Raw genomic sequence first — 144,179 nt, 5'->3', positions numbered from 1 at the left:
ATTAGTGTTGTGTGCGTCTTGAAATCATTAGTGTGTGTGATTGGGTTGATTGGAGGTGAAGGGAAGTGGATGTAGAGATTGCCCATCATTGTGGCTTAGCTCCTCCGTAGGCCAAGAAGATCACCTCATAGAGTCAACCACTCGTGTTGCCATGATTAGCTCACTAATTGTGTGAGTGTTTCCATGCCCTGGCCGGGTAGCTCATCCCTCTGGATTGATAGTTTTGTAGGTCATTGGAGCTATGCAACAATGGAAACCCCCAACAACAAGTAACAAGACGAAAAGCAAATGATACGTTCGAGGCATGTCTGCATCATCAATGAGATCATGCACCTTGCATGCAACTTTTTGGGAGGTAAGAGCATTTTATTTTCTTCCATACGCAAGATTTCACTATGGAAAACAACATTCCCTAAAGTCATATTCTTTATTTTGAGGAATCGGCTCAAGGAGCACCGCATGTGGCTATACTAGGCTAAGGGCCACCAATAGCCGATGTCGATGATCCTCGTCCAGATTTTAACACCCTCAAGAGGGAGTTTGAAATAATTAAAATGCAATAGAGTATGTTAAACAAGAGCACCACATGCCTTACAAACTTGATTGTGCACTTTATGCACAATCAAGCTTTGATGCAAGCTGCACCAGGGAGCTCTTCACCACGGGGTGACCTTTTGCAAAAGCATGCACATGAGGAAAGTCCTCTTGAGACTACTCTGGATGCTACTCTTCTTTTTTATAAGTAACTAGGTGACATTATTAAGAATCTCAAGCAGGAGATGACAAGGAGCACAATAAAGACACCGTCTTTATGTTTCTTTCCAAATGGGAAAGTATACCACTTTATCACTTGAGGGCAAGGCCTACATGTGATGGATGAATATTAAGGCTCCAACTCGTCCCACCAAGTGGGCAAATTTTGAAGCCATTTTTTGCTATGAATTCCTACCTTCCAATGAGAAGTCTATAAACTAGAAAGCTTGGGGCAAGTGTCACATGAACAACCACACACTTTCCCATTATATTTCCCTTTAGAGAGATGTCATCCTCAAGTTGGATGGCTTGTATGAATTTCAACAAGCGCAGGGATTCATTCGCGGCTCTGATTTTGATACCACTAAAGAGGTGGAAAGTAAGGACCCTACCACTTTGGATGAGGCCATCAAAAAGGACCGCATTTACACAAATCCTAATGATGACTCTCAGTCGCCTAGTAAGATCAAGGCAAAGTCTCCCACAAATGCTTCCGCTTACATGTCACGTGTCATCTCAAAGAGAAAGTCTCTTTAAGGGCCTAGGGAGCCTTGAAAGAAACCCAAAAAGGGTGGGCTTCTCTCTAGTGAAGATTTTGAGAAAGTCAAACATGAACACTTATGTTTTCTTTGTCTGGGCAAACATCCTAAGAAGGATTTCCCTAAGGGAAAGGCTTCGAGATTGGATAAGGGAAAGGAAAAAGTAGTGCACACTATGCAGTTTTTGCCTCTTCCTCACTCATGTCACTATGCTAGTGTGCAAGTCTTGCACAGGATAGCAAGCCATGAGTGTTATTTGACCACATCCATGTGGAAGCCTACATTCAGACTGAGCGTTTGCAAATGCATGGGTCTATTAATGGGCACAAGGTGTGCATCTTGGTAGACAATGGTACCTTGCATAACTTCTTAAATGACAAGTTAGGTAAGAATTTAAAGCTACCTTAGGCTCCCATTACTCATTGTTATAAGGTAAAGATGATACAAGAAGGGGAATCCAAGGTTTGGCAGACCTTTGTCAAGGATATTCTCAAGGATGCGCGAGGGTACTCCATGAACTTAAATTTTCAAGTTATGAACATGGACAAAGCCGACGTAATCCTAGGTAGGGAATGGTTCTATGGGCTAGGTCCTTCCCTAAAGCATAATTATGAGAACAACTCACTCACGTTCACTGCCAAAGAGGTCCATGTCTTGCTTATGGGGGAAAAAGATGTTCCTAACTCTCTACTTATTTGTATGATTGAGCTTACAAAGCTTTCATGCAAAGAATAAACAAAGTCTTTCTTTGCTACTCCTTGTCTTTTGAGTTTGATTCTAAGTTGATTATGCATGCTTTTGTTGATAACATTAAAGAATCTTCTACACGTGTCTCATCATTAATTAAGTTTTTTTAAAAGAAGTTAAAGTAAGCAATGTTATTCATGACACACATGCTACAGTTACAAGCACTACTTCAAGCAATGCACAAAGAAATCCTAAGAGAACAAGGGAAAAATGAATCAAGAGCAACCATAAAGTTAGGAACACTAAGGAAAAAACAAGCACACAATACACCACAAGTTGTCTATTTGAGAATCATTATCTCAGTAATGGTTCTACTATGACTTCTACGAGCACACATGGTGCTTGTGATGAAAATCTACAAGCCTTTTACACGAAATAATCAGGGAGTATGTGGTGATTTCTAGCCAACTTTCTAGAAGGCTTGCCATAGGAATGGTCTATATAGCATGGCATATGTAATGGAAATGGCCTATGAACTTTCACAATAGCGGAATTAGGAAATTAGGTGAAGCACTTTTGAGAGATTACTTTGTGAGCATAGTGGGTGAACTTAATTGATGGTAGCAACATAAACATGGTACTTAGTTAACTTGGCATGCAAAATACTTTTGCAAGAGAGAGAGTTTAGAGAACATGACAATAGTTGAGGACCGGATTCATATGGAGCCGGTCCCCCCTCCAATAGGCATTTGTATTATAGTTTCTCCCATCAAGAGAGACTTGGTACAATACAATCTTTGTGTTCCTTGTGACCTACATGATGCAATGAAGATGGAAAGCTTCATGCATCACAAGCATAACATAAACTTGTAGAAAGTATTAACTATCCCAAGCCTCAGTCCCGAGGCCTCAGACACCTTCAAAGGTGGAGAGAGCTAGTGGGGAATGAGGCTAGGGAAGAGGAAGAAGAAACACTCCATAGGAGAAATAAATAGTTCCTCACTTATCATTACTCTTCTTGCTAGCATACATAATAGCATAGTAATGGAGATGGAGAAGATGGCAAGCTTAAGCATTGAAGCATGGCTCTTGGTTGGATTTGCATTCCATAGCCAAGAGTGTTGATGTAGGCTTTCACTTCTCACAAGCTTGGAGAAGGAGGTTTTTTCCTCAACTTTCACCAAGTGAGAATGCCCTTGCAAATGAGTGTGTGTGTGGAGTATATCCCCCTAGCACCCCCCTTCCTTGCTTTGGGCAAAATTTCTACATGATGCAAGCTCATTGGACCCCTCTCCCCCTAGCTAGTCACATGCACCATGCAATCAAGCACATAGGTAGTCTTTTGACAAGTGTCCTCCTTACCCCTTAGAGAAAGAGAGCTTGAAAATATATAGATATTTTTTGGATGGAAGTAGAAGCTCATTGGACCCCTCTTTAACCCAACCAATAGCATTCAAGCACACCATCTGGTTAAGCTTAGTGAGAGTCTGACATGTGTCCCATGTGCCCTTTTAGAAAAGGGATGCCCCTTGGGTGAGTAGAAGGTTAGGTCAAAGATTCCCCTAACTTTGGGACTTTTATGCATAGGAAGCTTCTCAAGCAGCTTCCTCATTAAGTGTGTAGGGTCTCTTTTTGACTCAAGCATCTTACTCCCCATGCATAGGAAGCTTCTCAAGCAACTTCCTCATTAAGTATGACAAGAACCTCAAGTACCTTAGCCATCAAGCATGACAAGCACCTTAGGTGGATTTCCCACCTCAAGCTCAGCCCTAGCTTGCCTAAGGTCAAAGGCAAGTTTAGGTCAGGTTGCCACCTCAAGCACAGCCCTAGCTTGCTTAAGGTCAAAGACAAGTTTAGGTCGGGTTCCCACCTCAAGCTCAGTCCTAGCTTGCTTAAGGTCAAAGTACTTTTAACAATAACCATTGGAGGTCTTTAATGCAGCTAACCTGGAATTGGAGCTGATCTCTTGAGACAGCTAATTCTAGTGTCGAAGGATTTCAGCTACTAGTGTGGGAAGATTTCAGACAGCAGACTAGACAGAAATCAGAGACTAAACTGACATGTGGATACTGAAATAAGTATCAGACTTATAGACTGGAATAAGATTCAGATTTAGATTCAGGTTCAGAAGACTGGTCGAGAAGTAAGTATCACTGAAATATATACCATGATTGAGATTACAATGAATATGATTACAAAGAGAAAGTATAACCGACAATACTGCCATTGATGCTCAAGTACAATTGTAGCTCAAAGCGCTAATACAAGTGATAACAATTGCCAACCCGATAATAATGTAATGGGCCCTATTTATACACTTCGGTTTTACTGTAGTAATTGCTCTAGTAATTACTAATTAATTTGCTGCCCATCTTCTAAGAACACGTTCCCACATGGTGATTATCCAGTCATCTACATCCTTCCCTTCTTTCTTGAATTTTGGCAAGATTCCAAAATTTCTGAAAAATTCCCGTCTGATACTGATGTGAGACTGAAAAATCCATCGTCTGGTTCTGGTGTTGGGATGCAGGAGTTCAAGAAGGACCAAGGATTGCGGGAGGCAGCGGAAAAGGCCAAGGTGGAGCTGTCATCAGGCCAAGGTAGAACTGTCATCTCTCCGTGCCTGCTCAGAAGAAAAGTCGCCACTGAATTCTGAGATGGAACTACCCAGTATCCTTCCATTGGACCGTCTTCCTTTTGCCTTTGCTCTTTGACCGGGATGGTGCCTGAGATGTCTCAGCACCAGCATTCTCCTTCTGAATTAGTCGGTAAATGGCCTCCTGCTCAAGCTGATCATGCCGGTCTGTGGTCATCTGTACCTCATAAGGTGTGAGAGAATGATAGGTTTTGGTGTCAGGATCATAGAGTGTACGCCTGCCCTTGGTCAGCTGCCCTTGGTCAGTCTGGTTCTGGCCAGCTTATGACAATGTGAAGCAGTATGGATCCATCCTTCTGGAAGAGGCTGATTTGTTTTGACGCGAGCTTCGAAAAGAATCTCAACCATCTCTCTATATTGCGGTGCTAGACCCGGCTTTGCTGCAATGTCTTTCTCATGCAGTTTGGAAGATTCGACCGTAAGCTGTAGCAACTGATTAGTAATCCTAGTCAATCCTCTGACCTGAATCTTCCACTGGCCCATACACAGCTGAATCCTATGTAGCTCTTCTTTCATTGCCTGAATATCATTGATTTGAAGAGCATCATTGAGCAATGTCTGCCAAGTCTTCCATTCCACAGTTGATCGCTCATACCAATCCTGAAGCTCATCAATTATTTTGAAATATGTGAGTCGATCAACTGGTTCTTGATGTTGAGGATACAGCACTGGAAAGAATCTTGGCAGCTCAGTTTCTCTTGCTGGAACAGCATACAAGAGAACTGGAGAATCAGGCACAAATTCCAGGAAATTGAGAACAGCCTGGTTCTCCTGTTGCATCATCTTCCGAGTGATTCTCACTAGCTGGAATAAGGTTCGGAGAGCAGTTGCCTGTGCTCCTACTGACATTCTCATTTGAGGTCCTCTGCTAGTGACTGTCTCGTCCTCAAGAATGGCTTTCACTATGTGATCCAAAAAAACTCTGGCAGCTTGCAGTTGTACCAGAACTTCCTTGAGTTGGACCCTAACATCCTTCATGCAGCGGTAAGTTGGTTTGTTACCCAGCAGAAGTTCCAGTTCTAGAGCTAAAGACCGACAATCTGCAGTAGACTGTCTTTGCCAACTGAACTGTACTTGGATGCGCAGGTAGTCTACAAACTTCTTTATCATGGAAAGCAGCGGATTTCCAATGGTCTACCATTTCCTTGGCTCCCACATATAGTCTTTGAAATCTTTCTAAATCAGTCCAGAGAGCATCTTCCTCCAGATATTGTCTGGTGATGGAGGCTTGTTGATGTCTCAGCTGCTTATTCAAAGTAATGAGCTGCAGTGAATGATGATGATCAGTCCTGGTCCCTCATCCTGAACCTTCATTTTCCCTTTAGCCTCTCTGCTGTGATGAGACTGATCAGTTGGCTAATTCCCAGTGTTACTGGGCTGCTGCTCTTCAGTCTGTTGATGACCCGACTGGTGCTCTTTATCATGTCCTTCCTGTTGACCCGTAGTCTGGTCTAGCTGGTCTGGCTGTGACTGGCCTCTTTTATCTGGCCCTGTCCCACCAGTACTAGGTCCTGGAGGTGGAGATGGTGGTGGGGCATCATCATCATCCTTTGTATGCCCAGTTTCTTGATCATCCTCCTCCTGATCAGCTTCATCTTCTTCATCTTCTCCATCCTCATCCAGGGAAGTCTGTTGCTCAATATAACCAATTATAGCTTGGTTCATCAGAGCATTATTGAACTCACCCATCTTGTCCTGCAAATCGCTCTGCAAACTTTCCATCAAGGACTTTAAATTTTCTAAGTCAAAAACAGCATTGCCTGCGGGGTTTAAAATTTCAGACAAGCTATTGTAGATATATCTGTCAGTCAGCGAACGCTTCAGAGCTGTATGGTGCAATAGCAGCTTTTTGAATTCTACCCGCTTCATTCTGAGCATCGTTTCAGCTCGCTCGGTAGCTCTCAGTGCTTCATTCCTTTGACTTTTCATGATCATAATTTCAGACTCAGCTTTAGCTAACTTTTTGTTCAACAACTCCTGCGCCCTTTCTGATTGAGCTTCCAGTACCCTGTGTTGTATGTTCTGCACTTCTTGGGCTTTTTGGAGTGTTGAAATCTGATGTTGTGCTTCTACCAAGTCAGCTTTAAGCTTTTTGACTTCGTCTTCTGATCCAGCAGCCTCCGCCAATTGTCCCATACAACTAACAATGGTATTCCAAGAAGACTATATCAGAACTGAACATCTATCTTTGATCGTGGTTGGGATCAGAATCAACAGGTTCATATATTGCCACAGGAGCCACGTAGGGTAGAGTAGCATAATCAGTTGTGTTGAGCAAAAGATGCCCTCTCAATTTTTGAGTTTGCATTTGGTGCAGCTTATCCTTTTTTACCAGTTGCAGAGGGTTCCCAGAAATGGAAAGACTTCTCCAGAGAAAGTTGAGGACGTTGGACCTTTCCCTTTGTCCAATTGACTCTTGCCTTTGTCCATTGACTGGTCTGGTACCTTCTCTTCAGTGAGACTGGCTTTACCTGATCTTTCCCAGAGCCAGTAGCAACTGTATGTTTGACAACTAACTGATCAGGCACAGCTTTCTGAGTAAATTGCTGCTCAGTTTTACTTTTCTCAGCTTTCTTAGTGCGTACTGCCTTAACCTGCCTTTCTATTTGCTTCAAGAACTCACTGCTTTTTGTCAATGTAATTCTTGGCTTCTTTGAACTGCCAGCTTCCTCTGCAGTGGCTTTCCTTTTCAGGTCATTGGAAATCATTTGACTGTCTGTGTCTTCGTTGTCTGAGGACAGTTCAATCTTCTTTGGTTCAGAAATGGGCTGCTCACTCCAAGCCTGCTTTACCTGTTCATTAACATCTGTAGCAGTAGCCCAATACAAGAATTGCCAGACATACCATGCCTTGAAAACAGTTTGAGATTTCAGCTTGGCAGTCTGTTGAAGTACATTATGCGAGAGTATTTAACAAAGGTTGATATGGACTTGTGGATCCAGTATCTTGGCCAACAGCATAGCAAATAATTTCTCTGACACATACGTTGGGTTATTCTTAAGACTGACTGCTTCAGCTACAAACCTATAAGCAGCGAAGGCTTCCAGTCCTGCTATTGGAACTCCTTGAGCACTTGCCTTGTGCTTCTTTCTAGCTGTTTCATCCTCCTTTAGAGCAATACTTATTTGCTGCGCAGTCACCACAGACGGTTTGGGCTCATTAGGCATCCGAAATGCAAATGCAATGGCTTCTGGTGTCACTGACACCTTCCTATTATTTATCATAGCACTGCTAGTGTCAACATCAAAGGAATCGAGAACTTGCTTAATGATATCTGCATCAAAAGAAATCCTTGTAGCTTGCAACACAACTCGCAGATCCCAAAGTTGTAGCAGAGTCATCGCGTGATCAGTAAAGACATAGCGTTGGATTTTACTGTATGGAAGAACAGGAAGGCTTTCCTTTGCCTCAGCAACTAGAGCCTGGGTTTCTTCAAGAGTTTCCTGCATCTTCTCTGAGTGTTTCCTTCTACCCATACATTGTGAGGTTGACGACAATGAAACAGGCAAACGCGAAGATGACTTACTTGTGTCAAAGCCGTTCCCTGGTGTCGCTGGTAATGTTGTCTGACCGTCAGCTGTCTCGTTAGAGGTCGAAGTTTGCGGCTGTAGTGAAGAAACCTCGGAGCTCGGCGACGGCGAATGGTTGACAGGAGGAAAGCGTCGCGCAGGAGATTTATGAGGAAAAATGCTAACTCTCCTTACTGTTATACGTGTTCGCGCCATAAAAGCTCCACCACTCGCCGCTCCTAGACTTGTGTGTGTCGTTGCTGTCATGGCAAACATGCATTGGACAAGACTGCAACCCATCCTTGTAATAATTACCACTGGCATATCACTTGACCGTTGGCCACTTAAAATTTGGAAAGTGTGTCCATACTGGTTCTGAATTGACTCTCACTCTGGCTAGACCATACTGGGACTGGTTCTCAGGTCAGCCTGATCTGGTTCTTCTGGTACTGGTTCTGAAGCTGGAACTGGTTGCACATGGAAAAGACCAAAAATGTCTGATTCCGGTATCTCTTGATCAACAACCTCCAGTTCCTTAGTACCTTGTTCCAACCCAGTTTCTCTAGTCTCTGAATAATAAAGTTTGATCTTTGCTCCATTATATACTCCCGGCAACATCAGTCCAGATAAATCTTTCAATCTGACTGTGCCATTGGAGAAGACCCAATCGACCTCAAAAGGTCTTGCCCAGGCAATCTTCAAATTTGGCTTCTTTGGACCCAATTTAGACTTATATAGAAGCACTAAGTCTCCTTTCTAGAATTCTCGGACTTTAATTCGGCGATCATGGCAGTGCTTCCTTCCTTGTTGAACAATCTCCTATTCCAATATAGCTCTTTGCCTGAGTTCATCTAACTGCATTAGTTCATTCAATCTTTTCTTAAGATTATGGTTGAAGTCTAATCCATACTTCACAGCCATTCTTAGACTGGGAATTACGAACTCCATAGGAACCACAGCTTCAGTACCATACACCATTCTGAATGGTGTCATTCCAGTAGTCACCTTATAAGCTGTCCTATAAGCCCATAGAGCAGTCTGAAGCTTCAAATCCCACTGGTCTGGTTTCTTTTGCACCACTTTTGTAAGAATAGTCTTAATTGTCTTATTGCTACTTTCAGCATGTCCATTGCATCTGGGATAGTAAGGAGTAGATTTCCGATGCTTGACTGAAAGCATATCCAATAGGATTTCCATAGTATCGTTGATAAAATGTGTCCCTTGATCGGTCACAACTTCTACTGGACATCCATATCGGCAAACAATATTCTCAAACAGAAACCTTGCAGTTGACTTGGCTGTGTTGTCAGGAAGAGCCTTAGCTTCCACCCACTTGGTAACATAACAAGTAGCCATCACGATGTACTTGTTTTTCCTGGGAGTCACCTTCTTAAAAGGTCCCATAAAATCCAGTCCCCATTTCATGAATACTCCCAATGGTTGTATCGGCATTAAGGGAGTCATGTCTGCAGCTATTGGTCGGCCCATTCTTTTGCATATGTCACAGGTTTTACAAAAGCTTCTGACATCAACAATCATTGTTTGCCACCACAGACCTACTTGCAAAATCTTCTTGTAGGTCACTTCGTTGGAAAAGTCTCCACCAGACTCGTGATTATGTGCTTCTGAAATAACTTGCATTCTTCCTTCCATAGGGACACATCTTCGAAGTATACCATCCACACCTAATCGATAAAGTACTCCTCCGATGATGGTAAATTTCAAGCTTTTTATGATCAGAGATTTCTTCTGATTCTGTTTCCAATCCTCTGGAAAGGCACCTTGGGAAAGGAATTGATAAATATCATACCATTCAGGATCCACTGATTCTTCTGCTTCTAACTGAAATAAATCAGCATCCACTGGCTCATCTCTCAGAGGTGATTCTGAATATCCTTCTGTACTTCTAGAGAGAAATTCAGCTCCATAGTGGTTTCAGCCAGGCTTATGGAAAATTCTGAATTTAAATTCCATAAGGAACATCATCCATCTTATCAACCTGCCTTGGATGATAACTTTGTTAATCAGAAACAGAAGAGCTTGATGATCCACATAAAAATGGAATAACTTCCCCAATAGGTAATGCCTGAACTTCATAGCGCTAAAAACCATTCCGAGGGCCTCTCTTTCAGTAGTCGTATAGCCTTGTTCAACCTGACTGAATCTCCAACTAGCAAAATAGACCGGATAGTCTGTTCTGCCATCTGGCTGAGCTAATATTGCCCCCATTGCCAATCCTGAAGCATCTACATGTACATGGAAAATAATATCCCAATTCGGCTGCATGAGGATTGGTTTACTGGTAATGGATTTTTTCAAATTCTGGAAACTCCCCTCACACTCAGCAGTCCAATTGAACTTACTAGTCTTCTTTGTAAGCTCATATAGTGGTACTGCTTGAGAAGCAAACTTGTGTACAAATCTTCTATAGAAATTCACATACCCCAAGAAAGAACTCAACTCAGAAGCAGTTCTCAGTGCTTTAGCTTGCTGGACACACTGTATTTTGTCATTGGCCATTTCTATTCCATTGCGGGAAACCACATGTCCCAGTAGATGTCCCTTCCAAACCAGAAATACAGATTTGAATGGATTCAAACAAATCCTTTTCTCCTGACAGCGTTTAAAAACCATCTCTAAGAATAGAAGGTGATGTTCCTCATCTGAATAGACAGTGAAGTCATCCATGAAAATGGTGAGGAACCGATGAAGAAATTCATTAAACATCTCCATCATACACCGCTGAAAAGTAGCTAGTGCATTGCACAGTCCAAAAGGCATCACCTGATACATGAATGCTCCCCACTCAGTGATGAAAGTGGTATTAGCCCTATCTTCAGGAGAAATCTGTAACTGGTTATAGCCGCTATAACCATCCATGAAGCTATACATCTCATATCCTGCGATCTCATCAAGAAACATATCAGTAAAAGGTAAGGGAAATGGATCCTTAATGGTCTGGGCATTTAGTTTCCTATAGTCGACACACACTCTTAATTTCCCATTCTTCTTAGGAACGACGACTATGGGAAATAACCAATCACTGCTTGCTACTTCCGTAATGAACCCAGCCTTGAGAAGATTATCAATCTCCTCCTTGACCTTCTTTGCATAGTTGGGGTTCATCTGGTATCTTTGCAATCTGACTGGCCTAGCATCCGGTTTCAGTGGTATTCGGTGCTGACAAACTTCAGGATCTACTCCCTTCAAATCTGTATGTTCCCAAGCAAATACATCTTTATAATTCTGGAACATTTTCCGTGCTTTTTCCTTCATTGCCGGTTTCAGGTGTTTGTTAACTTTGATCATTCTGGGATTCTCCTCTGATCCCAGGTTCCACTCCTCCACTTCCTGATCATCTGGAAGAAACTAGTTTGGTCCGCCTCCTTTTCGTTTGGTCAATTCTTCAGCGTAATCCCAAGAAGGTCCATTCATTTATGAATCATTATGCTGATCCAGTGGGTACTCTTCAGAACATAATGGTTCTTCCATTATACCAGTATCAATTGGTTCCTCCATTCTTCCAGTTAGCTGAATTGTTCTTTCCCCTGTATCGACTTCAGTAAACTGATTAGAGAATTGTCTCTTCTGCTTGTCAGCTTGCTCTTTGTTCAGCAGGACTGCATTCAAATCAATTTCTGCCAAAGGAAATATGTTCATAGCCGCTAGCATTCGCTCAATTTTCTTAGCTCGGTATTTCTGACACAACTCCTTCGATCTCAGTTCCTTTTTCCAGATCCTGGTGTTGTTGGTATGGATTTTGATTCTGCCACTAGCCCCTTCTATGGTTAAAGTTTGGTTTGTGTAGTCATGAACAGCATGTGTTGTTCTTAACCATGGGCGGCCTAGTAGCATTCCATATGCTCCCTGCACATCCAAGACTAGGAAACTGGTTTTGAATTTCTCCTTCCCAACTCTTATCTGCATGTTTTCAATCATACCCGTCGCTTGTACGACTCGATGATCTGCCATTCTTACTTTGAATGGTGCTGGTTTCATGTTAGTAATACCCATTCTTTGCTGAAGATGGGCTCCCATTATGTTGACTCCTGCTCCTCCATCCAGTATGACGCTTGAGAGAGGTTCCCACTGCTTCCTGACCTTGTAGTCTACCTGAATAAGTGGAACTTCATCATCTTGAACAGCCGTCAGGTCCACTGTTCTGGCCTCTGCCTCAGTCTTCCTACGTTGTCTGATAAAGTTGGCCACCTCAGGTAAGGTCTTTCTTATATCCTCCAGCTCTACAGGTAGCTTCTGGATTCTATCACAAATTTTCGCCTGAATTTCCTCTCGCTCCTGGTCAGACTGATTGTCAGAGCCTGAAGAACTAGTGTCTTCGCACTGCCATTCTTCTTCAACAGTACCTCTACTCTTTCCTTCCACTCCCATTTCATCAGCTAGTCCATGTACTACAGCCAGCATGGTCTCTGTCATGGCCGGTACTGACTGATCTTTATCAGCCGATTGGGCTAGTATCTTCTGAATGACTCTAGCTTCGAAACTTTCTGGCTGCTCTGGCAGCTTCTTATCTAAATCCTCTGTGATTTTAGCTGCTAGCTCCCGCTGCTCTTGCCACTCATCTACCACCTTTTCTTTACCTTTGGCCTTCCAAACTTCCCTTTGTTGGGCCCACTTGCTGCTGTTAGAATTGACTGGTACTTCTGAAATATCTGGGATTTCTTCAATGATCACTCCCTTGCTCCTGGTAACTACCCTGACTGGGACTGGCTCTGGTGCCTTAGCCTCAGTAGCAGTCATTACCGATGCATCTGGACATTAGGCTGCAAAATGATCATACTTCCCACAGGTATAGAAATTCATGCTCTTGGTCTAGAAGTTGCCTCTTCCTCTTCCTCTGCCCATTCCTGGTTGGTATCTGCCACGTCCTTGACCAGTACCACTGGTACCTGGTCTCTCTTCTTGAGCTACTTTGATTGGTTCTGCCTTCACTGGTTCAGTGTAGGAAACCACTGATAGATCCTTTCCTTTCTTGAAATGGTGAATTCTGATGCCACAATTATTCCATAAGTGACCAAAGGCCTTGAAGGCCTTAAGTAATTTGTTATATGATCTCAGCTGGCATGCAGGGTAATGGTAATACTATTTCCTCGCTACTTCCTTCAAGGTTTGTGGAAAATATTCCCCCCAATCATCTTCATCAATGTTTTTTAGTTCAACATACTGCTCGAAAGCTTGTATGTGAACATCTGGATCATCCTTTTTCCCTCCTTTGAAGATGGGAAAAGAAATCTTCAGGGAAGCGGTGTAATCATTTCCATTACTGCTAATCCCACCACTTCGCTTCTTGGCTTCAGAATGCCACTTGGGAGCCTTCTTGCAATTGTTAGTGTCAGCATCCCAATCAATCTCTGTCTCTGTCTCAGTATCAGTATCCTCTCTGTTTTGTCTGCTAGAAGTAGGGTGACTTCCCTTTCTGTCCTTGATATGCTCATCTCTCTGGCGAGACTGAGAACTCTTGGAACTCTGTGCCTTTCGTGCTTCCCGTTCTGCCCGTCTGCGTCTAGAATGACTGGAGTGCTGTGAGTCCTACGCCTCCTCAGTGTGACTATGCTCCTCCTGAGCCTCAGTGTCAGTCATTTTCTCTTGCTTGGGGTCAGACTCTCTTCGTCACTCCTCAAGAATGGGGTCCACACGATTGGTAGATTTTCGGCCACGATTGGACTTTGGTTCCATTGCGAAAAACTTCAACTGGGAGAAGAGTCTTTCAGTCAACAGAGCTTCAGCTCTAGCCACCGTGATCGCCAAAATGGAATTAGAGCTGATCTCTTGAGACAGCTAATTCCAGTGTTGAAGGATTTCAGCTACTAGTGTGGGAAGATTTCAGACAGCAGACTAGACAGAAATCAGAGACTAAACTGACATGTGGATACTGAAATAAGTATCAGACTTATAGACTGGAATAAGATTCAAATTCAGATTCAGATTCAGAAGACTGGTCGAGAAGTAAGTATCACTGAAATATATACCATGATTGAGATTACAGTGAATATGATTACAGAGAGAAAGTATAACCGACAATACTGCCACTAATGCTTAAGTACAATTGTAGCTCAAAGAGCTAATACAAGTGATAACAATTGCCAACCCGATAATAATGTAATGGGCCCTATTTATACACTTCGGTTTTACTGTAGTAATTGCTCTAGTGATTACTAAGTAATTCGCTGCCATCTTCTAAGAACACGTTCCCGCATGGTGATTATCCAACCGTCTACATAACCCTAAGGTCTTTTAAGCTCCATTAGATGCACATTGCTCTTTGATAGACTACCTCCTTTTGGACCCTTATTGATTTGTAACCATCTCTCCTCTTGGTCCCCTATTGAGGTAAGTCTAGAAGCACTTATTGCACATTGCTCTTTGATAGACCATCTCCTTTTGGACCCCTATTGAGATGCAACCACCTCTCCTTTTGGTCCTATGTTGAGAAGGTCTAGAAGCACATGTCTTTATTCTAACTCTTGTTCCGGTTTATTCTCCCACATTAAATGATCACTTTAATATGAGAAAATCAATTGTTAAAGTAAGATATTATATTTTATGACAGCATAGACCTACATCTAGGCACTAAGCTGGTTAGTCATTTTTCTTACCTCCTAAGTCATACTGAAGCACAAGAGATTGAGCATCAGCTTGCTGACTAACTTAGTCGTGGCTTCATACAACCTAGTGCATTGCCATGGGCATCATCAATTCTTCTTGTTAAGAATGAGGATGGGTCAATGTGTATTATATGCATAGATTATTGTGGGCTTCATATAGTCATGATAAAGAATAAGTATCCTTTGCCAAGGGTAGATGAGCTGTTTGACCAATCCAAGGATGCATGATATTTCTCCAAAATAGATTTTTGTTTAGGTTACCATCAAGTACACATACGCTTTGCAGATATACCTACTGTGACATGTTGCACTTGTATGGGGTATTTTGAGTTTTTATTCATGCCTTTTGGCTTAACAATTGCTCTTGCCACTTTCATGACGTTGATGGAAGACATACTCTGTGCGTATTTATATAAGTTTGTCATTGTCTTTTTGAAAATATTTTTATTTATAGTCCTACGAGGGAAGAGCATATCAAGCATCTTAAACAAGTGTTTAAATTGTTAAGGCAACATCAACTCTATGGAAAGAAAGTAAATGTGATTTTCTTTAAACAAAAACCCATTACTTAGGGTATGTTATATCCCACGAGGGTATATACATGGATCCATTAAAAATAGATGTGATCACTATTGGAACTAGTTACAAAAATGCAAACACAAAGCTTGACAACAAAGGAGAAGCTCGAGGCACACAGCACAGGGAGTTGTATTGATAATATGTCCAAAGATACAAAGATAAGTTAGCTCTAGAAGTATGGGCATATATACAATGCATGGGGGGAAAAAATCCTAGTGAGGAAAACATTGACCCAATGGTCTTAAGTGTGTTCACACACATCACTGACTATATATGGCAACAAATCCCCCGTAGGAGTGATGGTCTGATTGCCAGCTAGAACTCATGTATAGGGAAGTTTCATGCCCTATGTAGATCAGTCCACAAAGGGGAACAAGCCCAAATCTTTGCAAAAAGCTTCAAACTCCTACGAGAAAGCACCTTTATGAAAAGACCGATGAGGTTGTTCTATGTTGGCACATAGGCCAAGCTGACTCATCGAGCGGAGAGTCTCTCCTTAACATACTAATAATGCACCTCAATGTGCTTTGTGCAAGCATGGAAAAGTGGGTTCTGCAAAACTGTAAATGCACTCTAACTATTAGAGTAGATAGTAGTGGCAGTCTCCTGTCCAACACCCATATTAACATAAGCCATCTGAGCCACACACACTCAATCATAGTAGTGAAAGCTACCATGTACTTAGCTTCACAACTAGAAGTGGCCACAGTAGGTTGCTTCTTTCTCAATCATGATATGCATGAGCTGTCGAGCATGCATCAAAAACCATTTGTGGACACTCTTGTGTCATAGCAACCGGCCCAGTCTAAGTCCAAAAAAGCGTGTAAATCTGGTGGCAATGATCCCCCCTTGATCTATGGTACCACTCAAGTAGCAAAAGATCTATTTAATTGCCTTCTAATACTGAGATCCTGGTCTATGCATAAGTCTGCTCACCTATGAGACTGCAAATTGTTGGGATTGTGGGCTTTAGTCTATCTCGAAATTGTGTAAGTGAGAATGATCTCTTGTATTCTAGGTGGATTAGGTGGCCTATGGCATTTAGGATATGCCCAAAATTAGCCTAGGTCATGGTACCACCCATTGGGGCACTTTCTAAGCATAGTAATGGTCATTTGGAGTAGTTGGAGTCAACTTAAAGTGCCCTAGATCATGGTACTAACTATGGGGGCTCTTTCTAAGCATAGTTAGGGTCATTTGGAGTAGTTGGAGTTATCCTAAAGTGCCCTACAAAGGTGGATCCAACTATCAAACATCTCTCTTTAGCATGTGCTTCTAGTAAGTGGTAGAAGGCCCCTTTGTGCTATTTAAACACCTCTTGTAATCACTCACTTCAAGTAATCTAGTTATCGGTTTGTGTCTACACTCTACTCCACTTTCCTTTGTGCAATTAGCACTATGATTAGCATGTTAACACTATGAGTGGTTGTCTAATCTACCCTCCATAAACACTATGATTAGCATGTTAACACTATGAGTGGTTGTCTAATCTACCCTCCCTAAACTCTACAATTGGTATCAGAGCTTTAATCATGATTAGCACTTCCTAATCGTTTCTAAGATCATTGACCATTAGACTCTACTTCTCTCTCATAGCTAGTTAGTGCACTACTAACTACCTTGAGCATTTTTTGATTTCATAAACTCTTGAGCCACTATTCGATGGTTTAGTAGGATGTTTAAAGAGCATAGGGATTAATTAGTGTGCAATTAGGAATTTTCATTTAGGCATACTAGCATAATAAACCCCTCTCTTGGTGTGGCGTTAAGTGATACTTTCACCTGATTTTTGCTCATAATAGAAAGCCCCATTTCATTATGATGAATGTGTGAGCTCATAGCCCTCTGCCCTAGCTTCAATTAGAGCTCCTACCCTCTAAAATCCATGGTGGTTAACCCTCCTTAATTGCCTCCTAAATTTGGGTGTGTAAGTACTCTTTCTCTCTACCAAGACAAAGTCAACAACATTAATTTTGGGAGGGTTCCACAAGAAAGTTAGGTGGCCTTATTGGTCTACCACCACACCCAAAGTTGGGTTGTTGGTGCAAGGTGTGTGGGTTCAAATTGTAGGTGACCCTGCTAGACTTCAACAAGGTGGTGAAGTGGATTAAAGACATGTTTTGGGTTGTTGGTGCGAGACCTATGGGTTCAAATTGTGGGTGACCCCGGTGGAATTCAAGAGGGTGGTGAAGTGGATTGAAGACATTTTTTGGGTTTGTCCATGTGTGCAAAACATTTTCCACAATGCATATACAAGCTGTGGGAATCAAACGAAGGCACCAAGGATAAGAGTAAGAAGTCTTACCAACCAAGCTATGCTCATTGCTTGCAACTAAGAGATCCAACGTGCATTATAATATTTACAAGCAATAAATGAGAGTACCCATTCTTTTACCTCTCTTCCCATGGGCCATTCACAAGCCTCCACAACAAAGAGTGCCATTCTCCTTTAAGGGCATCTTCCCAACATCAAGCAAAATCTTTCAATTGACTTCAACCATTGGCTCCAAGGTATTGGATTTTCAATTACGTCAAATCTCTTATCAACAGAAGAAACAAGCCATAGATAATTTATTTGTGAGGAGCTTAGACACTGGCTTAAGGAGAGTCTCCTAAGCTAAGACCGCTCCATAGCACATAATGGGGGAAATAAAAGAGGTGATGCGTACGTCAAATCTCTTATCAACAGAAGAAAGAAGCAAAAGATCTACATGCTTCAGCTATTGGAGTACGGCCAAGATGGAGGAGGAGACATTAGCTCTTTGCATCTGTTTTCGCATTGCATTTTTTTAGCATGTTGTTGCACGTCTTTATGACGCATAAAATAAATCTTAATTCTACATCAAAGGAGGACAAAATCATTTGTTCAAGGGGAGGATACAAAGATGGAAATTTTTTTTACGGGAGGATGCAAAAATGGAGATCGTGAAGGCATGAAGAAGATGAAGTTGCTCTTGGATTAGAGGGTTGGTTTTTTCTCCTCAATTGGAGTGTGGCTCCTGTTGTCCTTTGGATTGGGGACGTGTGTCGTTTGTGCTCCTGGATTGGAGTGTTGTCTTTCTTCATTGTTTTTTAGCGCAAAGCCCCAATGGGAGGCTTCTTGGGATCGTGGGCTTCAATCTAGCCCAAAATTGTGTAAGTGAGAATGATCTCTTGTATTCTAGGTGGATTAGGTGACCTATGGCATGTAGGATATGCCAAAAAGTAGCCTAGGTCATGGTACTACCCATGGGGGATCTTTCTAAGCATAGTAAGGGCCATTTGGAGTAGTTGGAGTCATCCTAAAGTACCCTAGAAAGATGGATCCAAAAATCAAACAACCTCTCTCCTTATCATGTGCTTGTAGCAAGTGGTAGAAGGCTCCCTTGTGCTATTTAATCACCTCTTGCAATCATTCATTTCAAGTAATATAGTGATCAAATTGTGTCTACACTCTACTCCACTTTCCTTTTTGCAAGTAGCATTCTCATTAGCATGTTAACACTATGAATGGATCTCTAATCTACCCTACACAAATCGAATGTCCGGCCTCATAATGCATACATAAATGAGGCAACCAATAGCTATTTGTGATAGAGTGTGACATCAAAGTAATCTCCTACATCATGAAGACTTAGCTTGAAACCTGTCTCCATGGGAGTAGCCATAGGCTTGCAATCCTCAAGACTGAACCTATGTAGAAATGTCTCTATATACTTTATTTGACACAAAGCAATACCTCCATCACACTGTTAGACTATATCCCCAAATAATGATGCAAATGCCGCATGTCTAAAATCTCAAAACAGGCATTTAAATCAGCCTTAAAATCACCAATTTGCATCTCATTAGGTCTTGTGAGTAGCATGTCATCGATATATAGAACAATGACAGAAATACATACCTTCACACTTTACATACAAGGTGCTCTCTTTTGGACTCTTCTAAAAACCATGTGCAACCAAGTAAGCATGTATCTTCTCATACCAAGCTTTAGGAGCTTGTTTCAAACCATATAATGCTTTTGATAACTTGCACACTTTGTTTTCCTGCTTTTTCTAAATAAATCCACAAGGCTATGGTACATACACTTCCTCATGTAAGTTTCCATTCAATAATGCATTCCTAATGTCCAGTTGATGTACATTCCAACCATTGTGGGCTACCAAAGCACATATGATAAGAATGGTTGTCATATTACAAGTGAGAGCAAAGGTCTTATCAAAATCAATGCCCTTTTCATGAGCATAACCTTTTGCAACAAGTCTAGCCTTGTAAGAGATCCACACTATTATTAGGTTTACGTTTCAGCTTAATCCACTTAGTGCTAATGGCCTTTTTGTTAGCAAAAAAATCACATAAAGACCATGTGACATTCTTCATAATAGCATCATACTCACTTTGCATAGCAGCCAACCAATTTTCTAAATTTGTGACTCATCAAATGACAAAGGCTCTTCCTTATCACACATACTAGACACAGCCAAATCACAGCAATCTAATGCATAAGAGGCACATGTTGAAAAGCTAAACAAGTACAAGTAGACATAGGTGCATCATTTTACTATCACAAAAAGTTTTCAACATCCATTTAGGCACACCTCTAGCCTATTCATTTTCAGCCCTATCCTCATAAATTGCATCTTGTAAATCTGCATCAGAAATAGGCTGATGATATGAGACGTAGGCTAAATTTTTGCCTCATTAGAACTTACATTTGAAGGTCCACCTATAAAAAAAAAAAGGCAACAATGTATCAAATACATCATGTGAGCTGACACATGTCTCTTTGTTACACGATAAAAAAGGTTTCATACTATCTTCCACAAAGACAACATCTTGACTAATCAAGATACACTTTGATTGCAAATGATATAACCAAAGTATAGGCTAAACAGTCAAAGACACGCAAGTGACCAATCAAGGGCTTCTTGCAATGCAAAGCCTCATACCGAGTGATAGACTACAACACTTTTGTACGACACATGTTTAATATATAACAACTAACAACCCCAAGTCAAAATACATGTAGCAACTATTGGCTTTCAACCATACATTGTGACATTTTTTGTTCTTCCTCTCAGCAACACCATTTTGATGAGGCGTGCATGGCAATATCCATGGGTGTTTTATCCCATTACTAGTGTATCAAATCTTTAGACATGTACTCAACCCTCAATTAGAACAAAGGGTGCCCACAATACAATTGTATACAGTTTTAGCCATGAGCACAAAATGTTTGAAGAACAAAAACACTTTGGACTTTGCTTTCGATGGATATACCATGCATGCCTAGAGTAGTCATCAATGAAAGTCACAAAGTACAAATGTTTAGGCACACATACATCAAAATGTATAGGTTGGAACTTGCGAGTGGCCTGCACAAATCCATCTTTAGGAAAAGAAGAACGCTTCATTTTTCCCAAAATAAATCCTTCACAAACATGTTTCAATGGTGCCTCAAGAGGGGGCAATGAAGCAACCATATCAAATTTTTGCAAACTCAGCAATGTGGCAAAATTCAGGTGACCAGAATGCGCATGCCATAGTATTGCATTTAATATTGCCTTTACATTAAAAACTGTATTTATCAAATTTTCCACACACTTTTCATATGCATTAATCTTGTACATCCCACAAAACAAGGTGTCAGATTCAATCATCATATTACCAAAAGTCAAATCATGAACCGTACATCCGCCATCCATAATTTTCACAACAAGTCCAAGTCTTGCAAGTGTTGAGACCGACAAAAGATTCTTCTTTATTTTTAGTACATACAAGGAATCTAAAACTATAAAAGAGCTGCCATTTGCAGTAAGCACAATTTTACCAATGCTCTTCATTGGGTAAGAAGCATTATTGGCACATGTGGCAGTATTAGGGGAAGCCTCAAGAGAAGTAAACATATCTCGATCTAAGATAATGTGCTTAGTAGCACCACTAACAAAGTACCATACATCAGGGTCAACAGAAACGTCCATATCTGCATCATGCATACAACGGTCATAGTGACAATAAGCACTACTTCTTGTATAATCTTCAATTCTAGCACTTTACATGATTTGCTAGATTATCCCAAGCTTGTTTTGATGTTCTAGCCAAACAAATGTGGGGAGTAACGTTACGTTTAATAGATAAAGCAATCATGGCATAAACGTCACTATCTTTACTATCCCAACAAAAATGTTTAGTAGTGGATAGAACAACAAAAATATACTATGTATCGAACGTGCATCTATAGTAGCAGTAGAGCTACTCAAACCTACAACAAACTCAATAGATCCTGCATCCATAAAATCTGGACATATATCTATACCATGTACAATGTTCCACACTCCTTTTGAAACCAAAACATGTTTCATCATGTAAGCCCCAAGAGGATGGTTGCTCTCTCCATCAGATTTATCATCCAAAGATAACATGCGAAATATGTTAGGGTGCCAACTATGTTAGGGCTCAAGCCAACTGGCTAGACACCCATCACCCTAACTGTACTAACCTTATCTAATCTTTTGATAATATAGAACAATAAGGAGTAGTGAGGAATTTCGATCCTCACTGAGAGCTCCACCAACACTCTTTATCTGCTCTTCTTCTCCCTCACACTTTGCATGCACCGTGCATTGTTCAAGTGGTATCAGAGCCGAAGGTTGCACTGCTACTTCTTTGCTAGCATTTCTCTCTTCCCGGTGAGCTTCACATCCGCAACGAAAAGCAGCTTGGGGCTTCCATGGCTATGGAGGCATTGTGAGCTCTGCACGTAGAGCTAACATATCAAGGTGGCAAAGAACTGAACTGCACAAGCCATAAGAGGTGAGAGATTGAGCTTTCTATCAGCTCATAGAGAGAGAGAGAGAGAGAGAGAGAGTTTCTTATATACATAGGCTAAAATATCACATGAGACTTCATAAAAAATTCAAGAACCATAGACCACAACATCTATTTGAAGTAGACATATCTATTTAGTCATTCACACTAAAAGATACATTCTTAGTTTATTTGGGGTTCTGCTAGAGGAAAGGGAAAAGTGTGTGTGTGTGTGTGTGTGTGTGTGTGTGTGTGTGTGTGTGAGAGAGAGAGAGAGAGAGAAGTATAGTTGCATCATTGCCAATTGTCCAAGTGGCACGCAGGGAAGCCTTAAAGAAACTCATAAATAGGCCACCGCGCCATACAACCACATCAGTTGCATCATTGCCAATTGTCTGAATGGCGCACGTGAAAGTCTTACGAAGACTCAAAGAAGCGTCACTGCACCATACAACACATCATGAAAGTTATTTATATAGGCTAGAGTAGCACATGAGATATCATCAAAAATTCAAGAACCATACATTTCAAGTAGACATATCCATTAAGTCATTCATACTAAAAGATATATCTTTCTAATGTGCAGGCTAGATCTTAGTTTCTCTGGGGTCCTACTAGAGAAAAGGAAAAAGTGACAGCATGTCCTTCCTTTAGCAAAGCCAGAGAGAGAGCACCCTTACCTGCATCCACAGTAAGAAAGCAATCAATAGATTAGTTTCTAAACAGCATTACACGTAACTGGGATGACTCTAGTTGTCATTCACATCACCCTAACCTATACTAAAAGAGGAGAATGTTGAAAAAGGTGGAAGAATCTAGCAAGGATGAATCTATAATTCCTTCATGAGACAGGTTAATCTTCGCCACATTTCCTTGATAACTACATTCATCCTAGCTAAACTATGCATTTAACATGGTACCCTTGTACTAATAGTTACCATGCATGCCCATTTCTTGAGTTTAGTCATTACTCCATGCCTTAGAAAAGAAGTTTAAGTATAAACTAATTGTTTTGGTACCTCAGAAGGTCAAGTTGCTTTGTTCAACGCACTCCATGCCTTAGAAAAGAAGTTTAAGTATAAACTAATTTGTTGGTACCTCAGAAGGTCGAGTCGCTTTGTTCAACGCCATGGTAGAGTGGTTTGAAACTTCAAAATTCCACATTTAGTGCTGGTATATCCTACTTACCCACTCGATCACTCGGAGAAGATGAAAGCTAAAGATTTTACTCTTACTTGATATCTTACTTAGCAATGCTCTATCACAAAGGAAGCCCTTGCTATGCTCACATATTAAGAAGTTGTTGTTAGGAAATATTGAAATGGAAACTAAGTGAGCTCAAAATAATGAGCTCACCCTTAAGGACTGCTCCTCTTGCTCAAAGTATCTCACTCTGTTCTGCATCAAAATGTGTCGTAGATCAAGCCTGTGCACCATGCTATGAAGGTGGAGTTGTTTTCTAAACCTCACAATTTTTAAGACATCTGTCATCGATTTTAACTATATTAAAGAAGTTATAACTACGACGTCGGGCCTATCTTTAACTGCCCTGGTCACTATTTCTGCAAAAGTATTCTACCTTGGCCTAGGTTATATGCACTTGGGTTTATTACACCCCAAGTCCCCAAGTCAAAGACATTAAGACCTAGTTCATTCCATGTTTAGGCTATAGCCTTAGCCTAACCTAGTTAGGTTTCCTTTGTGATCTAGTTAGGCTATGAGTTAATTAGGTCTCATCCAGGTAGTCTCAGCCAAGTAGTAGTTAGCCTACTAACTTAATCAATTATTCAAGTTAGCCTAACTAGCAGAACTAGCTTGACTAACAATTAGTTCTAATCTCAATTTTGTGCCCATATCATAGTGTATTTTTTCAAGGAAAACCAGATTCAAGCATTTATAGGCATGGAGTGTCTATCTCAGTGAATGTGTAGAGATAGATAGATTGATTAAGTGTGTGCAAGATCAGGTGTACCCAGTTTTGGCAGTTAGGTGGAAAGTGTGACACTCAAGGTGTTCAACACATTTGTCTACACCTCATATGTTGGCATGGCCAATAAGGACTAAGATGCTATAATATACCCTTGGAGAATGAAAAAATGCTAATTTTTTAATCTTTGATCAATTTTATGACCCTAAGATGTACACTAAGGATAATCCAAAGGTTGCACATAAGTAAAATGGTTAAAAGATAAGCTTATAAAGCCTTACTACAGACAATATTTTTTCTATGGGCTCTTTGTACCCACAAACTATAATATATATCAAATCCATGAGAAAATAATAATTATTTTATTTGTTATAGTTTTTAGAAGAGTTGAATTTCATTTATTATTATTCTATGTAAATTTTTCAAGGAAGATCTGTCAAAATTCAACCCGTTAAAGTATGGTTTTTTTCATCTCACCACATTCCACATAACTATATCTATCCAACGACCGTAGGATCTTGAGAAATTAGCCTTGCATCTATAGATATTTTGTGTAGAAATAGTGATGTAAAAATTGTTGAATTTTTTCACAAAGATAATTACTAATAATTTAAATAAATGAGCAAAAAAACTCAAATAATTCCAAACATTCTCTTTAAGTATATGCAAGATTCATGTGCAAATTTATTTCAAAATTAAATAAGTGATAAGAGACTTATATAAGAATCTATGCTAAGATCACAATGCTGTGACAGGGCGTGACATGTCAAACCAAGAGATTCCTTACACACAGAAAGTACTATTTTCTTTAGTTTTTTTAGAAATCAAGCCTTTTTGGTATGTTAGTACTTATGTCTTTTATGTGTCCACCAATTCTTGGCTCTTAGAAATGAGTATAGCTAGGGTGTCATGTAATAACATTTGCATAAAAAGCTTGCTTTTTTGCAGTCAAAAGCTGCATAAACTACCAAAACTGGGTACACCTAACCTTGCATAATTATCAGCCTTGGAGGTCAGGTATGACCTATGGAACCAAATGAAAAACATTACAAAGTGGCTCATCATATGATTGATACAACTCAATTGGGTGAAGTATATACTAAAATTTCTAGCTTTTGGGAGACTAACATAAAACGGGAATAAGGAGGGGTAAAGTGAGAGAGAGACACCTAAGGGGTATCTCCAGTCAATTGCGACGCGGTATTCTTAGAAGTTTAAAAAATTGGATGATAGCTCATCCATCTCAATAGACTGTCGAGCATCGTGCATCTTCTTGAGCTCGCTTCCTTTGAGTTTGAGTTTATTGTTGTCAATTTCTCGGCAATCCAGAACTTTGTTCCCTTGAGGAAGTGTGATCGGCGTAATAGCTTCAAACGCTCATCTTTGTCCTTGAGGGTAAGGGTGCATTGCTCAAGTGGCAGGTGCCTATTTGTATCATTGATCCGGGAGACTATGCTTACTCGATGTTGACTGGTTGAAGTGATTCATTAAGCTTCATGATTGCTTCTTCAAGAGTGTCCTTGTCGATACACCAAGGTGATAGGAGCCCCCCGATCCTAACCTTAAGGCCGAAGGATTCCCGCAATTGATGTTCTGTAAGGGCTGCTTGTAGCTCGATGTCGATCCTCTTTGTGATGCCATGTGTAGCTTCATATACTTCTTTATGGACCAATGTGACAAACTCGGTAAGGAAGGCTTCAACTTCTTGTGCTTTGGCAAGAAGAGCTTGATTTTCTATTTCCTGTGCGTTCTCAAGCTTCTTGAGAGCCACATTTTCTACCATGATCTCATGGATTTGGGCCTCAAGGGCCGAGATCTGTGCTTCTTGATGGGCAATAGGATCCTTCTTGGGTGCATCTACCACAGCAAGAAAGCTCTTTCATGGACGAGGAGCTAGTGTGCTAGGGATGGATATGTCGTCAAGTCAAGAAAACCGTCAGCAAAACCAATCACTTCAAGAAAGACCAACAAGTTTGTGTGAATTGTCTCTTGTAGGCCGGTCAAAATGACGAAGCCAACGAATTGTGACGAGCATCTTGATGATGTGTGCACCATAGAAGCCTCGACAATATTCCCATCATGTCGGAGGTCTAATTGTGTCGAGGGGCGAGATAGACGCAATGGAACCATAGGCAAAGCAGAGTGTGTCGAGGGGCGGGATAGCCGTAGTAGGGTTGCTGGTGATGTGAGCTTGGCGAGGGGCAGTGCTTCACTTGCCCCCCCCCCCCCCCCCCCAACACACACACACACACACAGGGTGAGAGAGAGAGAGAGAGAGAGAGAGAGAGAGAGAGAGAGAGAGAGAGAGAGAGAGAGAGAGAGAGAGAGAGAGTGAGAGAGAGAGAGAGTGAGAGGAAAAATAGAGAGAGAGAGAGAGAGAGAGAGAGAGAGAAGTATAGTTGCAATTGTTTGAATGGTGCACAGGGAGGTGTTAAAGATACTTAAAAATAAGTCAACACACCACATATTGAGAATTTATGACAGTTAAGAAAGAGAGAGAGAGAGAGAGAGAGAGAGAGAGAGAGAGAGAGAGAAATATAGTTGCATCATTGCCAATAGTCTGAATGGCGCACGGGGAAGTCGAAAGACACTCAAAAATATGTCATCGTTCCATTCATCCACATCCTAAAAGTTATGAGAGAGAGAGAGAGAGAGAGAGAGAGAGAGAGAGAGAGAGAGAGAGAGAGAGAGAGAGAGAGAGATGGAGAGGGTAGAAGTTATGAAAGTTTCCCTTGTGAAGGTAGACACACACACACACACACACACAGACCCACCCTGTCCCAGGGAGGGTCAACCACTTGGTGAGGGGCAGGGGGCACCACCAAGTGGTGACCCACCCCTACACCAAGTTGTTAGAGGTTCAACAACTGAATGATAGTGTCAGTGTATGCCATAGCTCCACGCCAATAAAGGTTTGGACCGTTAAGAAATTTTCTTCACAGATGGTGCAAAATTTTTTCCAGAAAGAGATTCGAGCAAGATGTGATGATAGATGTAGCTTGCAACATGATACAATTAAATGCATCAGAAATTCATCTAAACTTGTGCTTGTGCATTTTGTAAGTTGGAAAGACGATAGGAATTTTGTTTCCATTTACCTCTAGTCCAAAGTGTTGTAGTGCTCCTTGAAGAAATCCAATTACCTCATTGGCAGTCATGTTGTCACAATAAATTTTGTTCCATCAAGTCGTCCTAGAGTAGCAATTTTTTCAAGCTGTTTGCAAATGATAGTAGGGATGTGTGGTGCTTTGTTTAATCCGACAATGAACCAGCTATGTTGCAAGTTAAAAATCATTTATGAAACAAAGGGTGAGAGCCATGAAGTCTCATTACTAAACCAAGTTGGTGGAATCGTTCTAATGCACTTTTGAAAGTGTGAGTAGTCCTTTCATCTCCTTGTCAGAAACAATATTCAAATCGTTAGTGCATACATGCCATCAAAGATAATCAAAGTCTTTACAGAATTGCTTGAATTCAGAGCACTATCATTTTTATCACAAGAAGGGAGGTAGGTGAGAGAGGCTGGCTTGAATGGTCAAGTCTAGCAGATACCAAGGCCATCTGAAGCCAACAACTAAACAAGGTAAGTAAATTTGGAAGGGAGGCCATCCTAAAACCAACCTAAACAGAGTCATAATGGTGTGTGGCATCCCCCCATCCAAGGATAACTAGATAAACTAGATATCTATGAAAGAAGTATTGTAGCCCAGCATCTGGTGCTCTAGTGCACTATGTGCCATTGTCCACCCATGTACGTAGGAGAGAGAGTTTCTTCTATACATAGGCTAAAATAGCATATGAGAATTCATCAAAAATTCAAGAACCATAGACCAAAACATCCATTTCAAGTAGACATATCTATTTAGTCATTCACACTAAAAGATACATATGTCTACCGTGCAGGCCAAATCTTAGTTTCTTTGGGAACCTGCTAGAGAAAAGGGAAAATAGACACACACACACACACACACACACACACACACACACACACACACACAGAGAAGTATAGTTGCATCATTGCCAATTGTCCAAATGGGATGCGAGGAAGCCTTAAAGAAACTCATAAATACGCCACCGCGCCATACAGCCACATCAATTGCATGATTGCCAATTGTCCAAATGGCACGTGCGGAAGTCTTAAGGAGAGTCAAAGATGCACCACCGTGCCATACAACATATCATGAAAGTTATTTATATAGGCTAGAGTAGCACATGAGACTTCATAAAAATTCAAGAACCATCCTTTTCAAGTAGACATATTTATTTAGTTATTCGTACTAAAAGATATATTTTTCTAATGTGCAGGCTAGATCTTAGTTTCTCTGGGATCCTGCTAGAGGAAAGGGAAAAGTGACAGCATGTCCTTCCTTTAGCAAAGCCAGAGAGAGAGAGAGAGAGAGAGAGAGAGAGAGAGAGAGAGAGAGAGTACCCTTACATGCATCCACAGTAAGAAAGCAATCAATAGATTAGTTTCTAAACATCATTACAGGTAATTGGGATGACTCTAGTTGTCATTCACATCACCCTAACCTATACTAAAAGAGGAGAATGTTGAAAAAGGTGGAAGAATCTAACAAGGATGAGTCTATTAATCCTTCTTAAGAGAGGTTAATCTTTGCCAGATTTCCTTGATAACTACATTCATCCTAGCTAACCTATGCATCTAACATGGTACCCTTGTACTAATAGTTACCATGCATGTCCATTTCTTGCGTTTAGTCATTACTCCATACCTTGGAGAAGAAGTTTAAGTATAAACTAATTGTTTTGGTACCTCAGAAGGTCAAGTCGCTTTGTTCAACGCCATGGTAGAGTGGTTTGAAACTTCAAAATTCCACGTTTAGTACTGGTATATCCTACTTACCCACTCGATCACTCGGAGAAGATGAAAGCTAAAGATTTACTCTTACTTGATATCTTACTTAGCAATGCTCTATCACAAAGGAAGCCCTTGCTATGCTCACATATTAAGAAGTTGTTGCTAGGAAATATTGAAATGGAAACTAAGTGAGCTCAAAATAATGAGCTCACCCTTAAGTACTGCCCCTCTTGCTTACAATATCTTACTCTGTTCTGCATCAAAAGGTGTCGTAGATCAGGCCTGCACACCACGCTACGAAGATGGAGTGTTTTTCAAACCTGACAATATTGGAGGCGTCTGTCATCAATTTTAACTATATTAAAGAAGCTATAATTGCATTGTTGGGCCTATCTTAACTGCCCCGATCATCACGCCTGCAAAAGTATTATACCTTCAACTCTCCCTAGGGTATAGGCCCCTTCGGTTTATTACACCCCAAGTCCCCAAGCCTTAGCCTAACCTAGTTAGGTTTTCTTTCTGATCTAGTTAGGCTATGAGTTAATTAGGTCTCATCCAGGTAGTCTCAGCCAGGTGGTGATAGTTAGTCCACTTAATCGATTATTCAAGTTAGTCTAACTAGCAAAACTAACTTGATTAATAATTAGTTCTAATTTCAATTTTAGGGTCACGTGTCCATATCATAGTGTATTTTTTCAAGAAAAACTAGATTCAAGCATTTATAGGTATGGAGTGTCTATCTCAATGAATGTGTAGAGAGAGAGAGAGAGAGAGAGAGAGAGAGAGAAATATAGTTGCATTATTCTCAATTGTCTAAATGGCACACGGGGAGGTGTTAAAGATACTTAGAAATACGTCAGCACGCCATACAACCACATCCTGAGAATTTATGACAGTTATGAGAGAGAGAGAGAGAGAGAGAGAGAGAGAGAAGTATAGTTGCATCATTCCCAATTGTCCGAATGGCACACGGGGAAGTCTCAAAGACACTAAAAAATACGCCATCACGCCATTCAACCACATCGTGAAAGTTAGGAGAGTGTGTGTGTGTGTGTGTGTGTGTGTGTGTGTGTGTGTGTGTGTGTGTGTGTGTGTGTGTGAGAGAGAGAGAGAGAGAGAGAGAGAGAGAGAGAGAGAGAGAGAGAGAGAGATAAAGAGAGAGAGAGAGAAGTAGGTTGCTTAGTTTAGGGCAGATTGATAGCAGGTCACTATTTTGCTCATAACTTGAGCTACAAAACTCAGATTGAAAATTGTTTTTTTATCGAAGACAAAGATGTCTTTGAGCTCTATGAGTTTGTAAAAGAACTTGTGTAGCTAGTTTGAAGTGCAAGGATGTCAAAAACAAAAAAAATTACAGATGCTGTTTTCTCAGGATAAATTGTGTAGTCAAGTTGAGAGAGAGAGAGAGAGAGAGAGAGAGAGAGAGAGAGAGAGAGAGAGAGAGATAGCTTAATCTCAGCTTCAACGTTGAAGGTCTCAAGGGCACACGCTTCTCTTCTTGGCATCAACATAGCGAGTGAGAGAAAGAGCACATCAGCTCTCCTGTAATAAAATCTAATATCTAACCAACCCAAATGATTTTCTTATATTAAACTGATCATTTAATGTGAGAGAATAAACGGGAACAAGGGTTAGAATATAGACATGTGCTTACAGATCTATCTCAACACGGGGCCAATGGTAAAGGGGCCAAATAAGAGACGGTATGTCAAACAGCAAGGCTAGTAATGGACTTTAAAGACCTTATGGTTAGTTTCATTAAAGGCCTCCAAAGATTATTGCTAAAAGTACTTTTGACCTTAGGCAAGATAGGGTTGTGCTTGAGGTGGGAACTTGGTCCAATCTTGAGGTGCTTGCTCACTAAGGTGCTTGAGGTGCTTAATGACTAAGGTGCTAAGGTGTTCCATGACTAAGGTGCTTGAGGGGTTAAGGTGTTCCACAAAGTCTGTTATGGGAATGATATTTTACTATTTATTGCAGCTAACATGTGGAAAAGACTAGACCGAGCTAGGCCTATGCGAATGGAAATATATATATTGTACATTTTATTATTCAAGTGCTCTTTTATGAGCTTTGGCCATTTATGACCGGCCGGCCAGTTTGTACTCACATTTGACCATTCAAGAAATCTATAAAAAAAATACGTGCAAGAGGGAAATGGTCACTCTTGCACGGGGGGAGATTGTACCTATTGCTTGTCATAAAATCTAAAATCTAATATCTAATATCTAACCAACCCAAATGATTTTCTCATATTAAATTGATCACTTAATGTGGGAGAATAAACGGGAACAAGTGTTAAGATATAGACATGTGCTTATAGATTTATCTCAACACGGGGCCAATGGTAAAGGCGCCCAAATGAGAGATGTTCTATCAAAGAGCAAGGCTAACAAATGGAGCATAAGACTTTAGGGTTAGCTTCATTGAAGACCTCCAATAATGTGTGTAAAAGGCCTTTGACCTTAGGTAAGCTAGGGCTGAGCTTGAGGCGCCGGAACCCGACCCAGCTCGAGGTGCTTGTACTGCTTGTCATGCTTGATGACTAAGGTGCTTGAGGTGCTTGATGATTGAGGTGCTTGAGATGCTTGAGGTGCTTAATTATTGAGATGCTTGAGGTGCTTGACATGCTTGAGATGTTAGGGTTGCACTTGAGGTGAGAACCCAGCCCAAGCTTAAAGTGCTTATCAGCCAAGCTTGTGGTGGGAACTGGGCCTATGCATGAGGGGCTTGAGGTGTCAAAAAGTCAAAGAGTCAATCCCTACAAGGAGGGGGCGAGCCCTACATGAGGGGGGATGAGAGAGAACACCCACACACTCACACAAGGCATGCATGGTACAAAGAAAGCAAAAGGGACACTTGTCAAGTTCCTCCTCATGTTGCCCTCATGGTGTGCCTGAAGCCTATTGGTTGGCCACCCAAGGGATCCAATAATAATTTAGGAGATTTAATTAATTGATTTAGCATTTATCTAGCCCTCTCTCTCAAAGGGGAAAGGGGGACACTTGTCTCAAGGCTACCCTTGCTGCTTGTAATGACTCCTGCTTGTGATTGGCTAGGCTTGGAGGGGTCCAATGAGCTTCAAGCATGAGCTACAAGGGGGGGTCGACCCAAGCAAGCTAGGGGGTTGCTTAGGGGGTATACTCACCCACACACACTCAAAAACACTCTCATTGTGTGCTATGCAAAGTGCAAGAGCTCCCTCTCCTTCTCCAAGCAAGTAGAGGTTGAGAGCCTACACCAACACTCTTGGATATGGAGTGCAAATCCAACCAAGAGCCATGCTTCAATGCTTAAGCTTGCCATCTCCTTCTTCTTCATTACTATGCTATTATGTATGCTAGCAACAAGAGTTATGATAAGTGAAGAACTAATTCTTTCTCCTGCGAAATGTTTCTTCTTCCTCTTCCCTACCCTCATTCCCTGCTAGCTCTCTCCACCTTCGAAGGTGTTTGAGGTCTTGGGACTGAGGCTTGGGATAGTTAAAGCTTTCTTCAAGTTTATGTTATGTTTGTGATGCATGAAGCTTTCCATCTTCATTGCATCACCTAGGTCACAAGGAACACAAAGATTGTATTGTAACAAGTCTCTCTTAATGGGAGAAATCATAATACAAATGCCTATTGGAGGGGGGACCGGCTCCACATAAATCCCGTCCTCAACAGTTGTCATGTTCTCTAAATTCTCTCTCTTGCAAAAGTATTGTTCATGCCAAGTTAACTAATTGCTATGATTATGTTGCTATCTTCAATTATGTTCACCCGCTATGCTCACAAAGTCATTTCTAAAAAGTACTCTCATTAATTTCCGCTACTCTCAAATTAAATAGGCCAATTCTATTACATTGGTATCAGAGCATTTGATTTCTCTTTTCTTGCTTAGGAAGAGAGGTCCTTAAGTAGCCTATAAATGGTTGATGTTGTTAATTATATTAGGGTAAGTGGAATTGGGATCTATTATCGGTTTTGTTGAGCCCACTATGTGGGGGATGGTGCACACCTCGGGAGCTTTGGACTTAATAATGGAGTCTTTAGTAAACTTGCCTACGGCTTTACCATTATTGAGCCATAAGAAGTCCAAAAGGAGCTAGCTCTTGGCAACTCTGCTATGTTAGACCTACTTCTCTACTCTCTATAATTAACCACTTCGAGCCGTGGGTGTAGATACTTAAGAGCCGGTTTTCAAAGGCTAAGAGGAGTGGCAACTAAGGTTTTGAATTGCCAAAGCATACACTAAGTACATACATAAATTTTGTTAACATGGCTGACAATAATCAAGAGAGTAGAATGAACATTGATAGCTTTGATTTTGCACATGAAGGTGCTAATGATGATGCTCCCATGTTAGTGAATTATCTCGTCACTAGGTTGCAGCAAGTTATGGGCAACCCTGCTTTGCAAGCCGAAGTTACTCAACAACTTCGTGCTTATGGAATTTCCCTTCCTCTCCAAGAGGAGAGAGAGCTTAGGAGGCCTCTTGAAGAGACCCCCAAAAGAAGACTCTCTCCCATTCGAGAGGAGGAATCCAAAGAGCAAGAAAGCAATGAAATTTTAAGTTCCTCTGAAGATGTGGCTCCACGAAGACGGCGGTCTAGACAATCGCCCACTCCTCCCAAGAGGAAAAGATCAACACGTGGTCCTTCTTCTCATCACTCTGAAAGGCAAGAGAGGAAACAAAGGAAGAAAAGGGCTAGAAAGAGGTCACCCTCTTCTCCTTCTTCTTCACCTTCCTCCTCTTTCGACGAAAGTTATGGCTATTCGCCTAGAGAATACAAGAGGGGAGGACATCGCAAATCATTTCCTGCATGGCAAAGGTCACAAAAGCTAAAGAAGTTCAAGGAGGGAGGAAAGAGTATCTCTTTTCTCACCTATGATGGCACCTTTGGTGCTACCAACAAAGTGTTGGCCTTCATCCAGCAATTTGATGTGGCCTTTGGAGACGAGAGCTTCACAGAGTCCTCCAAGCTACACCATGTAGCTATGCACTTCCAAAAATCAGCTCGTCAATGGTGGGCTAGCCTTCGTGGCAATGGTGAAGCCCCAAAGACATGGAAAACTCTACGAGTTTCCATCATGAAGCAATTCCTTGCAAGCGATGCAAAAGACAATGTGCTTACTGAATGGCGCAGCTTGAAGCTTCTCTCTCATGAGTCTATCCACAAGTACATAGACAAGTTTTGGGATTTACATCTCAAGGCTACTGTCTTTCAAAAGATAGACTTTGTCGAGCAAAGGCAGCAATTCTGTGCGGGATTACCTAAAGAGATGGCCGAATACATCAACTCTCAACGGCCTGGTACTATTAGCGAAGTAATCCATCACACCATGGTTGCTTCACGCATAAATTTCCATCAAGGGGCTAGATGTAATGTCAAGCCCATGGAAAACAAAGACAAAAATGATGCAAAGGGGAAAACTAATGTTCAAAATACTTCCCAAGTCACTTCTAGCAACAACAACAAACGGTCCAAGGAGAAGGGAGTTTACAAAGGTAAAAACAAACTCTCTCCTGAAGAGCTCGAAGCTTTTCACAAGGACCATAAGTGTTTCAAGTGTGGGGAGCAAGAACATGGCTATCGTTCTTGCCCCAAGAAGAATACTCGCAATGAGACTCCTAGGGCTTCCACCATCGAAGCTCCAAAAGAGGATGCTCACTGCAAAGGATCATCACTTTCCTATGCTTGGGGAAAGGTAAGAGAGCACGATGCCTTCATCTTGTTTGACCCTGGCTCTACTCTCAACTTCATATCAACGGAGTTGGCCACCAAGTTGGGCATTCAAGCTTTTGAGATGGGAGATATAGTAGTGGCGGATGCAGCTTTCAAGGGACAACAAGCCTCCGTTACTCCCTTGATTGGGAAGTTGAGGCTTCATGTCCAAAGCTATGTCGACAAAGAAGACTTCTTCATCTCTCCTCTCCAACATGAGGATGTTATCCTAGGGGCACCATGGTTTGATCGCATGGCTGCCAACATGAAGTTCCCTAAAAGGAGAATCTACTTCACCTACAGGGGAAAGAACATGTACATAGATGCTAGTGAGCGTGGTCGCACTATTCCACTTGTAAATCCTCTTGCTTTTGATAAGTCAATGAAGAGCTCAGTTTCTGCGTACATGATTTTTGTCAAAGAGTCTCTAAAAGATACTAATGTTTCATCAAATGTAAATGGTAGGAATCAAGAAGAGTTAGACTTGTCTAATTTTCTAAAAGGATTCCAAGATGTGTTCATCGATGATATCCCTATGGACTTACCTCCAAAACGAGGGGATGATGACCATCGCATTGAGCTCCTTCCTGGAAGCTCACCACCTAACAAGCCTCCTTATCGAGTCTCACAAGCTCAACAAGAGGAGATCATGAGGCAAGTACAAGAGCTGGTAGACAAAGGGATGGTGAGGCCTAGTTCCTCTCCCTTTTGTTCTCCAGTCCTTTTAGTGCAAAAGAAAGATGGTACATACCGTATGTGTGTGGACTATCGAGCACTGAACCATATCACTATCAAAAACAGATTTCCCGTACCTCGGGTAGAAGATCTGTTTGATAAGCTACAAGGCTCTACCTGCTTCAGTAGGATTGACCTTAAGAGTGGCTATCATCAAATAAGGATAGTGGATGAAGATATCTTAAAGACCGCGTTTCGCACAACGTTTGGTCTTTATGAATATCTAGTCATGCCTTTTGGCTTGACTAATGCACTAGCTACGTTCAATCGTTTGATGGAGAAAATTTTTAGACCATACCGCAAATTCATTGTAGTGTTCTTTGATGATATCATCATCTACTCCAAGTCTTTGGAGGAACATAAGCAACATCTCCAAGTGGTTTTTCAAGCATTGAGGGAGAACAAGCTTTTTCTCAACCAAAAGAAAAGCGAATTCTTCCTTCAAGAGATTCAATACCTAGGTCATATTATCTCTAAAGATGGTATCCAAATGGATCCATCAAAGTTAGAGGTAATAAAAGCATGGCCTAACCCAAGAAATCTACATGAGCTAAGAAGCTTTGTTGGTATGTGCGCATACTATAGACGCTTCATAGCAAAATTCTCTCCAAGTAGCAGGACCACTACATGACTTAACTAAGAAGAACGTTAAGTTTGTATGGACTGCTAAGCAGCAAAATGCTTTTGAAAAGCTCAAAGAGAAGCTTACTTCCCAACCAGTCCTCGTGCTTCCGGATCTCTCAAAGCCATTTGAGGTCCAATGTGATGCTTGTGGTGATTGCCTTGGAGCAGTTTTGCTTCAAGAAGGGCATGCCATAGCATATGAGAGCCGACGGCTCAATATTGATGAACGAGTCTTGGGCATTTATGAGAAAGAGCTTTTAGCCGTTCTACATGCTCTAGACACATGGAAGCACTACCTATTGGGGACTCCATTTATCCTACGAACCGACCACCAAAGTCTCAAGTATTTCATGACGCAAACCAAGCTTTCCAACAAACAAATGAGGTGGACAAATTTTCTTTCGCAATTTAATTTCCATATTGCTCACATAGATGGTAAGCACAATCAAGTGGCCGATGCACTTTCACGATGCCCCAAAGTTAATGTGGTGTCTATAGCTACTCACAATGATCTATCCTCTATGATAGATGAGTATGCTACTGACCTTGACTTTAGAGACATAATGTCAGCCCTTGCTTTGGGGAAGAAAGAGGAACCATTCACCTTGCAGGATGGTTATCTTCTCCACGGCAATAGGCTATGTGTTACCCATTCCCTTCGTGAGAAAGTTATGTATGAATCCCATGCTCCTCCATATGCGGGGCATAGAGGTATTCAACCTACTCTCCGAGGAGTAGAGATGTACTTCTATTGGCCTACCATGAAAGTGGATATACAAGAGTATGTTTCAAAATGTGTAGTATGCCAAAAGACCAAGTATGATAGAGGGAAGCAACCTGGATTACTCCAGCCATTGCCTATCCCAAATTCACCATGGGAGAGTATATCCATGGATTTCATCTTTGGATTATCCAAGTCTATCCATGGGAATACATGAATATGGACAATAGTTGATAGGTTTAGCAAGCAAGCACATTTTATTCCTGTCAAAAAGACTATTAAGGCACATCAAATGGCAACTCTCTTCATATCTCAGATTTTCAAGCACCATGGATTACCCACATCCTTCGTGTCAAATAGAGATCCTAGAATGACCAGTAATTTTTGGAAAGGTCTCTTTGAAAATCTAGGAACAAGATTGAATTTCTCTTCAGCCTATCACCCACAAACGGATGGCCAAAGTGAGATAGCCAATCTTACGATACTCGATCTACTCAAGACTTATGTTACCGAAGTAGATCAACGCTCACAATGGGAAAAGTACTTACCTCTTGTAGAGTATGCCTACAATAATAATGTACATACTTCTACGGGAAAAGCACCTTTTGAGATCATTGAGGGAAGACCTAAAAGTCCCTTGCCACTCAAAGTACATGGGAAGATCTTCGCCGCCGATGAGTATAGCCGTGACCTACAAGAATCTTTTCAAAAGATTAAGGAGGCTATATCCATCTCTCAACAAAGGCAAAAAGCTGATGTTGATAAGCACAAAAGAGCCTTAATGTTCAAAGAAAATGATTGGGTCTTACTCAAGTTTCCTAAGGCTCGATTAAGGCAAACGACGGGCAAAAATCCTACGGGCCATCAAAAGTATTATGCTAAACTAGCAAAAAGATACTATGGTCCTTTCCAAATCTTGAAGCCCATCAATGAGACGGCTTATCAACTCAAGTTGCCCAACCATTGGCTCATACACAATGCCTTTCATGTAAGCCTACTTAAACCCTACAAAGGAGAGCCACCAACTGAACCAATTATTGAAGACCCTCCCGAAGTTGAAGACCAAGAAGAGGTGCTACAACCCGAAGCTGTTCTTCGGCACGAAGACAAGGTACTACGACATGGTAAGATTATCCAACGGTATCTTATTAAGTTCAAAAATTATCCTTTTGAAGATGCTAGATGGATGCAAGGAATACAGCTTAAGGATAGTATGAACCTTGTCAATGCTTACAATGCTACATTAGAGTAAGCAAATGTACAAATTTCTTTTAAATGACTCATGTTTTTGTCTTATAAGATAGTCCTCTTTTTAATTGTGCACAAATTTAACTAGTATGCATGCTTAGAATCATGTTTGTGATGACGACGTCTCTCAAACACCAAGTAGAATTTGTCACTCTACTTTGGGAGAATGAAATGGACTAAAGAGCAGACATGCTTGCGGCAGCTATGTCTCTCAAGCACCAAATGGATTAGTCATCCATCTTGGAAAGATGTCGTAGGGTAAAAAGGGATCCTCTACCCGCTAAGTAAAATTGACTAATGACTAAAGCTTTATCTCTTCTACCTCATAGTCGAGGACGAATATGATTTCAAGAGAGAGGTAATGTCATAAAATCTAATATCTAATATCTAACCAACCCAAATGATTTTCTCATATTAAATTGATCACTTAATGTGGGAGAATAAACGGGAACAAGTGTTAAGATATAGACATGTGCTTATAGATTTATCTCAACACGGGGCCAATGGTAAAGGGGCCCAAATGAGAGATGTTCTATCAAAGAGCAAGGCTAACAAATGGAGCATAAGACTTTAGGGTTACCTTCATTGAAGACCTCCAATAATGTGTGTAAAAGGCCTTTGACCTTAGGTAAGCTAGGGCTGAGCTTGAGGCGCCGGAACCCGACCCAGCTCGAGGTGCTTGTACTGCTTGTCATGCTTGATGACTAAGGTGCTTGAGGTGCTTGATGATTGAGGTGCTTGAGATGCTTAATTATTGAGATGCTTGAGGTGCTTGACATGCTTGAGATGTTAGGGTTGCACTTGAGGTGAGAACCCAGCCCAAGCTTAAAGTGCTTATGAGCCAAGCTTGTGGTAGGAACTGGGCCTATGCATGAGGGGCTTGAGGTGTCAAAAAGTCAAAGAGTCAATCCCTACAAGGAGGGGGCGAGCCCTACATGAGGGGGGATGAGAGAGAACACCCACACACTCACACAAGGCATGCATGGTACAAAGAAAGCAAAAGGGACACTTGTCAAGTTCCTCCTCATGTTGCCCTCATGGTGTGCCTGAAGCCTATTGGTTGGCCACCCAAGGGATCCAATAATAATTTAGGAGATTTAATTAATTGATTTAGCATTTATCTAGCCCTCTCTCTCAAAGGGGAAAGGGGGACACTTGTCTCAAGGCTACCCTTGCTGCTTGTAATGACTCCTGCTTGTGATTGGCTAGGCTTGGAGGGGTCCAATGAGCTTCAAGCATGAGCTACAAGGGGGGGTCGACCCAAGCAAGCTAGGGGGTTGCTTAGGGGGTTATACTCACCCACACACACTCAAAAACACTCTCATTGTGTGCTATGCAAAGTGCAAGAGCTCCCTCTCCTTCTCCAAGCAAGTAGAGGTTGAGAGCCTACACCAACACTCTTGGATATGGAGTGCAAATCCAACCAAGAGCCATGCTTCAATGCTTAAGCTTGCCATCTCCTTCTTCTTCATTACTATGCTATTATGTATGCTAGCAACAAGAGTTATGATAAGTGAAGAACTAATTCTTTCTCCTGCGAAATGTTTCTTCTTCCTCTTCCCTACCCTCATTCCCTGCTAGCTCTCTCCACCTTCGAAGGTGTTTGAGGTCTTGGGACTGAGGCTTGGGATAGTTAAAGCTTTCTTCAAGTTTATGTTATGTTTGTGATGCATGAAGCTTTCCATCTTCATTGCATCACCTAGGTCACAAGGAACACAAAGATTGTATTGTAACAAGTCTCTCTTAATGGGAGAAATCATAATACAAATGCCTATTGGAGGGGGGACCGGCTCCACATAAATCCCGTCCTCAACAGTTGTCATGTTCTCTAAATTCTCTCTCTTGCAAAAGTATTGTTCATGCCAAGTTAACTAATTGCTATGATTATGTTGCTATCTTCAATTATGTTCACCCGCTATGCTCACAAAGTCAATTCTAAAAAGTACTCTCATTAATTTCCGCTACTCTCAAATTAAATAGGCCAATTCCATTACAATGCTTGTGTCTTCTTCTCTCGTCTCCTCTCTTCTCTCTCACCATGCCAGCGTAGCACTCCGCTCTAGGAGGTGCGCCTACACGCGTTCTTTCACTCTCTCCCGCTCTCTATCTCTCTCTGTTCGCGTATATCGTCGATTATGTGCGCGTGGATTCCACAGGTATGGAGATTTGTCCGTTTTATGGTTTGTAGTATATTGTTTTCGGTATTTTGCAGGGTTCTCCGCGCTCCTCTTCATGTTGCCCTCATAGTGTGCCTAAAGCCTATTGGTTAGCCTTACAAGGGGTCCAATGATAATTTAGTTAACTTAATTAATTATTTATGCATTTATCAAGTCCTCTCTCTCAAAGGGGAAAGGGGGACACTTGTCCCAAGGCTATTGTCCCAAGGCTACCCTTGTTGCTTGATATGCACTATGCATGTGATTGGCCAGGAATGAGGAGGTACAATCAAGTGCAAGATAGTGCTAGAAGAGGGGGTCAACCAAAGCAAGGAGAGGGCTAGCTTGTGGGTATACTCTCCCACACACTCTCTCTCTCTCTCTCTCTCTCTCTCATTGTGTGAGTTGTAAAGTGCAAGACCTCTATCTCCTTCTCCAAGCTTGTAGCGAAGTTGAGAGCTTACACAACACTCTTGGCTATGGAATGCAAATCCAACCAAGAGCCATGTTCCAATGCTTAAGCTTGCCATCTTCTCCATCTTCATTACTATGCTATTATGTATGCTAAGCAGGAAGAGTGATGATAAGTGAGGAACTATTTCTTTCTCCTATAAATGTTTCTTCTTCCTCTTCCCTACCCTCATTCCCCGCTATCTCTCCACCTTTGAAGGTGTTTGAGGCCTTGGGACTGAGGCTGGGGATGGTTAATGCTTTTTAGAAAGTCTATGTTATGCTCGTGATGCATGAAGCTTTCCATCTTCATTGCATCACCTAGGTCACAAGGAACACAAAGATTGTATTGTATCAAGTCTCTCTTGATGGGAGAATCTATAATACAAAAGCCGATTGGAGGGGGAACTTGCTCCACATAAATCCGATCCTCAACTGTTGTCAAGTTCTCTAAACTCTCTCTTTTGCAAAAGTATTGTTGATGCCAAGTTAATTAAGTACTATGGTTATGTTGCTACAGCTAATTAAGTTCACTCTCTATGTTCTCAAAGTAGTCTCACAAAAATGCGCACTCTAATTCTTGTTCATAGGTCATTTCCATTACATCTCCTCCGGCATCAACACCCAATTTTATCGGCATCGACGACTTGCTATTCTCAAAGTTCATAGGTCATTTCCATTACATCTCCTCCGGCATCAACACCCAATTTTATCGGCATCGACGACTTGTTTTCACAGCTTGTGGCATCAAATTCTCCTCCGACATCGACATGCATGGGTGAGGCGCCTCTTCCATAGAGGAGTGACACCCGACATTGGCATCGTCATCGACTATAGACTTTTACACATTATCTGGCATTGCAGAGAGCAAGACGGAGAGATCGGTAGTGGGAGATAGGTTATAGATTGTCGTTAACAACATCTCTATGCAATTCTGAGAGGAGATTTGGATTGCCAAATGTGTTCTCGGCATTGGTCTATGTTCTCTCTGGTATTGTCATGCATAGCCATTTACGGCTTCTCAGAGATAGCTCTCAGATACAGTTTTAACACGTATAGGGACAATCATAGGTTCTCTAGATACAACAAATCTATGAGAATCTTTGGCAAGAACATCCATTATAGTTCCAATGGGAGTTTTGGATGCATATGCTTTATGTGTGACTAGCACTTGAGAGTGCTTGTGCTCTATTGAGAGTGTTTCACTCCCCATAGGGAGCTGATTTTGTGCTTTTGCTTGCATACTCATTAACATCTATTTGAGTGCATGCCTTGCAATTTTATAGCGACAGTTTCACGTTCTGGATGTCTATTGTACTGAGAATACTGCCATTTGTACCTTGTTGTGGAGCCAATTTTGGATTGTTTTGGCAATCTCGACCATTTTTAAGACTCGATCCAGAAGATCCATTTTCGAGACCATAGCTAGTTGTGTCTACATAACCTTTTGTGAGGGTTGTTGCGTGAGGTTTTTTGAAGCCAACATTGGGGTTTTGGTTGTCCAATGCACGGTGGATTAGGTTGCTAGAGATCCCCATTCATGGCCTCGCCATATGACATGTGTAGATGGGTATAGGTGCTTTGACGCCAAGTTGGCAGTCGCTCGACAATTTCTTTGAGTGATTTATGCGATTTGATGCCCTTTTACTGCTCTTTGTTGGTTTTTGCTTGGTTTCACTTGAGATTTTGATCTTTGTATAGAGGTGACTCTGTCGGATTTTTCCCATGAGTCCTCTAGTTTGCTTACCGCACACTTTTGCATTGACATTACAGTGATTTTGTTGGGTTTGTAGTTGAGATTTTAATATCTATCCTATGGAGACTTTGCCAAATTTTTTGCCATAAATTCATAGTCACTCTTGCATTTGCTCTTGTCACTCATGGCTTGAACTTTTGAGAAAGAAATTATATAAAGAAGGTTGATGGCACAAACTTCACGATATGGAAGTAGTGTATGCTTGATGTCTTGGTCAATAAGGGCCTTGGAATGCCATTTAAAAAGCGTAAAGAGGGCATTCACTGATGATCAGTGGGAGGAGCTTGATGTTCGTGCTATGGCGACCATTTTCTTGCACCTTGATGAGTCCATTTTCTGTACGATTTTGGACAAGACTACTACAAAGGAATTATGGGAGTCATTATGCTTAGCTTGTGATGGAAAGACTACCTTGAACAAAGTTTTTCTCATGAAAAAGCTCATACATTTGAACTTGAAAGAGAGCAACACTGTCAGTTCACACTTAAATGAGTTCGACAAGCTGTTTACGCAACTTACATAAAAGGGGCTTCATTTCAATGATGAAATGAAAGCTATTTTCTTGCTATGTTCATTGCATGCATCATGCGATACCTTTAATACTGCCATTTATTAACTTCTCCCCTAAGGGCAAGCTTGTTTTCAGTGATGTTACTAGTCCTTTGCTCACATAAGAGATTTGATGTCAGTCTTTTGACACTAGTGGACATGGTGATGCGTATATGGCAAGTGAAAGGAGCCAGAGAAACAATCAAATGTAAAGAGGTCATAGTCACAATTGCGACGGTCATTTTCAGGATCGCAATAATGCATGTAGCAAGTCATGGATGTGACACGAAAAACATTGAATGCTATCATTGCCACAAGAAAGGACACTTGAAAAAGGATTGTCGTTTGCTACAAAGAGAGAAGGTTAAAGCCATTGTCGTAAATTCTACACCTCCTAAGAACAGTCTGAAAATAGAGTAGCTCAATGTTGTTGAGTCTCCACATGTTGATGTTGTTATTGGTGTGCCACAACCATCAAATGTACTAGTCTTCACTTTTAATTTGAGTCTAGAGGCATTGTTAGCTCTTGATGAATGATATCCTCGGAATTGGATTCTGACTTACGTGCGAATTTTCATGTTACTCCTCACAAGGAGTGGTCCTACGGGTATGCGTCTACACATGATTCAGTTAAGCTGGGTGATTCTCATCAACTTGAAATATATGGCATTGGATATGTGAGTTTGCATATCTGTAATGGTACTGAGTTCATGCTGCGAGGTGTTAGACATATACCAAAGCTAACTAAGAGATTGGTTTCAACAAGACAGCTTGATGATCTTGGATACACTTAGTGTTTGACAATGATTCTTGGATTATAAAAATAAAAACTTGGTCATGCTTAAAGGCCAAAAGTTTGGCTCATTATATTCCTTGTATATCTCTTTAGAGAGAGAACTCTATTTATGTAGCCGAGCTACCTTCTATTGAGTTGTGGCATAGCTAGCTTGGCCATATGAGTCAAAAGGAAATGAAACACTTACAACATTTTGGTTGTATCCTTGTATTAAACTATTCTGATTTTAGTTTGTGTGAGCATTATAGGAGAAACAGACCAGGCTTACCATTTTTCCATTGGATAGGTAGTTAGGAAATCCTCTAGATCTGATTCAGAGTGATCTATGTAGGCGTATGCCACATATGTCTCTAAGGGGGGTACTATATTCCTAACTTTCATAGATGACTCTACTCAAAAGGTGTGGGTCTACCTCTTGAAGAGGAAAGACAAAGTCTTTAGTGTCTTCCAAAAGTTCTTAGCTATGGTTGAAAACTAGTAAGGCAAGAAGTTGAAGGCTTTGTGCACTAACAACAGGGGAGAGTACGTCTCCAGAAAATTCAAGAATTTATGTAGTAACAGAGGAATTTGGAGGTAGTTTACTACACCATACACACCTCCTCAAAATGGAGTGTTGAGCACATGAATAGAACTATTCAGGAGAGAGTCACTTCCATGCTATTTATGGAAAACTTACCTCTAGAGTTTTGGGGAGAAATTGTTATGACAACAATTTACATTATTAATCGATCACCTGGTACACCATTGAAGTACAAGATTTTGCAGGAGATGTGGACAGGCGAGAAGACTAATTATGACAAATTACATGTGTTTGAGTGTGAGGCATTCTCACATGTGCCTAAAGAGCTTAGAAAGAGGTTGGATTCCAAGTCACTCAATTACATCTTTTTGGCTATGGTGCAAATGGAGAGATGGGTTATCATTTCTGGTATCGGAATCTTGCAAAGTCATTCGTATCTCACAAATGATCTTTATGAATCAAAGATGCATAGACAACCAATGAAAGAGGTTGAGTATCACAAAGTGATATTTGAGGATGTAACCTCAAGTGTAGTTACACAAATAGCTCAGTCTACTAGTGATGTACCTACCACTATTAGTGCTCCAAAGAGAGCTAGTGATGCTCCTGAGAGATTAGAGTCCAACATTCAAACAATGAGGAGATCTACATGTGTATGTCATGCCCCTGAGTGGTTTCAACCATGATTAGCTATTGGTCACTGACTGCAGAGAGCTTACCTACTACTAAGAGGCTATTGAGATGCAAGATAGAATGAAGTGGGAGCAAGAAATGCAATATGAGTATGACTCCATTATGGCAAATGAAACTTGGGAATTGACAGAGTTGCTAGAGGGAAAACAAGCCTTGCCTTTTGCAAATGGGTTTATAAGAAGAAGTACACGACACAAGATCTTGAGCCTAAGTATAAGACTAAATTGGTTGCTAAGGGTTTCAAGAAAAATAAAGGCGTGGATTTTGATGATATTTCCTCTCCAATAGTCAAGATGACTACATTGTGTCTTGTGCTTGGACTAGTAGCCACTAAGGACTTTAAACTTGTCTAGATGGACGTGAAGACGGCTTTCCTTCATGGGGATCTTGATGACGATGTCTACATGAAACAACCAAAGGGTTTTGAATTCAAACCAAACAAGCCTACAAGGGCAAAATTGGTGTGTAAATTACATAAGGCATTGTATGGCTTAAAGTAGGGCTCAAGGCAATGGTACATAAAGTTTGACAAGTACATGCAGTCCCAAGGTTATGAAAGGAGCCAGAAGATCATTGCCTGTATACCTAAAAGTTGAATGATGGTTCACTCATCATCTTGATACTTTACATTGATGATATGCTCATTGCCGGGAAGTCTAAAGACAAGATTGCCATCTTGGAGAAGTCACTTAGCACGCAGAGTGCTATGAAGGATTTGGGAGATGCAAGTCACTTTCTTGGTATGCGTATCAAGGGGGATAGAAAACGTGGAATATTGGAGTTGTCTTAGGGAACGTATATCCACAAAGTCTTGCAAGTTTCTAATATGAAGGGGGGGGGGGGGGGGGTAGGCTACATTGAGTACTCCAGGCATATGAAAAACTTAGCAAGAATGATGCCCCCAAGTTTGATGGTGAGAAAGCAGAAATGACCAAGTACTTACCATATTCTTTAGTAGTTGGTAAGTATGTCATGGTAGCCACAAGACCGGACATTGCTTTGCAATGGGAGTGGTTAGCAGATTTATTAAAAATCATGGTAGAAATCACTGGAAGCACACCTTGACATATCTAAAAGGTATGACAAACAAGTGCTTATGCTTTGGAAACAATGATGCGTCTGTTGTGGGTTACATGGATGCAAAATTATACGGGTTGTGTGGATAGTCAAAGATCCATATCTAGCTATGTTTTTCTACTTGTTGGAGTGGTTTTGTCATCCAAAATTGGAGGCCCCTCTTTTACAACTAGTCCACTTTAGTACTTGAGTGGAGCACATCATTTATTGCATGTCCCTTAAGGGTGAGTGCTCACTTTTACACCAGCCATAATGGCTTATTGAATAAAAGTCTAAAATATTGTGCAAAGGTAAAATGATCGAGAGGATTATTATTTGCCGGCGCCTCCTTCTCAACTCCCAGAATTCCAATCTGCAAATCATCATGCACTCACTATTAGTAAAATCAAACAGACAACACACAATTAACCATTAAACTAGCTATCCCAATTGCAATTAAGCACATACAACAGGAGGGTGCTCAATCTCGTAACAATCATGTCTCCAAAACTATACGTCATCTCCACATTAGCTCGCCTAACATTACTCAAACTCCAATATTGCATTGTGATAGTAAGAGTGGGATTGTGTGAGCAAAGAACCCCGTGTTCCACTCCAAGTCAAAACACATAGAAGTTCGTTATCATGTGATACGTGACATATTGGCTAGCAAACACATTGAGCTAGTCAAGGTTCATACGGATGATAACCCTCCTTGCAGATGCTCTCATTGAGAGCCTACCCTCCAAGCGATTTGCACATTGCATGGAGATGATGGGTGTAGGGTGAAGCCACAAAATTGCTTCACGGTTGTACATATGTACATACATAGCCACTTGGGCCATGTTGCCTTCAAGTGGGAGATTGTTAGGGTTCAGGACAATTGGCTGGACACCAATCACAATGGTTGTACTAACCTTATCTATTCTTTTGATCATATATAAGAATAAGGAGTAGTGAGACATTCCAATCCTCATTCAGAGCTCCACCAACACTCTATGTCTGCTCTTCTTCTCCCTCGCATTTGCACACACTGTGCACTCTTCAAAATACATCGTTACTTTCACCATGGCGATCAATGACAGAACGTGATGCAAAAGCTACCTGCAATTGCATCCTTCTTGCACCCAGGGTCTTAATGGAGGGTATGCCAAACTCCTCATCATCCTTAAGTGAAAATGAAAGCTTTCAACCTTAGAACATAGGATATAACCCAATATCAGAATGTCAACAATTCCTGATGAAATGAAACATTGGTTTAAATGATCCTTTTCTAGGCATTATCAAAGGCCATATTCAGTCTAGAGAGGCAATAAGTGAGCCATTGTCTTTGTGCCCATTATCTTGCTCTTGCTACACCCTTGCATGCCTAGAGTGGCAAGGGAGGAGGTAGTGTGGTTTGTATGGAAGGGAGGAGCTTTGGATTCTTAGGACAAACCTTCATAATCATTCTTTTGAAAGAGGTGGGTGACAACTACGAGCAGGACCAAATTGGCATCACCCAAAGAGGTTGTTGTAGGATGTGGGCATGTCAGACATGTGCAAATCGATACTACTTCCAGAAGGTCATCATGTCCAAGTTGCTGCCACTAAAGTCCAACGAGAGCAGGACATAGTTGGTAATAGGAGGCATACAAGGTGCAAATCAGAGAGTGTGCATGGTGGAGACCACCTTGTAGGAAGTATTAATCTATAGCCTCATGAGGGTTACCAAAACAATTTGGGAATTCCCAAACATTAATTGGCAACCCGTAGGAAAACTAATGTAATGGTTTAATGCTAGAGCCAACAGAGGAGACCACCTTTGAGTGTCTACGTGTACTGGTTTCTTCAACCATCTCTCTCTCTCTCTCTCTCTCTCTCTCTCTCTCTGGCTGGTGCTGGCGATGTCGACCAGTACGCGCTATTACCTGGTGTCGCTTCCTGTATCCGATTCTGTAGGAGCAACATGGAGCGCGCTGCAGCAAAGCCTTTCCAAGTCCGCCTTCGACACTCCCGCTTACAAGGTAGCCTTCGTTCTTAAAACCCCGATTCCATCTCATGCACGTCCTCACAAAGGTCCTTCTCTGCTTCAGCTGCATATACCAGAATTACGAGTAGGAACTTTGGATTCTTTGCTGGCATTGAGCGATGATCTGGTGAAGGTGAGATGGACATACATTTCTTGGGCTTGATTGCAATGTAGTTGTGGCACGTGGCTGGTGCTTATGGATGTGGCGCAGGCAAACTCAATTGTGGAAGGGGTTACTCACAAGATCCGGCGCCAAGTGGAGGATTTAGAGCGCGTTTCTGGATCCGAAGCAGGATCACTTTCTGTGCAAGGTGTCCCTGTTGATTCGTACATTACAAGGTATGAGCCACTTATGTCATCATCTTAACTTTACTATTATGCAGTTGTGCACTTGTTTGTGCAATCTTAATTTTGTGCGGCCAGGTTTGTTTGGGATGAAGCTAAGTATCCGCTCGTGAATCCACTCCGTGAGACCGTGGATATTATTCTTGGCAATGTGACCAAGCTGGAAGATGATTTAAAGGTTTGTGTCTGTCTTTCAGCTGCCACAGCTCATCTATTTTTGTTGTCCTTTTACTTGTCTGAATTTTCCGAAGACTCCAGGTCCGTGTCGCAGAGTATAACAATGTCAAGGGTCAGCTGAGTGCTATTAACCGTAAACAATCTGGAAGGTAGTAACAGTCTCTTATAAATCTCTCTAGGACAAATTTTAACTTATTTTTTAACACTTTTTCTATTGCTCCCACAGCATGGCAGTTCGAGATCTTTCAAGCTTAGTGAAAACAGAAGACATTGTTAGTTCAGAGCATCTTACGACAATCTTTGTCATAGTCTCGAAGTATTCACAGAAAGAGTGGCTGTCAAGTTATGAGACCCTCTCAACCTTTGTGGTATGCATATCCTGAACCTCATTTTCTTTTTTTTGTTAAAATTCTCCTGGTGCATAACATAGTTGTATCATACTCAATGCGGTTCTCCATATCGTACTTATCATACTTCTCAAACACACCTGTATCCTTTGGAAGTGCTATAAGCGCATTGCCTGCTCCAATATCATTGGAACTATCTCATCCCATGTGATAGTGCTGGGACTCCCACTCTTAGTGAAAGACAAGTAGAAGTTGGAATACTTGGAGGCAATTAAGCGAATGATTTGCATGGCCTTTTCTTTGCATCGATCTACTACCTCGCATCAAGTATCTCTCGTCGGAGTTCATGCATCTTGATGATGTGTTCACTCATGGGCACCTTCTACGTCTCCGGGATTCTCAATTGCACCTCCAAAACAGCCCACTTCATTGGAACAACTTGTCTTAGAGGGGAGGTTGATGGTCAGTTGCATGGCTTTTGCAATTTCGGAGTCACACACCTTTTTTTAAGGGCTTGCTGATAGATCTGACCTTTATGCTTACTTCATTGGGATATAGACCGGGCTCTATAGATGATTCGAGATACAGGTCATCAGTTGGACCTCTACCACCGGGATAGAGTTTTCACTACGATCTGCAGTATCACTCTTTGGATTAGGTGGAAGGCTCGTTGTGGTCACAGTCTGAGCTCACAATCTTCTCCTACAGTCACCACTTTGACAGCTATGTGGATTGAGCTGCTACATGCATGCGCTTTGCAGCTAGTGGGATACTTTAGTAGGCTCCTTTAGAGCAACAAAGAGGTGTAGATACTCCTTTCTTTAGACATGGGCGAGATCTTTAGTTCTTTTCAGTCTAGACCATGATCATATTACATGGCACTACGCGTGTTACATGCTTGGACACTTTAAGCGAGAAATCAATAACAACGCGCGAACAAAAACCGCAAAATCACTGAACTTGAGAGGGAGAGAAAAGTAGAGTCCACACTGCTTGCAAAGTACAACTCCGGAGGGTCCAACTCTCTTTGAGACTCTGTGTCCAGATGCTCTATGGAATAATGGCTCTCTCGGCACTTATAAACTTACAAGGGATGTCTAAAAGCAGAGCCTCAAAAGCATCAGATCCAAAAGCATTCACATCCAAAAGCACTTGCACCCAAAAACCGTGCATGTCCAGGCACTTAGAGTCGATGCATATCCTCTTGTTGCACACAGCATGATTAGAACCCATCATGAGCATTTTTACAGTGCACAGATCTATTTTCCCTATTTTAGCCATTTTTCACTTATTATTAATAAGTGACTTTGTTGGGAAACTGGGCAGGGCAATTTGACTCGGGCAATATATAAGAAAAGCTAGCGCTAGCAGTTTCTGGCAAAAGAGGCAACAAGGACTAAGTGTTCGACAATGCACCTTCTTAGCAAGACCCCCTGGTAGGCAACCTAGCGTTTTCAGCCACCAAAGACCAGCCAACGTTTTCAGCATTTGCAAATCAGCCGAGCCTTTTGCAGTTGCAAGCGACAATTGACCACAACAGACTCCCTAGCATTTTTGCAGACAACAGATCAAGCCTAGGGTTTTTGCAACTTGCAGAGCATTCTAGCGTTTTGCAAATTCCCGGCAACAGAACCATCATTAGCTTTAGCATTTTCAGTTTTCAGCATATAGACACCGTAGAAGAGCCCGTGAACCTCGTAGATCTCACCTTCTTGCAGCATATCCTTGCCACACGGTCAAATCAGCCTGCGTTTGCAGATTCAGCCCGCTATTCGCAGATTTCAGCATTTGCGCTTTCAGCGCGGCGTCGTCGCATCGTCGTCATCACCGTCTTCACCAACATAGAGTCAAAATTCAGCAGATACAAGATTTGCAGATTTCAGCCCCTAGCGTTTTCAGTTTTCAGCCCGTCTCGTCGTTGTCCTCATCGTCGTTGACATCTTCGGCAAGTCCATTGCATTGTAGAGATTTGTGCAATCAATAGTAGATCGCTCTCGCCATAGAGAGTGGGGCCTTCGGAGGAGGGTTTGACAACATTCTAGTGTCGTATTCTTCTCTCTCTATCTCTCAGTCTCAACATCTTCATTCACAGTGTTTACCACTTTGTTTGTGATCATTTGCACTCTCTCACTAAAGGAACGGAAGGCTCTCCCTTCCGTAAGTAAAGGGAACCCTGGAGCACAGTTCGGAGCACTCATCTTGAGCAAAGTTCAACATTCACTTCCGCTGCACCTTACTAGCTCTTCCTAGGCTAGCCTGAACCATAGACCTGAGATAGCTTGTCCACAGGCACATAGGGTTAGATGTGCACGTGACATCCCCTCCTTCTTAAAGTGAGGTACTGATACCGAGCTGCATGGATTCCTTGTAGTCTGCCAACTACTCTGGATAATCTCCTCATCGACCCACACTGCCTCGTGGGTTACTTGATCCTTGAACTTCAAAAAGTACTGTCGCACTCGCTTCTTAGAACCATGGCGAAACCGATGCAATGAGACTTGCTCCGGTTCCATGACTTAGGCTTCATCTATGATTTCTGGTTCTTCTTCTTTGGAAATGTCCTTTGGAGGTGTACCCTGAAACACTTTCAACCAAGAAACATGGAAAACGTTGTGCATTGACCATGAGTTAGGCAATTGCAATTTCATAGAAACCTCATTGATCTTTTTAATGACAGGAAATGGATCGTATATTCTGAAAGACAACTTAGGACACTTCTTTCCGACTTGCTTAAGACGTTGCTTCATGATTCTCAAATAGACTTAATCCCCTTTCTTGATAGTAACATCCTGACTATGCTTGTTAGATTGTTGTGAGTAAGACTCCTGAGCCTTGCTTAGCCGAAGCTTTACACTCTCAGAAATCTCATCCAATGTCTGACTTTTAGCATTGGCATCAGACAATTGACTATCCGAGCGAGTCAAAGGAGATTGGAACGGACGGCCAAATGCTGCCTCATACGGAGTTCTACCAATGGCAGAGAAATAAGAGTCATTCAAAATTGTTTGGACCAATGGGAGATAGAGCTCCCAATGAGACTGTTGATCATGCACATATGACTTCAAAACATCAAAAGCAAACTGATTGTAAATTTTTGTTTGACCATCTGACTGTGGATGAAAAGCCGATGAAAAATTTAACTTTGTGCCAAAATTTTCAAAGAGAGCTCGCCAAAAATTTGACGTGAACTTAACATCCTTATCTGAAACGATCGACTTTGCAAACCATATAGGGGGTACAAATGCTTAATGAACAACCGTGCTACATCTTGTGCAGTGACTATGGCCTTACAAGGAATCAACATGCAAAATTTGTTGAAACGGTCAACAATTGTCAAAACATTGAGTGTTCCTTGAATGCAAACTAGATGGAAGATTAGTCACAAAATCCATAGAAATGTTTTGAAATGGCCTGTCAAGAATAGGCAACGGTAGCAAGAGGCCTTACTGCTTACCCCGAGGAGCTTTTACTTTTTGACAAATGGTGCACTGTGTGACATAACGAAACACATTTTTTCGCATTTTAGGCCAATAAAAGAATCTTTCTATTTTTTCCAAGGTGGTGTTCATTCCCTTGTGCCCACTCGTGAGAGAGTCGTGAGCATCGTGCAATATGGCTGTCCTGAGAGAGGGCAACATACATAGACTGTGACAAAAATACAACAAACCTTCACAAATGAGATAGTTGCTGGGCCCTTGGGGAGCAAGAGCTTGCAACCATTGCTTACCAAACTCGGAATCTGCATATTGGTTCTTCATGTTGTCGAAAGAGATACTCTGAATAGAAACTGTGGATCTTGACTCGAGCCAGGGTATAGCATTAAGAAAGATAAACACACATGCTCCAATCATATGGCCAAAACGGCCTACCATGAGACGGTTGAATGTATCCACGGCACCTGTCAATCCAAAAGGCATAACCACATACTCCATTGCCCTCGCTCTGTGCGAAAGGCGTTCTTGTAGATATTGCCTTTGAATACCCTTACTTGATGGTATCCACTTTTGAGATCAACCTTGCCGAAAACCTTTGCCTCGTTGAGCCTATCCAGGATATACTCAATGCGAGGCATCGAAAACTTGTTCTTGACGGTTATCTTGTTCAAAGCCGTGTAATCAACACACAAACGAGACGAACCATCCTTCCTGCGGACAAATAAAATAGGAGCAACAAAAGGACTTACACTAGGACGTATGAATCCTCTGGCCACCAACTCCGTGAGTTGCCGCTCTAACTCTTCTTCTTGGGTCTTGTTCAAACGGTAGGGAGCCTTACTGACTGGTTGTGCCCTCTCCGTGAGTTCTATGCGATGGTCCTCCGACCGCTCGGGAGGGAGACGGGGTGGAAGATCATCCTGCAAAAAGAGGTGCTCATACTTGGTAAACAAACCTGAATACCTTTCTGGAGCCTTGAGGTTGTGAGTGACTGAGAGGCATAAATGGATGCCGCTTGTGCTCCTCGTCGTAATTCACGCTTCGCCTGCACATGTGAAATGAGAGGTAAAGAATGAAGACCCTCCTCACCATGAATGATCATGGGAGAGTCACTTTTGGCATTTAAGGTGAGCGTACTCTTAGGATGTGATATGATTTTGGGCATTAGATGGTTTCGTGAGCATAACCCTCTCATTGATTGGGCAGACAAAGAAGACACAACAAATTTTCTATGGAAGGAAGCTTGTTGAACAATGAATAACACATCAAGGCACTCTTGTGTAATGAGAGAGTCCATACCAAGAGCGAAGCCGGACACCTCGAGAGGAGTTGTCTGGCTAACCTCCAAGCGGGCTCTTTCTACAAGAGAGTCACCAATCACATCATGCATACTGCTTGAATCAAACGATATGACAAAACGTTGACCCTTCACATGACCATAACATTTAAAGAGAGACTCATCAATTTGTGTGTCAGAGACATGGGGAGAATCGGATTAGTTAACTAAAGTGCTTGTGATAGCTGTTGGTGCTTTGGGTTCTTTAGGTGATGTTGTCTTAGGACATGTCTTCTTTATATGATCCTTGACGTGACATTGATAACATCGACCTTCCTTTGCATAAATGATTTGTTCTTCTGGCGTTATGTATCCTCTTATAATTCCTTGTAGATCTTTTTCATATGGGGTTAGCTTAGGTTTAGCAGTTGTTTTAGCTTTACCCTTAGATTCATTTTAAGAGTTCTTTTGCGAAGGATTAGAAGAGTTACCACTTTTACCGTTCTTAACGTTCGGTGGGTTCTGAGGAGTCTGAGAGATACTGTGAGAAGACTTGTTCTCCTTAGGCTTTCTTTTGTTGTGCTTCATCTCTTGCGCAAGAGCAATCACTACCGCCTTGTTGAGATCTATGGGGTCGAGGACTTCTTCTTCAGCTTCATCCAGCAATGTTGATGACTCTCAGGTACGTCTTTTCGATTCTTCTTTCTTTTCAGTAGCTAGAAGTAGTCATAGTCTGTATCAAGAAAGATTTAAGTTTTTAGCTAAGTCTAATTTGAAGAATTTGCATGTTTTTGGTGATGGTCCTATTCGTTGGGCTTCTTTTAAGAATGTCTTAGTTAGTACTCATTACACAAGTTTTTCCATAAAAGCCCTCAATCGTTTGAGGCGTTTAAGGAAAAAACATCTTGCGGTAGATCGTCCTCTAAGTCTGGTTCATACCTCTCAAGTTATTTATGTTATTTATAATATTCACGATAGTTCTATGATGTATGTTGGCCAAACCTTTCGAACAGCTTTTGTTCGTTTTCAGGAACATGTAAGAGAAGCGAGAAAAGTTCAAAGTAAGAGCACCGTACGTGAAAGTGTGAAACCCTTGTACGTGGCAATAGCAAAACATGGGTTTGAGTCTTTCCGTTGTTTTCCCATTGAGCACATAGAAGGTAATTTTAGAAACTCTAAAGAGTTCTATAAATCAGCGTGGCCTCGAGAGTTGTTTTGGATGAGAACTTTGCATACTTTTTTCCCTAAAGGTTTCAACTTGGAAGGAAAGTCTTCTTTACGTAAAAATAAGACAATTTACCATAAGAAACCTATGCTTTGGCGAAGGCATCCCAAACCCGAGTTAGTTCTCCTTTCAAGTCAGTTTAAAAGAATTTGGATTCCTAAAGGTTCTCGTTCAGATCCGCCTTCTATCCCTGAAATCAATCCAGTTGTTTTGCACAACACTATTTCTAGTAGAGTACAAGGTCTCCCTAGGGCTTCAATCTCTAGAATTGAGAGTGATGACCCTTCTAACCATAGAATTTTTGCTTATAGAGATTTCAAACCGAGATTGATTTACCTATCTAGAGCCATGGACTTGGGTTCTTTTTCTTATAAAATATTTGAAAGGTATAATATAAGGATCCTATTTAAGCTCTTGTATACCCTTGAGAACTACTCTTATGAAGATTTGGAGCTAAGAGAGTCTCATAGTACTCAACTTCGAGTACTGTTAGGCAAATTTCTGAAGTCCAAATGTCCTAGTCTGAAAAATCCCTTGGTTGGAAAGAAAGATTTGTTGATAACCATCTTTACCTTCCTTGACTTAGACAAGATTGGATTAAGCTCTATTTTGAGATCTCAAGAAGCTTTGGATGCTCTCCCTCCTTGTGTGAGAAAGGTATGGAACCATCCTGTCGTAGCTTTCAAATATGTGAAAACTTTAGGACAAAAAGCTTTCAACTATAGTGACATAGGACGTAATCTTAAAAAGCAAGAGAGGCTTGCAATCTCAAGTATTGATTGCCCTTGTAGTAAATCTGCCTTTTCTTCTTACGTAAATGGAGCTTTGGGTCATGTAGTTACTGCCGATTGTTCTATCCTTCCTTCGGATTCCTTGAAAGACCTTTTCTCAGGAGGTACTAAATATAGGCTCCCTTCCTCAAACGACTCTTGCTTTCTCAAAGCCATAGAAAAAGGAATTTCTAGTTTCGTAGTAAAGTTTGAGGAGTCTTTAGGAGTTCAAGGTATTTTTACCCATTGGAAGTCTGTAATCCTCAAGAAAGCTTCTTTGAAATTAGCATCTTGCTCTTGGAACGTTTCTTCAGGAAGGAACAACTTATCTTCTTCTGATCGTGATGCTCTTAGGAAATTTCATCGTGATTTTGTAATCTCTTATGTAGATAAGTTCTCTAATAACTTTGTTGTTACGTGCAAAAAGTTCTATTTAGAATGCTTGTTAGGTGAAGTAAATTCTCAGACTTACAGTGATTGTGATCTTTCAATGCAAGAGGTTATCTTGAAACATCAAGACTTTTGTAAGTCTTTTGGTTTCAAGTGCCAGCCTAAATTACCTTTTTTATATACCGTTTGGAAGTTCCACAAGAACCCTATAAAGCCTAGATTTATAACTGCTTCTTGTAACACCTCTTTGACGGAGGTTTCCAAATGGCTTAGTTATTGTTTCAAAGCCATTTCACCTAGCGTAAATGAATTGTGGAATAATATGCTAAAGGAAGCAGACGTACCTACCGATTCAAGTTGGATTTTAAATGATTCAGTAGGTGTGATTCCTGTTTTAAAGTTTTTGAACTCTTCAAGAAGCCTTAAGGAGAAATCTTCTCCTTTATGTCTCCAAACTTTTGACTTTACAACGCTATACACGAAGCTAAATTTGGAGGACCTTAAATTTAGAGTCAAGTCTCTTATTTCAAAAGTTTTTGCGTACAAGCTTGAGAAGGATAGGTACAAGGCATTGCTAGTAGAAAAGTAAGCCTTGAACTTTGACTTCTTATGGTTGAAAAATAAGAATGTAGATGTAGACAAAGGAAGAAAGAGATTCACCAGGATTGTAGATGACATTGACATCATATCTTGGTTAGATTTTCTTTTGGACAATTTATATATAACCATCGGCGACTCTCTTTTCAAGCAAACAATTGGTATCCCTATGGGCACCAATTGTGCTGTTTTTCTTGCTAATTTCTATCTTTTTACTTATGAGTTTGATTTTATGGAGCGTCTTGTCCTTGCTAACACTTGCCCAATATTTTTGCACAAGTTATGCAATGTAAGACGCTTTGTAGATGATCTTTTTGTCCCTGACGTTCCTTCTTTTCAAGATTTTATGTACTTGAATTTGAGTTCTGTAGGCGGAGGGATTTATCCCAAGGAGTTTTGTGAACTTAACTGTACCACAAATAGTGATTGTTGTGCCTTTTTAGACCGTAAGATTTTTCAGACTCCCTTGGGATTAGAAGTACATATCTATGATAAGCGCCTTGAACCAGAATATGCCAATCTAAAAATCATCCGCATGCCTCACATTTCTTTGAACATTTCTCTTTTAGCTAAGTACGGTGTCATTTGCTCTCAACTATTTAGATTTTCTCGTCTTTGTTCTAGTAAATCTACTTTTGTTGTTCAATCTTGCCATCTTATTTCTTTACTAGTTGAAAAAGGATACTCATTCAAAAGAATCATGAAAAAAGTTCGTTCATTTTTGCATCGTAGTAAGTTTATTTTTAGTGTTTCTTCCTTTGGAATGTTCAAGATAATCAGTAGTAAATTCAATAGAAGTGGGAAGCTAAAAAGCCCACTTATTGTTTGACTTAATAACACCTTATGTTGTTGTTTTGATCTTTAGCGCTTCTAGTATTTTCACTATAGCTTGACAATTGCTAGCCTTTATCATGGCTGAGTATGCCCATCACCTCCGGAGGGTGATAGAAACTCAGCTCGTTGGTTTTGTAGAGTACGTTCAAAGCATGAATGACCTCTATATAAACCTGCACCTACTCTTGGGCACTGACGACGTGAGTAGGGATGTCATAGTTGTTGTCCAAGCTATGCATGATAAAGGTGATAATCTTATTCTTCCTGTTTGGACAAGCAATGAAGTTGAGATCACATATTGTCAAGTTTGGTTCTTTGCTCTTCGTAGGTTTGTAGTAGTATTCATTTTTCGATTTCATATTTAGCTTACCTGAGGACTTAAGAATGTGTTCCGTTATAGGTTGTTGTGTGAAGTTTGATTTCTAGGATTAAGTTTTTAAGATGTCTTATCCTTTTTTTGCTTAAAGTTGAGTACTTGTTTTAAGCCAAGTAAGTTGCGTCAACTTATTTTACACATGGCTTTTCTGAAAACATTTTTAAGTTAATAATGTTTTGTTTTATCTAGTTTTGTTTCGAAGCAATCAAAGTGATTTAGTTAGTTAGTTTGTTTGTTTTTGTTTTTCTTTTCTTTTCGTGTGTCCCTTGCTTTTATAGTTTTATGAGTGCTTTATTCCCTCTTATAATTCGTGAGTTCAGACTATTCTGAACTTATGAAGGTATATCGAACTTGATATACTCGTCCAACCTGAAAAGGAATGCCTCTTTGCTCATCATCCGATTTGCGTAATTGGGTGCTGAACTGCGAAACACGGTTAGAAAAAGACATAACTGGCATACCATTTTGCTTGAGATTGCGCCAATCTTCTTTCAACCGTGCTAAGTACTGAGGTGGCATAAACCGCGCCTTGAAACTTGTCTTGGAAGTCGGCCCAATTGAAAGAAAGGGGCACGCCTTCCTCGGCTTCCTCTAGGTGCGCGGTCAAGTGTGCCTCTTGCCACGCGTGATACCAATTGATGGCGTCACTGGCAAGATACATGGCTGCCGTCAAAACTTTACTATTCCTTGTTTTCTTAGTTGTTGCAAAGTAAGCATTGAATTGATGCAACCGAGAATGAATAACATTAGCATCCATCTTACGGTCATACTTACTGAACGTCAACTTCTCAGTGACGGGGTTGTGGGAATCTGCATCTCTACCTGTGCTACCCGATGAAGTGCCGACGTCCCTGATTGGCTCGGACTTCGAGGTCAGTAACTGGAGGACCAACTCTTGCATGCGTTGGTCTCTCTGTACCTCACGCTCTAACTCCATAGCCGCTCGCTTTTCTTCGACGGCTATGCGTTGAGCTTCGCGCGCTTGCTCGCGCTCAAGCTCCATAGTCGCCTTTCGTTCGTCGGCCGCCAAACGCGCTTGCTCACGCTCACGCTCCTTGGCTGCCCTTCTTTCTTCTAAGGCGGCACGTTGCACCTCCTGTTGTAGCATCATCTCCATCATCGACTTGATCAAAGCCTCCATAGGATTTGGTGCAATCCGTAGCGTAGATGGGGTTGGAGGAGGATCAGGGAACAATCCTCTTGGTGTAGAAACTTCTTCTTCTCCAACTCCACTCTCATCACCTTCACGCTCGACTCTTAGCTTGCAATCGGTGTTTGAGAAGGCTTTTTCTCTTACCTGAGCTCGACTCTTTCATGCGGCTCACCCCTTGGCGGCCTTGCGCTCACAACAAAGTTGCTTTTTCCCACCTCACGTCGATTGGCCGGTCGCTAAGTGCACGGTCTGCTCTCAATGAGTGAAAAGAGGAACAAGGAGCGGTGTCACTCTTCAAAAACACGACTAGGAATCGACATGCCCAAGTGGACTTGGGTTACGTGCGACCGCAACAAGCAAAAAATTTCGTGTGGTTCTTCCTTGAGTGATACAGAACACTGCCAAAAGGCTTTTATACCAATGTAAGGTGCACCGGAAGTGAACGTTGATATTGCTCAAGATGAGTGCTCCAAATTGTGCTCGAGGGTTCCTTTTACTTATGGAAGGGAGAGCCTTGCGATCTTTAGAGAAAGAGTGTAATGCTCACGAACAAAGTGAATGCTACTGTGAATGAAAGTGCTGAGAATGAGAGGGAGAGAGAGAAAAGAATACGACACCAAACGGTTCTCAAACCCTCCTCCAAGGGCCCCCCTCTCTATGGCGGGAGATGTCTATACTATAGATTGCACAAATCTGGTACAATGGTCTAGATGCAATGGACTTGCCGCCGCCGACGACGACAAGGACAGGCTGAAAACTGAAAACGCTAGGGCTGAAAATGCTGAAATTTGGAAATTCTGATGATCTACTGAATACTGACACTGTGTCGGCGAGGATGGTGATGGCAATGACTCGACGACGATGCGCTGAAAATGCAGATGCTGAAATCTGCAAACAACGGACTGAAATTGAAAACATTGGCTGATCCGACGGTACGGTGAGGATTTGCTGCAGGTAAGTGAGATCCGCGAAGCTAAGGGGTCAATCTGCAATGGCTAAGGGCTGAATTCTGAAAACGCTAGACTGTGTGGCTGGAACGGGCTGCCGATGAATGCAACTCCAAAAAACGCTGGCTGATCTGGAACTCCAAAACGCTAGCTGATCTTGATGGCTGAAAACGCTGAGGCTTTTTGCCGGTCTTGCTGAGAAGATGCACTGCAAGTTGCCTGAACCGTTGCTGCTCTTTTGCTTTTTATTGGCGCCCCATATGCTCCCTTTATAGCTGGACAAGGCAGGGTCGAGCAGTCTCCCCAACAGCCCCACGACCTCATAAATTGGGTAAATAAAATGATAAAAATGTCAAATAATGTACTGCCCCAAATTTGGGTACACTGATCGGGAATTGAACATGCTGGTCGGTACTGAGTTGTGAAATCAGAGGATATGCAACTACTCTTAAGTGCTTGGGCATGCACGGCATGCACACATGCTCACAGAGGTGCTCAAATTCTTCTCTATCCGCTCTTGGTTCAGCCCGTTCTCTCTCTCTCTCTCTCTCTCTCTCTCTCTCTCTCTCTCTCACACACACACACACACACACGCACACACACACACACACACACACACACACACACACACACACACACACACACACAATTTCCCTACTCCGGAGTTGGTGCAAGCCGTGCAGAGGCTGTGAAGCCTACGGCGGAGGCAAAGTGCAGCCATAGGAGCCTATGTGCGTCAAAGTTACGTGGATGGAAACTGCTGCCGAGCGTCCCCAGGAGGTAGCACTAGCTTCCTTTTATCCTAGCGTTGGGATTTCCATTGCCAGATGGCGCCAAAGAGAGAGAGAAGTGGCTCGCAAAATCTCCCACGCTAATTTTTACGCCAGTTGCTGATTTTTAAGCCTTATTTTAATGTTTAAACCATTTGACTAATCAACCACTGAGTTTATAAGGTTTTTAACTTTTACACTTAAAAAACGGGCATTAAATCCCTTTGGGGCATTATTAACCCGAATGATTTCATCTCTCTCTTGACTCAATGTGTCTGCTCCCGCCGGGTCGTATTTCCATTGTGTTCGTGGCCGGCCACCACAAAAACTATTAAGTTATAGCTTTTCTGAGCGAATTGGGTACACCATCTTATTTATGTGCTTGTTGTGAACTATCATGCAATGCGTCCGGCTACTGTTCTACTTATCATACTATCCGGACACGGATAAATTTCGAGATGGCGCATTGCACTGAGAAAAATTTACCGTTAATAATTGGTACCAATAAAGTCATAAGTTCGTATATTCATTCTGTGTGCACAAAAATCATTTTTCATATATCTGTAGCCGTAGCTAAAATATTACATCCCTTTGGCTTCTAAATATTTGTCCTCAACTATAAGGCTTCATGATACTTATGTAGGATGTCTGAGAAATCTTGCAATTCTGATTCCGTCATCCACTGAGCACCTAGAAGGGAGTAATTCTTAAACTCTACTAAGTACTTACGATGAGTTCTCCAGACTTTAGTTGGCGCTCTTGATGGTGTATGAAATGTTCTGGAAGAAGTATTTCTTTAGTTTTATCTACCTCAGGTAGATCTTCTGTAACTTGTCTTATAGGAGGCTGGCCAACGAACGATCGTAGAAGGCTCATGTGAAAAGCATTATGAATTTTCCAATTTCGAAATCGGGGTCGTCAGGCTACATCTCGGGTAGAGATTCCAATTTTTGATGATGTATACTTGTTATGGCATCGACTTGGGGCCGTCGAGAAAGGTAATTTGCAACCACATTTTCACTCTAGAAGTGTGTAGAATTTGGAAGTGAAACATTGAAAGAAAATTGGCCCACCGCATATGTTTCTCAAGCAACTTTTGTTGAGAGAGAAAGTATTGAAGACTTTGATGATCTGTCTTTATCGTAAAATCTGCTCCGCTCCCAGAAGGTAGTGTTTCCGAAGTGAGAGCGCATGGATAACTGCCATAAGTTCCTTCTCATAGATGGAAGCATGAAGCTCCACATCACGAAGTTGTAGGCTATTGCATTGCCTTCTTGATTAAGAACAGAGCCAATGCAATCGCCTGAAGCATCACAATGCACTTCAAATGGTTTCCGGAGGTCAGGTACAATGAGGATGGGTCCATGGGTGAGAAGGTACATAAGCTTTTCAAAAACTTCCTTCTGTTTAGCCCCTCATTCATAAGACATCTTTTTCTTTGTGAGAACATGGAGAGGTACAGCTACATGAGAGAGAAAGTATCAAAGACTTTGTTGATTTGTCTTGATCGTAAAATTTGCTCCCAGAAGGTAGTGTTTTCAAAATGAGAGCATGGATGACTGCCATAAATTCCTTTTCATAGTTGGGGAAAAGGACTAGTTGGGAGGGGGGACTGGCCTCCATGTGAATTATCCATCCTTGTCAAATGCAAGGAGGATTTTCTCCATCATCATGAAGCTCCACATCACGAAGTCGTCTACTTTCATAGGCCTTCTTGATTAAGAACTAAGCCAATGCAATCACCTGAAGCATCACAATGTACTTCCAATGGTTTCCGGAGGTCAGGTACAATGAGGATGAGTCCATGGGTGAGAAGGTACTTGAGCTTTTTGAAAGCTTTCTTCTGTTTAGCCCCCCATTCAAAAAATATTTTTTTCTTTGTGAGATCATGGAGAGGTGCAGCTACATGAGTGAAATGGAGTGTAAAGCATCTGTAGTAGGAACAGAGGCCAAGGAAACTTCGGACATCATGAACCGAAGCAGGTTGTGGCCAATGGGAAATAGCTTGAACCTTTGCTAGGTCCATGCGTACTTGATTATGAGAGACAATGTGTCCCAGATAGTGAATCTTTGTCAAGAAAAATTCACTTTTCTTAGTATTAACTTGAAGTTTATGCTATTGCAATTCTTCGAACACAGTCTGTAGATGTCGTTTGTGTTCCTCCTCTGTGTGAGAGAAGACTAGAATGTCGTCAAAGAGGATTCTTGCGAACTGTTGATGAGGACGGAAAATTCGGTCCATCATTTGATTGAAAGTTGCTGGAGTGTTAGTAAGGCCGAAAGGCATTACTAGAAACTCATACAATCCGAAAGTTGTTCAAAATGCAGTCTTATCTATGGTCTCAAGAGCAATACGAATCTGGTGGTAGCCGCTCTTGAGAACTATGCGGCTCAAAATTCGTGCCCCTTGTAGCTTGTCTAAATTATCATCGATTTGGGGAATCGGAAATCTATTCTTAATCGTAATCTTATGTAGAGACTTTGTTTGTGGATCTTTCTCCTGTTCTTGCCCTTTCTTGCCTCGTCGTTGGACTTGGAGGTCGAAGAACTGTCAGAGATATCAGAAGAAGAAGAGGATGAACTAAAATCATCCTCAAATCGAACTTGTTTTTGTGCTGTCTTGGTGTTTTCGAAAGTAGATTTCTGACCCAAGTAGCCTAGATGGTCTGCTGCTCGACTTTGCTTTTTGGGCCACTTCTTGGTCTTCGTGAGTGTGCTGACTTGTCGTTCTATTGCTTCTTCAAACTCATCCTCTGAATACACCTTCTGAAGAGCAGACCTAGGTGTAGTTGACTTCTTGATTGTCGACTTCAAAGGTGATCTGATGACGGAACGCCATCTGGAATGCATCTCCGTCAAGCGGGTACTTGGCCATAAATTTCGCATACTGTGGATCTTTGGAGTACCGAAGCATTTACAAGGCACAAGCGTCAACCTGTTGTTGCTGCTGCATCTCCATTCTTTCATACTTAGTAGGAGGAGATGGCCCGTATTGCTGGATGATGTCCATTGGAATCTTTATTGTTCTCGTGTGGGTCAGGTTGGTCGGGCATCACAGTTCCCTCTTGGTGGGATTCGTCGACTGAATCCATAAGTGCTATGAGTAAAGGGATCGAATCCTTCGTAGAAGAAGAATCGACTGAGCTCTGATACCACTATAACAAACTTTGACACTGCAAGTCAAGAATCTACCACAACACGTGAGAAAATTGAAAGAGCTGAACAAAATTGAGAGAGAGACAACACAGCACTTGAAGGGCTCGAACAAAAAACAAGCAAAAGTCTTTGATGGCAACTAATAGGAAGATTCCGAGGAGAATTAAAATCCAATTTCATATGAAGTCTAAAATCATCTGGGTCCCAAAAGCTGGCTAGCGCAAATCACAAAATTTTCGTACAGATACCACGTTAGCAGCATTGATCGCGAAAATTCGTATGGCAGCTACGTAAGCAACACAAATTGCGGGAGTCCCGTTCAACTGCCACGTCATCAGTCTTTTACGCTAGTTTTTGTAGCCTTTGTCCTTTTTGGGTCCCATAAGTCGGTACAACTTATGAAATTGGGTGTCCTTTCACATTTGGCCTCTTGGATTAGTTTTACAAGTTGTTAGAACTTCTTCTGCATCTTTCAGGGGACTTTGACCTCTTTCTGTCCGGAGCCTGTCCTTTAGGTCATACCGCGTGTCACGAGTCTGTGGCAACTTTACTTGTTGATTTCTTTTTGGGGGAATTTTATTTGACTTGTTTTAAAGCACCCCTCTTGGAAATGCCAATGCCCGAGTTGCATGGTTTGAGGCGGACAGTGAGAGTCTAGGCCGGACGGCCAGTGAGCACTGAAGTTGGGCAAATGGACTAAGGTCAGCCACGGTGGGCTACGAGTGTAAATCACCTGATAGCTGGTTGACATTGCATTTTTCGATGTGGTTCTAGTGGTGATTGATGGTCAGACGACCCGTGTGAGTGCAATGGAAGCATCTCCTAAAATTTAGGGAACTGCTATTTTGGACCTGAAAATGTGTTCGCATCATTACCTTCGGTATGACAAGGGGAACATTTTATTACTCTGCCGCGAAGTCAACTGGGCAACCGGTCGGGAGATTTTTAGGCGGCAACCCCGAAATGGGAAATGGCTTGTAAACGCACATTTCTGTGCACTGTGCTCATGCAAAAGGAAGTGGCGCTGAATTTATAGCTGGGAGGCTCATTTGCAAGTTTCCTGTCATAGGTTAAGAGCTATGGAGTGCTTCCCTTCCCTCTTATGTACAGTGCGGTGCCATGAGTGATGCCCTGCACACTACGTACTGCTCTCTCTCTCCCCTACGAGCAGTTATGTTATGCCCCTCAAGTGGGCTTCTCATTTCACCAATGTACAGTTGTGTGGGTTCATGCACGATTGCCGAGGCAAGAGCCTCTTGCACAGGTGCTGGAGTAGCTAGTGGCTAATCCCTCGCAGGTACAGGTGAATTCGGAGAGGTTTCATGTGCGAAATCTCGTCCGATTCAAAGGGCAAGTAGCCCTACAAGTGCCGGAGCTCGAGGACTTGCTACGGATGTGACCGGCACGTGAAACGGAGCCCGAAACAGGGAATTACAGCCTGCTGTGTATTTTTGCAGGTTTAGGGTTTCGGCCCTAAACGGTCCTTAATACCCCGAGGAGGTTTGGGGACGCGAGGAGACCGCTATAGAGGTGATCTTGCGCATTTTCGGTGCAGAAAACAGAGAATTCAGCGTGCTGCAGATTCTCGCCAGGTTTTGCAAAGTGTCCGTATGCATCGGGGATGTCATCTATTGTGTGGGGATACTGACTGTGAAGCGTCCTAGTACAGTTATGTTGCCGAAATCGGGCCAGAACAGATGGAATTCAGCCCGGATTATGCGGGGCAACTTGTAGGAAATCGCAGGTTTTATTCCCTCTGTTAAAGAATGAAGAAATACTGAAAGGGGCGCCAACCTTTGGGGCCTACAGGTGTTGCTGTCTGCTTGGGAGCATTCTAGCTTCCTGGCCGTGCTTTTGTTTTGAAGCGTAATTCCAGTCTCAGTTACAGATTCCTTTTAAGTCATTGCTTTGTGTCGTAAAGTTAAGTGTTAAATAGTCGGGTGAAAGCTAACGTCTACCACCCTACGGGCCGGTTTCATGGTTCCATTGCCGGGATAAGATCACTTTTTTCTTAAGAAGTGAGCCTTGGTTGGTTTGCGACGAAGACACAAAGCACAGGAACTTGGAATTACACTATGACTGACAGGACAAACAATGCTAGAGAAGAGGGTTCCTCTTCCCAGGGTAGACACGCTATCCCTTTACAGCATGAAGTTGGCGAGAGTTCACGACCGCCACTGTCGACGCCTTTTGTTTGTGTGAATGCATAGCGAGAACAGGTTCAAGGGTTCATGACTGGGCACTTTGAAGAGGATGCGTTCAGGACACAATTAGTTGCTGCTGAGAATGTCTTCACTCAGTTGGTGCAGAATCCCAGGTTTATGGATTATCTGCAAGCACCATTAAAGTCAAAGCAGGCAAGGGAATGCCCTCAGCGTACAGAGCCCGTCGAGGCTCAAACCCAGGTCCTCCATGCAATTGAGCAGGATAGGGAGCATTCACATGTTGCGGAGTCACGTCAGGCTCCTAGACAGGTCCCTCCTGTCCATGAACAGGTGGCGAGGATCCCTACTCCACAGGTTTTGCCAGTTCAGCCCGCCACCTTTCAGGGTCAAAATGTTGCATTGAATGGACCTGGAACCAGTCTCCAGGCAATGCGTCAGGTTTTTCCACCACCCACGATACATCCTGGGTATTTCGGGGGTGAATCCGTGTTCCAAAGTATGGCTGGTTATGCGCCTGGAAACCAGCAGTACATGCCTGGAACAGTGTTTGGGGGTATGCATGGCATGACGCCAAACCCCATGTTTGGTAACATTGGCATGCAGCAAGGCTTTCAGAGCAATCAGAGCCAGTTTGGGGTGCCACAGGTCAATTTTGGCATGGCTGGTTTTTCTGGACAGCAGCCAGATATGGCACCTTTGATGCAAAACCTCAATGACCAAGGGGCACAGATGGTCCCTACTACAGTGCCCATGCTGTAGACGCTTTCCTATGACAATTTGGGGCCAATAGAGAAGCCAAAACCATACAAAGAAGGAGGTGCAGCTATGAAGTTCAGCACCTTTAGTGGCTTCGGGGATAAAGCAAGGGCTTTTACTTTCCTCCAGCAGTTTGATTCAGCTTATGCAAGAGGGAATTTTACAGAAGCGTCTAAAGTAAGAAAAGCTGCCACTTTCTTAAAGGACAATGCGCTCACATGGTGGATGACATTGTTAATGCAAGGACAGGCACCCGCCACTTGGGTTTACTTCAAGCAAATGTTTGCATCTGCTTGGCTGTCAGATGAATTTGAAGCCGACGTCATGACAGATTGGCACCAGCTTACTTCGGCTACATGCAAGAGCTTGCTGGAGTACAATAGGAGGTTCTGTAAAGCGTTACTCTCAGTGACCTCCTACAGATTTGTGCCATTGACAGAGTAGATAGAGAAGTAGTGTTGTGGGTTGCCTAAAGGGCTTCACGATTACTGTACCAAGAACAGAGTGGCTACCCTCACTCAGCTTATGGAAGTTGCTAACTCTGGTCTTGCCTTGTTGAAAGGAGAAGACAGTGGGTTTCCGAGCAATGAGAAAGGAGGGCAGCAAAAGAAAAATTCAGCAAAGCAGCCCTTTACGAGAGTGGCTCCTTAAGCGTCCCAGGGGCAAGCTAGGTTCAATAAAGGCAAAGGTTCAACCGAGACTTCTAGAGCGCAGGCAAGGAAGCAGAAAAGGAAGCCTTTTATGCATAAGACGCCCGAGGAAAAGAAGGTCTTGATGGCTGAAAACAAGTGCTTTATATGCGAGCAGATTGGTCATTTTGCAACCAACTGTCCACAAAAGAAAATGCTAGCCGACTCAGATGACAAAGAGGATAGGAAAGGAAAGAAGCCTATGCCCTCGGCAGGTTTAGTGCCAGACATGTTGGGCGACAAGCCTAGTACAGATGCCAGTGAGTTATGCAGAGCGTGGGGTAAAGTTAGAGACCAAATGGCACTTATCTTCTTTGATCTAGGTGCCAAAGCGAACTTTATCACGCCAGAATTAGCTATGAAGCTGGGCATCAGAGCTGAAGAGATGGGGTACACCGCAGAGGCAGGATTGGCATGTCCTGGCCACTCAGAATGCGTCACTCCCATCATTGGAAAGATGCGTCTGCATATTCAGTCGTATGTGGACACAGAAGAGTTCTACATCATGCCGTTGGAAGGATGTGATGTCTTGTTGGGGATCCCGTGGATGTTCCAAGTGCATGGAGTCTTGGATGCCTACAACAAAAAGATCATTGTACAACATAGGGGCAAAACTCACATCTTGGATGTAAAGCTAAAAGGAGAGTCAGTCCCTATTGTATCTGCTTCTGCTATCACTTCTGTAATAAAGAATCATCTTTCGATGTACTTGGTTTTTGCACGTGATGTTTCAGATAGTTGCCAATCAAATTTATCTGTGTCAGATAAAGACAGGTTAGCATTTTTGCAAAAGTTTAATGGCTGTTTTTCTGATTCATTACCGTCTCAACTACGGCCGAAGAGGCACGAGGATCCATGCGATTGATTTGGTGCTAGGTTGTAGCCCACCAAATAGGCCACCGTATAGGGTTAGTGAGGCGCAACGGAAAGAGATTATGAGTGAAGTGGAGGAGCTCTTAGAGAAAGGGCCGATGCAGCCTAGCTCGTCACCCTATTGCTCTCCAGTGCTCTTAGTACAGAAAAAGGATGGCTCGTGGCGCATGTGTATTGACTACCGTGCGTTGAATAAGAATACCATCAAAAATAGGTTTCCTATTCCAAGGATTGATGATATTCTTGACCGCCTAGAGGGTGCGGCGATTTTCAGCAGGATCGACCTTAAAAGTGGGTACCATCAGATTCGAATTAGGCCTGAGGATGTGCATAAGACTGCGTTTAGAACGACATTTGGTCTCTACGAGTTCTTATGATGCCATTTGGTCTCACGAATGCTTCTGCTACATTCAATAGGATGATGGATAGGATCTTTCGTCCATATCAGAAATTCTTTGATGACATGATAGTCTACTTGAAGAATGAAGAGGAGCATAGGCATCACTTGGCCATTGTGTTCGAAGAATTGCGCAGGAACAGATTGCTCATCAATGGCAAGAAAAGGGAGTTCTTCTTGGAAGAGATCCACTTTCTCGGACACATTGTGTCAAAGGATGGTGTCCGAATGGATCCTGCGAAGGTAGAAGCAATCAAGACATGGCCAGCTTTAAGGACTGTGCATGATGTCCGTAGCTTTTTAGGGCTGTGTTCTTACTACAGAAGATTCATTCGTAACTTTGCAGAGATTGCTTCACCTTTACATGCTTTGCAAAAGAAAGAGGTCACTTTCAGATGGACCCAAGAAGAGATTTCAGCTTTTAATTTCTTAAAGGAAAGCTTTTAATTTCTTAAAGGAAAAGATGACTTCAGATCTAGTCATTGTTTTGCCAGATCTCTGGAAGTCATTTGTGGTCCAGTGTGACGCTTGTGGCAGTAGCATTGGTGCAGTGCTAATGCAAGATGGCAGGGTAGTAGCCTATGAGAGCAGAATCTTGCAAGGGCCAGAGATGACCATGCAGGTCTATGAAAAAGAGTTACTGACTGTGATTCATGCGCTCTTATGTTGGAAACACTACCTGCTAGGTACTGATTTTGTTGTCCAAACGGATCATCAGACCTTGCGATACTTTCTGACACAGTCAAAGCTATCGGAAAAGCATATGCGATGGGCAAACATTCTCTCCATGTTTCACTTCCAGATTGTTCATGTGGAAGGCAAGAAGAATGTTGTGGCTGATGCGTTATCAAGAAAGCCACAAATTTCAGCTGTGTCAATTCCTTATCATCATGAGCTTGATGACATGAAGGAACAATATGCAAGTGACGAAGATTTTGCAAGGATCTTCGAACAGTTACAGGAAGGACAACGTCACAAGCACTACCTCCTCAAAGATGGTTTTATGATGATGCATGGCAGACTGTGTGTCATTAGGCCATTGCGACATAAGGTCATGGTAGAGAGTCATGTCCCACCGTATGCAGGGTATCGTGGTATAGATTCTACAGTGAAAGCGGTTGAGACATTCTTTTATTGGCCTACCTTGAGGAGAGATGTGGATGCCTTTGTGCGAGCATGCGTAATTTGCCAAAAGGTCAAGTTTGACAGGCAAAAGGCACTAGGGCTGTTACAGCCATTGCCGATTCCAGATAAACCATGGGAAAGCATAGCTATGGATTTTATCTTTGATCTTCCCAGAACACAGACAGGGAATGATGGAATCTGGACCATTATTTGCAGATTCAGCAAGCAATCTCATTTCATTCCTGTTAGGAAGAAGATAATACCAGATCAGATGGCACGTCTCTTTATGTGCAATGTCTTTAAGTACCATGGTATGCCATAGTCAATTGTCAGTGACCGTGGTCCATGGATGACAAGTCTATTCTAGAGAGACATATTTGAGAATATGGGCACTACGCTTAAGTTCTCATCGTCGTTTCATCCACAGACAGATGGGCAGTCAGAAGAGGAAAACTCTACTGTCTTGGATCTGCTTAAGTGCTATGTGTCAGAGCACAATGCGAAGTGGGAGCAGTATTTGCTGTTGGTTGAATATGCGTACTTCAACAGACAAAGCACCTTTTGAAATTGTCGAAGGTCATGTGACAGTTCCTCCCATTTTGCATACCAAGGAAAAGATCTTTCAGGCAGATCAATATGTACAGAATATGGATGAAATGTACCAGAAGATAAAGCATGCCCTTGAAAGGACACAGACAAAGAAAAAGAAAGCTGTGATCTCCATCGTCGTGAATTGCTGTTCTCACTTGGTGATTGGGTACTGTTGCGGTTTGAAAAGGCACGTTTAAAGAAGCGAAAAGGTAAAGAAAGTCTCTTTACAAAGCTTAGTATGCATTACTATGGGTCTTTTCAAGTAACAGAGAAATCAATGACGTCAGTTATAGGCTGAAATTGCCTGAGAACTGGAAGATTCACAATGCTTTTCACGTGAGTCTTCTCAGACCATTTATTGGTGATGTGCCAGAGGATATGCCAATTGAAGAGCAGCCAGAAGTTGAAGAGCTTGATGAAATTGTGGTCCCAGAATAGATCATGGCACACAAGCAAAGAAAAGTCAAAGGCAAGTTTATAAGGCGATATTTGGTGAAGTTCAAGAACTATCCACCTATGGATGCTGTAAGGTGCAGCGGAATGAATGTTTGAACTTTGCTCAAGATGAGTGCTCCGAACTGTGCTCAAGGTTCCTTTTATTCTTATGGAAGGGAGAGCCTTTTGTTCTTAATGAGAGAGTGCAATGATCACTAACAAAGTGAATGGACACTGTGCGTGCAAGTGTATGAGACTGAGAGATAGAGAGAGAAGAGAATACGACACCAGAGACTACGTAAAACCCTCCTCCGAAGGCCCCACTCTCGTCGGCGAGAGTGGTCTACTATTGATTGCACAAACTGGTACAAAGTGGATGCATGTGACTGATGCAAATCTAGGCTAGGTCGATGTTGAGGACGGGGATGACGAGACCAACTCAAGGGCTGAAAACTGGTGCAAGCTATCTGCTGTCCAAAAACGCAAATGGCTGAAATCTGCTGGGATAAAAAACGCTGGTTTGGCTGAATTCTTGCTGGCTGAAAACCACTGTTTTGGGCTGGTCTTTGCGGCTGAAATCTGCTGGTCTTTAGGGGGGTCAAAGGCTGAAATTTGTCGGTGCTTTATCTGCTGAAAAACGCCAGCAAAAAGGAGGCAATTGGGGGTTCTTGGAAAACGCTAGGCTGAGGATTGTCCTGGCGATGATATTGGATCAAAAACGCTAGGGGCTGTGGGTCTTCTGCGATGATGCCTTGATGAGGAAAACACCAAGGCTGTGGTTTCTTGCTTGGAGGAGAAAACGCCACCAAGGGGGGTTCTTGCTGAGAAGTTGCCTGTTGAGCTTGTGCTCCTGTTGCCTCTTCTGCCAATTAGTGCTAGCCTAGGTTTGCTTATATACAAACTTACTCAATTTGCCCTACTTACTTTCCAACAAAAGTCACTTAAAATTAATAAGTGAAAAATGTCAAAAATAGGAAAAATAGGCTAAATGCACTGGAAAATTCCCCTGAAGGATTCTGATGGGAATGCTTATGATCATGCTGTGTGCAACCAGAGGATATGCATCTACACTAAGTGCCTGGGCATGCACGGTCTGCGAACAGACTCACAAAAGTGCCAGAACACTTCTAATCTAGACTGACTAGACTGACGGAACCCTTGTTATGAAGTAGCTTGTCCACGGACCCATAGGGTTGGATGTGTCACGTGACATCCCCTCCTTTTCAAAGTGAGGTACTGGTACCGAACTGTATGGCGTCGAGGGAGATCGCCAATAGCATCCGAAAGTCTGAAAGGGACTCTTTGCCGGCCTGCTCTGATGTGTGGGTCGTGCGGTACTTGAACTTCATAAAGGTCTGCAACGCTTGCTTCTTTGGGCCGTGCCGAAAGCGACACAAAGTCTCCTGTGGCTCCTTCGATGCTTCAACTTCGTCTAGAGGCCTGCTTCTTCCTTCTTCAAGAATCTCCATGGTTGAAAATTCCTGAAACCACTTCCAACACAAAAACATGAACATACCTATTCCATGTAAAGTGACTGGAAAAAATCTTGTCTTCCTCGAAGACTATGCATGCAATGTAGATGAACATATAGACGGAGTGCCAAACCGTTCACCACACACACGCAAACAATGAGATCGAATCTTTCTCTTCTGATCTAAAGCAATGAACTATGGCAATTCACAACGGAAATGCCCATGCTTGGTGCTCATACTTGCTTGTGCTCTTTCTACAACTGTGTCGTGCCAAGGAAGAGACGGGGAATGTGACTTCCTTGAATGAATACTTTTCAGCTTTTCATGAACAATCCGCATACATCCGTGCCCATTCATGAGTGAAACGTGCTCAACATACAATATGTCATGCCTACGAAAAAGGATCACATAAAGACGCTGTAAGGTGCAGCGGAATGAATGTTGTATTTTCTCAAGATTAGTGATCCTTATTGCTCAAGGTTCCTTTTAGTTCTTAGGGAAAGAGAGTTTTCCGTCTTATGGAGAGTGCTATGATCACGAACAAAGTGAGTGGATATTGTGTGTGCAAGTGAATGAGAGTGAGAGAAGGAGAGAGAAGAGATACGACACCCGAGAGTTGTAAAACCCTCCTCCGAAGGCCCCACTCTTGTCAGCGAGAGTGGTCTACTTTGATTGCACAAAGGTGTACAATGCGAATGCAATGGACTGATGCAGTGGGACTATGCCGATGACGACAACGGTGATGACGACGACGACTTGATGGCTGAAATCTGAGTTCTTCTATTCGCTGAATTCTAGGACTGTTTCGGTGGCTGAAAATGACTGTTTTGGCTGCGTTTTCTTGGCTAAACTTGGGGGGACTTTTGCAACTGAATGGGGGCTGATCTGCTACTGTTCTACATGCTGAATTCTGCTTTTTTATCCCTGCTGAAACTGCATGAAGGCTAGCGTTAGTGATGGGGCTGAAAACGCTGGAGAAGCTGAGGGTTGGGCTGGCGATGACTGCAAGAGAGAAAAACGCTAGGGCTGCTGAGTTGATGCAAAAACGCCAAGGGGAGAAGATGCAAAAACGCAAGGGATGGTCTGAGGGGGTACTGCTGAGAAGTTGCCTGTTGAGCGGGAAGCTCCTGCTGCCTCTTCTGCCAGAAAGTGCTAACTTGGGTTTGCTTATATATTAACTTAGCAAAATTGCCCTACCTACTTTTGTTGGAAAGTCACTTAAAAATAATAAGTGAAAATCCCAATAGATAGGAAAATAGGCTAAATGCACTGGAAAATTCCCCTAACTGATGCTAATGGATTCTGATGGGAATTCCGATGATCATGCTGTGTGCAACCGGAGGATATGCATCTATGCTAAGTGATTGGGTATGCACGGTCTACGAATAGACTCACAAATGTGCCAGATCACTGCTAATCTAGACTTGACTTGACTGACAGGAACCTTGCTGTGGTGTAGCTTGTCCACGGACACATAGGGTTGGGATGTGTCACGTGACATCCCCTCCTTTTCAAAGTGAGGTACTGGTACCGAACTGTATGGCGTCGAGGGAGATCGCCAACAGCATCCGGAATCCTGGAAGGGACTCTTCGCCGGCCCACTTTGCTGTGTGGGTCGAGCGATACTTGAACTTCATAAAGGTCTGCAACGCTTGCTTCTTTGGGCCGCGCCGAAAGCGACTCAAAGTCTTCTAAATCTCCTTTGATGCTTCAACTTTGTCGAGTATCCTGCTTCTTTCGTCTTCAAGAATCTCCATGACTGAAAATTCCTGAAACCATCTCCAACACAAAACCATGAACATACCCATTCCATGTAAAGTGAAGGAAAAAAATATTGTCTTCTCTAAAGACTGTGCATGCAATGTAGACGAACATAGAGACGGAATGACAACCCGTTCATCAAACACATGCAAACCATGCGGTCAAATCTTTTCTGTTTGATCGAAATCAATCAACTGTGGCAAATCACAATGAAAATGCCCATGCTTGGTGCTCATACAATCATGTGCTCTTTCGGAAACTGTATCATGCCAAGGAAGAGACATAGAATGTGACTTCTTGACATACAGACTTTTCAACTTTTCATGAAAATCCCGTATACATTCGTGCTCATCCATGAGAGAAACGGGCTCAACATACAGTATGTCATGCCTAGGAAAAGGGATCACATAACGATGCTGACTAAAATACAGGAAACCTTCACGAATGAAACACTCGAACAATGCGTGCGTATCAATCATGCGAACACACAATACTTCTTGTAAGGGCTCTTTGGACCAAGGCTCGAGAGCCAAGATCGCTTCTTCGGGATCTATCAAATCTTCTTGTGGGGGATCTGTGGACCTTGACTCGAAAGCCAAGATCGATTCTTGGTGATTGATCGAATCTACAACGAGGTTAGCTTCGCTAGAAAAAGCATCAACTAACACATCATCCTTGTGAATAATCACATCTTGTTCATTCAATTCATCATGCTTATCTTTATCATCCAAATCATCATGCAAATCATTATCCTGCAAATCATCATGCTTCTCATAATCATGCAATTCCTGTGTTTCATGCTGTGGAGAAAAAGAGACTGAGAGTCTCCTTATCTCGAATCCTTTCAACCTTGTCCTGCATATTAGCAATGAGAGATGGAGAAGGAGAAGTATCCACTCCATGAAAGACAATAGGAGAATCACTTTTGGCATTCAGAGTTAAAGTGCTAGCCTCCCAATCAACGAGAGGGTTTATTTCACGAAATCATTTCATGCCTAAAATCATATCACATCTTGAGAGAGGAGAAACAACAAATCTTCTAGTGAAGGCAGTCTGCTGAATTGCAAACAACACATCAAGGCACTCCTTCGTGATGAGAGCGTCCATACCAGGACGAAAGCCAGAGACCTCGATAGGAGATCTCAGACTAACTTCGAGGCGGGCTCTCTCAACAAGAGAGGGGCTGATCACATCATGCATACTACCTGGGTCAAACAATATGACAAAGCGGTGCCCCGACGTACGACCATAACATTTAATGAGAGAATCATCAATGGGAGGGTCCTGAGAAACTTTGGGTACACCCGTGTTATCATTCATTGCATTGACAGATGTAGTGGGTGCTGTGGGTTCTTTAGATTCATTCGATTCAAGCTTAGGACATGTTCTTTTAATGTGACCCTTAATGTGACAATGAAAACAACGACCTTCCTTAGAATAAGTGCTTTGTTTCTCCGACGTGATGTATCCTCCTACAATTCCTTGTGCTACCTTTTCATATGGAGTAAGCTTAGGTTTAGCAATTGTGTTAGCCTTACCCTTAGATTCATTAGAAGAATTCTTTGATGAGATACTGTTGGTAGATTGGTTAGAAGAGTTATCATTCTTACCGTTCTTACCGTTCTTACCGTTCTGAGGAGTCTGCGAGGTACTTGTGGAAGTCTTGTTCTCCTTAGGCTTTCCTTGTTGTGCTTCATCTCCTGTGCGAGAGCAATTGCTACCGCCTTGTTGAGATCGATTGGATCGAGTACCTCGACATCGTACTTGATATACTCGTCCAATCCAAAGAGAAAAGCCTCTGCGCTCTTCATCCGACATGCGTAGTTGGGTACCTAGCTGCAAAACACGATTAGAAAAAGACATAACCGGCATACCATTTTGCTTGAGAGCACGCCAATCGTCTTTCAATCGTGCGAGGTACTGAGGTGGCATAAACCGCGCCTTGAGCTTGTCTTGGAAATCAGCCCAACTAAAAGAGAGGGGCGTGAAATCGTCGGCTGCCTCTAGGTGTGCGGCTAGCTGTGCCTCTTGCCATACGTGGTACCAATTAATGGCATCACCGGCAAGGTACATAGCTGCCGTCAAAACTTTGCTAGTTCCTGTCTTCTTAGTTGTCGCAAAATAAGCATTAAATTGATGCAACCAAGAATGAATAACTGTAGCATCCATCTTACCGTCATACTTACTGAAAGTCAACTTTTTTGTGACTGGATGGTTGGAATCCGCGTCGTGGCTTGCGCCACTTGACGAACTTCCATGATCTTTGGGTGGTTCGGTCTTCGAGGCTAGTATTTGGCAATAAATTCTTGAGTGCGAAGCTCCCTTTGAGCTTCACGCTCGGTGTCCTTTTCTGCTTTTCGTGCATTTCGTTCGTCGCGCTCGCGTTTGAGAGCAAGTCGATTTTCTTCTTGTTTTGCGGCAAGAGCAATGCGCTCACGTTCCTGAGCAAGGTGATTTTCTTCTTGTTGTGCGACCAATCTTGCGTTTCTTTCGTCGCGCTCGCGATCCTTGGCTTCTTGTGCACGGTCCTTTGCTGCTTGTTCTTCTGCTTCGCTTGCGAGTTGTGCCAATGCAACTCTATTCGTTCCTTGTTGTTGTGCCATCATGTCCAACATCGACTTGACCATCATCTCCATAGGAGTGAGGACAACTCGTGGCGTAGATGGCGAAGGGGGAGGGTTGGAAAAATCTCCTGGTGGGGAGAATCCTTCGTCGCCTCTCTCATGCTCATCACCTGAATGCGAAGTATCCATGCCGCTTTGGGTGACGACCATGCACTAGGATCTTTGGTTCTTAAGTTCGCGAGGAACTTGGGTTCTTGAGGGTCTTGAGGTTCTTGAGGTCCTTGATTCGTGAGAATCTTGGGTTCTTGAGGTTCTTGAGTCTTGAGGGTCTTGGGTTCTTGGGGTTCTTGAGGTTTTCTTTCGCTTGCAAATCGCGTTGGAGAAGGATCTTCTCTTCACCTGAGTTCTACCCTTTTCTGCGGGCGCACCCCTTGGCGGCCTTGCGCTCACACCAAGGTTGCTTTTTCCCACCTCACGTTGATTGGCCGGCCGCTAAGTGCACGGTCCGCTCTCAATGAGTGAAAAGAGACACAAGGGGAGGCTGGACAAGCCCTTCTTTCTTGGGATTCCTGTCACTCTTCAACAAAACACGATTAGGAATCGCCACGTCCAAGTAAACTTGGGTTCGTGCGATCACAACAAGCAAAAAAAAACATTCTTGTGGTTCTTTCCTTGAGTAATGCAGAACACTTCCAAAGCTCTGATACCAATGTAAGGTGCAGCGGAACGAATGTTGTATTTTCTCAAGATTGGTGATCCTTATTGCTCAAGGTTCTTTTTAGTTCTTAGGGAAAGAGAGAGTTTTCCGTCTTATGGAGAGTGCTATGATCAAGAACAAAGTGAGTGGATATTGTGCGTGCAAGTGAATGAGACCGAGTGTAACCGGCCTATTCAATCCAAAAAGGGCGGTAGACTTTACTTCAAACCTTGATTTAGCTTTCATCCATTATTAGTCGTCTATTTTACCTGTACTTTCAAGACACAACAAAGGGGAGAGGGATACAGGCTGCTAGATTGCACCTATATGAGTAGACGGACACCAGATTGGCCCCTAACTTAGGCGCCCCTTTCGGTATTTCTTTATTGTTCAAAAGAGGGAATAAACGCTGAGGTTCCCTACAAGCTGCCCCGCACAAACTCGGCTGAATTTCCACTGTTCCAGCCCGATTTCGGCAGCATAACTGTACTAGAACCCTTCACAGTCAGTATTCCCACGCATTGACTGACTTTCCCGACGCATACGGGCACTTTGCAAAACCTGGCGAGAATCTGCAGCAGGCTGAATTCTCTGTTTTCAGCCCTGAAAATGTGCCAGATCACCTGTACAGCGGTCCCCTTGCGTCCCCGAACCTCCTGGGGGTATTAGGGTCCATTTAGGGCCAAAACCCTAAACCTGCAAAAATACAAAGCAGGCTGTAATTCACTGTTTCGGGCTCCGTTTCGCATGCCGGTCGCATCCTTAGCAAGTCCTCGAGCTCCCGCACCTGTAGGGCTACTTGCCCTTTGAATCGGACGAGATTTCTGGCGTGAAACCTCTCCGAATTCACCTGTACCTGCGGGGGGATTAGCCGCTAGCTAATCGAGTACCTGTGCAAGAGGCTCTTGCCTCGGCAATCGCGCATGAACCCACACAACTGTACATTGGTCAAATGAAGAGCCCACTAGAGGGGCATAACATACTGCCAAAGGGGAGAGAGAGGGCAGTGCGTAGCGTGCAGGGCATCACTCCTGGCACCGCACTGTGCATAAGAGGGAAAGCAAGCACTCCATAGCTCTTAACCTGTGACAAAAGCTGAAAATGAGGCTCTCCCCTCTTCAAATTCAGCGCCACTTCTTGTTGCATGAGGCAAGTGCACCAAAATGTGCCACTTGGCACATTTACAAGCATTTTCCCGTTTCGGGGTTGCTGCCTAAAAATATCCCAACCGGTTGCCCAGTTGACTTCACGGCAGAGTAAGAAAATGTTCCCTTTGTCATTCCGGAGGTAATGACGCCAACACATTTTCAGGTCCCAAAATAGCAGTTCCCTAAATTTTAGGAGATACTGCCATTGTATCTTTCTAGGTCATCCACCCTCTTTGTACACTGCGGCCACATCCAGAACTGAAATGTAGCCTCTGTAGCAAAGGATTCCACTTTGGCTAGTCAATGGCTCCACTTGGCTAACCATAGTCCTTGTCCAACCTTAGTGCTCTCTTGCCCTCAGGCTTGGACTCCCTCTGGACAGTTCCACACTAGCTATGCAATGCAGGGCAGTTAGATTTCCCGAGGGGTGTTTCCAAAAAGTGAAAGTAAATAGATAATAAGAAAGAAATCAACAAAAAGGATAGATAGTAGTCACACGCTGGTGACATACCCCCCTCTTGAAATCTCAAACGTCCTCGTTTGCATCTATGTCGTACATGCTTACTGTCAACACTGATGTATTCAACACCTGTCGACACATATACGACACATACATGCTCATTGTCAACCCTGGTGTATTCAACACCTCGTCGACTCATGTATTGCCTGCGTGTGAACCCTGTCCCAATGACATAGTGGTAGCTGCGCACTCTGCCATTGCTTTGAGTCACTAACTTTCCAATGACAAAATGGTAGCTACACATTTTGCCACTGTCTTATAGTACACGTTGGATCCCGTAACACTTTCGAGCATACCCAAACCGACAGTTTAAGAATGCAGTTACACATGTACTGTTCAATAGAAGCAATCACTGTATCCTTGACAAACTGACAAGAAATACTCACTTCTATAGCACTAACCAAACTTTTGGACATTTCATAAGAGCAATTGCCAAACTGACAATCTGTACAGCTCTAACATTCATGTAACAGGTATTTCATTTGAGCTCACTTTAAATACCTTGTACATCATTTGTTTCAGAAGCCATTGTCACACTGACAATCCATGTAGCTTTGAAACTCAAGGGGTCAAGGTAGGTTGCAAACCGAAGGCTTCAAGGTAAAGTGATAACACAGTTGGTGACTCTGCAAGTTCACCTTCTTCCATCCACTTAGCATCCATTGGTGGATAGTTTCTGAACTTTACCAAGTAACGCCTAGCAACCTTGCCTTTCACTTTCCTTTCTTTGTGTGCCAAAATCTGTTCAGGGACCAAGATCTCGTCAAGTTCCTCGACTTCCGGCTGATCTTCAGTTGGCATATCTTCTGGCACATCACCCACATAGGGTCTGAGAAGACTCACATGAAACGCATTGTGAATCTTCCAACTGTCAGGCAATTTCAGCCTATATGCAACATCACTGATTATGTCGCACACTTGAAAAGGCCCATAGTAACGCATGCTGAGCTTTGGAAACAGTCTTTCCTTGCCCTTCATCATTTGCATACTGTTCTCTCATATCATCAAGTTCATGATGATAAGGAATCGACACAGCTGAAATTTGTGGCTTCCTTGACAAGGCATCAGCCACAACGTTCTTCTTGCCTTCCACATGCACAATCTGAAAATGAAACATGGACAAGATATTTGCCCATCGCATATGCTTCTCAGATAACTTTGTCTGTGTCAAGAAGTATCGCAAGGTCTGATGATCCGTTTGGACAACGAAATCTGCACCTAGCAGGTAGTGTTTCCAACTTAAGAGCGCATGAATCACAGCCAGTAACTCTTTCTCATAGACCTGCATGGTCATCTCTGGCCCTTGCAAAATTCTGCTCTCATAGGCTACTACCCTGCCATCTTGCATTAGCACTGCACCAATGCTACTACCGCAGGCATCACACTAGACCACAAATGACTTCCTAAGATCTGGCAACACAATGACTGGATTTGAAGTCATCTTTTCCTTTAAGAGATTAAAAGCTGAAATCTCTTTTTGTGTCCATCTAAAGGTGACTGCCTTCTTTTGAAGAGCATGTAAAGGTGAAGCAATCTCAGCGAAATTTCGGATAAACCTTCTGTAATAGGAGCATAGTCCCAAAAAGCTTCGGACATCATGCACCGTCTTCAAATTTGGCCATGACTTGATCGCTTCAACTTTTGCAGGATCCATTCTGACACCATCCTTTGAGACAATGTGTCCCAGAAAGTGAATCTCTTCTAGAAAAAACTCACTTTTCTTTGCATTGATGAGCAACCTATGACTGCGTAGCTCTTTGAACACAATGGTCAAGTGATGCCTATGCTCCTCTTCATTCTTTGAGTAGACTATCATGTCATCAAAGAATGTGCCAACAAACTGCTGGTGTGGACGGAAAATTCTGTCCATCATCCTATTGAACGTAGCAGGAGTATTTGTGAGACCAAAGGGCATCACTAAAAATTCGTAAAGGCCAAAGGTCGTTCTAAAAGCAGTCTTGTGCACATCCTCTGATCTAATGCGGATCTGATGGTACCCACTCTTTAGATCTATCCTGCTAAACATAGCTGCTCCTTCTAATTTGTCCATAATATCATCAATTCTAAGTATAGGAAACCTATTCTTGATGGTATTCTTGTTCAGTGCACGGTAGTCGATGCACATACGCCATGAGCCATCCTTTTTCTGCACCAACAACAGTGGAGAACAGAATGGAGATGAACTAGGCTGAATCAGCCCCTTTTCTAACAGCTCCTGTACTTGGCCCATTATCTCTTTCTGCTGAGCCGCACTAACCTTGTACGGAGGCTTATTTGGTGGGCTACTGCCTGGCACCAAATCTATCGCATGGTCCTCGGGTCTCTCTGGTGGTAATTGAGACGGTAATGAATCGGAAAAACAGTCACTATACTGTTGTAAAAACATTGACCTTTCTTTATCTAACACAGATAAATTTGATTCATCACAATCTGACACTTCACGTGCAAAAACCAAGTACGCAGAAAGATGCTTTTTCATTACAGAAGTAATAGCAGAAGCTGATACAGTAGGAATAGACTCCCCTCTAAGCTTTACATCCAGAATGTGAGTCTTTCCCCTGCTCTGTACAGTGATCTTTTTCTTGTTTTCATCCATGATTCCCTGTACACGAAGCAACCAAGGAATACCTAACAACACATCACATCCGTCCAGTGGCATGATGTAAAATTCTTCATCATCTACATAGGACTGGATATGTAGACGCAACTTTCCAATGATGGGTGTCACAGCCTCTGTATGGCCAGGACATGCCAAACCTGCCTCTGCTGTATACCCCATCTCTTCAGGTCTGATTCCCAACTTTGAAGCCAATTCTGGGGAAATGAAGTTGGCTTTGGCACCTGGATCAAAGAAGATAAGCACTGTTTGATCCCTGACCTTTCCCCATGCTCTGCAAAGCTCACTTGCATTTGAATTTGGCTTGTCGCCCACCATATCTGGCACTAGACCAGCCATGGGCTTCTTTCCTTTCCTGTCCTCCTTGTCTTCAGAATCAGTTGGCCTTTTCTTTGTAGGACAGTTGTAAGCAATGTGGCCAGGCTGCTCACATATAAAGCATTTGTTCTCTGTCCTCAGGACCTTCTTTTGCTCTTCTAACTTGCGAGGAAAACGTCTTTTGCATTTCTTCGCTGGTCCTTTTTCTGATTCAGCCGTAGTTTTATCTTTCCCTGCGTTGGCTGACTCCTGAGTCCCTTTAGGAGCCTCATTGGGAACGTGCTTCTTGGCTGAATTTTTCTTGCCTGATCCTGCCTTGACGCCAGTGTTAAATTCACAATCTTCTCCCTTGAGCAAACCATTGCCAGTGTTTGCTACCTCGATGAGCTGCGTCAAAGTAGTGACTTTTGTCTTCGTACAGTACTTTCTCAATCCTTTGGGTAGGCCACAACAGTATTTTTCAATCTGTTCTGTCAATGGCACAAACCTATAGGAAGTTACTGGAAGTAGAGCTTTCCAAAACTTCCGATTGTAATCATCCGGATTTCTGCAAGTGGCAGCATTTAGCTGGTGCCATTCTGTCATGACATCTGCTTCAAAGTCATCAGATAACCATGCTGCTGCAAAAATCTGCTTGAAGTAAATCCATGTGGACGGAGCTTGCCCTTGAAGCAATAAAGTTGTCCACCATTGTCTCGCATTCCCTGTCAAGAAAGTGGCTGCCTTGCGGACCTTTGAAGCCTCTGTAAAGTTTCCCCCTGCATAGGCCTTGTCAAACTGCTGGAGGAATGAGAGAGCCTTCTTCTTGTCATCAAACCCTGTAAAAGTCGTAAATGACACACCTTTGCCACCTTCTTTGTACGGAGTTGGCCTCTCCAGCGGCATTAAATTGTCATATGGAAGTGACTGAAACATGGGAACACTATTAGGGTTCATCTGTGTTCCTTGGCCGCTATTAACTTGACCTGTAAATGCCATATTTGGCTGCTGATTTGTAATTCCAGCCATACCAAAATTTGCCTGTGGCATCCCAAATTGGCCCTGAGTGCTCTGAAACCCTGGTTGCATACCCGTGACACCATACATAGGGTTAGGCATCATCGTTTGAGCACCCCCAAACACTGTTCCTGGCGTGTAAAACTGATTTCCAGGTGCATGACCAGCCATGCTCTGGAATACGGATCCACCTCCAAAATAGCCAGGGTGTACTGAAGGTGGTGGGAAGACTTGTTGCATAGCCTGTAGGTTGCTTCCCTGCCCATTAGAACCAGCTATAGGCTGTTGAAAGGTGGCGGGCTGAACTGGTACAGCTTGAAAAACTGGCATCTCAGCCGCCTGTTCTTGCACCTTAGGCATAGGTTGTGGAGACTGCATGTTCTCCGTCAAGTGTACAGGTGTTTCCATTGACTGTGCAGTATGAATCACCTGTGCTCGAGCCTTCAGAGGCTTTTGAATATGATCCAGTGACCCAACTTGCTGAGACGGAACAGGAGGTTGCAGAAAGGCTAAAAACCTCGGATTCTGCATTACTTGTGTGAATATAGCCACTGCAGTAGCCAACTGGGTCCTGAATATATCATCATCTGTCTGTGGTGGTCTTGAGGACTCACCCACTTCATGTGTCTGTTGACCCTGTGAAGAGGAAACCTCTTCAGTCACATCATCTGGTCTGTCAGCCATAATTGCAATTCCCTGTGTCTGGTCTATGATCCCCTGTGTCTTCAAGCCCAAAACTGACCAAGGCTCACTTCTATGGGAAAAAGTGATTTAATCCCGTCGATGGAACCATGTAACCGGCCTATTCAATCCAAAAAGGGCGGTAGACTTTACTTCAAACCTTGATTTAGCTTTCACCCATTATTAGTCGTCTATTTTACCTGTACTTTCAAGACACAACAAAGGGGAGAGGGATACAGACTTCTAGATTGCACCTGTATGAGTAGACGGACACCAGATTGGCCCCTAACTTAGGCGCCCCTTTCGGTATTTCTTTATTGTTCAAAAGAGGGAATAAACGCTGAGGTTCCCTACAAGCTGCCCCGCACAAACTCGGCTGAATTTCCACTGTTCCAGCCCGATTTCGGCAGCATAACTGTACTAGAACCCTTCACAGTCAGTATTCCCACGCATTGACTGACTTTCCCGACGCATACGGGCACTTTGCAAAACCTGGCGAGAATCTGCAGCACGCTGAATTCTCTGTTTTCAGCCCTGAAAATGTGCCAGATCACCTGTACAGCGGTCCCCTTGCGTCCCCGAACCTCCTGGGGGTATTAGGGTCCATTTAGGGCCAAAACCCTAAACCTGCAAAAATACAAAGCAGGCTGTAATTCACTGTTTCGGGCTCCGTTTCGCATGCCGGTCGCATCCTTAGCAAGTCCTCGAGCTCCCGCACCTGTAGGGCTACTTGCCCTTTGAATCGGACGAGATTTCTGGCGTGAAACCTCTCCGAATTCACTTGTACCTGCGGGGGGATTAGCCGCTAGCTAATCCAGTACCTGTGCAAGAGGCTCTTGCCTCGGCAATCGCGCATGAACCCACACAACTGTACATTGGTCAAATGAAGAGCCCACTAGAGGGGCATAACATACTGCCAAAGGGGAGAGAGAGGGCAGTGCGTAGCGTGCAGGGCATCACTCCTGGCACCGCACTGTGCATAAGAGGGAAAGCAAGCACTCCATAGCTCTTAACCTGTGACAAAAGCTGAAAATGAGGCTCTCCCCTCTTTAAATTCAGCGCCACTTCTTGTTGCATGAGGCAAGTGCACCAGAATGTGCCACTTGGCACATTTACAAGCATTTTCCCGTTTCGGGGTTGCCGCCTAAAAATATCCCAACCGGTTGCCCAGTTGACTTCACGGCAGAGTAAGAAAATGTTCCCTTTGTCATTCCGGAGGTAATGACGCCAACACATTTTCAGGTCCCAAAATAGCAGTTCCCTAAATTTTAGGAGATACTGCCATTGTATCTTTCTAGGTCATTCGACCCTCTTTGTACACTACGGCCACATCCAGAACTGAAATGTAGCCTCTGTAGCAAAGGATTCCACTTTGGCTAGTCAATGGCCCCACTTGGCTAACCATAGTCCTTGTCCAACCTTAGTGCTCTCTTGCCCTCAGGCCTGGACTCCCTCTGGACAGTTCCACACTAGCTATGCAATGCAGGGCAGTTAGATTTCCCGAGGGGTGTTTCCAAAAAGTGAAAGTAAATAGATAATAAGAAAGAAATCAACAAAAAGGATAGATAGTAGTCACACGCTGGTGACACCGAGAGAAGGAGAGAGAAGAGATACGACACCCGAGAGTTGTAAAACCCTCCTCCGAAGGCCCCACTCTCGTCGGCGAGAGTGGTCTACTTTGATTGCACAAAGGTGTACAATGAAATGCAATGGACTGATGCAATGGGATTATGCCGATGACGACGACGACGACTTGATGGCTGAAATCTGAGTTCTTCTATTCGCTGAATTCTGGGACTGTTTCGGTGGCTGAAAATGACTGTTTTGGCTGCGTTTTCTTGGCTAAACTTGGGGGGACTTTTGCAACTAAATGGGGGCTGATCTGCTACTGATCTACATGCTAAATTCTGCGTTTTTATCCCTGCTGAAACTGCATGAAGGCTAGCGTTAGTGATGGGGCTGAAAACGCTGGAGAAGTTGAGGGTTGGGCTGGCGATGACTGCAAGAGAGGAAAACGCCAGGGCTGCTGAGTTGATGCAAAAACGCCAAGGGGAGAAGATGCAAAAACTCCAGGGATGGTCTGAGGGGGTACTGCTGAGAAGTTGCCCGTTGAGCGGGAAGCTCCTGCTGCCTCTTCTGCCAGAAAGTGCTAACTTGGGTTTGCTTATATATTAACTTAGCAAAATTGCCCTACCTACTTTTGTTGGAAAGTCACTTCAAAATAATAAGTGAAAATCCCAATAAATAGGAAAATAGGCTAAATGCACTGGAAAATTCCCCTAACTGATGCTAATGGATTCTGATGGGAATTCCGATGATCGTGCTGTGTGCAACCGGAGGATATGCATCTATGCTAAGTGACTGGGCATGCATCAACTAACTCATCATCCTTGTGAACAATCACGTCATCTTCATGCAAATCATCATGCTTGTGATAAATCACATCTTGATCATGCAAATCATCATGCTTGTCAGTGTTATCCAAATCATCATGCTCATCACTATCATGCTTATCATCATGCAAATCATTATCATTCAAATCATGTGTGTCATGCTTGGGAGAAGGGAGTGAGAGAGGCTCCTTTTCCTGATTCTGTGCAAAGTACGCCTGCACTTGAGAAAAAAGTCGCAAGAACTCTTTCATGTGTTGGTCGCTCTTCTCTTGTCTTGCTTTGTTCTCGCGGTCATATGCTGCTTGTCTTTCGTTGTTCTCACGATCAAATTGTGCTTCTCTTTTTTTGTTCTCGCGATCCAATTTGGCTTAACTTTCTTTGGCTTCCAAGTCGTACTTACGCTCTATGGCTGCCACGCTTTCTTCGTAGTCACGATCTATGGCTGCCATTTCTTCTTCGTAGGTCTTTCTTTCTGCTTCTCTTTCTGCTTTTCGTGCTTCGCGTTCTAACTTCATGTCCATCACCATTTTGTTGAAAGCTTCCAGAGGAGTTAGTGCAATCCTTGACGTAGATGGGGAAGGGGGAGGGTCGGAAAAACCTCCTGGTGGGGAAAATTCTTCTTCGCGTCTCTCATGCTCATCACCTCCAAGCGAAGTATCCATTCCGCTTTGAGTGATGACCATCCACTGAAGTCGTGGGTTCTTGTGGTCTTGGGTTCTTAAGTTCACGAGGAACTTGGGTTCTTGAGGGTCTTGGTTCTTGTGGTTCTTGAGTTCTTGAGGTTCTTCTTTCGCTTGCAATCTGTGTTCGAGAAGGATCTTCTCTTCACCCGAATTCTGCTCTTTGCCGCGGGCGCACCCCTTGGCGGCCTTGTGCTCGCACCAAGGTTGCTTTTTTCCACCTCACGTCAATTGGCCAGCTGCTAAGTGCACGGTCCGCTCTCAATGAGTGAAAAGAGGCACAAGACAAGCCCTTCTTTCCTGGGATTCCCGTCACTCTTCAAAAACACGATTAGGAATCGACACACCCAAGTGAACTTGGGTTCGTGCGACCGCAACAACCAAAAAAAATTCTTTGATTCTTGTGGTTCTTTCCTTGAGTGATAGAGAACACTGCCAAAGCTCTGATACCAATGTAAGGTGCAGCGGAATGAATGTTTGAACTTTGCTCAAGATGAGTGCTCCGAACTGTGCTCAAGGTTCCTTTTATTCTTATGGAAGGGAGAGCCTTTCGTTCTTAATGAGAGAGTGCAATGATCACTAACAAAGTGAATGGACACTGTGCGTGCAAGTGTATGAGACTGAGAGATAGAGAGAGAAGAGAATACGACACCAGAGACTACGTAAAACCCTCCTCCGAAGGCCCCACTCTCGTCGGCGAGAGTGGTCTACTATTGATTGCACAAACTGGTACAAAGTGGATGCATGTGACTGATGCAAATCTAGGCTAGGTCGATGTTGAGGACGGGGATGACGAGACCAACTCAAGGGCTGAAAACTGGTGCAAGCTATTTGCTGTCCAAAAACGCAAATGGCTGAAATCTGCTGGGATAAAAAACGCTGGTTTGGCTGAATTCTTGCTGGCTGAAAACCACTGTTTTGGGCTGGTCTTTGCGGCTGAAATCTGCTGGTCTTTAGGGGGGTCAAAGGCTGAAATCTGTCGGTGCTTTATCTGCTGAAAAACGCCAGCAAAAAGGAGGCAATTGGGGGTTCTTGGAAAACGCTAGGCTGAGGATTGTCCTGGCGAGTGTAAATCACCTGATAGCTGGCCGACATTGCATTTTTCGATGTGGTTCCAGTGGTGATTGATGGTCAGACGACCCGTGTGAGTGCCATGGAAGCATCTCCTAAAATTTAGGGAACTGCTATTTTGGACTTGAAAATGTGTTCGCGTCATTACCTCCGGTATGACAAGGGGAACATTTTATTACTCTGCCGCGAAGTCAACTATTGGGCAACCGGTCAGGAGATTTTTAGGTGGCAACCCCGAAACGGGAAATGGCTTGTAAACGCGCCAAGTGGCACATTTGTGTGCACTTTCCTCATGCAAGAAGAAGGGGCGCTTAATTTATAGCTGGGAGGCTCATTTGCAAGTTTCCTGTCATAGGTTAAGAGCTATGGTGTGCTTCCTTTCCCTCTTATGTACAATGCGGTGCCAGGAGTGATGCCCTGCACGCTACGCACTGTTCTCTCTCTCCCCTACGAGCAGTTATGTTATGCCCCTCAAGTGGGCTTCTCATTTGACCAATGTACAGTTGTGTGGGTTCATGCGCGATTGCTGAGGCAAGAGCCTCTTGCACAGGTATTGGATTAGCTAGTGGCTAATCCCCCGCAGGTACAGGTGAATTCGGAGAGGTTTCACGTGCGAAATCTCGTCCGATTCAAAGGGCAAGTAGCCCTACAGGTGCCGGAGCTCGAGGACTTGCTACGGATGCGACCGGCACGCCAAACGGAGCCCGAGACAGGGAATTACAGCCTGCTGTGTATTTTTGCAGGTTTAGGGTTTCGGCCCTATACTGTCCTTAATACTCCCAGGAGGTTTGGGGATGTTAGGGGACCGCTGCAGAGATGATCTGGCGCATTTTCGGGGCAGAAAACAGAGAATTCAGCGTGCTGCAGATTCTCACTAGGTTTTGCAAAGTGTCCGTATGCGTCGGGGAAGTCATCTATTGTGTGGGGATACTGACTGTGAAGCGTCCTAGTACAGTTATGTTACCGAAATCGGGCCAGAACAGATGGAATTCAGCCCGGATTATGCGGGACAGCTTGTAGGAAATCGCAGGTTTTATTCCCTCTGTTAAAGAATAAAGAAATACTGAAAGGGGCGCCAACCTTTGGGGCCTACAGGTGTTGCTGTCTGCTTGGGAGCATTCTAGCTTCCTGGCTGTGCTTTTGTTTTGAATTGTAATTCCAGTCTCAGTTACAGGTTCCTTTTAAGTCATTGCTTTGTGTCGTAAAGTTAAGTGTTAAAGAATCGGGTGAAAGCCTACCGCCCTATAGGCCGATTTCACCGCGTCATCACTTTGTGTCACTGGCCACCTAGTTTTTGGTTTTTCACAGGTTTTCCCCGATTTATGGTTTGCTGGGCTTATTGGTGGACATTACCCAACCGAGCCCTCATTTGTTATATAGGCGGGGGCACTTGTCCCGTGTGTGGTATGATGGTATCTGTGCCTTCGGGGCTATTTGTTGCCATCTGGTTAAAAGGGGCTGATCAGCCCCCTTCACATCTCTCTCTCTCTCTCTCTCTCTCTCTCTCTCACCTCGACACGAGGACCCACACTATACATTGTACACCACATGCACCACCCTACCACACCCTCTTGCATAGTATAGGCTCATTTCAGTTTGTACCCTTTTTTTTATTTTCCGATGCCTAGAGCATCAACACATGTATATGATATTGTCTCATAGGTCGAGTTCGGCCTTTCGAAGACGTTAATAAAGTTTTCTTTCTTTTCTTTCTTTTCTCTCTCTCTCTCGTCACACTTCCGCACTGCACTCTAATATGGTAACAATGCCCACCCTTTTCGGTTTCTTGGTGATTGTTCCGTCCTGCCGCGCGCACTTTACATAGCCTTTGGCTGCATTTTTTGATTTCCTATGGGTTTACCCAAAATGCCCTACACTAAGGCAGCGTTTTAGGATGGGTGCTTGAGGATTGTTTGTCACAAAGTGATGACGTGGCTGCCAGAAACCCTAATTCTATTGAACCCTAACCCTAAAATCAAAAACCCTAATTCTGCCCTAACCCTAACCCTAACCCTAACCTTGATTTGCTAATGTGGCTGGTTGACATGTGGCCTGCTGTATGGACATCAACGTGATTTACGGAGAGCTGGGCATCTCTTTGGCGTTCCTTTTTCCATGCAAGTTGGGAGAAAGAGAGAGTTTTTTGCTTTATTTTTAAAAGCTAAATATGGACAGTTTTTTGGCACTTGCTTTATTTTTATAAGCAAGAGAGAGAAAGAACTTTTACTTTATTTTCAAACCTTTTACTTGAAGCTTTTGATTTCATCTTTTGGGGCTCTGCTTTTGGCATCCCTTGTAACTTTAAATATGTAAGCAGGCCTCTCACACTCGGAGCATCTGGACGCAGAGTCTGAGTGTGAGTGCCTGCCCGCACTCTTGTACTTTGAACTCAGATTAATACAAAAAGAAATACCGAAAGGGGCGCCAATCTTTGGGGCCAATATCTCTAGGCACGGAACTCCGCCGAGCCAGTGTCGATTAAATTGTGAACTGTGAACTGTTATGAAGTGGTTATTTGGTGCTGTCGCGGTAGATTCTTGACTTGGAGCGTCCAAGTCTGTTACAGTGGTATCAGATAACGGCCGATTTCTCTTCTACGAGAAATCCGATCCCAAATTTTTTCCGCGGCACCTATGGCTTCAAGCAAAGATCGGTCGACTCCCTCTTCATCCGAAGATGCGGGAAGGGATCACAACGAAGATTCAGGCAAGGAGTATGGCCCGCCTCGGGCTACTCAGGCGGAGCATCGAGAGATAGAGCGTCGTCAATTGATCGGCCAAGGTGAAAAGGTACGTAGTGTACGGTACGGTTTAGGTACGTATAGAACGTACTTCCGTACTGAACCAACCTTTAGGTACGTGATAGGTACCATTTGTAAAAAAGAAAATTACACTAAATTTAAGTTCACAGACCTTTCAAAATTCAGCCTCATTAACAAATTAACAATGCAATGCTTAAAATGAACATATTGATCATAAACCTTAATGACTCAAGACTCAATACTCAATGAGAAAACCAATGACCATAAATCATAAAACCAAATAACAACTACAAACATCATGTCCATGGCATCAGCCAGAAGTCGGCATATACCATACAAATTGAATAAAGATCCAAAACAAAGTATGTGAAATACTACAATGCCATAATAACAATAAAAGGCTGTTGCAGCCTGTCCTCCAAAGCATGCAATCACCAGTGTGCACTAAGACGTGCAGTCTCAAAAGTCTGTGTCAGATGCCTAAAAAAAGCCTAAGGCTCTCTCCCCTTCACCCTATTAACTCTATCTGAAAGCACCCCTAGCGCACTTGGTCCGTGGAGAAAACGCCTCAAATAAAAAATTTCATGCCGTACGGTACACGGTACGTACTGTACTGTACGGAATGGTAAGGTACGTACGTACGGATTCCGCCTTGTGATCGGCGATGCAACAAAGGTGATGCTCAATTTTGCGAAGGACCCAAAATTTGCAAAATATATGAGCGAGACTTCTTTCTAGGAGGTGCATGCGCACAGTGGCAGAAAACCACACCACCACCCCCAAAACCCGCTCTCAAGAAACCTTCTGCTCACAAGAAGTATTTACTATTGAGAGAAGGGAATTAGAAGAGGTGGTTGATGCACGGATTGCTCAGCTTTTTGACGCGCAAAACAAAGCTAAAAAGCACGGCAAAAGCAGAAGAAAGGCACTGACTTCTCGGGTTATTTGGGTCGTCTGTTGACATTTGAAAAGGCAAAGAAACAGAAGAAGCGTGTTCGATTTGAAGAAGTACCTAGCTCTTCTTCTTCTTTTTCTTCTTCTGACTGTTCTTCTAAGCTCATCTGACTCGAGCGAAGAAGACCGAAAAGGCAAAAAGCGAAGCCAGAAACAATGCTTCGGAAAGGGCAAGAAAAAGGCAAAGAAGTCTAAATCTCGCCCAGTGAGTGACAGTTCTACAGAGGACTCGTCTACAGACAGTTCAGACTCTGATGAGAGCAACTTTTATGCAAAGAAGAAGAGTTTTTACAAAGCCAACCAGTATGACCTTCTGGAAGACAAAAGCAAGAAAATCCGAGAGTTTAAGGAAGGTGGACAGTCAATTAAATTTGACACGTTTTCTGGTTATAGAGATGCTTCGAAGGCTGTTTTTTGTACAACAGTTTGACATCGCTTTCGCGAGAGGGCGTTACTCAGAGCACTCTAAGATTCGGAGAGCTGCCTCTTACTTTAAGGGGAATGCTCGAACTTGGTGGTCCACGCTTCTATTAAGCAAGACTGCGCTAGTTAAATGGTTGAAATTCAAGAGGCTCTTTATTTCTTCTTGGTTGACTCGAGAGTATAAACATGATATACGAACTGCTTGGAACCATCTTCGGATGACCAAGAAAGATACAGTGGACGCTTATTGCGAGAGATTCTGGAGCTCTTTTCTACCCGCCTCTTCATTAAAGAAGATCTCATTCAAGGAACGGATTGAGCGGTATACCTTGGGTCTACCTACAGAGCCCCGAGATCATTGCTTAGAACAGAAGTCAGCTTCCATTCAGGAGTTGATGAGTCATGTGAAATGGGGTTCTGCCATTCACTCTGGCAGTCTGACCTATCCCACCGATGAGATCATGACACAAAGAGTTGAACAGACTTCGACAAATGAAAGTAGAAAGAGAAAGAGCAACTCAGAAAAGAAAGATGCACGACCCAGGCTTACTCCTTAGGAGCGAGCTCGCTTCATCAAGGAGGGGAAGTGTGTTGAATGCGGGGAAACTGGGCGTATCTCTGCGAAGTGCCCTAACAAGGCACCGAATGCACAGGATGAAGAAAGGCCAGAAAGTTCTAAAGCAGCTGAGAGATGTGACAGAAAAGGCAGATAAAAAGCAGAACTGGTACCACATTGCGTGGGGCCTGAACCGAATCAAATGAATGAAAGTACAAACTTTGCCGCTTTGGGGGCAAAGTGAAAGATTAGGGAGCTTTTTTGAAGGAGCCAAGGCCAACTTCTTTTCACTTGGAACTGGCGGCTCAATTTGGAATTATGCCCAATAGGCTGAGGCCACAAGGGGAGGTAGTTCGAGTGGCACCCATACGGGATATTGCCATTACATCGAGCATTGACAAACTTCATTTGCAATGACACAGGTATTTAGGGCACGAGGAGTTTTACGTATTTGCCTTGGAAGGTTGTGACGTTCTACTTGAAATCCCTTGGTACCACAACAACGTCGTGGTTGACTATCGGGCCGAGAAAGCGATTTTGACAAATGAAGGGTCAAAGATTGTACTTGATGAACTTAAGTTTCTTTACTTTATTTTTTGGGAGAATTGAACGATGGATAAAGGTCGAATATGTTTTGACCTGAACAAAAGAACGCCAAGATTTTCTCCACACTCATGTCGATTGCTTTTCAGAGGGCCTGCCAGGCGAGTTACCATCCGCTCGTCCTTCTATTGATCTGATACTTGGAAGCACACCACCAAACCGGCCACCTTACTGTGTGAGCCGAGCACAGAACGAAAAGATTATTAACCAAGTGAAAGACCTTTTGGAAAAGGGTCTTGTCCAGACTAGTACTTCACCATATTGCTCTCCAGTGTTGTTGGTTTTAAGGAAAGACGGATCTTGGAGAATGTGCATCGATTATAGAGCTCTCAATAAAATTACCATCAAGAACAGATTTCCGATTCCTTACTCCACAGATTACAGGGATCCTTGTGCTTTAGCAGGATTGATTTGAAGAGTGGATATCATCAGATCAGAATCGCGCCGGAAGACGTCTACAAGACAGCTTTTCGGACGACTGTTGGGTTATTTGAGTTTTTGGTGATGCCTTTTGGCTTAACCAATGCTCTGCGACATTTAACCGGATGATGGATAAGATTTTTCGAGAGTACAAGCTATTTGTTGGCACTTTCTTTGACGATATCATTGTTTTCTCCAAGAATAAGGCAGAACATAGAGATCATCTGCCTCAAGTCTTTCAAGCATTATGAGATCACAAGTTAGTAATTAATGCAAAGAAAAGTGAATTTTTTCCTACCAGAGATACACTTTTTGGGACACATTGTGTCAGCAGTAGGAGTGCAGATGGATCCGGCCAAGATAGAGACTATCTGTGATTGGCCCGATTTGAAGAATGTCCAGGAAGTTAGAAGCTTCTTGGGACTGTGTTGGTACTACAGGCGATTCATTCGAAAGTTTGCAGAGGTTGCTTCCCCTTTGCATATCTTGACACAGAAAGGAGTCCCTTTCTCGTGGGGATCCACAGAGGTGACTGCCTTTCAGACTTTGAAAGAGAAATTGACTACGAGACCAGTTTTGGATTTGCCGGATTTGTAGAAGTAGTTTGAAGTATATTGTGATACTTGTGGTCGTAGTCTGGATGCGGTCTTAATGCTAGAAGGCCAATGTCATTGCCTACGAGAGCCGATTGTTCTCAAGGCTAGAATTGACAACACAGATTTGTGAGAAAGAGCTTTCGGCGGCTATCCATGCTCTTATTCAGTGGCGACATTACCTACTTGGAGCCGATTTTACGGTTTTCACAGATGATGGGAGTTTACGCTACTTCTTGTCACGGAAGCAGCTATCGGAAAAAGCAAATGCGGTGGGCAAACATCTTGTCACAGTTTACTTCCAGATTGTCCATGTGCAGGGACAGAAGAAATTGGTGGCAAATCCTTTGTCTCGAAAGCTGTTGGTTCTGGCTATTTCCGCGATACATCATAGGAACTTCGAGGAGATGGTCGGTCAGTACGCCACATAATAGATTTTGCAGATGTATTCAGTTGAATACAAAAAGGAGAGATAGTAGCGGACTATTCCATTTGGGATGGCTACTTGATGAAGAAAACCATGTTGTGCGTTACACAGCCGTTGAGGAAAAAGGTTCTAACGAAATGCCACTGTCCGCCTTTTATGGGTCACCATGGCATTGCTACCACCTTCAAAGGGGTAGAGAGATACTTCTTTTGACCGAGACTCAAGAAGGATGTGGACGAGTTTGTGCGCAGTTGCTTGGTATGCCAGAAGGTCAAGTTTGACAGGCATAAAGCACATGGATTGTTACAGCCTTTGCCCATAACCACCCGCCCCTGGGAAGTATTACAATGGATTTCATCTCCCGAGAACACAGCGTGGGCACGATTGTTTATTGCCCAGGTCTTCAGATTACATGGCATGCGTGAGACAATTGTCTCCGACAGGGACCCCAGGTTCACGAGTTTGTTTCGGACGGCTATCTGGGAGAACATAGGCACGCGGTTACAGTTCTCGTCATCGTTCCACCCGCAGACTGACGGGCAATCAGAGATTGCTAATTCAGTGGTACTGGATCTGTTGAAGTCTTCTTTGTTGGATTAGAAGACTACTTGGGAAAGGTTTTTACCTTTGGTGGAATATGCCTACAGCAACACGATTAACTCTTTGATGGGGAAGGTGCCATTTGAGATTCTTGAATTTGCTACGAAGGTTCCACCCTTCCTTAGCGGAAAGATAAGATTTTTCTTTGAAGCCGACCAGTTCACGAGGGACTTGGTCCGGAAGGCTTTTTGCAGAAATTTCAGGAAAAACAAAAAAGGCAGCAGATCGCCATTATCGCGATTTGAAATTGAAGGAGAAGGATTGGGAGCTCTTACATTATGGGAAGGCACGACCGAGAAAGAAAACAAAAGGGAAAGGAGCGTCTTCTTTGTAAGCTTAGCATGACATAGTGTGGACCTTTCCAGGTTTTCCGAAAAGATAATGATATCTCCTTTGGACTGAAGCTGCCAAAATACTTGGAGGATTCACAATGTTTTTCATGTGAGTCTCGTAAGGCCTTTTGAAGGCGGTGTGCCCGATGATGGGAAGCCAGAGGTGCAACCCGAATTGGACAAAAAAGAGCAGATACTCATTCCAGAACAGAAATTGACACAGAAAGAAAGAAAGAAGGTAAAGCGAACTGACGGTTCTTGGTTAAATTCAAGACCTACTTCGCAATGGATGCGAAGCGAATGGAGGAGGAAGACCTAGCAGATATTCCGCGGAATGTGAATCTTTACCTTGAAGCTTTGGGTTTAGCATAGTCTATTCCAAATGGAACCCAGAATTCAGCTTGGCCGGAGATCTGGTGTAGTGGGTTTGCACAAGAGGGGAGATACTCCGCTCCTTTGTCAACAGATGCCTCGATTTTTGAATACTAAAGTCACTGATGTCTCTTTGAGCTTTAGGGATACTGAGAGCTGACAGTATTCTGCTGGATGACTTTATGAAATGAAATTCCGGAATATGAAACTGATTTGTTCTTGAATTGTTTTTAAGTGCAGGAACTGATAGACGAAACGACTGCAGCATTTTGGTCTAATCGATCTCGAATAGACATGGTTGCAATAGGGGTTAGTCAATCGGACATCGATGAGGTCCCGACTGGATCTAGATACGATTGCTAGCTACATTGCCGATAAATCATGGTCTAAGATTCGAATGAATGTTGAATGTCATGTGATGTCGAGTGATGTCTTATGATGTCGTGTGATGTGACTGTTGATTGGTACATGTGCTAGATGTGTGTTCCTAGTACGTAGATACTAACAATCAGTGTCTGCTAACTTGCTAAGACGGTTTATGGCCTCTGTCTGTTTTGTAGGCGTAATCGAGGGCGATTACAATGCTTTCAAGAGGGGGGTATGTCACAAAGTGATGACGTGGTTGCCAGAAACCCTTATTCTACTGAAACCCTAACCCTAGAATCAAAAACCCTAATTCTGTTGAAACCCTAACCCTAAAATCAAAAACCCTAATGCTGCCCTAACCCTAACCCTAACCCTAACCCTAACCCTGATTTGCTGACGTGGCGGGTTGACACGTGGCCTGCTGTACGGACATCAGCATGATTTACGGAGAGTTGGGCATCTTTTTGGCGTTCCTTTTTCCATGCAAGTTGAGAGAGAGAGAGAGAGAGAGAGAGAGAGAGAGAGAGAGAGAGAGAGAGAGAGAGAGAGACTTTTTTCTGCTTTATTTTTAAAAGCTAAATATGGACAGCTTTTTGGCACTTGCTTTATTTTTATAAGCAAGAGAGAGAGAAAGAACTTTTGCTTTATTTTCAAACCTTTTACTTGAAGCTTCTTTTCAGCTTTTGGGGCTCTGCTTTTGGCATCCCTTGTAACTTTAAATATGTGAGCAGGCCTCTCACAACTCGGAGCATCTGGACGCAGAGTCCGAGTGTGAGCGCCTGCCCGCGCTCTTGTACTTTGAACTCAGATTAATACAAAAAGAAATACCGAAAGGGGCGCCAGTCTTTGGGGCCAACATCTCTAGGCACGGAACTCCGCCGAGCCAGTGTCGAATAAATTGTGAACTGTGAACTGTTTTGAAGTGGTTATTTGGTGCTGTCGCGGTAGATTCTTGACTTGGAGTGTCCAAGTCTGTTACATTGTCCGACTATTGTTAACTAGGCCCTTAGGCTAGGGCTGTTATGACGTCCTTTGCATAGAACCTTGGGCTCAATTGCGAGCTATCTTGTGTGATCATTACAGTCTTAGACTATAGACTCTTGGAAATGATTTCTTGGACAACCAAGCTAGGGTGTCGGCTAGTAGTATGGGATGCTAGTCCTTGAGGTTGGACATTAGGCCGGAATAGCTTCAGGTGCTTAGGCTTAGGTGTGAGCGAGTTAGGCTCTATGGATAATGGCTAGGAGGTGATTCAAATGTCGATTCCTTATGCTGTTGATGTGAATCTTAACTTGTGTAATGTTACTAAGGATGGATCCTAGTGGAGCACTAACTGTGACGCAGGGGCCTTGCTGGTCTAATGGATTTGTCTGAACATGCTAGTCTTGCGATCAAGCTCACAAACTTGCCGGTAGTAGATTCCCTAGGCTTACCTAGTCTACGGGTTGCGTTTGGATAGTAGTAACTAGGCTTAATGACAACTTTGTTATAACTGGGAAAATTTCTTAGTTTTATAGGCATTGGTCAATTTAAGAGCTGCTGGACTTCAAATTTCAGTACCTCTTGATATATGTCACAGGCTCATTGGCAAAGAGCATGTATTATGTGTGTGCGTGTGGTTAAAGCTCTAGTCTAGTGGTTCAGTGGTGTTAGGGGGGTCAATATGAGCAAAAGGAGAGTGGTTACACCCATAAGAGGAGTCCCAAATAGCTCAAGTATACATGTGCATGCATACTTCCATCCTGCAGGTTAAGTATTGAGGTCTTGCAAGTTTAGTGTTCTGTTTTGGGGCCTAAGTGCTGGTAGACTGCATGGCTATGAAAGGGGTTTTCCGGTAAGTGCATGCATATGTCCATTCCTGCATGTTTAGTGTTGAGGTCTTTTTAGGTTAGTAATCAGTTTTAGGGCCAAATGCTAATACACTGCATGCTCGATATTATCAAAGGGGCTTTTTGAAAATAAGATGTTAGGGCTCTCTTGCAAGAAGTGCAGATTATTGCTTAGGAAGTTTTACAATTGGAAGCATCGATGCATTATGTTTTTGCTTAAAAAGCCTTCTTTCAATCCACGAATCAAAATTGCTTATATAGTTGGTGATTTCAAAAGGTACCCAGGTCTTCTAAAAGGCTTCATGAAGACAATGATTATGCTCTATTTACAGTCATTCTCTTTAGAAAGGTTTCTGACACATTCAAAACAGCTGCTCGTGAGAGAGGGTTTCAGGTAATCTTAACCAATAACTAGCTCTTTTATTAACGGTTTGCTATTGTTGTGTATTGTCATTTTTCAATTCAAGGTGTTGTTTCATGTTTCCTTGTTTAGCCAACTTTGCTCTTTCTTCTCAGCATGCATTGACCTTGATTTGTTTGTCTCATAAAAGCATGTTCATGTTTAGCATTCTCTTCTGGTCGCAGGTCATCTCCTGTTTGCTGGGCTGGCCACTGCCTTCTTGTCCATTGTCGTCCTTTCATGGCAGTCACCATGGACCCCTTTTTCCTTGTTAAAGGCTTCCATGTGTTACTTTGTCAAGTTGTAAGCTATGGTTTTTCTTTTATGTGGGCCCTCAGTAAGTATGAAGTGCCCATACTGTAAAGTTGGATCACTACTTAGATGACCTTGTGATTTCGCGTTCGATGATGACCAGGTAGATAGAGTGTAGGAGTTCTTGCTTTGCCCTATATCCCCCCCCCCAAAAAAAAAGAAAAAAAAAAGAAAGAAAAAAAAAAAACACACACACACAGACACACACGGGGATGCATGGATCTTAGTACACCTGCTTGAGATTGGGTAGTACACATCCCACGAGCAGCAGGGTTACCAGACTCTGTCAGGATTGAGAAAGAGATTGTGAAGCACTATGTTTCAGATGCAGTGCATACAACACCATTGGGGGACAGATATCTGACCTTGTCTGTGGATTACCACCCACTTCGACAGATCATGGAGTTAGTAGACCATCACTGAGTTGGACAGCTCCGCATAGAGATAGAAATCTCAACAGTTATGCGATGCACAGAAGGGCATGCATCAATGGCTTTCTTGCAGAGGTCTTCCACATTACTCACACCACCACCACAAGGTGTCGATAAAGCCAGCATTTTTGAGCTAGGCCAAGATAGAGAATGACAGCCGGCAGGCTACCAGACCCTTCACTTCATGATTGAGAGATCACACAAAGTTGGACTAGATACACACTATGTCTAGGGGAGAATAGCACGCATCTGCTCAAATCAGCGGGAGGATACTTCACGAGGGAGGATACTTCAGGATTTCCTTATCACCTATCTTTGGTGTATACCTGTTGGAGATGCAATCCCTAGATGGTGACATCCTAGGTTGCATCTCATGGTTGGATGGTCACAATGGCCTTGCGCTGTGTATGCATTTTAGTCCATTTTGCCTAAATTTCAGGTTTTTAGGCTGAAGTGGCACATTTACCTGCATTTTTTTTTTCATGTGTCGTTTTTGATAAGGTTGCATCATCACCAAGATGAATCAGCCCTAAACTTGGCGCCTCCTCTGTCTGCTGACTTCTAGGTTACATTAGCAGTATACAGGTGACCTCTATCACTCATTGTCAGTTATCCATGCATGAGCACTCTCCTGGGTTAATTGCCTCTCTTCATTCCTTCATGCAATTTGAGCAAGCAGGCTGAGCACGGCTTGGAGACCTTACGACATGCTTTAGGAGGTTCATGTGAAGGAGAAAGAAGAGAATTCTGGTCATTTGTCAAATTATTCCGTTGTCGCTTAGCATAGTACGTGGTTGGGTACAATTGTTGTATTTGGCCAGTGTCTCTTGCGAAGACTTTGAGTTGGTGGACTCAGTGAATATTCATTCGAAGGAGGGACTTGAACTCTCTACCGTCGTTGGAATGATCCACATGCTTGATCCTCGGATGCCATGGGATTCCACATGTAGGACTATGCTTCAATATGCAGAGGGCATGGCAAAAGCACCTCCATATGATACCACTGTAATGATTTTAGAAAATGATGGAAGAGAAGAGTGTGAGTTCCCAGATTCTGCACACTCAAATTAACTTTAGCACTTTCAAATGACTTTAGCTAATCGAATAGACAAGAAAGTGAAGGGAGATAGAGAAGACAGTGGAGCGGATCGCTCCTCGACAAGAGAATCGGTGGCTCTCACAAGTGGACGTAGCCAAGTTCTCCTTTGATTATTGTGTTCGATATTCTGTGTCTATCTTGGAATGGCAGATCATTTAGCAGCTTTTGTTTCTCCAGATGGCTTCCTCCCTCCTATGCCAGAGACTTCTTGACTTGGATTTGTTGCTGGTACCTCACCTTGGTAGTTTTTTCTCCCCTTTTGGTCACAATGTTCCTCTTTAGGAGGGGGTCAGAGGTCCCATCTTGCCTCATTTCATGCTGCTACATAGGGTTTCATCTTTTTAGGATGAGGGGTTTATTTTTGGTCATGGTATTTGATAGAGATATTTGCCCGACCTTACCTTGGCTCTCTATATTTGCCTCACTATATATGGGGCTCTTCTGTCCTTTTGTCTTGTATCATTCATAGACTTGGCCTTCTAGAGTTATCAGCCTTTCCTCCTCTTTCTTTTCTCTCTTCCTCCTCCTCTTTCTTTTCTCTCTGTCTCTCTTGCATGCCATCGTCTCTCCTTTTTGTTGCACACTCCGACACTAGAGATATGAGACGAATGTAGAGAAAGAAAGGCAGTGTGCGGCATAGGAAGATCTTGGTTGTCAAGTGCGCACTTCACTCGCGCTACGTGGGCATGCTTCTGCCATAGTCTAGCATCAGTCATAGCCTAGCTTAGGACTGAGCCTGACACTTTGTGAGCCTCTAGCAGGACGTGCATGTCTAGGCCGGTCATAGTTGCATACCCTCTCTTGCACAAGAACAATCATTTCATCATGCAGGCATTTTACCGCGTGAACCACCTCTTATAAGTCATTTTATTAAAAGTTACTTTTGGAATTCTTTTTGTAAGTTTGTTGGGAAGCTTGCCCTACCCAACATATAATTCCTATAAATGAAACCCATTGGGCACTCAGTAAAAGCAGAGAAAGCAGGGACACGGGAAGGGTGTAACAAACTTGGACACTCCAAGTCAAGATTCTACCGCGACACAACAGAGATTCACTTCAAAACAATTCACAATTCACACTTGATTCGAGATGGCCCGCCGGCGTAGTTCCGTGCCTAGAGATATTGGCCCCAAAGACTGGCGTCCCTTTCGGTATTTCTTTTTGTATTAATCTGTGTTCAAAGTACAAGAGAGTGGGTAGGTGCTCACTCTCAGACTCTGCGTCCAGATGCTCTGAGAAAGTGAGGGCCTAACCACTTAGTTATTGGTTACAAGGGATGCCCAAAAGCAGTAAGTGAAAAGCTTCTCCAAATAAAGCACTTATTCCAAAAACTGTCCAAAAATCAGCCAGCGCTGAAAAAGCAGGTTTCCGTACAAGTGCCACATCAGCATGTCAGGGGAATTTACGGGACGTCCGTACTGTATTGCCACGTCAGCCTGTTAACGGATTTTATGCCGAAAAATCCGAGCTGCCACGTGTGCTGTACAGTCAGTGTCCGGGTATTGTTGTGTGTATCTGGGATAGTGCCACGTCACCAGTTTGTCCCCTCTTGAAAGCATTGTAATCGCCCTTGATTACGCTTGCAAAACAGACAGAGGCCATAACTGTTTTAGCAAACACTGACTGTTAGTACTGACGCACTAGGAACAACCCATCTAGCACATGTACCAATCGACAGTCACATCACAGGACATCACTTGACATCACAGGACTTCACATGACAAATCACATCAAAAGTCATTCCAAATCTCAGACCATGATTAATCGGCAACGTATTTAGCAATCGCATCTAGAGCCAGTCGGTACCTCATAGATGCCCGATTAACTAATCCATATTGCTCTATGCTAGTAGAATAGCAAAAGGTTTTACGTGAGATTTTCAGCCAAATGCTTTTGGATGTGCAAGCTTTTAACTTGAAGACTTTAGGGGCTCTGAAGTTCAGCTCAGTGGAGGCGCTTTACGTTCTGGACATGGCCTTCAACCTCCTCTCTGTGTCGAGTTTGGACTCTCAGGGAGCTGACATACACTCTGGGAGTGGCACAGTCACCATTTCTGATTCTACGACAGGTACTATCCTTGCACACGGTGAGCGCGATGGTTCCCTATACCGCCTCACTGCTCTCTTGTCTAGGACCATGGAGTCTTCTTCTCTATGACATGCACGATTTGGACATCTATGTTATCAGCAGCTTCAGTAGGTTGCTAGGACCTCTATGGTGGAGGGTCTACCAGCGATACGCTCCTTATTAGGCGGATGCGAGGCTTGCCAGCTGGGCAAGCAACATAGGGTTGCCTTTCTGAAGCAAGCATCCAACAGAGCTTCGGCACCACTTGCACTGGTTCACATTGATCTACGTGGCCCGATGAGCACTCAATCATTTTCTGGCTCACAGTTTTTGCTTGTGCTTGTGGATGATTTCAACAGGTACACTTGGGCTTCGTTCCTAAAGCTCAAGTCGGAGGCTTTCAATTTCGTTCGAAATTGGAAGACGATGGTTGAAAAGGAGAAGGATTTGCACGTCAAATGTATTCGCTCAGACAGAGGGGGTGAGTTCACCTCGAAGGACTTTGCACAGTGGTGCAAGTCAGAGGGCATCTAGTGCCAGCTGACTACTCCTTACACTCCTTCCCAGAACGAAGTTGTTGAGCGAAAGAATCGGACTATCATGGAGATGGCTTGTGTGATGCTTGCGCATGCTTCTTTGCCCAGGGTTTACTGGGCAGAGGCGTGCAACACGGCGGTTTACATCCAAAACGGTTCTCCTACCCATGCTTTGCAGGACATGACTCCTTATCAGGCTTACTACGGGCGCAAGCCCTCGGTCTCACACTTTTGAGTTTTTGGGTGTACGGCCTTTGTCCATGTGCCAAAGGAGAAGCGACAGAAGTTAGACTTCAAGGTGAAGAAGCTCATCTTGCTAGGTTATTCACGAGATTCTGATGGATATTGGCTTTACGATCCTGATGCCAAGACCACTACAATTAGTCGTGATGTGACTTTCATGGAGCTCTTTAGCACACATGCAGAGGGGGCAGCATCCAAGCCTATACCTTCCCTACCTCTTCCTCGTTCACCTCCTACACTTGATCCTATCCCTGTTCCTGTTCCTGTACCCTCTACACCGCAGCCAGTTGCTTCACTTGATCATGCCATGTCAGATTCCGATTTTGATGTGGATGGTGGTTCTCCTTGGGTGGAGGCGGTCCCACCTCGCAAGGAGAAGTTAGTTCCTGTTTGGCTTTACTCTACGGTTTCTTCCTCTGAAGTCACGAAGTTACTAGACTCGTCAAACCCTGGATAGGCTTGACGTTCTGCATGCCTCAAGGACATGCAAGTTTATGATGGCGAAGAATTCGTGAACTTTGCACTCATGTCTTAGATTCAAGCTTCACTAGTTGAGCCTTCCTCGATGGAGGAAGCACTCCAGCATGATTGCTGGAAGCGTGCCATGTAGACAGAGATGGACGCTATCCAGCGGAATAAAACCTGGACTTTGGTTCCCAGGCCAACAAATGGAAGGTGGTTTCTACGAAATGGATTTTCAAGACAAAGTACAAGGCCAACGGTTCCCTCAACAAACACAAGGCGAGACTTGTTGCTCGGGGTTTCACACAGCGACCAGGCGTGGACTTTGACGAGACCTTTGCTCCCATGGCTCGCATGACTACCATACGCACAGTGTTTGCTCTCACAACCAACTTTGGCTGGTCTATCTTCCAGATGGATGTCAAAAGTGCGTTTTGAATGGAGATTTGGATAAAGAAGTTTATGTGGAGCAACCTTCTGGGTTTCGTATACCAGGCAAGGAGGATTGGGTCTATCAGTTGTGGAAAGCATTGTATGGATTGAAGCAGGCTGGATGACTGTGGTATCTCACACTTGACCAGTTTCTTGTTAAGCTGGGGTTACGGTGTACCTCATCAAATTCCAACTGTTATGTTGTCTCTGATGGCTCTTTGGTTGCGATAGTGATTGTCTATGTGGACGATCTCATTTTCACACGCTCTAGGACCAACAGGATCAAGTCGATCATGAAAGCTATGGAGACGCATTTCGAGATGACTGATCGTGGGCTTCTTCACTATTTTCTTGGATTCCAGATTTTTCAGACACAAGACGGCATCTTCTTTTCTCAACGGAAGTATACGAATGCTATCCTGGAGAGATTCCAGATGACAGGCTGTAGACCGATTGGCACTCCTCTTGAGCCTAGAGAGAACGTATCGCTTCACGATCCTTCCCCACGGATTGACTTGGATCAGTACACGAAATGTTGTTGACTGCCTGGTATGGCTGACTTATTCCCGACCAAACATCTGTTACACAGTTTTTGTCCTCAATTCCTTCAACACCCAACCTCGTCAGCAACATTGGCAGTGTGCCCAGTGTACTTTGAAGTTTGCGGTACATTAGCGGCACCTTGGACCATGGTGTGTTCTATGGCCGCTCCAAGGGTTGCACCTTACTTGGTTGGTGTGATTCAGATTGGGCAGGAAATCCTGATGCTCGGCGCTCTACTACAGGAGTAGTTTTCACACTCGGCTCGGGACCCATTTCATGGAGCAGTAAGCAACAACCCATCGTTGCGCTATCTTCTATAGAGGCGGAGTATAGAGCAGCTTGTTGTGCTGCTTGTGAGGCCATATGGCTACGGAGATTACTGGGAGAGCTATGTTTTTCCCAGACTGCTACGACTTGTCTCTTGTGCGACAATCAGAGTTGCATTGCTATTGCCAAGAACCCTATCTTTCACGCTCGGACTAAGCACATTGAGGTGCAGTATGTCACAAGACGGGCACCACGTGCCAATAGAAAAGAATAGACTGAACAACTTTAAGCACTTCAATAACAACTGAACTGAAAGAGAGAGACGACACGCGACACGGAGTGGCGGAATTCCACCCCAGAGAGTATTGGCCCCAAACCTTGGCGCCCCTTTCGGTATTTCTTTATATTGCATCAACTCAGTACAAGTCGGTACTTTGCACCTTCTCCAGGAAGCATGCCAGAGAATGAGCCCTAACCTCATATTTAAAGGCCCTTGGCCTGAAAAGCAGTTACAGTGAAAAGCCTTTAAACTCAAAAGCATCTGGTCCAAAAGCAATGCCCAAAAGCTGCCAGCGTAAAATCCGGAATTTCGTACAGCTGCCACGTCAGCAGTAAGCGCAAAACGCGGAAATCCGTACAGCATGCCACGTCATCAACCAGTGTGATTTTCGAAAATCGGCCACGTCATCAGCCAGCTTCGCAATTTCTTGTGTGTGTGTGTGAGTCCTGCTTTATTTTAATCCTTTATGTCACTTGGGGCCCTATTGGACGGGGTCCCCATAAGTTGGTAGGACTTCTTTTTCTGTTACCTGTTCTTCTTAGGGGGGTTTAGGCTCCTCGGCCGACATCTGCAAGTTGGCTCCCTTCTTCAAGGCTTTGACACGTCAGCAATTTGTGACATCTCCCCTTCTTGAAAGAGAGTAATCGACCGCAATTACAACATATCTGCAAAACAACTCAAGTTAGCTCAAAAATTTCCGAGGGTCATTCCAAGGGACAATCAGTTTGCTCTTTTTGTTAAGGAGTTAGCTTCTCCTTTCGTCCAGATCGGAACTCTTGATATTCCGACGTAGTAAACTTAGCCATCACACCCAGACCGTATCGATCTTCCACGGGTGTCTTGATGCACTAAAATTACATACCTAGGCAATCTCATCCAATTAGGAATATTCAGTAGTTGGCACATCACAATGCAACACAAATGCTTACATATGCATGTTACAAGACACAACAAACAACGCCGTTGAGCACTCTCCTGAGACAAACGGTCTGCGGTATGAAGCTACTCAACGACTACCTCGTCACTCCCCCTGCAAATAACCTAAAAAGGTCCAGGCCATGAGCTCAGAGAACTGTACAACCAAACGCTCCACAGACCGCAGTCTGCGTCGCTTGGAGGTTCAAGCATACAACCAAACGCTCCCTCGGCATTGGCCTGCATCGTTCGGAGGTTTTCTAGCATACACTCCCCAAGCATCGGCCTTCTCGTAACAAGGCGTCTCGTTGCCGTTGCGTCAGACGAGGCCGTTGAGGTGGTTTTCACGGGATTCCCGAGAATTTGTTCGTTGTTGCCGGGAGTTCTGGTTAGTGGCTAGAGGTTCTTCTGTGGTAAACTCCAACTTTCCTTTCATGAGCTTGTAGCAGACCGCGGCATGGTCCATAAGCTCTTGCATGGTAGAGACTTGCTTGGAGAGACAATATTCCTGCAATGGTGATGGTAGCACTGGTCCTCCAAGGGAATGAACTTAAAGGACACCTGAAGGTACAAGTCGAGAAGCCTTTGGTTATAGTCATCCATGGTTTCGGTGGCAAGCATTTTCAAGTTGCCCCACTCTGCCAAAATCCGGACTTCAAACATCGAAGTCATGTAACTACGTGCAAAAATTGTCTTGAAAGCTTGCCAGGTCCTTGGAGCATGCTGTTATGTCGCGATTGAACTCCACCATTGCATAGCATTATCTTTAAGAAATCTCGCTGCTCGAGAAATCTTGGATTCTTATGTATAGTTCCCTAAAGCATAGATGTTGTCGAATTGCTGTAGGAACTACAATGCTTTCTTGCGATCTTTCACCCCGGAAAAAGTGAAAAATTTGAGTGTCGTGCTGCCATCTTTGAAATCTTTGGATTGGTTAGGCACATATCCGGGTATGGATAATAAGGGTATCCATATGGGCTCCAACCATTGTAGCCTGGTGGTGGTGGTGGTGGTGGAGGTGAAGGCAATGGCGGTTGCACTGGATCAGGGTCAGATGGCTGCACCATATTCTTGAAGACTCCCTCGATCGGAAAAGACGGCTGAGAAGGTTGCCGGTTGGAAGCTTTTGTACTTTCTGGTGCCGGAGGAGGAGGTACCACCGAGGGGATAACATGTAACTCGAAAATTGTTGAAAACTTTGCAGCATCGGAAGATTCTGCTGAGGATGCCGCAAAAGAATGTCGTGAAGTTCGTTGAGCAGAAATTGCAAATATTCTGCTGAATCCATGAATTCCAAGTCTTGGGTTCTTTATGGCTTATGCCTTGTAAGACACAGCGATGAAGACGGGAGCGCGCCCGATGCGCGATGAAGTAAGGGTGGGACTGCTTAATAAGTCCGGGGTCGGAGGCCGAAGATACCTCAAACAAAATTCCAATAGCTCTGTCTGCTCCTTTGTAGGACCGGTATGCTTTTAGAAAAGCACACGCTTGATGCTCTGATACCACTGTCACAAGACGGGCACCACGTGCCAATAGAAAAGAACAGACTAAACAACTTTAAGCACCTCAATAACAACTGAACTGAAAGAGAGACGGCACGCGACACGGAGTGGCGGAATTCCACTCCAGAGAGTATTGGCCCCAAACCGTGGTGCCCCTTTCGGTATTTCTTTATATTGCATCAACTCAGGACAAGCCAGTACTCCAGACTCTGCACCTTCTCTAGGAAGCATGCCAGAGAATGAGCCCTGACCTCATATTTAAAGGCCCTTGGCTTGAAAAGCAATTACAGTGAAAAGCCTTCAAACTCAAAAGCATCTGGTCCAAAAGCAATGCTCAAAAGCTACCAGCGTAAAATCCGGAATTCCGTATAGCTGCCACATCAGCAGTCAGCGCAAAACGCAGAAATCCGTACAGCATGCCACGACATCAGCCAGCGTGATTTTCGAAAATCTGCCGCGTCATCAGCCAGCTTCACAATTTCTTGTGTGTGTGTGTGAGTCTTGCTTTATTTTAATCCTTTATGTCACTTGGGGCCCTATCGGACGGGGTCCCCAAAAGTTGGTAGGACTTCTTCTTTTGTTACTTGTTCTTCTTAGGGTTTAGGCCCCTCGGCCGACCTCTGCAAGTTGGCTCCCTTCTTTAGGGCTTTGACACGTCAACAGTTTGTGACACAGTACCACTATGTTCGGGAGTTGGTTTTGGCTGGAGATCTTCATTTGGAGTATGTTCCTACAGCGGACAATGCAGCAGACATCTTCACGAAAGCTGTACCTCAGCGAACTTTGGCTTCTCACCTTCGACTCCTCTGTGTTGTCTCAGCATCCGGTGCTGAGAGGAGGTGTGAGTTACACCACCGTTGCTTTTCCATTTTGTACGGCTAGTGATTGTCTCAGGTTGGCCACCCATCGCACATCATGTAGATTGCATGGGCGGACACTTTTAGCACGTGTCCGGCTGGTCATTTTTAGAGCCTGGCTTGGTGCACACATTTTTACCCATTTTTGGGCTTTTATGTTTTTGGCACCGGTTATACATTTTAGCCCTACCTCAACCTAAGATTCTATAAATAGAATGCTTAGGGTCTTGTAGTCATTCAAATTGAGATTGTGTATTGAGAGCATCATTTGCAGAGCACTTGCGTTCTCTCTCTCTCTCTCCCTCCAGTGTTTTCGGCGCGCGTGGCTCACATTCTTTCCGCTGCTCACTCTCACAAGCTACTCAAATTAAGTTGTCGGAGAAACATATGAGGATGGCAAATTTTCTCTCTTATGTTTCATTTTCAAATCACACACCCCTAGGAAAGAAAAATGTAGTGGTAGGTGCATTCTCAAGAAAGCCATACATGGTGGCCATCTCTAACGCATCTCACAATGACCCGTCAGTCATGTGTGACAAGTATAATACAAATGTTGGTTTTGCATCTAGATGGGCTCATTTCATGGCTGGTCATTCACATGCTTCATATGTCATAAAAAATGGGTATTCAATGAAGATAGTGGCTTATGTATTACAGCAGAGTTGAGGCATAAAGTTATGAATGAATACCATGCTCCCCCTTTTGCTCGTGTAAGAGGAATATTACCTACAACACTAGTAATAGAGCGTTATTCATTTTGGCCAAGTATGTGGCAAGCTATTGTTGCATATGTACGTGAAAAAAGGTAAAGTTTGACCGGTATATGACACCCGATTTACCTCAGCCTTTACCTATTCCCTCACAGCCATGGGAAAGCATTGCAATGGACTGCAGATGGGTTTGCCACAAGGACTCAACGGCCATAATGCTATTTGGAGGATTGTTGATAGATGTAGCAAACAAGCTCACTTTTTTCTGAGCCACAAAGACAACGCACTATGAAAAGATCAAATCCTGAAACACTTCAATCTCTTAACTGTATTAAGAGCATTATTGAATCCACAACGTTTGAAGCAATGCCACATATAGACTGGAAAAATTGTATTGCACAAGAGAGTCAGTGGCCTTGAATAGTTGTCACCACCCTCGGTTTGGTTTTTCTTTATTAAGTGATTGAGAAATACAACACTAGAGTCCTCGTCCTCCATAGTCAATGTGTGAGCCTCCAATTCCTTGCACCTTCTTGGCCTCTTTGTGGGAGTTGGTGGTGCTTGAATGAATAAGACAAGGGCCTCAGAGGCTCTCTAGAGAGAGAAAGGTAGAAATTTGAGTTTAGGGAAAGAGAGAAAGGGAATGAAGTCTCTAGAGAGGGGAATGAATGTGCAAGCAGGGAGGATGATTGCCAGGTTTATATTTAAGCTAGGACCATCTTTCTAGGAATGAGGTCACAAATGACTTGCAGATAGATGTAGTTATGAACTGCCACTTTGACTTGATCATTGAAACCCTAACCCTGAAACCTGATACAGGTAATAACAAGTGTGATCAGTAGAGGTTTGATAATAGATGTTCACCATTTGAGAATGTTGCTGAGAGTCCAAGTGTTTTGGACATGGCTTGGGATCTTGTGCGGATCCTAGTGGAGTGTACTGGTGGAAAGACCGATCATTTAGCAGCTTATTTGAATTTCCTTCTCCCTCAGCGTTTCTATCTTTACATTCAACGTATTAAATGCGAATGGAATTTTCCTACTTTGTGTTCACAATTTTGTGGCTCAAGTTTCATCATCAAACAAAATACGCTGTAGTAGAACTATGGTTATGAAGTTTGCTGATGGTTTATGTGAGATTTAATCTGCTATGATATAGTAAAATGTTGCTTCCGAGTCTGTATATGTGCTCTGTACACTACTGTTTCAAATACAGTGTCAAAGTCACAAAGTTTGAGAAAAATCTTAGAAACTCTTTTAGCCAAATAACGGAATGAAATATAACAGTTTATCACTCATCGGCAAATTTTATGTTGAAAGCTGGGGCATATATTTCATACTTACTGTAAGTCAATAAACATAGAGAAATTTGTCATCATGAACATAGGGTAAAGAACGATCATTAGCAAGCTGGGGCACGCACACGTGTGTGTGTGTGTGTGTGTGTGTGTGGATATCTATGTACGCAATAATATACATGCAATTATATATATATGAAGCAACAGGGAGGAAAAATTAATAAAGTTGAGGTTCTAGAACTTACAGACTGCTTTGTTTCACTTAACCAGGTTCGGGAGTTTGAATATGACCCAGAGGCTCAACAGAATAGAGACGAGGAGATCAGTAGACTTACAGCAGATCAAGAAAACATGCGAACTGCTTTGCAACAATGGTGCTATGCAAGCTATGGAGAGGTTATTCTCATTGGCTTTTCTTTAGGCCAATTCATGGATTTGAGAAGAAAACACTTAATTTTGAAGCATATGGTTTATAGCCTCTAAATGTTTGGTAAAATGAGTGAAAGAAATCGATTCTGTCTTCATATCATTGCACATATCATTGCATCATATTGACACGAAGAGAAAAATATTTGCTTGTATAAGGTAGAATTTGTTCTATCTAATATGTTTACATAGTACCTTGATTAAATGTCAATGTCGTGCCTAGCGGATGAATAGATGTTAGACAAGGTCCATTATCACATGAATCACAACCATCTTTACTTGGTCCCGTATAGTTAATGAATGTTCCAGTTCCCTTATCATGGAGTGGATAAAAATAGATTGAGTGGTGAAGGCTGTCTCAAGGAGTGATAGAGACAGATAGGGAGAAGACGATATTATGATGGTTCCCATCAAATCTCTCTAGACCCCTCACTTAGTGTTTTCTGCTTCTTTAGTGCATAAATGAGCTGTATACTAGATTGTACATTATGCTTGTCAGGCTCATCAGGATGATAAAAAACAAGATACAAAATCAGATATCACATTGCATAAACATCACGTCTTACTCGGTTGTTCTATTACTGAGTTTTTTGGTTCTTCCTTAGTAAATGTTCCTTGGTGTGTGAGAGAAAGAGAGTTCTTACGTAACCCTAAGACGCCTTCACCGACAAAACTCTAAGGGCGCTGCTGAAACCCTACAGCGGCTCCCCACCTCAAGCAACCACCGAGCGACTCCCCGCTTTTAATTACGGTGGTTGCTTAAGGTTTACAAAACCCCTCTCCTCTTCTGTCACATTCCCGCTTCCGGAGGTGCCGTCTATCATCCATCAACATGAAGCCCGTCAAGACCGTTGTCTCTGCTTAGGGAAGGTTGCTTGTGTGACCTCGCCTCCCACACTAGCCATCCTCCTCTTGGTGTTGCAGACTCCTTGCAATTGTTCGGGCATTTGTCCCTCTGTTTGTCCGGTTGCTTTGTTGGTGCCTGCTTGTTTCGGTTTTGTTTTTTTCCTGCTCCTTTTTTGTTCTTTCTTTTCTCTTTTTTCCTTGTTTCTTGGTTGTTCTTAATTGTAACTTTCTGTGTGTGTGTGTGTGCGCGTGTGCGAGTGCAAGGTGTGTTTTTTTACCCTCTGAGGACTTGCTTTCGGGGGGGGGGGGGGTGTGTGTGTGTGAGTGAGTGCGTGTATGTGCGTCATAGTTACCGGGGAACGCCCCCTAGCCCCCGTTCCGGCGTTCCGGGGGGGCAGTTCCCTTCCCGAACGTTCCGAAACGTTTGACGTTCCGGGTGGCCAGTGCAAACCGGAACGGCCGTTCCGGAACGTTCCGAACGCCCCCAAAACGTTCCGGAATGCCCCTGGAACGGCCAACGGCTACAAAAAAATTTGGCAAAAATTGAATTGAAGTAAATGTTTGGGCTTCTTTTTGAAGTGTGCAAGGCCTCAAGGACTCATAAAATGCACCCCCCTCCCCCTTTCTCTCCACAAGCTAATCCTCAAGGCTCAAGCTCTCTCCCTCTCACACTCTCAAGATCTCTCCCTCTCAAGACTCACTCTCTCAAGGCTCAAGGCTTTAAGCCTTCAAGCTCTCTTCCTCTCCCTCCCACTCTCTCAAATCTCTCCCTCTCCCTCTCTCTCTCTCTCTCTCTCTCTCTCACATCATCTAGTCATAGCAAGATTGAATGGTCTTCAAAACGAGTTTTTTGTGAGTATTAGAGTCAAAGCACTCTAATACTCCTTGTATTTAAACACAAGAAGCTAAAAAATGCACTATTTGGGTGTTTTTTATACCTCCCGTTCGGCGCCGTTCCCGTTCCGAACCCCTAGCCGTTCCCCAGTTCCGCGGGGATCCCGTCGCCGTTCCTGTTCCGCGTTCCGGGTAACTATGATGTGCGTGGATGCATGCCCTTTGAGTTTATTGTTCTTTACCCCCCCCCCCCCCCCCCCTTTCTGTCGCTTTTGTTTTTTGTTTTTGTTCGTTTGTTTGTTTTCATTCTCTTTTGGGTGGGGTTTTTGGCGGTTTTGTTGTTTTGGCTTCGCTTGATGTTGTGACTTGCTGGTTGTGGCTTGTTTGGTGGTCCGAAAGCTACTCGTCTCTCTCCTCGCTTTCCGAGGACTCTTCGGACGGTTTTCACTTGGACTTAGTTTGCAGAGCCACTTGCACTATCTCCGTGGAGTTTCCTCTTCAGTTATGGTGTTTGGGAGCCACCTTCAGCAAGTGGACTGCTTTCTCTTCTGGATGAAAGCTCCTTGTCTGCTTCGGTGCCGTGCTATGTTACCCACCTTGTAGCATCTTGCTGAAGTCTCTTGGTGATGTTAGTTGCCTCTTCACCCTCACCTTCGTCCCCAACTGTCACAAACGAGAGCGCACAGGAATAATCAACAAGCTGAAAAGTAATAAACTTTCAACCAAAAGAGATGAGGGAGAAGATTGACATAGTATTTGGGACCAGAAAATGACCCCCTCCCCCAAAAGAGAATCTTTATTAGGGAGAATCTATTTTTTACAAGCCCAAGAACTAGAGTAACCCCTCCGTTTTAAATTGTTGACTCGATGGTCGATTCCTTCTCCTGTGGGAAATTTTGAGAGATGAGCTCCCAACATCGTTTCCGTATGTATCTGGATCGTGAACCTCCATAGACCTTTCTTGATTCCGTTTCCGGAATCCCCGAGCGTAGGCCAAAGCCTCTTTGCCCCCATGATGGAGTACTTGCAAAAGCACAACCACAAAACAACAACTTGTGTAGCGAATTCACAATGGGTACCGTCGCCCCGAGTGCGGAAAAGCAAACTTTGTGTACTGGCTTAGCAAAATCACCGACGGAGGTGCTCCTTGCTGCTAGCACTGTTGAAACTGGGTAGCTGAGAGAGAGCGTGGGTTGCAAACGTGCACCTACTCTTGGGCACATTGATGACGTGAGTAGGCATGCCATAGCTGTTGTCTAGGCTAGGCATGATAAAGGTGATAATTAATTCTTCCTGTTTGGACAACGAGTGAAGTTGAGGTCGCATATTGTTAAGTGTACTACTTTGGTTATATTTAGCCTTCATTTCTTGTATTTAGCTTACAAGAAGATTCAAAGAAATTTGCTCCTTTAGAAGTTGTTGTATAGAGTCAAATTTTAAGGATTATGTCTTTGAGATGTGTTGTCCTTGTTAATTTAAGGGAAAATTACCAAAATACCCCTCAAATTTCAAAAATTCCCAATGTACCCCTCATATTTTGTCAAAAATTCCCAAAATACCCTTCAAATTTTCCAAAATTCCCAAAATACCCCTGGTTGTGAGAGTAAATTTATCCAAAGATAAAAAAATTTGTAGCTTTTCATAAGAAGACTGATTGTCTATCAATACAAGATACTAAAACTAGAATTTGAGCTAGTTATGTAGGCTTTGGAGATGAATTGCTTCATTATTTTTAGACATAGTTGTCTTTTTTTGGGAGGTAATTTGTGAGAAATTACATGCTAAGCACTAAACAAAGGATCTTCTTGTCAAAAAAGAATAAAGATTAGGAAATCGTGAACAATCCAACTAAAATAGATACAAGGGTATTTTGGGAATTTTTGAAATTTGAGGGGTATTTTGGGAATTTCCACAAATTAGAGGGGTATTTTGGTAATTTCCTCTTAATTTAAAGTCAAGTACTTGTTTCAAGTTTTAGGCAAGTAAGCTGCTTTAACTTATTTTGCTTATGCCTTCTCTAAAAGATTTTTTGAAGTGGTAATGGTTTGTTTTATTTAGTTTAATAAAGTGATTTAGTTATTTTTGTTTTTGTTTTCTTGTGTCCCTTGCTTTTGTAATTTTGTATTTTGTGAGTGTTTTATCTCCTCTTATAATTTGTAAGTTTAGACTATTCTGATCTAATATATTAGGGATGTCGTATGGTATAGATCAGAGATGGGGGTATCGGTAGCTCTTTAAAGAATATGCTTGGGTGTAATTTAAGCTGAGCTAAATGCTCTACAGTCTCCTGATGGAACTGAAATCTGACCTCTATCATCTCCTATTGGTAGAGACAAGGTGTTCAAAATCTTGGTGCTCTGTCTCTGGCTGGCTCTGAGTGTCTTTGCTCTCTTGAGCATAACTCCTTGCTTTGAGGGTGCTAGAGGTGGAGTGGATCTTCGAAACAATGTCTCGATTTGTGTTTGATGTCTTCCCACCATCTTTTTGCAAAAAGGTCTCATTGTGTTGTTGAATCTTTGATATCAACGTCCCTAGCAGGTGTTGGTCTAATTTCGAGAGCTCGCGAAGGGAGAGCTACTCTCTGAACAGGGTATGGTATCTCTCTCTAATGGTGGTGTAGCTCTGCAACGGCATAGATAGTGCTCCTCATCCTCCACCTCCCCCTGATGCTCACATTTCACCTCTTTTTGCGTAATTTGCATATCCACTCGTCTTTGGGGATGTGAGCCGCTCTACTAGTCTTTATCTCAAGGCAATGTGATGAAACCCCGAGTTGGCCAATCCCAGCGGGATCCATCTTTATACAAAAGGTGTGAATAGAGAGTCTTAGAAAACCCCCTGTTTATGATCAGTATATGCTGATTATGAACCCCCATCTTGTTAGAATTTAGATTCCTGTCCAATGGTGGCTCCAATATCTCCCAAGAGTAGATTAGGGAATTAGGGAATGAGGACTGTTTTGTGGCTGTGCCCGGACGTACTTGAGGTAGACGTACCTTCTCGGCGGTGCATTCCACAATGTTGCCCACTTGGTAGGTTGGCATGAGGCAGGACCCCCTTTCCTAGGGTTTCCCGGGGTCAACGCCTCTTGTGTTGTGCATTTTTTCCCTGCCAAAATGTGGGCAGTGTGTTACTTTGAGTGACTTTACACATTTTGTAGTAGTTAGGCCTACTTATGCTAGTCGTAGGGTTTTCATGGTGGGTAGGGCAACGTTTGGGCCATACTCTCTCTAGCGTTTTCTCTCTCTAGCGCTTTGTGATGAGTTTGGGATTTTCTCTCTCCTCTCGCTAGCGTTTTTCAGCACCAACGTTTTCTCTCTCTACCTCTTAACTTGCCAGTGATCTCATGCTCTCTCTCTGGCGCTAGCTTCTTCCTCTGTGCAGACCCCCTGCTTGCACTTGCAGATTGTTCCCGTGCTCGTTCGGTGGGTGGCATGCGGTAGGAGGCCGATTCCGAGGAGATCTATCGTGAGAGATCCGAGATCCATTGGTTGCCCGGTCCTGAGAGGAGGTTTGCTCGTGGTTGTAGACAAGATCGCCACCTGATTCACCCTTCTCTGCTGCACCTTTGACATGGTAACAGAGCCACGTTGAGCTCGTGAGTCGGATTGGTGATTTGTGTGAGTTTTTGGTGCTGAATTTTCGCGAGAAAAAGAGACGTTTTACTGTTTTTCTGTTGTTTTTTCACTCATTTGGAGCTGATCTTGGCTGTAGTGATTGATTTGAAGGTTTCCCTTCATCTACCTTGACCTAGACTTGTCATATGTTCAATCTCTTTGACATTATGGACAGGGGTGATGGGTCTGATTACAACTTTGTCTTTGATCACGAGGAAGTCAATGATAGAGCTTTTGTCAACAAGGAGTGGGGAGGTTGGTCCCAATTCTACTCCGGCGTAGGTGATCGATTAATCAAGATACCTACGCTTCCTACCTTTCCCACGGATTGGCAATTGAATGGCGACAACTATGCCATTTCGAAAGCGACTATGATAGCTGCCTTCAACTCTTACGAGCTTGGAGGCCTTGTTACCCCAAGGGATCCTTTGGGAGCGAACATGGCCATCTAGCATTTGACCCAGTTACTGCCTTGGTACACCATCTATTCTTCGCTGATTACGAGTGGCTGGCTGAATACTATTTCTTGGGATGAGATTGTTCCAACGGTGTTGGACCAAGAGGAGCGGTTTAACTCAGGGAAGAAGCTAGGCTTCGAAGCCTTGGCCGGTTCTTCCAACAAGAACAAGAAGTAGAAGGGTAAGAAGAAAAGCAACAACAATCCAAAGAAGAGTGATGCTGAAAAGGAAATCTTGAAGGTGGATCGGCATTGCAATCATTCTGGGGAACAAGACCATTACTGGCGGAAGTGTCCAAAGTGAGTTGGAGATGCTTCAACTTCTACGGTGGCGATACAGCCACCAGCCTTTGTTCATTTGGAGATTCTACCCTTAAAGGATTCTCGAGGGACATCGAAGGTTGAGACGGTTGTTGCGGTTTGAGATACTCGTGATTGGATTCTTGATAGTGATGCCTCACGGCACATGATACCTTTGAAGGATCTCTTGTCCAACATGCGGCGGCGTTGCGCACTGCGATACTATTCTCATTGGCGACAAATTTGAAATTCTTGTCCACAGCGAGGGTTGCATGGAGTTGATTCTAGATTGCAGAGGGCATGCATACCTCCAAGGTTCTTTATGCTCCGAAGGTAGGTTTTCATCTTATGTCTGTGCACGAGGTGTGCAAGCTAGGCATGGAGGTGATTTTCATAAAGGATGCGGTGTCTATTCGGGATCGAGACTCCGGCAAGGAGGTCAGAGGGGGCATAGTGGAGAATAGTCTCTACAGGCTCCATGCTCTTTCTTCAATGATTGGTACTCCCAGAGGTGATTTGAGGCATTACAGGTTTGGCCATTTGCACATTGATGTTCATCGTCATGCTTTTCGTGATTAAATGATTGAAGGCTTACGAGATGTTGGGAGTAGGCATGGGAAATGCATTACCTGCATTCTTGGGAAGCAATATAGAGAGGCTATTCAGAAGCGCTCTACATGCCAAGCTACTGCAGTTTTGGAGCTGGTTCACACCGATCTTTGTGGACCTATGTAGAATCCTTCCCTTGGTAGAGCTCTTTATTTCATGTTGTTGGTTGCTGATTTCAGTCGCTTTAGTTGGTTATATTTTCTACAGTAGAAGTCATAGGCATTTGATCTTTTTAAGAATTAGCGTGCTCTTGTGGAGAAGGAGAGCAATGAAGTGTTGAAGACAATTCGATCGGACAATGGGGACTTTACCTCCAAAGCATTCATTCGGTTTTGTGCGTACCATAGCATCAAGTGGGAGCTTGCCATATCGGATTGCCCTCTGAGAATGGAGTTGTGGAGCGGAAGAATAGGACAGTGGTTGAGATGGAACGAACTATGCTTGAGCATTGAGATTTGCCGAAGTCTTCATGGGCGGAGGTAGTTGCGACAACAGTTGATAACATAAACCGATCTTTGACCTCTTCAGTTCTAGGGAATACCTTGTTTGAGGCTTACTTTGGTAGAAAGCCTAATGTCTCTCATTTTCGGATATTTGGGAACGATGCATATGTCCAGGTACCGAAGGAGTAGAGGGGGAAGTTTGACCTCAAGTCCAAAAGAATGTTCTTTGTCGGCTACAACAGTCTTCCTGAGGGATATTGACTCTATGATCAATGAAGAAGAACGTTGTACTCAGCCTTGATGTGGTTTTCGACGAGCATTCCTTCAAAGGGGGCTTCTACTCCCAAGTCTTTCATGACAACCCCAGATTTGCCAATACTTGGATATCTAGATGGTGATTTTCCTCTTGAGGTCGATGAACGCTCTTCTCCTATCGTTGTCCTTCTGACTCTCGAGGAGAGTGCACCCATTCCAGATAATGCAGATGTCAGGGGTTCTCACCATAATGCAAAGGAGAGCCAGATGTACGAATAGCTTCTCTTGTGGGGAGCAAGTTAGACAAGTTACGGAAGTGGCTATTGGAGACGAGATCCGTACGATGCAACATTCTCAACGACTACGGATTGCTGAGACAAATAGGACTTTATTAATGTTGTGATGATTGCAGTGATCAAGGACAGAAATCCTCTGACAGTTGAGGAGGTACTTTCACAGCCAAAGTGGAAGTTGGCCATGTAGGAAGAGCTTGATTCCATTAAGAAGAATAACATTGGAAATTGGTTCCGCAGCCTGTGAAGCGGAAGGTGATTGGTGTCAAATGAGTCTACGAGACCAAGTACAAATTCTAGTTCTTTGGATAAGTGTCACAAACCGGTGACGTGGCATGGCCATGTGGGGCAACAGATACACACACCCTCCCCGGTTGGCTGGCAGTCTCGGAGAATCCGTTGACTTGCTAACGTGGCCATACGGAAACCCGCGATTTGCGGCGGGAAAAGCGGCAGCAGGCTGATGTGGCTGCTGTACGGTAGAATTCCGCTTTTTGTGCTGATTTGCGTACGGAAAAGCAGCTATAAACTCCACGGAATTTTTTTTGAGAAGCTTTTGAGAGCTTTGCTTTATTTTTTGAAGAGCTTTTAAAAGAACAAGCTTTTGGGGCTCTGCTTTTGGGCATCCCTTGTATCAATAAATAGGTGGGTTGGGCTCTCACATATGGACGCAGAGTCTGAGAGTGAGAACCCTCCCACTCCCTTGTACTTTGACCACAGATTAATACAAAAGAAATACCGAAAGGGGTGCTAGTCTTTGGGGCCAATACCTCTTGGCACGGAACTCCGCTGGCCGTGTCGAATCAATTGTGAATTGTTTTGAAGTGAATCTCTGTTGTGTCGCGGTAGAATATTCACTTGGAGTGTCCAAGTTTGTTACAGTGGTATCAGAGTCAGGCCGATTTCTCTTCTACCGGGAAATCCGATCCTTTTTCTCACGGTACTTATGGATCCCAACAACGAACAATCGACTTCCTCTGCATCTGGGGATGCGGGAAGAGATCTTGAAGAAACTTCTCACAAAGAGTACGGCCCGCGTCGGCCTACTTAGGTGGAGATTGAAGAGATGGAACGTCGACAATTGGTTGACGATGCGACAAAGATGATGATCAACCTTGCGAAGGATCCAAAATTAGCAAAATTTTGACTCAGACATCCTTCGACGAAGTGCACTCCTAGTGGCGGAAGGCCACAGAACTACCCCTCAAACCGGCACTCAAGAAACCTCCTACTCTGAGTATGTTTACAGAGCAAGAATTGGAAGAGGTGGTTGATACACAAATTACCCAGCTTGTTGACGCGAACAACAAAGCCAAAAAGCTCGACAAAAAGCAGAAGAAAGGAACTGACTTCTCGGGTTATTTAGGTCGTCAATCTACTTTTGCCTCGGCAAGAAAGTAGAAGAAGCATGTCAGATTTGAAGGAGTATCCAATACTTCTTCTGACAGTTCTTCTAGCTCTTTTGACTCGAGTGAAGAAGACAAGAAAGGGAAAAAGCGAAGCAAAAACAAAGCTTCGGAAAGGGCAAGAAAAAGGCAAAGAAGCCTAAGTTTCGCCCAGTTTCTGACAGTCCTACAGAGGACTTGTCGTCTTCGGATAGTTGGGACTCCGATGATCACAGATTTTATGCAAAGAAGAAGAATTTCTATAAAGCCAACCATTATGACTTTTTGGAGGATAAAAGCAAGAAAGTTCGAGAATTTAAAGAAGGTGGACAGTCAATTAAATTTGACACTTTTTTTGGATTCCGAGATGCTTTGAGGGCTTTGGCCTTCATACAGCAGTTTGATATAGCTTTCTCTGGAGGGCATTACTCAGAGCACTCTAAGATTCGGAGGGCTACCTCTTACTTCAAGGGAAATGCTCGAACATGGTGGTCCACTCTTCTATTGAACAAGAAAGCGCCAATTAAATGGTTGAAATTCAGAAGGCTTTTTATTTTTTCTTGGTTGACTCGGGAGTATGAACGCGACATACAAAATTCTTGGAATCATCTCCGGATGACTAAGAAAGATAGTTTGGACGCATATTGCGAGAGATTTTGAAGCTCTTTTCTACCCGCTTCTTCATTTAAGAAGATCTCGTTTAAAGAACAGATTGAGCGGTGTAGCTGCGGACTTCCTACAGAGATCCGAGATCACTGCTTAGAACAAAAGTCAAATTCTATTCAAGAATTGATGAGTCATGTGAAACGGGGTTTTGCCATACATCTAGGTAGTTTGACTTACCCCACAGATGAGATCATGACACATAAAACCGAACAGACTTCTAAAAATGAAAGTAGAAAGAAGAAGAGCCCCAAGCTCAGAAAGATAAGGATGCACGACCCCGGCTCACTCTTCGGTAGAGAGCCAACTACATCAAAGAGGGGAAGTGTTTTGGATGCGGGGAACCTGGGCACATCTCCGCGAAGTGCCCTAAAAAGGCACAGAAAGAACAAGATGAAGAAAGGCCAGAGAGTTCGAAAGCAACCGAGGAACGTGGACGAAAAGGCAAGATGAAAGCATGACTGGTTCGAGATTGCATGGGTATTGACCGAAGCATGATGGATGAGAGTACAGAACTTTGCCGAGCTTGGGGCAAAGTGAAAGATCAAGAAGCCTTTATTTTCTTTGATGAAGGAGCCAAGGCCAACTTTATTTCACCTGAATTGGCGGCGCGGCTCGAGATTACACCCGATCGGATGGGACCATAAGCAGAGGCTGTTGTAGCGGCACCTGGAAGGGACGTGGCCATTACACCTGTCATTGGCAAACTTCGGTTGCATTGTCAGGGGTATTTGGGGCACGAGGACTTCTACATAATGCCCTTGGAAGGTTGTGATGTTTTCCTAGGAGTCCCTTGGTACCATAAGAACAACGCCGTGGTTGATTATCGGGTGAAGAAAGCGACATTGACTATTGAAAAGGGCCGAACCACTGTACCTGATGTGAAACTTAAGGGCGAGTCTGTCCCTATTGTATCGGCTTCGGCCGTTTCGAAACTAATGAAATCGAGTATGTTTGTTTACTCGATCTTTTTAAAAGAGTTGAATGATATTCATAGGACAAATATGTCTAATCTAGAAAAAGAACGCCAACATTTTCTCCACACTCATGCAGATTGCTTTTCTGAGGGCGTGCTAGGCGAGTTGCCACCAGCTCGTCCTGAGGATCATACCATTGATCTGATACTTGGAAGCACACCACCGAACCGGCCACCTTACCGAGTGAGCGGAGCCCAGAATGAAGAGATTATGAACCAAGTGAAAGACCTTTTGGAAAAGGGTCTTATCCAATCGAGTACTTCACCTTGTTGCTCTCCTTTGTTGGTTTTGAAGAAAGACGGATCTTAGAGAATGTGCATTGACTATAGAGCTCTCCACAAAATCACCATTAAGAAGAAATTTCCGATTCCTAGGATTGATGATATTCTAGACCGACTACAGGGATCCTATTGTTTCAGCAGGATTGATTTGAAGAGCGGATATCATCAGATCCGAATCGCGTCGAGAGATGTCTACAAGACAACTTTTCGGACGACCTTCGGTTTATTCGAGTTTTTGGTGATGCCTTTTGGGCTTACCAATGCTCCAACGACCTTTAACCGAATGATGGACAGGATTTTCAGAGAGTACAAATCTTTTGTTGACACTTTCTTTGAGGACATTATTGTCTTCTCCAAGGATGAGGCAGAACATAGAGAACATCTGCTACAGGTCTTTGAGGCATTACGAGATCACAAGTTGGTGATTAATGCAAAGAAGAGTGAATTTTTCCTACCAGAGATAACACTTTTTTGGACACATCGTCTCAGCAGCAGGAGTGCAGATGGACCCGGCCAAGATAGGGACTATCCGTGATTGGCCCGATTTGAAGAATGTCCATGAAGTTAGAAGCTTCTTGGGCTTATGTTCTTAGTACCGGCGGTTCATTAGAAAGTTTGCAGAGGTTGCTTCCCCTTTGCATATTTTGACACAGAAAGGAGTCCCTTTCTTGTGGGGACCCAGAGAGGTGACTGCCTTTCAGACATTGAAAGAGAAATTGACTACAGGACCAGTTTTCACTTTGCCGGATTTGCAGAAGTCATTTGAAGTAGATTGTGATGCTTGTGGTCGTAGTTTGGGTGCGGTCTTAATGCAAGAAGGCCATGTCATTGCCTATGAGAGCCGCTTGTTTTCAAGGCCGGAATTGACAGCACAGATATATATGAGAAAGAGATTTTGGCGGTTATCCATGCTCTTACTCGGTGGCGACATTACCTACTTGGAGCTGATTTTACGGTCTTCACAGATCACCAGAGTCTACACTACTTCTTGTCACAGAAGCAGCTATCGGAAAAGCAGAGGATGTGGGCGAACATCTTGTCACAGTTTCACTTCCAGATTGTCCATGTGCAGGGATAGAAGAACTTGGTGGCAGATGCTTTGTCCCGGAAGCCGTTGGTTCTGGCTATTTCAACTGCTGTATGAAGGCCAAAGCCCTCGAAGCATCTCGGAATCTAGAAAAAGTGTCAAATTTAATTGATTGTCCACCTTCTTTAAATTCTCGAACTTTCTTGCTTTTATACTCCAGAAAATCATACTAGTTGGCTTTATAGAAATTCTTCTTCTTTGCATAAAATCTGTGATCGTCGGAGTCCGAACTATCCGAAGACGAGTCCTCTGTAGGACTGTCAGAAACTGGGCGAAACTTAGGCTTCTTTGCCTTTTTCTTGCCATTTCCGAAGCTTTGCTTTTTCTTCGCTTTTTCCCTTTCCTGTCTTCTTCGCTCGAGTCAGAAGAGCTAGAAGAACTCTTAGAAGAAGAAGAAGAAGAAGAAGAAGAAGAAGAAGAAGACTCCTTCAAATTTGACATGCTTCTTCTGCTTTCTTGCCGAGGCAAAAGTAGATTGACGACCTAAATAACCCGGGAAGTCAGTTCCTTTCTTTTGCTTTTTATCGAGCTTTTTGGCTTTGTTGTTCGCGTCAAAAAGCTGGGTAATTTGTGTATCAACCACCTCTTCCAATTCCTGCTCTGTAAACATCCTTAGTAGGAGGTTTCTTGAGTGCCGGTTTGAGGGGTGGTTCCGTGGCCTTCCGCCACTAGGAGTGCACTTCGTCGAAGGCTGTCTGAGTCAATTTTGCAAATTTCGGATCCTTCGCAAGGTTGATCATCATCTTTGTCGCATCGTCAACCAATTGTCGACGTTCCATCTCAGCAAGTCAGCGGATTTTTCGGGACTGCCAACCAACCGAGGAGGGTGTGTGTATTTGTTGTCCCACATGGCCATGCCACGTCACCGGTTTGTGACATACCCCCCTCTTCAAAGCATTGTAATCGTCCTCGATTAGCCTGCAAAACGGAGAGAGGCCATAAACTGTTTTATTTAGTTTTGTTTCGTAGCAAACAAAGTGATTTAGTTAGTTTGTTTGTTTGTTTTTGTTGTTCTTTTCTTTTCTTGTGTCCCTTGCTTTTATAGTTCTATGAGTGCTTTATTCCCTCTTATAATTCGTGAGTTCAGACTTTCTGAACTTATGAAGGTATATATATATATATATATATATATATATGTCTTAGCAGACATTGACTGTTAGTACCGTCGCACTAGGAACACACATCTAGTACATGTACCAATCGACACTCACATCACAGGACATCACAGGATATCACATGACAAATCACATTCAAAATTCATTTGGATCTCAGACCATGATTAGTTGGCAACGCATTTAGCAATTGCATCTAGATCCAATCGGGACCTCATAGATGCTTGATTAACTAATCCTTATTGCAGTCATGTCTATCGAGATCATATCAGACCGAAATGCTGCAATCATCCCGTTTATCAGTTCCTGCACTTAAACAAGTCAAGTACAAATTAGTATCATATTATTGGGAATTCCAGTTCTTAAAGCCATTATAGCAGAATACTGTCAGCTCACAGTCCCTAAAACTCAAAAGAGACATCAATGACTTTAGTATCAAAAATCGAGGCAATCTGTTGACTAAGGAGTGGAGCGACTCCCCACTTGTGCATACTCGCTGCACCAAATTCCGCCCAAGTTGAGTTCGGGGTTCTATCGGAATAGACTATGCTAAACCGAATGCTTCAAGGTAAAGGTTCACAATATGAGGAGTATCTGCCAGGTCCTCCTTCCCATCCACTTCGTATCCAATGCGGGATAATTCTTGAATTTAACCAAGAACCGCCTTATCACTTGATCTTTAATCTTTCTATCTTTATGGCCTCTGTCTGTTTTGCAGGCGTAATCGAGGGCAATTACAATTCTTTCAAGGGGGGGGTATGCCACAAACCGGTGACATGGCATGGCCATGTGGGGCAGCAGATGCACACACCCTCCCCAACTGGCTGGCAGTCCCGGAAAATCCACTGACTCGCTGACGCTGCATTCCGTACGGGAACCCGTGATTTGCGGCGGGAAAAGCGACAGCAGGCTGATGTGGCGGTTGTACGGCAGAATTCCGCTTTTTGCGTTGATTTGCGTATGGAAAAGCAACTAAAAACTCTACACAAATTTTTTTGAGAAGCTTAAGTCTCGTGTCGGGACACGAAGATTCTTTCCCAAGAGCTGTGTGCGCTGCAAAAAGGATTGGATCCTCCGTAGAAGAAGAATGTTTCTGTGCTCTGATACCACTGTAACAAACTTGGACACCCCAAGTCAAGATTCTTCCGCGACACAACAGATATTCACTTCAAACCAGTTCACAATTCACACTTGAGTCGACACGGCCCGGCGTAGTTCCGTGCCTAGAGATATTGACCCCAAAGACTGGTGCCCCTTTCGGTATTTCTTTTTGTATTAATCTGTGTTCAAAGTACAATCTCAGACTTTGCGTCGAGATGCTCTGAATAGTGAGGCCCTGAGGGATGCCCAAAAGCAGAGCCCCAAAAGCATGTAATTTAAAAGCTTCTTAAAATAAAGCAATTATCCTCAAAAGCTGTTAATCCAGCCAGCAAAAAGCAGGGAATTTCCGTACGCAATGCCACGTCAGCATCTCCGCAAAAAGCGGGATTTCCGTATAGCCAGTCAATGGTTTACGAAGCATCCGTACGGGCCTGCCACGTGTCACTGTCCGGGCAGTCCGCGGTCTGCTGCCACGTCACCCATTTGTGACGTCTACTTTGTTGTTACGCAGAGAAGCACCTAAGAAGTGGGTAAAATTCATTAGAGTTTTCACTTTTGCCTAGACAACAGAAAAATATGAAGAAGATGGTGAGACCCCCGTTCCTAGGGCTTCCCGGAGTCAAGTCTCTTGTGTCGTGCATTTTTTCCTTGCCAAAATGTGGGTTGTATATCACTGTAAGTGAATTTACATGGTGTTTTCATGGTGGGTAGTTCCCACCCTATATATGGAGACCCCCTGTGTAGCACTTTGGCGTATCAGTTGTATGCAAAGTGGGCAGCGTTTTGGGCCATACTCTCTCTCTCTAATGCTTTGTTGTGATGAGTCTAGTGCTTCCTCTCTCCTCTCTCTAGCGTTTTTCAGCTCCAACGGTTTCTCTCTCTACCTCTATTTGCGAGCGATCTCATGCTCCCTCTCTCTAGCACTAGCTTCTCCCTCTGTGCAGATCCCCTGCTTGTATACTTTGCACTTGCAGATTTCATAGACTTCATAGAGAGAAGATTTGTTCCTCTCCTTCCCATATATCTCTATATCTTCTCCTTCTCCTTCCTCCTTTCCCCTCAAGTAAGACTTATTTATCTCTCTCCCCCCCCCCCCCCCCCCGCCCCCCTTCACGCCCCCCAAATAAGCTTAGAAGAGGAAATTAATTTATATGCTTATCTAGCTTTTTGAATAGCCTCCCTCCCTTGCACTTAAGCGGTATGGTAAGTTTTCCATGAACGATCTCCTGGGACCAATTACCACCATAGAACCATGTGGTAAGAAGCTCTCTATGTATCTAGGTCTCCCTATGAATCCATCCTCCGAAATGGTCATGAAGGGCTTTGTGTGGTACAGCTTGAGAGAGAGAGAGAGAGAGAGAGAGAGAGAGAGAGAGAGAGAGAGAGAGAGAGAGAGAGAGAGAGAGAGAGAGAGTTCTTACCGAATGTAAGGTGCAGCGGAAGTGAATGTTGAACTTTGCTCAAGATGAGTGCTCCGAACTGTGCTCAAGGGTTCCTTTTACTTACGGAAGGGAGAGCCTTCCGTTCCTTTAGTGAGAGAGTGCAATGGACACAAACAAAGTGGTGAACACTGTGAATGAAGGTGCTGAGACTGAGAGATAGAGAGAGAAGAATACGACACCAGAATGTTGTCAAACCCTCCTCCGAAGGCCCCAGTCTCTATGGCGAGAGCGGTCTACTATTGATTGCACAAATCTCTACTATGCTTTGGATTTGCCAACGATGTCGACGACGATGAGGAGGACGACGAGACGGGCTGAAATCTGAAAATGCTAAGGGCTGAAATCTGCAAATCTTTATCTGCTGAATTTTGACTCTATGTTGGTGACGATGTCGATGGTGACGATGCAACGACGACGCGCTGAAAACGCAGATGCTGAAATCTGCGTTTTCCGGGCTGAAACTGCAAACTTCGTGGAATCTGACTGTGCGGCGAGAATCTGCTGCGGGAAGGTGAGATCTGCGAGGTTTGGGGGTTCTACTACGGAAACTGACTGCTGAAAACTGAAAACGCTGAGTCTAGGGCTGATTCGTCGCGAAGATCTGCAAAAACGCTGAGGTTGATCTGCAAACTAAAAACGCTAGGGCTGAAAATGGGTCCTGTTGCAAACACGCTGTGGATCTGTTGGTGCGAACCACTAACGCTAGTGTGGAATTGTCCTTTGCTGTCGCCAGGCTGATGCAGATGCAAAAATGCTGGCTGAGATGGGTTCTTGTCCAAAAACGCTAGCTCATCTGCTGTGATGCAAAAAAGGCTAGAGAATCTTGGGGTCTTGCTGAGAAGTTGCCTGTGAGCAAGCGCTCCTGCTGCCTCTTCTGCCAGAAAGTGCTAGCGCTAGGTTTCTATATATACAAACTTAGCAAAATTGCCCTACCTAGTTTCCAACAAAAGTCACTTAAAAATAATAAGTGAAAAGTGTCAAAAATAGGGAAAATAGGTTCTGTGCACTGGAAAATGCTCTTGATGAATTCTGATGGTAATGCTGATGATCATGCTGTGTGCAACCAGAGGATATGCATCTACTCTAAGTGTTTGGACATGCATGGTCTGCGAACAGACTCACGAAAGTCCAGATCACTTCCTATTCTAGACTGACTTGACTGAACTGAACCCTGGTCATGCTGTAGCTTGTCCACGGACACATAGGGTTAGATGTGCACGTGACATCCCCTCCTTTTCAAAGTGAGGTAGGGTACCGAACTGTATGGCGTCGAGGGAGATCGCCAACAACATCCGGAATCCTCGAAAGGACTCTTCGCCGGCCCACTCTAGTGCGTGGGTCGTGCGATACTTGAACTTCATAAAGGTCTGCAACACTTGCTTCTTTTGGCCGCGCCGAAAGCCGACAAAGTCTTCCGAGTCTCCTTCAATGCTTCCACTTCTTCTATGGACGTAGATCCACCTTCTTCAAGAATCTCCGAGGCTGAAATTCCTGAAACCACTTCCAACACAAAAACATGAACATACCCATTCTATGTAAAGTGACTAGAAAAAAATTCGTCTTCTCGAAAGACTGTGTATGCAATGTAGATGATCAAATAGACAGAGTGCCAACCCGTTCACCACACACACGCAAACAATGAGATCGAATCTTGTATTTTGATCTAAATCAATCAACTGTGGCAAATCACAATGGACATGCCCATGCTTGATGCTCAATCCTTCTTGTGCTCTTTCTACGATTGTGTCATGCCAAGGAAGAGACATGGAATGTGACTTCCTTGAATGCATACTTTTCAGCTTTTCATGAGAAATCCGCATACATCCGTGCTCATTCATGAGTGAATCGTGCTCAACGTACAATATGTCATGCCTTGGAAAAGGGATCACATAAAGACGCTGACTAAAATACAAGAAACGATCACGAATGAAACACTCGAACAATGCGTGCTGACTAATCACTTGAACACATAATACTTCTTGTGAGGGTTCTTGGGACCTAGGCTCGAGAACCAAGGTCAGTTCTTCCTGAGGGGGTTCTTTGGACCTAGGCTCGAGAGCCAAGATCTGTTCTTCGTGATTGATCGTCTCTGCAATGAGGTTAGCTTCACTAGAGAAAGTATCAACTAACACATCATCCTTGTGAACAATCACATCATCTTCATGCAAATCATCATGCTTGTCATTATCATGCAATTCATCAGGCTTATCATTATCATTCAAATCATCATGCTTATCATTGTCATTCAAATTGTCATGCTTATCATAATCATGCAAATCATGTGTGTCATGCTTGGGAGAAGAAGAGACGGAGAGTCTCCTTTTCCCGAATCTCTTGCATCTGTGCTTGCACTTGAGAAAAGAGTCGCAGCATCTCTTTCATGTGTCGGTCGTTCATTGCTTTTCTAGCTTTGTTCCCTATCAAATTCTGCTTCTCTTTCTTTGTTCTCTGCTCGTCTTTCTTCGCGTTCACGATCCAATTTGGCTTGCCGTTCTTTGGCTTCCAAGCATGCTTGCTCGCGCTCACACTCTATGGCTGCCCTTCTTTCTTCGCGTTCACGTGCTATGGCTGCTATTCCTTCTTGGTACTTACCATCAATTGCTACCTTTCTTTCTTCGGCCGCCAAGTGTGCTTGCTCATGCTCACGCGCAAGAGCTGCCTTTCTTTCTTCGAGTTCTAACTTCCTTGCTTCGCGTTCTAACTTTCTTTCCATAAACATTTGGTCCAAAGCCTCCATATGAGTTAGTGCAATCCTTGACGTAGATGGGGAAGGGAGAGGGTCTGAAAAACCTCCTTGGTGGGGAAATTCTTCTTCGCTACTTTCATGCTCACCACCTCCAAGCAAAGTATCCATTCCTCTCCGGGTGATGACCATACTCTGAGATCGTGGGTTCTTAAGTTCACGAGGAACTTGGGTTCTTGTGGGTCTTGGGTTCTTGGGGGTCTTGAGGTTCTTCTTTCGCTTGTAATCTGTGCGAAGAGAAGGATCTTCTCTTCACCCGAGTTTTGCTCTTTTCCGCGGACGCACCCCTTTGCGGCCTTGCGCTCACACCAAGGTTGCTTTTTCCCACCTCACGTCGATTGGCCGGCCGCTAAGTGCACGGTCCCCTCTCAATGAGTGAAAAGAGGCACAAGGGGAGGATAGACAAGCTCTTCTTTCTTGGGTTTCCTGTCACGTGACACATCCCAACCCTATGTGTCCGTGGACAAGCTACACCACAGCAGGGTTCAGTCAGTTCAGTCAAGTCTAGATTAGCAGTGATCTGGCACTTTTGTGAGTCTATTCGTATACTGTGCATGCCCAGTCACTTAGCATAGATGCATATCCTCCGGTTGCACACAGCATGATCATCGGATCAAAATCCATTAGCATCAGTTAGGGGAATTTTCCAGTCCATTTAGCCTATTTTCCTATTTATTGGGATTTTCACTTATTATGTTTAAGTGACTTTCCAACAAAAGTAGGTAGGGCAATTTTGCTAAGTTAATATATAAGCAAACCCAATTTCACACTTTCTGGCAGAAGGAGCTTCCTGCTCAACAGGCAACTTCTCAGCAGTACCCCCCCCCTATGACCCCCTAGCGCCATACTTCCCCATCCCTTGGCGTTTCCAAGCATCAGCATCGCCATCGACACAAACCTCCCTTGGCATTTCTCCCCCACAGCAAACCATCGCCGAGAACCTCTTTCCTGGCGGTTTCCTCACGACAAAACAGCCCAGCATTAGCGTTTTACTAACGCTATACCACCAGCATACCTCAGCGTTTTTGGGGCAGATTCGCAGCAGGTATAAATCAGCCTAGCGTTTTTGTAAGAAGACACATCCAGCCAGCGTTTTTGCTTTCAGCCTCTTTACCTACAACAGATCCACATAGTTTCAGCCAGGACACAGTAGCAGAACCACCCCAAGAAGGTTGCAGATTGATCCCCCATTTTCAGCCATAAAAACTCAGCCAAAACAGTCATTTTCAGCCACCGAAACAGTCCCAGAATTCAGCGATTAGAAGATCTCAGATTTCAGCCATCAAGTCGTCGTCGTCATCACCGTCGTCGTCATCGGCATAGTCACATTGCATCAGTCCATTGCATACGCATTGTACACCTTTGTGCAATCAAAGTAGACCACTCTCGTTGACGAGAGTGGGGCCTTCGGAGGAGGGTTTTACAACCTCTCGGTGTCGTATCTCTTCTCTCTCCTTCTCTCAGTCTCATTCACTTGCACGCACAATATCCACTCACTTTGTTCGTGATCATAGCACTCTCAATAAGACGGAAAGCTCTCTCTTACCCTAAGAACGAAAAGGAACCTTGAGCAATAAAGATCACTAATCTTGAGAAAGTACAACATTCATGCCGCTGCACCTTACACTGTCACTCTTCAAAAACACGATTAGGAATCGACACGCCCAAAGAGGACTTGGGTTACGTGCGACCTCAACAAGCAAAAAAAATTCTGTGGTTCTTTCCTTGAGTGATACAGAATAGTACCAAAGCTCTGATACCAATGTAAGGTGCAGCGGAAGTGAATGTTAAACTTTGCTCAAGATGAGTGCTCCGAATTGTGCTCAAGGGTTCCTTTTACTTACGGAAGGGAGAGCCTTCCGTTTCTTTAGTGAGAGAGTGCAATGGACACAAACAAAGTGGTGAACACTGTGAATGAAGGTGTTGAGATTGAGAGATAGAGAGAGAAGAATATGACACCAGAATGTTGTCAAACCCTCCTCCGAAGGCCCCAGTCTCTATGGTGAGAGCGGTCTACTATTGATTGCACAAATCTCTACAATGCTTTGGACTTGCCGACGATGTTGACGGCAATGAGGAGGACGACGAGACGGGCTGAAATCTGAAAATGCTAAGGGCTGAAATCTGCAAATCTTTATCTGTTGAATTCTGACTCTATGTCGGTGACGATGTCGATGGTGACGATGTGACGATGACGCGCTGAAAACGTAGATGCTGAAATCTGCGTTTTCCGGGCTGAAATTGCAAACTTTGCGGAATCTGACCGTGCGGCGAGGATCTGCTGCAGGAAGGTGAGATCTGCGAGGTTTGGGGGTTCTACTGCGGAAACTGACTGCTGAAAACTGAAAACGCTGAGTCTAGGGCTGATTCCGTCGTGAAGATGTGCAAAAACGTTGAGGTTGATCTGCAAACCAAAAATGCTAGGGCTGAAAATGGGTCCTGCTGCAAACACTCTGTGGATCTGCTGGTGCGAACCACTAACGCTAGTGCTGAATTGTCCTTTGCTGTCGCCAGGCTGATGCAGATGCAAAAACGCTGGCTGATTTGGGTTCTTGTCCAAAAACGCTAGCTCATCTGTTGTGATGCAAAAAAGGCTAGAGAATCTTGGGGTCTTGCTGAGAAGTTGCCTGTGAGCAAGCGCTCCTGCTGCCTCTTTTGCCAGAAAGTGCTAGCGCTAGGTTTGTATATATACAAACTTAGCAAAATTGCCCTACCTAGTTTCCAACAAAAGTCACTTCAAAATAATAAGTGAAAAGTGTCAAAAATAGGGAAAATAGGTTCTGTGCACTGGAAAATGCTCCTGATGGATTCTGATGGTAATGCTGATGATCATGCTGTGTGTAACCAGAGGATATACATCTACTCTAAGCGTCTGGACATGCATGGTTTGCGAACAGACTCACAAAAGTGCCAGATCACTTCCTATTCTAGACTGACTTGACTGAACTGAACCCTGGTCATGCTGTAGCTTGTCCACGGACACATAGGGTTAGATGTGCACGTGACATCGAAGACTGAGGCAAAGAGTTGGCACTACCTTCCGAATCGATTTTTACCCGTCAAGAGGGGTCGCCGTGTAATGTGCAATGGAAGTGATTTAAGGTGATAACTCAAGATGAGTGCTCAATGCGTACTCAAGGTTCCTTCTCATTCATGAGAGAGATGTGCAATGGACTAGAGATAGAAGAGAGATTCTAGAAAGCTCACAGGAAGTCATGGATCCCAATCCATGTTTTACATCCTTTTTGGGTGAAACTTGGGGTACCTGTTCCTATAGCATATCCTAGAAAAGACTCGTGAAGATATTTTCAAATTTGTACAAGTTTTTCTCAATTTTACCCCATTTCCCAAGTTATGGCCCAATTTGGTCCGACTTTGCCATATCTAGTTTTGGTTGGCATCTTTGATCTTTGATGGTGATCAATTTGTTTGCCATTTTTCCCTTCTAATGTTTTGGGGTTGAAGAAGTACCCAAATCAGAGCTGTCTATTGATTTCTATCCCAATTGGAGTTTGCTTGAACCCTACAAGCCATAGTTACCGAGGAGCGCCCATTTGGGGGGGGGGAGGGGGGGGGGGGTTTGGAATGACATTCCAGGCGTCAGGCAAGCTAGGGTACGTTTCGAAATTGTTGGCCGTTCCGAACAAGCAGTTGATACCGGAATGGACGGCCCGGAACGATTCGGAACGGCGAGATTTTCAGATTTTGGTCTTGTGAGGCAAATTTTCAGATTTTGGTCTTCTATCTTGTGAGCCTCTGGCTTATAAAATTCTCCTCCCCCCACCCCTTACCTTCACAATGCACACAAGCTTTCAAGGGCCAAGGCTCAAGCTCTATCCTCTCGAGTCTCGACTCTCAAGCTCTAGCCTCTTTCAAGCTCTCAAGTCTACATAGTACAAGCTCTCTCCCTCTCCCTCTCCCACTCTCTCTCTCCCTGTCTCTCTCTCCCTCTCGCTCTCCTCCTCTCTCCCTCTCTCCCTCTCAAGCTCTCAAGTCTACATGGCACACGCGTCATGTTTGACATAGTAATGTTGAATGGTCTTCAAATCAAGCTTTTTGTGAGTATTAGAGTCAAAGGACTCTAATACTCTACTTGCTAATCACACAAAGGTAAAAATTGCATTATTTGGGTGTTTTTTATGCCTCCCATTCCGCGCTGTATCTGCTCCGAACCCCTCCCGGTTCCCCCATTCCGCGGGGAGGCCCGTTGCTGTTCCCATTCCGCGTTTCGGGGTAACTTTGCCTCAGGCATTGCATGGGGTCCCAAACCCCCCTCCAAGGGCCCCCCTCATAATCGCTAGAGAGGTATTTGCTTTAGATTGCACAAATGCTGATGGGATTGTTTGGTAGATGCTTGGATCTGCAAGGCTAAGGGTTGAAAATGCAAAACGCTAGGGCGTCTAACTTGGGATCTGCAAATTGTCGTGGCTAAGGGCTAATTTGCTATGGCCGATGTTGAGGGTGCTGATGACGATATTGGAAAGGGGCTGAAATCTGAAATTGCTGGCTAATTTGCTATGGCCGATGTTGAGGGTGCTGATGACGATATTGGAAAGGGGCGGAAATCTGAAAACGCTGGCTGATGTAGAGTACTTAGGCTGATCTCTGAAAACGCTGGCTGATGTAGAGTACTTAGGCTGATCTCTGAAAATGCTGGCTGAAATTGATGCTTGAGGGTTGGGAACTACTAATGCTAGGGTTGATCTAGGGCTGCAGTGCTGATCTGCTGGTGTTTACAAAAAATGCTAGGGCCGAGTGCTTGATGGGAAAACGCCAGGTACTGGATGGTGTTGCTGATGGAAAACGCAGGTACTGATGGGCTGGCTGCCCATGAGGTGCTGAGAGTCAACTTCTGATGGTGAGAATGGTAACCCTGGGGGTCACCTTATAGGGAATGCATGCTGGGTCGAGCACTATAATGAGGCCTACAAAAACCCCACGACTTGTAACTGTTGGCCATAATGTCAATTATTAACAAGTTAATAACTAAATGATAAGAGGTGCTTCATATGCAGATACTAGCTAGGCTCAGGTACCGAGGTACTAAATACAAACTCTTGAGTGCCTACACCTAGCAAACAGTGGCTGTGCTCATGTGCAATTAGAGGGTATGCAACTACACTAATGTGCCTGGACATGAACGTCCTACGTATAGGCTCACAAGGGTGCCATAACAATTCATAGGAGTTAGCTTGTCCACATGCACATGGGGTTAGATGTGCAGGTGACATGCCTAGCCTTAGCGTGGCCAAAAAACCGAAATGCCCCAAGTTTCTAAAAAAATATATGGTCAAGTTTGAAATGGGATTTCAAACCCCAGTTTTTGCAAATGCATGCAAACGTTTGAAAAGCATATCAAACACGTTTGAATGCAATTATGCCTGCAGCCACATACATAGTGCTCCTCATCCTCCACATCCCCCTGCTGCTCACCATCCACGTCCTCCTTGCATAGACTGCATATCCTCTCGTCTTTTGGGATGTGAGCTGCTCTGGAAGTCTCTATCTCAAACGATGTGGTTCTACTTGAGCCTGCGTGAGATCTTTCTCCAAAAGGATTTCTTGCCCTTAAAGTCACAAGAGAAAACTTCCTTTGTGCCAAATCAGCAAACTTCATTACACGTGGTCTGTCCTATGATGCTTCCTTCCCTGGTCTCCATGTGTCCTATGGACGACTTTTCTTTTGACCCCATTTTTATGGATGAAGCCAATCCATCCTTTTTTTGACTCTCATCCTCTTTCAATCCCACAGCTCAAGCTCACATTTTCCGTCTTCTCTTGCAACTATGTATTTTTTATGTTACTACGAGAAGAAGGTGAGGGGCTAGCTTTTGCTTTTTAACGACTTCTATCCATTTCGTAGTTTCCTCATGCTGTCTTTCCACATTGTTCCCTGCCTTGAATCCCTACTCTGCATGTCACTTCAGTTCTAGAGGTGTGATAGATCATGAGCTTGGTTTCTCAATTTCTCAGTGGGGCTGAGGTGCCTTCCTTCATAGTGATTTTTAATTGTAGGCCTAAACATTGCTTGAATTGTTGTGTACAAAGGTGTTTGAAGAGTCTTTTTGGACCGGTTTTGCGGAATCTGCAAAACAACAACAGTGTGAACTCCTCTTTTGTGCCTTTTCTCGATCGATCAAGTAGTGCAGTATGAAGATGTGATCCATGTTGGAGAATGCAAACCAGCCTATCTAGGTGCACATAGGCCCTCCTCTGCATATATACTAAAATCTGTCTCAAGCACTACCCATACTGTTGGGCCAATCTATGACCGACCATGATATTTGTGGTGTTCTCACAGTCGAAAGTCTCCCGGACTTGTGCATAGGCACAATGGTTTGCATAGTCCAGTCAGCTGGAGCCTTTTTTAGGGTTCCTCTCCACTTCAAAACTTTTTTGTATGGCATAGCCTATTTGTGCCAGGAAGATGTAAATGAAAATTAAACTTCTCCTCTTCCGTGCGCACCCACACAGATGAAAGTTGAAATCTGTTGTTCCGTCAGCATATATTCTGTATGTGAGATGTATGTATTCATGTAGCAAGAATGCGAGACACACAAGGAGGCTGGTACACTCTGTTCATTTACATCAGTTTTCAGAGTGATGATTCTGTTTGTGTTTATAGCTCCAATTCTGACCAACCATCATGTGGAACATATGGTCCGTAAATTTCTTACATCTCATGGGCTGATGGAAGGGACTGCTTGGTCGTATGGTTACTACGATACAGGGAAACATTGAAGAACCACATCAATAGTACATGAGAAACAATAATCCATGAGATATTACTTTAAAGATGAGGCAATTGTGTTCTTAATTTGTTCGCTTTCAGCTGTCTTTTCAACATAATGTTGTATTTAAGTGTTCGTATTTGACATTGTTATAATGAGCTTACCTATTTGTAACCTGTAGCTGCTGAGTAATGGAATGAAAGCATTCCATTTAGTTTGATCACATAACCTTTGCTTTATTCCAGGTTTTCAGTTCTTGGATGCATCTGTGTGCAATTCGTCTTTTTGTAGAGAGTATCTTGAGATATGGACTTCCACCTTGTTTTCTGGTACGCTGGTGAGAGATGATTTTCAAGTATCAATAGCTAACAAGGCAGGGATCCTGATCTTTAGTAGTGCTTACCAGGCAGTTGTCCTTGCGCCACCATTGAAAAGCGAGAAGAAGGTGCGGTTGATTTTAGAACGGCTTGCAGCAGGGAAAAACAGGTTAGCATTAAAGCTATTGATTGAGCTACCTTTCCAGCAAAAAGGTATTATTGTTTTTATTTGTGAAGCCTGAAAAGATTTGGCTTTGATAGATTTACTTCTTTCTCTTGTAGCTCATTTTGGAAAGCCGACGAAGACCTTGCTATGGTAGGTCTCACAGGTGGTGATGCAGAAATACATCCCTATGTGTCCATAACAGTCAATCTTGCAGGATAGGATTTTGAAGGCTTTAATGCTAAGGACCTGCACAAACATTCGGAAGCCCTTGTAACATCATAAATTCCCACACACAATATAAGCACATTTGATACCAGCAATTCATTGCTTAGAATTGTGAAAATCACATTTTTTTGTTTCTATTTCAAACTTTGTAGGCATACTGTCTACATGCCAACGAGGAGGAAATAAATAGAGGGTTCTTGCAATTTTCCGAGGTTTTTGGCCTTTCTTATGAAAGCATTAGTAAGTCTAATGCTTGTTTCTTTCATAGACGGTTTTTCTTAATTTTGTTATTGCTGCTCCTACAGGTCATTTGGCCTTTATCAGAGGTTACTGTGTCATTTCATCTCTCTCTTTCTCTCTCTCTCTCTCTCTCTCTCTCTTCCTTGGTCTCTCTCTCTTCATGCTGGAGATGTGTAGCAGACTTATTACATGCTCAGGTGACATTTCACCAAGGTGCGATAACACAACCGAGATTATCTTTAGTAGAGCAAAGAGCACACCGACGGATATCGGTTATAGACTATCGCATCTACATGTGAGGGTGATGCAAGTTCAGAGTCAAACATAAGAGACTTTTTTAAGAGCGATTGCAGCGGAGGATCATTGATCCTGCGGAGATCATGCAAGTCCTTTTAGAGCGCTCTCTTGCCCCTATCGCCACAACTCGAACCTTGGTGTACAAACGGGAGCTGACTAGGGTTGCACTTTTCAGTCTATGACGAAGATTGAGAGCGATCTTACTCTGTAATGATGCACATCAACCAGAAACTCTCCCTGGAAGGAAGATCTTAATAGGCATGCATCTTGGTCGCTCTCCGATTGATCTCTGGCTAGTTGGTAAGCATTCAACAAAGATATGTGACAAGTGATGCACTACCATGGCTGCGAAAAATCATCCTTTTGGGTTTTCTTGCAAAAGATCACCCTCTTGGATTCTTATTCGTAAAACATTGACAAATACTATTTGTATTGCTACGCTCATGATTTATCAATCAGGTTTTCGACGAGTTTTTGTTTTATGTTTTTCCATTTTATGTTCCTCATTGAACAATGACACGTTCGAGGTAATTGTTTCCTCTAATAATTAGATCTGCTTTAAGTTGAATTTGTTAATTGTTACAAGTGAGGTCGCATTTGCGGTTGCATATGCGTTTGAGGTACAACTAAGACTATGGTGTGAATACTACTCCTTAGTGGACATAGGTCGCATTTGTGGTTGCATATGCGTTTGAGGTACAACTAAGATTATGGTGTGAATACTACTCCTTAGTGGACATATGTCAGCTCCCTAGCCCCATTGTCCCTAAGGTGCATTCAAATCCTATTGGATGGCCATAGAGGTGGACCAATGAGAATTAGGCTAGAGTACATTTAGTTTAATTTATTTAAAAACACTTGATAAAAGAACCAATAGGGATTAAGCTCTCTAGAAGACTATTGGATAGTCTCCCAAGGGGTCCAATGAGCATTCAGCAGCCAATGGCTTGCTTGATTCCTATTGGCCAAAAGACTAAGGGATCCAATGAGAGTTTAATTGCATTATTTAATTACCTAAAGCTCTCACAAAAGGGGAAAGGGAGACACATGTCACAAGGTTATCACTTATGCTTCTTAATTATCATTGGCTAAGCTTTGCAGGGTCCAATGGGATGTCAGCATGAGTAAAAAGTAAGAGGGGTCGACCAAGAGAGAGAGTGGGCTGATTTTGGCAAGGCATTATCTCTCTCTCTCTCTCTCTCTCTCACACACACACACACACACACAATCTCATGTGGAGTAAAGAAGACTCTCTCCTTCTCAAGCTTTAATGGAAAGCTCATCATCTGAGAAGGGAGGCCTACACCAACAACTCTTGGCTTTGTGATGCAAATCCAACCAAGAGCCAAGCTCCAAGCTCCAATGCATGCTCATCTCCTTTACCATGCTAATTACTAAGCTATGCTAAGCTATTATGAGTGATTATGTGAGGAGACATACTTCTTTCTCGTAAGAATACTCCTTCCTCTGGATCTACTCTCATACCCCGCTAGCTCTCACCATCTTCAAAGGTGTGTGAGGTCTTGGGTCTGAGACCCAGAGGGAGTTGATGTTGTGTTTTACAAGTGTGAGTTTGGTGCTTGAAGCTTCCATCTTCATTGCACCAGCAAGTTATTGAAGGAACACAAAGTATTGTATTGTAAAATGTCTCCCTTGATGGGGGAAACCTATAATACAAAGCCTTTTGGAGGGGGGACCGGCCCCATGTAAATCCGGTCCCCAACTGTTGTCAATAGCTTAATTTCTCTCTCTTTTTGAAGTATTATTCATGCCTATTTAACTAGAAGTTATTTTCCGCTACACACAAGTTACTAGACCATTAAATGTTACATTGGTATCAAAGCACAAGGTTTCTCTTTTCTTGCTCAAGAAGGGAGGTCCTCAAGCTAACTATAAATGGTTGATATTATTAATTGCAATTGAGTAAGTAGAATAGGGATTTTTAGCCTTGCAGCGTACACTTGCTTCGTGAAGATAACTGGGCATCACCGTCGAGAGCTATAGTCTTAATAGTGGAGTCCTACGGGGCTTGCCTACGGCTTAAATCACTATTGAGCTATTAGAAGCTTGACATGAGCCGATACTGTTTTAGTGTTGAAAGATCCTTTTTTCTATTCCTTGCAATTAATGATACTCAAGCCACGGGTACAGGATCTTGAGTGCTTTTCTAAAGGGGTTAAGAGGAGTAGCAACTAGGTCTTGAAGTGCCAAAGTACACCTAAACAATTTTACACTTAAAAGTTGTTAGGATGGTTGACAATAGTAAAGAGAGTGAAATTAATGTTGATAGCTTTGATTTTGCTAATGAACATGCTACTAATGATGCCTCTATGCTTGTTCATTACCTTGTTTGTAGGCTTCAACAAGCCATGGGCAATCCATCCCTCCAAAGTGAAGTGCAACTGTAGCTACGTGCTCATGGGATTCTCCAAACTCCCCACCAAGAAGAGAAAGTACCTAGGAAGCTTCCTTGTAAGACTTCCAAAAGAGGTCTCTCTCCGATAAGGAAAGAAGAAGAGGATTCGTACGAAGGGCTCAAAAATCTACTACTTGACTGTTGGGATTAAAGCCCAAGTGGCCTCTTATGCGGATATGGCCGGCCGGCCGCCTAACTCACTTACCTCTAACTCTTTGTATATACTAACATATTCTTTGTGACTCACAACTGCACATCTCCCACTCCAAGTATGTCACAAACCTGCTCATTGCCAAGTCTGACATAGTCTTTAGTAGCCACATATGATGTAAACCACTCTTTGTGCGGAGAAACATGTAAAGATGCCCCTGAGTCGATAATCCAATCACTCATAGCATGTCCATCCTCTGCAGTCAAGAAAACAGAATCAAGATTGCTTGTAAGGAAGATGTCACCAGCTGCTATACCAGAATCACTGTCTGAACCAGATCCTGTGACATTCACCTCTTCAATCTTCACTGAACTCTTCTTTTCATCTTGCTCAAAACTCTTTGTTTTGCCTTTTTCTTGTTTCCACTTCGTACAGTTTCGCTTCATGTGACCCTTCTTGCCACAATGGTAGCATTCTATGTCATCCTTTGACTTCGAATCACGAGACTTACTTCGGTTTTGTGCCTTCTTACCCTTCTTCTCTTTAAACTGTTGTCTCCCTCGAACGACCAAAGCACTATTGCCTTTGCCTTTGTCAATGTTCTTCCTGTTCACTTCCTCTGTGAGCAAGCTGCCTTCTACATTGGCACTTGTAAGACCTTCTGGCGCGACAGAATTACTTAACGCTGTACGAAAAGTATCCCAACTGTCTGGCAAAGTGATTAAGAGAAACATAGCCTTCACTGAATCTGGAAAGACTATCTCCTGTGCTGTTAACTGGCTGAAAATTGAGTGAAATTCATTCAGATGATTTGACATGGCTGTCCCTTCCTTCATCTTCAAATCCACCAATTTCTTGAGCCAGTAAATCTGAGAAGCAGCACTTTGTTTCTCGTACATATCACATAGCTTTTGCCATACGCCATACGCTGTAGTCTCTTCTGCTACGTTGAAGTAAACATTTTCTGCCAGTGTCAGCATGATTGTGGAACAAGCTAACTCGTCAAGCTCTTCCCACTCATCTTGAGCCATAAATTCTGGTCTCTCCCCTTTGAGCTTCAGTGGCTTCACTTGTTTTTTCTGCACCAAAACCTGCCAAATCTGCTTCTTCCAGAATGGAAAGTTTGTGCCATCCAGCTTCTTTATGTTGTAAAGAGTCTCACTGTGAGAAGATGCCATATCTGCCAAACTGTTTACTCCTGAGAAAAATCCGGCAGAGTTTCCCCTGTAAACTGGCCTCTGTACACAGTAAACACGCTATAATCAACAAGCTGAACACCTCTCCTCAGGAACTGTCAGTATTTTTGAAAATTTTTGACAGAGTCTCCCCTGTAAACTGAGCTCTGGGAACCAAAAGATAGCTCAAGAAACAATCATAAATAGCTGACCAATGACAAATCTAAAAAATCCCTGTAATATGTTGTCCTGTAAGCATACATTGTCTCCTCTCTGGGCGATGACAGAACCTGTATCTGTCTCAAGACTGAACCCTGAACAATGCCTCAACGGCCTGACGCATAAGATGCAATCCAGTGTCTACACAAAGTCATACATCCTAAGGGATAAAAGTCGCCGAAGAGGATGCGTGTAGAGGGGAACTCCAGCAACCTAATCCACCTCACACTGGGTAACCCAGCCCCCAGTGCTTGGCTTCAAAAAACCTCACACACGACCCTCTCAGATGGCTCAGCAAACTGCCCAGAACTAGCATACATCCTATAATAGACCAATCACTGTCCTATGACCGCTGCGGCGGTCTGTCTGCTAGCGTGACTCACAACTAGCAGACCCACAATCACAGTACATCAATCTGCAATACATGCCAGTGGTGTCAAGCCGTCGTATGGCCACACCTCCCCTGGAACCTGGCAAGCACAAGAAGAAATTTCAGCTTTGAAGTCAAAGATGGCAAAATCGTTTGACATGAAAGACATGGGTGAGGCAAGTCATATACTTGGTATGCGCATTGAGAGAGACAGATCAAAGAAGTTGATTTGGTTATCTCAAACAGAGTATATTGACAAGGTTTTGCAACGTTTTAATATGGAGAAGGGAAAGGCATTGAGTGTTCCATTGCCACCATATGTGAAACTTAGCAAACAAGATTGTCCTGTGTCTGAGGAAGAAAAGGCTGAAATGGATAAGATTCCATATGCGTCTGCAGTGGGTAGTTTGATGTATGCAATGATTGCTACACGTCCGGATATTGCATTTGCAGTGGGAGTGGTTAGCAGATATATGTCAAATCCCGGCAAGAAACATTGGGAGGCAGTGAAAGGTATCATGAGATACTTGGAGTGGGAGATGTGCAGTTGAAGTTTCAGAATGGCTCTTCTTTATGGCTCAAGAATGTCAGACATGTTCCAGCAATCCGAAAGAGCTTGATTAGTACAGGGAAGTTGGATGATGCGGGTTATGTGACAGTTTTTGGGAACAGCGCTTGGAAGATCTCCAAAGGTTCGATGACTGTAGCCCATGGCAGCAAGTCAGGAACTCTGTACACTTTACATGTTTCAGAGGTTAAAAACCATGTAATTAATGTGATTGAGCAGCCAAGTGTGTCACTGTGGCATCGTAGGTTGGGACATATGTCAAAAAGAGGAATGGAAATACTTTCTCATTATGGTTATTTGCCTGGCTTTTCATTTCAAGATTTCGAGTTTTGTGAGCATTGTGTTTATGGTAAGCAAACACAGGAACCGCACAGATCAAAGAGGAATCGTAGGGACGAACGGTTAGCTCTTGTACACAGTGACCTATGCGGACCAATGCCTAGTTTGTCACTAGGGGGAGCAGCGTACTTTTGTACATTCATAGATGACTATTCTCGCAAAGTATGGGTTTACTTCTTGAAGCACAAGGATGAGGTGCTCAAGGTCTTTAAGACATTCTTGCAGCTGGTGGAGAATCAGAGTGGTCAGAAGCTGAAGTGCTTGAGAACTGACAATGGTGGAGAGTACGTTTCCAAAGCTTTTCAAGACTTTTGTCAAGAAAAAGGGATTAAGCGGGAACTTACTGCACCATATAATCCTTCACAGAATGGGGTTGCAGAACGTATGAATAGGACCATACAAGAGAAGGTCAGAAGCATGTTGTCAAATGCTGAGTTGCCTAATGGATTTTGGGCGGAAGCAGTGGCTACAGCAGTCCATTTGATCAACAGGTCTCCTAGTAGGGTTCTGGATAAGAGTGCAGTGGCCGAGATGCTATGGACAGGCAAGGCACCTTCGTATAAGCATCTCAGAGTCTTTGGTTGTGAAGCTTATAGCCATATTCCTAAGGAGTTCAGAAATAAGTTAGAACCAAAGAGCAAGAAGTGTATATTTCTTGGCTACGGAGAATCGGGCGAGATGGGTTACCGGCTTTGGGATCCTGAGTCCAGAAAGCTTATTCGTAGCAATGATGTGCATTTCAATGAAGCCAAGTTTCACGCTAAGCCAGAGAAGACAGAGGAGATCAGAAGAGTTGTCTTCAGGGAAGATGGACCTAGTGCTAGCACATCAAGACAGCATGGTCAGGCTCAGGAACAGCCTATAGTGGCTAGAGAGGCAGAATCAGTTGTGGTGAGACGTTCTGAGCGTGTCTCCAAACCACCTGATCGTTATGTGCCATCTCTAAATTATGTCATGCTCACAGATTGCGGAGAACCATCTTGTTACAAGGAAGCATTACAAGTGGTTGACTCGAAAAAATGGCAGTTGGCCATGCAGTCAGAGATGACAGCTCTGCATAAAAACCAGACATGGAAGTTGGTTAAATTACCACAGGGCAAAAAGGCTCTACCTTGTAAATGGGTTTACAGGTATAAGATCACCGCTCATGATAGTCAGCCAAAGTACAAAGCAAGGCTTGTTGCCAAGGGCTTTAAGCAAGAACAAGGCATTGACTTTGATGAAGTCTTCTCTCCAGTGGTCAAGATGACTACATTGAGATGCTTTCTTGCATTGGTTGCTATATTGGATTTGGTGTTGCACCAAATGGATGTCAAGACAGCGTTCTTGCATGGTGATTTAGATGTGGAAATTTACATGCAGCAGCCAGAAGGGTTTGTTGAGAAAGGCATGGAACATTTGGTATGCCAGTTGTTAAAGAGTCTTTATGGCTTAAAACAATCACCGAGGGCATGGTACCATAAGTTCCATCAGTTTATGCTTTCTCAAGGCTACAAACGTAGTGAGTTCGATCACTGTCTATATACAAAGAAGGCTAAGGATGGCAGTTGGCTGATCCTTATTTTGTATGTGGATGACATGTTGATTGCTGGCAAACACTTGGAAGAAATTTCAGCTTTGAAGTCAAAGATGGCAAAATCGTTTGACATGAAAGACATGGGTGAGGCAAGTCATATACTTGGTATGCGCATTGAGAGAGACAGATCAAAGAAGTTGATTTGGTTATCTCAAACAGAGTATATTGACAAGGTTTTGCAACGTTTTAATATGGAGAAGGGAAAGGCATTGAGTGTTCCATTGCCACCATATGTGAAACTTAGCAAACAAGATTGTCCTGTGTCTGAGGAAGAAAAGGC

The 144,179-nt window shown here is 43.4% G+C and overlaps 1 protein-coding gene across 2 annotated transcripts; it reads left to right on the top strand.

Annotated features, from left to right (window-relative positions):
• Positions 1-47,676: 47,676 nt before the first annotated feature.
• DET3 (vacuolar ATP synthase subunit C (VATC) / V-ATPase C subunit / vacuolar proton pump C subunit (DET3)) lies at positions 47,677-136,759 on the top strand. Of its 2 annotated transcripts, none has more exons than XM_086485752.1 (11): positions 47,677-47,898; positions 47,968-48,036; positions 48,115-48,242; positions 48,327-48,426; positions 48,507-48,574; positions 48,652-48,793; positions 98,163-98,279; positions 110,509-110,634; positions 136,086-136,169; positions 136,247-136,370; positions 136,419-136,625. In XM_086485752.1, the coding sequence occupies exons 1-11, from the start codon at positions 47,779-47,781 to the stop codon at positions 136,475-136,477; spliced, it is 1,137 nt and encodes a 378-aa protein (XP_086341878.1). In that variant the 5' UTR covers positions 47,677-47,778; the 3' UTR covers positions 136,478-136,625. The 2 variants fall into 2 exon arrangements, with proteins under 2 accessions (XP_086341878.1, XP_086341877.1); XM_086485751.1 differs by having other exon boundaries at positions 47,680-47,898; positions 136,247-136,326; positions 136,440-136,759.
• Positions 136,760-144,179: the final 7,420 nt, after the last annotated feature.

Source organism: Adiantum capillus-veneris, chromosome 16 (genome assembly GCF_014529385.1).
Source record: "Adiantum capillus-veneris isolate H3 chromosome 16, ASM1452938v2, whole genome shotgun sequence".
Taxonomy (NCBI): Eukaryota; Viridiplantae; Streptophyta; class Polypodiopsida; order Polypodiales; family Pteridaceae; genus Adiantum; species Adiantum capillus-veneris.
Note: the sequence above shows the minus strand (reverse complement) of the source record. Positions and strands in the feature narration are given on the sequence as shown.

Bases quoted from the DNA above. Each gene is read 5' to 3' on its own strand.
- DET3 (XM_086485751.1), top strand. From the start codon at position 47,779: ATGTCGACCAGTACGCGCTATTACCTGGTGTCGCTTCCTGTATCCGAT. The intron at 48,427-48,506 runs GTTTGTGTCTGT...CGAAGACTCCAG, and splicing joins AGCTGGAAGATGATTTAAAG to GTCCGTGTCGCAGAGTATAA. The intron at 110,635-136,085 runs GTTATTCTCATT...GCTTTATTCCAG, and splicing joins GCTATGCAAGCTATGGAGAG to GTTTTCAGTTCTTGGATGCA.